General features: G+C 37.5%; 9 protein-coding genes and 1 long non-coding RNA gene across 10 annotated transcripts; 3 read left to right on the top strand and 7 right to left on the bottom strand.

The window, feature by feature from the left end:
- Window positions 1-1,718: 1,718 nt before the first annotated feature.
- Window positions 1,719-6,956, bottom strand: LOC111804002 (glucose-6-phosphate 1-dehydrogenase, chloroplastic). Its single transcript, XM_023688641.2, has 10 exons — window positions 6,534-6,956; window positions 5,865-6,049; window positions 5,684-5,778; window positions 5,313-5,427; window positions 4,034-4,239; window positions 3,812-3,961; window positions 3,603-3,723; window positions 2,517-2,746; window positions 2,223-2,423; window positions 1,719-2,150 (listed from the first exon to the last, which is right to left on the bottom strand). Exons 1-10 carry the CDS (start codon window positions 6,757-6,759, stop codon window positions 1,895-1,897), a joined length of 1,785 nt encoding a protein of 594 aa, XP_023544409.1. The 5' UTR covers window positions 6,760-6,956; the 3' UTR covers window positions 1,719-1,894.
- A 776-nt stretch (window positions 6,957-7,732) lies between these two features.
- LOC111803784 (uncharacterized) lies at window positions 7,733-15,646 on the bottom strand. Its single transcript, XM_023688327.2, has 12 exons — window positions 15,350-15,646; window positions 14,230-14,376; window positions 14,016-14,130; window positions 13,807-13,901; window positions 12,830-12,933; window positions 12,367-12,404; window positions 10,569-10,804; window positions 9,804-9,897; window positions 9,516-9,706; window positions 8,822-9,041; window positions 8,185-8,352; window positions 7,733-8,079 (listed from the first exon to the last, which is right to left on the bottom strand). The coding sequence occupies exons 1-12, from the start codon at window positions 15,569-15,571 to the stop codon at window positions 7,928-7,930; spliced, it is 1,782 nt and encodes a 593-aa protein (XP_023544095.1). The 5' UTR covers window positions 15,572-15,646; the 3' UTR covers window positions 7,733-7,927.
- A 6,158-nt stretch (window positions 15,647-21,804) lies between these two features.
- On the top strand, window positions 21,805-22,293 carry LOC147790946 (VQ motif-containing protein 31-like). The gene has a single exon (XM_087127881.1). It carries the CDS (start codon window positions 21,805-21,807, stop codon window positions 22,291-22,293), a length of 489 nt encoding a protein of 162 aa, XP_086984007.1.
- A 37,864-nt stretch (window positions 22,294-60,157) lies between these two features.
- Window positions 60,158-60,981, top strand: LOC111804257 (uncharacterized). The gene is made up of 2 exons (XR_002816495.2): window positions 60,158-60,584; window positions 60,656-60,981. It is a non-coding gene; the product is annotated as an uncharacterized LOC111804257 (long non-coding RNA).
- A 1,564-nt stretch (window positions 60,982-62,545) lies between these two features.
- LOC111803778 (serine/threonine-protein kinase SRK2A) lies at window positions 62,546-66,684 on the top strand. Its single transcript, XM_023688316.2, has 9 exons — window positions 62,546-62,882; window positions 63,062-63,136; window positions 63,291-63,392; window positions 63,865-63,918; window positions 63,993-64,085; window positions 64,163-64,255; window positions 64,546-64,650; window positions 64,729-64,827; window positions 66,214-66,684. The coding sequence occupies exons 1-9, from the start codon at window positions 62,763-62,765 to the stop codon at window positions 66,550-66,552; spliced, it is 1,080 nt and encodes a 359-aa protein (XP_023544084.2). The 5' UTR covers window positions 62,546-62,762; the 3' UTR covers window positions 66,553-66,684.
- A 1,028-nt stretch (window positions 66,685-67,712) lies between these two features.
- LOC111803777 (endoribonuclease E-like protein) lies at window positions 67,713-73,142 on the bottom strand. The gene is made up of 6 exons (XM_023688315.2): window positions 72,872-73,142; window positions 71,573-71,850; window positions 71,309-71,474; window positions 70,194-70,438; window positions 69,638-69,825; window positions 67,713-68,068 (listed from the first exon to the last, which is right to left on the bottom strand). The coding sequence occupies exons 1-6, from the start codon at window positions 73,068-73,070 to the stop codon at window positions 67,843-67,845; spliced, it is 1,302 nt and encodes a 433-aa protein (XP_023544083.2). The 5' UTR covers window positions 73,071-73,142; the 3' UTR covers window positions 67,713-67,842.
- A 1,367-nt stretch (window positions 73,143-74,509) lies between these two features.
- LOC111804158 (patellin-3) lies at window positions 74,510-77,577 on the bottom strand. The gene is made up of 4 exons (XM_023688866.2): window positions 76,288-77,577; window positions 76,079-76,203; window positions 75,823-75,958; window positions 74,510-74,967 (listed from the first exon to the last, which is right to left on the bottom strand). Exons 1-4 carry the CDS (start codon window positions 77,476-77,478, stop codon window positions 74,713-74,715), a joined length of 1,707 nt encoding a protein of 568 aa, XP_023544634.2. The 5' UTR covers window positions 77,479-77,577; the 3' UTR covers window positions 74,510-74,712.
- A 4,077-nt stretch (window positions 77,578-81,654) lies between these two features.
- On the bottom strand, window positions 81,655-94,613 carry LOC111803030 (RING/U-box superfamily protein). Its single transcript, XM_023687277.2, has 15 exons — window positions 94,426-94,613; window positions 93,116-93,248; window positions 92,504-92,601; window positions 91,510-91,568; window positions 91,319-91,410; window positions 91,115-91,238; window positions 89,358-89,444; window positions 85,642-85,738; window positions 85,100-85,207; window positions 83,821-83,921; window positions 83,585-83,650; window positions 83,412-83,499; window positions 82,879-82,939; window positions 82,082-82,145; window positions 81,655-82,010 (listed from the first exon to the last, which is right to left on the bottom strand). Exons 1-15 carry the CDS (start codon window positions 94,484-94,486, stop codon window positions 81,885-81,887), a joined length of 1,365 nt encoding a protein of 454 aa, XP_023543045.2. The 5' UTR covers window positions 94,487-94,613; the 3' UTR covers window positions 81,655-81,884.
- Window positions 94,614-96,588: 1,975 nt separating this feature from the next.
- Window positions 96,589-104,769, bottom strand: LOC111804555 (uncharacterized). Its single transcript, XM_023689406.2, has 4 exons — window positions 104,352-104,769; window positions 100,521-100,592; window positions 99,118-99,189; window positions 96,589-98,958 (listed from the first exon to the last, which is right to left on the bottom strand). The coding sequence occupies exons 1-4, from the start codon at window positions 104,359-104,361 to the stop codon at window positions 96,803-96,805; spliced, it is 2,310 nt and encodes a 769-aa protein (XP_023545174.2). The 5' UTR covers window positions 104,362-104,769; the 3' UTR covers window positions 96,589-96,802.
- A 3,031-nt stretch (window positions 104,770-107,800) lies between these two features.
- LOC111803187 (uncharacterized) lies at window positions 107,801-108,993 on the bottom strand. The gene has a single exon (XM_023687478.2). It carries the CDS (start codon window positions 108,883-108,885, stop codon window positions 107,989-107,991), a length of 897 nt encoding a protein of 298 aa, XP_023543246.2. The 5' UTR covers window positions 108,886-108,993; the 3' UTR covers window positions 107,801-107,988.
- Window positions 108,994-118,290: the final 9,297 nt, after the last annotated feature.

Here is a 118,290-nt window from a genome sequence, read left to right as displayed (position 1 = left end):
TTATAATATATCAAACATGAGTATATTAAGAATGAATTTATTAGTAATCAAAACCATAAAATTATGTATTAAATTTGTATTAAATGTCATTGTGAATGATATAAAAGTATGTATTCGAATTAAAAAAAAATTGTATTAAAATGTTACTTTTATTATGAAATTAGGAAATGTTATTTTCATAAGGAATAAACTATTTGTAGTAAATTTGTCCAATAATAAATATTTGATTATTCATGAAAAATATTTTTGGCTAATTACCAAAAATCTATACAAATATATACAAATTCTTTTTATATAATTATGTCCTAAAATATTACCAATTGTTTATTTAATTATTTATAATTTGGATGAAAATAAATTTATTTACTAATTATAAATGAATCATCTGGGTTGATAATTTATAAGGTTAGATGCAAACACATGCGATCATAGATGAGACATATCATTTAATACTGTGACTATCTTAGTGGGTTATTTGATATGTATTTCCTATTCAACACATGGCTCATATGTGCAAGTATGAACTCACTAGTCGGTTCGCGCACCTCCTGAGCCCTTTTTTTGGTCGGACTAGCATTCTCTAGTGCTATTGCCGGACACCCGGAAGGAGTAGTAACCGTCGTAGCATTATGATAAACACAATGACCATTTTTCCTTTTCATAACGTACACGTCCGTACTAATCGTAAAGAGGATAATTCCTTATGCCATGTAACACACAATGATTCATGAGATCCCAACATTTCCACTTTATGAAACCATATAAAAACAATCTCTTCCGTTTTCCTTCATATCATGTCATTTTTATAACATAAATTTACCGTGTATAATTCATGTCTACATCGTATTATGTTATATCATGCACATAACATGTCCTTCAACATAGCATATCATATCATAACCATACCACATCATGTATCATATCATATCATATCATCAATATCATAACATGTATCATATCATCAACATATCATATTGTAGACATATCTCATAAACGTCTTACACATCAAACATATGACACGTGCAGAACTACAAGGCACATGTCATCATATAGAACAAAAACTTCTAACTATGCTGATAGTGGTTGGTCTAGGTCGAAGCTACTATTACCCTTTGATACTAGTTTAACGCTCCTCTCTGAAGTTTAATTTAATTTTACTCATAATAATTTAAACTAACTTAACATAATTTTGCATAAAATAATTAAGGTAATGGTCTCAAACTCAAGCCATGGTCTGAGTGTATCAAACCCAAGCCAAATCTACGAAAAAATAGCCAAATCAAAAAAAAATGTTGGCCTAGAGCAAGAGCAGTTAGCCGAAAAAATACTGGTCTAGAGCCATTAGAAAATGTATTCTTTGACTGACTTCGAACCGTTCAATAAATTGAAAGGACCTCCCTTTGATAGTGGGAACCGTTCAATAAATTGAAAGGACCTCCCTTTGATAGTGGGTCAACTCCCCACTTCTCAAGCATGTGACAATATTCACGAATTCTCCACCGACACATTCTTTCATCTCAAACCAAGAGGTCAAACGTTCGAATCCCTCATTCTCACATATTAACATTCGAGATCAAAGGTATAAGCTCTCGTGTTGTGCTAAAATTGCAATCGAGAAAAAGATAAAAACAAAAAACGGGACTAAAACAATCGCTCTTTCAAAGTACATTTAGAATAAGTCACAATGCCAATGAGAAAGTAAAATACAACTTTGGTAGTAGAAGTCAACATAGGCATAGGCATTTTATTACTGCAAATTCATTCCCTTAATTGAATTGAAACCTTAATCCACTGTGAGCTAAGCACAATTGTACACATAATCTATCATTTTGCTGAGAAATATGAACTACTAACCCATGGCCATACCAATTGTACATCGAGATGCCCTACGTACCTAAGGCTCACGGTCCTCGCCCAAATCTCCCCATCTTACGTTGTACTTTGCAGCTAAGTAGTGAGCCCCGACCGGCCCCCTGCTGCCGTAGGGATAAAGCTCTGGTGCGATCTTTTTCTCTTCAAGTTCATTCAACAATGGAGTGAACAACGACCACGCAGCATCGAGCTCATCGCTTCTGATGAATAGCCTTCGCTCCCCTTCAACAGCGTCTAAAAGCAACCTCTCATACGCATCTGGTATCTCGCTCGGGTACCTTCACATGATCATTCAATTGTCAACGAAATCGGAAACCTAAAACATAAAGCAACCCCATCCTCTACCATACCTAGATCGATACAGCAAGTTGAGATCACTACGATCTAATCGCATCCCGAGACCAGGAACTTTATTGTTGATCTTCAAATAAATAGCCTCGTCGGGTTGAACACGCAAGACGAGCTCGTTAGTAGCTTTGTCCAAATCTGTTCCAAAGCTCCTCTTGTACAAGTTACCTGGGACATGTCTGAACTGAACCCTGATCTCTGCTCTGGAGATATCATAACAAACGTGTGAGGTTATTCAAATTTAAATTACCATAACGTGCTCAAAATGCTACTAAAACAATCAATGAAATAACAACCTCCTTGTATGTAGAGCCTTTCCAGCTTTCATCAAGAACGGCACCCCATCCCATCTCGCGTTATCGACGAAAATAGCGGCTGCTGCAAACGTCGGAGTGATGCTATCGTTGGGAACAGTTGGGTCATCTGTATAAGCAGGGTACGATTTCCCACCCTTGCTGTGCCCTTTGTATTGCCCAACAACTACATCTTCGAGTTGCAGGGGTCTCATGGACTTCAGGACCTTAACCTGAATCACAATGATATTAGCTAATCATCATTACAAGTGACCATACCGTCAAGCGCTAAGGAATCTTTCTACTAAATATTTACGAGGCTGACGCCGATATGTAACGGGCCAAAGCAGACAATATCTGCTAGCGGTGGGTTTGAGCTGTTATAAATGGTATCAGAGCTAGACACTGAGCGGTGTGCCAATGAGGCGTTGGGCACCCGACAGAGTGGATTGTGAGATCCCACATTGGTTAGAGAAAACGAAACATTCCTTCTAAGGGTGTGAAAACCTCTTCTTAGTAGACGTGTTTTAAAAACCGTGAGGTTGACGACGATACGTAACGGGCCAAAGCGGGCAATATCTAGTACGGGTGGGTTTGAGCTGTTACAATGGTATTCGAGCTAGACACCGAGCAGTGTGCCAGCAAGGACACATTGGGCCCTAAGGAGGTGAATTGTGAGATCCCATATTGGTTGGAGAGGAGAACGAAATATTCCTTACAAGGGTTTGGAAACCTCTTCCTAGTAGACACGTTTTAAAAACCGTGAGGTTGACGGCGATACGTAACGGGCTAGCGTACAATATCTACTAACAGTTGGCTTGGGCTGTTACAAATGGTATCAGAGCTAGTCATTAGACAGTGCGAGGCACTAGTCGGAGTAGGGTCTTTAAGTTTGTGTTCAATATAACCACAAAGTTCAAAATTAACGGACTTATTAGAAACACACTTGAAAATTCAGAGACCTATTAAACATATTTACCATCCAAAACGATATCGACACAAACTAGAAGGAGTGATTAAACCAGTATCAAAACTATGCTCTTCTACATGTTACAGGGCATCAAAAGCATAAGAGAACTAATTGGGTACCTTTTCATTCCTGATGTCCTCCGCATCTAAACTAACAGGCGTCTCCATAGCAAATAGAGCCAAAATTTGAAGGAGATGGTTTTGCATTATATCTCGTATGATTCCATAGTTATCAAAGTACCTGGAAAAAGAACAAAGCACAGTTGACTAACCTTGTCGACCCTAATATCATTTCTCGAACTGCAATATCAGAAGGATGTGACACTCACCCGCCCCGCCCCTCGGTTCCAAAGTCCTCCGAAAATATCAGTTGAACATTGCGGATATAGCTCCTCGACCAAAGAGGCTCAAAAACAAGATTGGAGAATCGAAGAACCGACAGATTCTCTACGAGCTCCTTGCCCAAATAATGATCAATCCTATACAAATTATCATAAGAGTCAGTTTCTTTCTTTATATCTGGCATTCGATTCGTGTAAGAGGTTTCTCACCTAAATATTTGGTCTTCTGTGAGATATTTCTTTAAGCTTCTCGTTAGCTCACCCGAAGAATCTGAGTCACGGCCAAATGGCTTTTCGACAATGACTCTAGTCCAACCACTTTCTGAAGATGCCCGTTGGCTAGCACACTTGACAACGTCGACGAATATGTTTGGAGGAATTGATAAATAAAATAACCTATTTGAAACTTTTCCATCCTGTAATGAAGAAATTTATTATAAAAAGATCCAAAACATAGAACAGATTGTTTCAATCAAATTGCTATGATGCACATGAATATGTAGGCGTCCGAAAGAGGACGAGTCTAATTTCGCTCACGACAACCATGACAAATCCATATTGCTCTTGAAAAGCCAAAGTTCTAACATATCCTCGACTTCAGCATATGGGAGAGTATAATCGAATAACTGTGGCCAAGAGTGCCCGTGCCAACGTACATGCTAGTGAACTAGTTCTATTTATCAAACTTCCGAACGGTGCAACATTTGGCATTAGAAACCTTAAGGGATAATCTAATTTCATTTCAAACGACTGAATCACTACAAATAAATAACTCAATAGTAACAACTAAGGCCTCGTTTGATAATCATTTGACTTTTAGTTTTTGGTTTTTGATCATTAAGCTTCTAAGTTACACTACAACAACGTTTAGTTTTTTGTTTTAAGCTTCTGAAAATTAAGCTTATAAACACTACTTCGACCCATAAACTTCTATGTTTTTTTATCCACTTTTGTTTTCAAAACCTGTCAACCCGACAGGTTTTGAAAACAAAAAAAGTAAAAGTTGTTTTCGTTTTTAGAATTCGAATAGGAACGAAAGTGTTTCCTTAACAAACGTAAAAACATAATTAGAAATTGAAAATAAACAAACATAAATTTCAAAAATAGAATCTAAAAAACCCCTTATTAAAACAAGGTTGAAATTGTTATCGAGGCCTTCTCATTTCCACCTCAGTGCCAACGAACCAACGAACTAACGTGACCAAACGATAGACCAGTACACAACTTCGAAATAATGCAACAAAGACGAGAAATCAAAGCCAGTACAACAGTCATGCTTGAACTGCTCAAGAATAAGTGAAACTATCTCAAATAAGTGGAAAAACGATTAAAGAACACCGACTCAATAGCATAAACCCACCCTCGGTTTAGAAGGAGCTTTCTATAGCATTTTATACTCGTATACTTTTTAGTGCTGTTAATGACTACCAATAATGGTTTACTATTCTATAGAATCTTACTTATCTAGCATCGGGAGCCCGAAAATTACCTCTTTTTCTTTCAACTTCCTGTCCAACTCAGCGAAATCTTCCTCGGAGCTATACTGACCAGAATGGTAAAAGCATCTTTTTAAAAACTCATCCATCTTGTCCTCACAGTTTGCCCTGTAATCCATGTTGCTTATCAATATATGCAAACAGAAGCAAAAGTTCGTAATCATAAATGTTCGCAATACCTACAGTCCCGTCTAATTTCTGGTTCTTAGTTTTTATAAATTAAGCTTATAAACATTACTTTCACCTCGGAGTTTCTTTGTTTTGTCATCTACTTTCTAAAAAAGTTTTCAAAATCCAACCAAAGTTATAAAAACAAACAAACAAACAAACAAACAAAATCGTTATCAAACAAGATCTGCAATACCTCTTATCAATTCTGCAAGTCAAAGTTTTACTAATCATAGTTCGGAGTTGCTCATCGGTCATACTAGTTCGAGCATACCCTAACACGGTAAAATCCTGAAAACGAGAAAGAAAACGAAGGAATTAGTCAGCTTTGCAGACTACGAAATCGAAGGCAGAGTTGTTGTATGAGATAATAATACCTCTGGTAGACAATCCTCATAATAAAGAGCAAAAAGTGCAGGGAAGATCTTCTTTTTTGCCAGGTCCCCTGAAGCTCCAACAACAGTTATACTGAGTGTAGATTGAACTTTTCCCGAATCCAAAACAGATTTTTCTTCCTCTTGAAGTGCAATTTGTTCATTGAAAAGAGAACTTCCAGGACTACCTAAGTTCATATCCCACTCAAGTTTAAGCATACATTGGAAGCAAATAAACAGAAATATTTCAAATAATTGCAGCTTTCACAAATTGTCATTTCATTTTTTTCCAGACACCAGAATCAATGAGCACTTAAGAATGAGAATTTATATGAACGCATCAAGAGTATCCTAATCAGTAAAAGTAAGGCCCCTTGATAATAATTTGACTTTTTATTTTAAATTTTTGAAAATTAAACTCGTTATCTCACCATTTCTATACAATAGTCAAATCTTTAAAAACTATTTTCTTTCTGAAGTTGTCAAAACTGCTTGAATTTTGAACACATAAGTCAAAAGTAGATAACAAATTAAAAAAAAAAATGTAGAAATAGTGTTTAGACACTTAATTTTCAAAACCCAAAAACCCATAAAAACAAATAATTATAAGAATTCTAGAAACAGGGCATTGAACCAGACCAGAAAATAAAGAGTATACCAAAAATTACGCACCATCTGGTAAAAAAACTGCATTCAAGGGATGCCCATTTGATGACTTAAGCTGAAGATGGCCACTAACGCAATTTCTTACAGAAATCTGAGAGACCCAGGAGGGGAAATGTGTTCTTCTTGGGGAGGAAACAAATCCTCTGGGTAAGAGCGTTCCGTTATTGAGAGAAGATGGGACGAAGGCAGCGGCAGGTGAAGAAGGGGTCCTGAACTGACAATCCATGAACATGGGATGGGCAGATTGAGCAGTAGAAGGACAATAAGGAATTAAGAATCGGTTGTTATGGTGGATTTGAAGTGGATATATATAGTGCCGTGAAGAAATTGGAGGCGCCCAAATCTCTGAAGCTATCAAATGCGACCAGATGCAAAGGTGAATTGAGGATGACCTTTAGAGTTATCGAAGAGGCCGATGGAATGATAAAGGGACAAATTGGTTTGGCGACATGACGGCAATTCCGAGGGCGCGTAGGATGGATTGTTCTTCCGGATTCAGGTTGGGCCTTCTTGGGCCGATCAACTGGGAGAGGGTTGCTCAGAGTCCAATTGCGAGATATATATATATATAGTTAATATCTTCTTTTTTCTGATAAATGTGAGTTAGTAAAATAGCTATGTTTGAAGGTAGAAATGAAAAATAGAATATGTACGCTTAATTTAAAGGTAAAAGATTTAAAATAATAATAATAAATTCATATGAGTTTCATTCCTCTGATGTAGTTTTGACGACTTCAGTAATTTTTCTATTTTTTCAAATTACGAATTTGAGACTTGTTGACGAAGGATCACCTACCACCTATGAGAGGGATGTTGAGATTTGAGACGAAGTGCAGGTTGAGCTTGAGTCATTGGCTCGTATGAGATCTTGTTATGAATAGGACTTGTGATAGATAGATCAACACTGTCACTCACTCTCACTATCATTCACAACCCATTTCACATACCAATGTTGCGTATGACACAATGGATAAAGAAGATCACTATGGTCAAGATTTTAAAGAATAGATATTGAACCGAAGAATAGATGAGATTGTCCTACACTTGCATTCCTATGATTTGATGACTTCTAATCCAATGTCGCAATTCCTCCAACATGCCAAGTTCATAAATACAGTATCTCGACACACCTAAACTTACATTAGAATTGAAGAACATGAAAAAAGTTTATCCTGGAAAGTGATTTTGTAGGGGAAAAAAAGAACTCATAATAAATAATCAAATTCACTAAAGGAAGCAGAAGGGCTAAAAACATGAATCCATTATAGGAGCCCCGCAATCAGAAACAAAACCTTAAAACTTGTGTTAACAAAAACAAAACATAAACTACTAAAATGCCTGTTTGCGTTTTTGCATGTCACTGAATTATACATTCTAAGAACTGTAAGAAGGATTTGCAGTTAATTAGTTTTCTTGTCGTCGTCTTCTATTGCATTCGCATTTGATGTCTCGGCGGCTTGATCATCTTCGCCACCGAAACCAAATTCGTTTATACGTTTCTTGTCCACCGGGTAAACCCATCTTTGATATAGATAGATCAGAAATATGAGATCTGCAGGGCAACCAATTTACAGGCATCAATCAAATATCTCTTCCACATATACTATTTGATAATAACGAAACAAAAACATTGGACTTCCATCGACAATTTTCTCACCATCTCGGAACACTGAAAGCCGGTGTAGGGTTGGCATTTTGATGACAAAAGCAAATAGGTCGTCGATGATGGTATTAAGGAACTTGTATGTCATCTGTCTCCAGGGTAGATGAGCCACAGACTTGAGCTTGTAATTAATGAACAACTGAGGGCACATCATAATGAACCCTGCAAGGAATCCAAATTCAGATATCATAACAAATTTCCCAATAATCAGAACCTCCGAATGACGACGCAATAACGAGTACTCGTGCTTTTATCCTGATATTGATTTGTGAAACTAAACATACATGTGCACATACAAATTGCATGTTAAAAACACATTTTATCCTATTTGGTGAAAAAGTTGCACGTTACCAACATATAGCCGCGTATGAGAACATGGACTAGACCCAGCTGATTAATTATAATTATTTAGACATTGACATACCCTTGCAATCCCACATGAAAAACCTGTTTTATTGAAATTTTCACTACAACGTACATACGTCTAATGCACAAGTGACCTCTGGCATTTAGAAAAATAAGTCTAATGCATTTTTGAACAAACGAATCAGGATTTTAAGTAAGATCACACACCAGAAAATGTTACAAGCAAGGTGAAAAAGCATGCCAAAAAGGCTTTAAAGTGACTTACCGAACATGTATACACAGCTTGTGAGTGAAGAAAGAATCCAAGAATACCAGCTCTTATGTTGTTCGTACATGAGTGAATAAACAGATGAGCAACCAACAAGGAGGAAAAGCACATAGGACAAATACTTCATTGCAAGATCATCATACTCCTTCGTCTTATTTCCTGCATATGACTCGCGATCACGGAATCTCAACATAGGAATCCTTCCACTCCTATCAATCTGGAATAGAATGAAAAATGATAATGAGGGATGATACACAATTGCACTACTATTATGAAGAAGACACACTAAACATTTATAGAACGGATGAATAAGGTTCTTAGAAAAATAAGAGAGAATTAATAATGGGCAAATGCAATCATCTAAGGAAAAAAAAAAACACTTTTTTTTTCCCTTTTGATATCTGCAAGTATGTGGACCCGTGACAACCACTTGACCCTACTATATATATATATATATGACCCTATGGTCTAAGTATTTGCACCGATAACGGAACGGAAAGTCTCAAGTATTTGCACCACAATAAAGCCTACCCTAAGGAGTGCACAGAAAGAGAACTTTGCAAATATGAATGAATGCTGCTTATTAAGATAATGTGCCAATATATACACAAACATATGGATATATAATAAATGAATGAAAAAAAGAAAAAAATACTTGGGAGCAGCGAAGAAAATAAAAAATAATACCTACCTCAATATGCATAGCTTTTCCTATTTTCCAGAACTCAATACAGCAACCAATACCAGAACTTGCAAGGATCATCCACGAAGTATCATTATCAAGTAGATACAAGAAGACAATCAGTTGAGATATGAAGCTGACAATGACAGACTTAGCAGAAAGTCCTTCCATAGATTTATTTTTGTTCCAAAATTGGATATCTGAAGTAGAATCACCAGAAGTTAGCAAAGTACACATGTTTCACAGGATAATAAAGAATTGACTAATAAAGTAAAAAGTGACCAAACATTTCTTTACCATTCTTGAAGGCGAGCATGTCAAAAACTGAATGAAGTAATGAGACAACCATGGTAACTGCCAGGAGATAGGGATTTCCTTCCAAGAACACCCGCTGAAATATAATTCACCAATCACCATTTGGATAAACATTGGGCGGAAAAAAATAGCATTTTGTTGCATTAATTATCTAACCTATATGGTTTAAGACAGCACAATTATCTCTTCAAAAAGACCCCTTCACAAATTACAACACGGCTATTTAAAGCTGAATAAAATACAAATAACAGAAAACCTCTAACCATAGGAGTCAGGCTAACCTACGCATAAAACTTAAGACTAAAGAATTTCATGATCAAGATTTGCAGGATCTTGAAACTTGAAAGATTGCAAGAAAACTAATGAAAATCCAAAAATTCTTAAAGAAATCTACATCAATTCACCCTCCGAGAAAAAGAACTTGTACTCAAGTTCAAATAGCCAAAATAAATCCATCTGGAGCAGAGCCACATCAAAAATAGGATGTATGTTTATTCCCGTAGAAAGCCCTACACAAGATGCATTAGCACCAATTTGCTGGAGTATGAGAACAGGGTCGAACTTTTTAGGTGTGAATTTGTTAAGGCTTTTCTAGTAACTCTTTCTTCAGATTCTTGGTTCTCTTTCTACTCCCCTCAGAGAGCCACTCCTCAGATTACAAATTGTTCAAAAAAAAGAAAAAAAGAAAAAAAGAAAAAAAGAAAAAAAGAAAAAAAGAGAAAACCCAAGTTTAAGGAGAGTCAGTACCTTCAACTCATCAGCCTCGCCTTCAAGCATGCTTCCATAGCTACGGTGAATCTGGAATGACTGATCAATCTGGAGGAATAACTGCCACTTGGTCATGCTTATCGGAGCCACTTCTAGATTAAGTACCAGCTCCTTCACTGTCTCATTGATTCGAACCAATTTGTCTCTAAGTAGCCAAAACTCGTTGAAGAAAATGGTGGGATAGTAGTTTCCTGTAGTGGGCTCAACATTCAAGTCTACTAAAGTTAAGAAAGTCAAAGCCAAATTTTCTGTTTCAATTTCTATGTTTGGCATGCCAAACAAAATCCATCCATCAACTTTAAAATGATATTCCAGCCTACTGTTGTGCCAATTCAGCAAGTACCGGATAATAAAGAGAAAAAATACAAAATATACTATTTATCGTACTCAAATGTTTTAGGAAGGGGAAAAGAAATGAAACCTAGTGTGCAACAATCATTTTGGCAGCAAGGTCAGTCATTCATATCAAATAAACCTTTCTCGTGGCAAAGAGTACTAAATAGAAAGCATTAAAACCATGAAATTCCACCTCCTGCTACAACAACAATGACCTTGCACTTTGCACTCAATTACTAAATTAATTGTTGGCAACATGAGACAAGAAATAAAATATAAACAACTTAATTAAGAGGAAGCACACTTCTAAAGACTGATCAAATATAGAGCTCCTTTTTAAAATAAAGAAAAAGATAGAGCTTTTGTAATCTGTATTTTAGGCCCTTTTGTAATTATTCACTTGGACTCATTACTCTTGACAGTTTGGCTATTTTTTGTGAGCATTATTTTCGTGTATGCCCTCATATTCTTTCATTTTTCTCTGTGAGCCTCATATCTAACCTCCCACAACTCCCCTCATATCTACCCAAAAGAATGGGGCGAGAAAAAAACCTACAAGGGACTTAGAATGGGGCGAGAAAAAAACCTACAAGGGACTTTTCCCTCTCCCTACAAAACCACCTCCATTATAGCTCTACAATCTCTGCCCCAAACCAAAGAGACTCTAAAAGCATCCACGAACCTCGACCATATCAAGTGGGCACAATGGCAACTCCAAAGGATATGGTTTGGGTCCTCCCACCTCTACAAAGTGAGCACCATTGAAGCCCCAAAATAAGGAAGAGTGTACTGGTACGCAGTAGTATTAAATTTTTCATGCAAGACCTATCGAGCAAAGAACTTCACCTTCTTGGGGATCTTAATCTTCTCGAGCAAAGAAACAAAAGGGTCACAAAGAAAACAGCACAGTCCTTAGAAGAAAGAAGAGAACTAGGGGAAAAAATGCCTGAGAAGGACAAGGAGATGAAAAGCCAATAATCCCTTCTTCCCTAGACAACAAAGGAATTTCTTAAAAGCAAGAGCAAAGAGGTCACCGCTAACGACTCCTTTATGAGAGAGGGCAAAGAAACCCCAAACAAAAGAAGAAGAAGCAGGACCCCCGAAGGCAACAAAACAGGCACCACAAAACTATAAAACATACAAAATGAGTTTACATCGTATCTTGAAAACTTAAGAAGGCCCTCAACATAGTTGTAACAAAACTCATCACAACTCATAGCTCGTTTAATGCAAACAAATATGAATTCAGAAAAAAGAAAAAGAAAAAATGAAAGTGTCATGCATAAAACTTAATGAGAACTTCTGAAATACTCTTAACTATATTAGATTTTCAATCAACCACTTTTGTATTTCCTTTGTTACTTATATAGCCTTGAAGCACAATAAGAAAAAAAAAAAAAAACAAATTTATGAAGATGGGCAGAGGAATATATAAGGATACAAGGAGCAATATTCGGTGGAACACCATTGTGAGGATATCTGCAAAAAAAAAAGAAAAAAAAAAGAAAAAAGAAAGAATGAACTTCTTAGGTATTAGTGAATCCCAAACGAGACTAATGCATAGGAGATAACAAGAAAACATGTGGTTGTCTGTGTTACTGTCTATACATAAATAGATCAATTAATCCACATGATAGAAGTTACAGAAATAAATTGGTATGCCAAGACAACATACTAGATTCAACATATTTGATTTATAAAGAGTAAAGTACAAAAAATAGTTATCATAAATATTTTTTTTAAGAAATTAATAAAAGCAAATATATATATATATATATATATATATATGAAACATTAATTTTAAGTGCAAGAACCTTCTAATCACTGTACTAACTAATAATTTTTCATAATTTTATTGCTCTAAAAACTTGCAGAGATTAAAGATTAAAATGTAGAAAACATACCCAGTAAAATCGTCAACTAGATTAATAGTCACATTTGGTTTCCAATAGGAAACCCACTCCACAGGACCATCATCTTTCAGATCAACTTGGTTATCATCAACAACCTTGAGCAACAAAAAGTGACATTTGTTTAGAACAAAACGGCTCAAGATTGTAAGCACTACAGAAGACTGAGAATTCTTGAATATCGATGTACAATCAAATGAAAGCCATTAAGAAAACAAGGTAACACGACAATAGGACAGGATAGAAATGCTAGTGCAATTTGAATCAGTGGATAGATAATGGAAAGTACACTCCGAAACTATGATCCCAAACACAATTACTTCATTTCCATTGAGCAATCTATTTCATGTCATTCTAATAAACACAAAACTTAAATATCCTGGTGCCCATAAGGAGCGTTGGTGATATATCTTTGACCACTATCGAGGTACTTCTGCAAATTTCTACATATATAACTAATGCATAGCATAGCATAGCATTGCATAGCATAACGTTTTTATCATATTGGTTATTCATAGCATATTAAATGCTAAAAGTATCAATATGCGGTGAAATATATTTAGTTATACACTTGCACTATATGAGTAGAGTCTATCCAATCAACATGCTTCTCTCCCCATCTCGTGAAGTACAAGCATCAGAAACTGAAAGTCCGACATCACCGATCTTTCTGCAGATTCTAAATAATTTTCTTCAGGTTTATACATGCGACTATCTTTCAGGAGAAATAATTGTACTTGATGATAACAAAAATAGTAATAAATGTGATTCTCCCCAAAAGAAGAATACAGTAGTTACAAAAAACTCATCGGAACAAAAAAAAAAAAAAAAAAAAAAAAGAACAGAGCACATAAAGCATGATTCAAGTATGCATTGCCTAATTAATATCTCTTATGCCAAACACATATGCATGACTCTTATATCAGTGAACAAAATTTACAAACCGAACTATTCAACGGTAAAGGAATCACCTCCTTCAGAATTTCACCAGCATCAGAACCTTCAGAATTGCCTAACAAACTCTTCTTCTTATCTGCTTTTGACTTGGGCAAATATATCACGATAGCTGAAATGAATTGAAGTACACATCCTCAAGTACCGATATATTATCTGTTGCTTGATTACAGAGGAAACAAAAAATCTAAAGCTCAAGATAACACGGAAAAATATAAGATCTTACGATGTGTCCTTCCAAATGCAGCAAGAGGCTGAAACTCTGGATCATTGGGGTCTGGAGTGTATCCTGACCGTGCAAAGAAGACGTGTGCATACAGCGATCCATTTTGTTTCAAATCCTATAAGAAGAGCTATTGCATCAAAACCCTCTAACATCAAGAACTAACCAGGGACTAAAAAGGCAATATGCAGATGCGTCTGTAATGGTTTAACAGTACCTCAGATGGATAGTACTTCAATGAAAGAGATCTGACACTTTCTGGCCCCCATATAGCATAAGGTATACCATTCTCATGCCAAACAAGCGCACCTTCATTTCCAAAGTCGGTAAACCTTTCATGCTCAGATAGATACACCCACATATCCTGAAGGAAATTAATGCAACTGGTAACAATTTACAGGACCTATAACTAAAAATAAAAAATAGAAAGAAAAAATTCTGCTACAGATAGATAAAAGTAACTAACAAAAACCTACATAATATTTATCATAAGAAGTTGAGAACATAAAAGTTTTATAATATATGGCAATAACTGCTTGAACATCAAAAATAGGCAACTCTCAGTAAACCTAGAACAAGATTCAACAAATGCCTTGAACCACCATGGAGGTCATTCAGACTAGAGAAGAAAAAGAAAAAAAAAAAGGGAGTGAGTTCAAACTAGATGGTGGCGATCAACCTAAATTTACTAAAAATCTGTGGATTTCCTAATACCGTCAGGTGGTTGTCCCAATCAGAATAAAGAAATTGAAATCTTTTTCAATTTTTACATAATGTTCGTGTCTCTCAATTCATCTTTTTCACATGAATTGAGTGCAACGAGTGAAACAACACATATCTGATTTCAGGCCTTCACGCATGCCCGAAAATAAGTAAAAAAAAAAAAAAAAAAAAAAAATGATAACATAGGAGAGAACTCAACAGCGGAAGAACCCGGTATGTGCTCTTGACATAAATTCAATGCCAAGATTTGCATTAAGTTGAGTATTTACATCACATGCTAAACGCATAACATAGAAGCTTTAGGATCTCTCCTGTAGTCAACAATAACAGAGTTGAAAATTCCAATCACCTAAATCTCCAACGATAAACATCGAAAACCTAACTGGCCGCCTATAACTTCGAGAGTGAAAAAGATAGTCTATACCCTTCTCGGCATCCAGCCGGCTCAGTTAGAATTTCCAAGAAAATCCATACAAAGAAATACAATATTGTCACGTAAATCGATTAAAAAATTATTGAAACAATTACTCGCAATACAAAACACGAAAAACAGCAAGTACAACGGAATCATCAATTATTCAAAAACACATCTAACAATCTAATTACAAAATTACCAGCGGTTCACCCTTCTGAAAGAGATTGGACATGAGGATAGCAGGATCAGAGGGCTTCTTGGGGGCGAAAAATTTAGAAGCGAAGTACCAGAAGACGGCGATCCTAATGACTCCAGTAAGAGACTGTGCGAAGCCTCCTTGTTGCTGTTGCCCTGCTCTTGGTGCTGCCGCTACTCCTCCTCCGCCGCCGCCTGGACCTCCCTCTACCGCCGGCGTCGCCATTTTCTTCTTCCCTCTGTGCAAATCGAAGAGATCGGCGCAGAGAGAGAGAGAGATTCGTGAGAGAGTTTACAAGAAGAAGCTTTGGTGTTATATATAAAAAGCAAAGATTTGTTTTTTATTTTTTTTTTAATTTTTCTCTTACGATTGCCACGTCACGCAGAAAATATAAAAATCATAAATCCAGCTATGTATTATGCTTATGCAACTACAAATATCTCTTATATTAGCTCTCTTTTTTTTTTTGGTCTCGAAATAATTACATATTTATTTTTTAATTTTGATTTTATTCTTGAATTTTTAGTTAATTCTTATTGGGCCCATTAACTTCAAGATTTTACATTTTCACCCAATGCCCATTACTTATATTAATTTCTATAAAACAATTAGATTATTTTCATTAAATTTTTTTGGCTGCTAAAAATTGCATCATTATATTTTAAATTATTAGTTATGTAAATGTAAAAATTATTGACACAATTGCACTTTTGGAGCAGTGGGACAACGATTGTGTGACACTTGTTCTAACCCAACAAACAAGTCAATCGTGTAAAATTTGCAATTCAGCAATGATATCGACATATGTTCGAGTCTCGGGTCACGTCTTAGAGAAATATTTTAGAAAATTGGAACAAGAAAATACGTTGAAAACAATTTTAAAGAAAGCTATGTTATAAGCTAAAAAGGAATAAGCAACAACAATGGCTTTGATAGCATATAACCAAGGTAGGAAGAATTAACAACTAGTCACATCTCCTATAGTCTATCTTGGAGCATTTTAGCCTTCGGGATGTAGACACGGTCATACACTCCTGTATTGACACAACAATAATAATAAAAGTATATCTAACATGAAACAAGTAAAAGAGGTTTGAAACGAGCATGCGACCATGGACAACATGTACTAGACAAACATGGTTGAGACATCTGACCTATGACCATAGACAACATGCTTTGGACACTAAGCGCCCAGATGATTACTAACGAATTTGACTCGACCATTTTGGGAAGACACGACCCCTCATATGCTTAATCATAAAGGATTTGATTCCTTCAATAAAGCGTTGATTGGTCTTATTCTTCTCAAAAGTTTGTAATCGACAAAGATAAGTGATCCATGAGAGTCACGGCTGACCTGCCGAAAAAGATCCAAATAAGTGGGAAATGAACTCTAGCCAAACTCTCATGGTAAACTTACACCTCTTGAGAACAAAAACGAGATTGATGGTTGACAATTATCATGAAAATTTGGTTCGTGAACCTTTGAATTCATAAACACTTTTGGTATATTGCTTATTTCGATTCATAAATCTATTGGATTCATTAGGTGCACTCTCCTTTTTTTTTTTTTTTTTTCTTATGAAATATTATTGTCTTTATTATGATATTTTATCATTTTTTTACATATTTAAAATTATTTATTTAAGTTTTTAAAATAATTGTTATTATGGTCGAGAAATCATGGAAAACTCGATCCCCACGAATTCACCATAGATAATCTGCCCCAGTCCCCCAAAAAATAAATGAAAAATTTACGGAGATAAAGTTCAAAATAAGTGAGAATTATGTGCGTATAATCCTTGAATTGAGTATGATATATATGTTAATATGTTTTTGTGTATCTTGAGCATGTCTAGCTTGTGTGTAAGAAACATGATGTATTGTAGGTCGTGGTATGTTATTTAATAGCTTCTAATGTGTGAGGTACTTACTAAGTACGTGTGGTTAAGTATGGACTCACGAATAGATTATGCAAGTGATTAAAGTCTCTACAGGATTAGTGATACGAAATACGAGACATGATAAGGGATCGACGAAAGCTAGTTGTTTTTGTTGAGCTTAGTTTATTTATCTTTAATTGTGGGATTTAGTGTTGTTGGGGATTTAGCGTTGTATCCCCCTCGTGCAACGGTGCTTACGTAAGAGTGTATGCGAGTTAGGTTAGGATGAGCTGGAAAAATCTTTTGGATCCACCGAGGTTGGTGACCCAAACAACTGGAATAGAGTTCATAACCCAACTCAACCTAGCTCGCTATTTTTGGGTTTAATTGGTTGGGTTGTCATAATTTAAAACTCAACCTAACCCTCAAAATTTGGATGCTACACCTCATGACCCGGACCCCATAAACGAACACAAGCTCTTCTAGCATATGAACCACGGCCAAGGAATTTCCATACCTCAAGGTCCAATTACAAGGACGAGAGCCAAGAAGCTATAACAAACCTTATACACTTATATTCAAGCTATGGTGAGCTCATCAAAGGAAATTCTAGAAGACGTTGGAGACTTTCCTTATATGTTGTGCAAAGTTGAGCTTCAAGAAAGAGATGAATTAAATGCACTTTAAGTTGCATTTAAATGAACCCAGCTGAATTTATGAAACTAGTACAAGGATGACTAATAAGCACATCTCATTCATTCCACTATTTAATTATAATTTAACTATTTATTTGTCATATTTAAGCTAGTTTTAAATATAGGAGTTAAGGTTATATTGTAACCCACATAGTTACCCTATTCTACCGTTAACTAGCTGTAACGATACACCTTCTGAGGAGAGAGAGAGAGAGAGAAAACAAAGGGGGCCCCCGCCGAAAATCATGAGATTTCGGCGGGATCCACTCAGGCTCCCGTAAACCCTAGGAGTGGCCGCCTCCTTTAGGGAGAAGGGAGCGCTAGTGTGGTTTAAAGCAGGAGGAAGCCGACGCGCCACTGGAGAACGGACGAACGACGACGCATCCACCGTCGACAGTAGCCAAGCCCTGCGATTTGGACCCTCGGGACTTTTGGACGAGGAAGACGCAGCGCAGGCGGGACCCCCGGCATTCTGCGAGACGTCTCAGCCAGCGTGCAGCTCGCGTTCGGACACCACCTCGGAGCCTCGTCCCCTTTGTGGCCCAAATCGGAGGCGCGCCAGAAACCCTGCACCGACGGTGTTCGTCGCAGCCATCGGTTTCTGCTCCACCGGCGGCTTCGTGAACCTCCGGCTCGGCTAAGTGCCGCTTGGCAGCTCAACATCCGAATAGTATACCGATTCCTAGGTTTTCGACCCTTCCGGAGCCATTTCCACCATCGTTTCAACCATCTGAGGTCAATATAACTCCATTTTTGACAAATAGCTTGCGATAGGGACGTACTTGGTAGCTAGGCACGAGGGATAGTTGTGAAGGCGCTCTAAGTGTATCATGTTGTCTTATAGGAGGTAGTCAGGCGCTGGAGTTAGCGTTGTGGGCGACTTCGGTCAAGGCCAAGGAGGTAAGTAACCTTACTGTTGGCGTTAGTTATGTATGTATGTTGGTGCGTGCCCTGTGGCCCTTGCATGCACCATATGTTGTTGCTGTATGCTAGGTTAGATGTTTCTTGCCGTGAAATGCTATGCATGCTTTGTTTATGTATGTGATTCTTGCAGTGAATTGCTATGTATGCCATGTTTATGAATATGATGTTGTGACGCGTTTTGTCGCCCTGTATGTATGATGAGCTTGATTGACATGTCATGATTGTAATGAGAACCCCACATGCCATGAATGAGATGACTAGTATGCTAGGATATGCTTGCTCAATGTGGACCCGGTTATGCTATGTTATGCTTGCCTAATGTGGACCCGGTTATGCTATGTAATGCGGCGAGGGGATGGAGCGTCGTATGTGTAATGCCATGGAGGTAAATCTTAAGAACCTCATGCACGCTATGGTTATGTACCTGGGGCACTCCCTCGTTATGCTACTGATGGTATGGATGCGTATATTCGATATTGTGTTCGCCACGATATCATGCAGGCCCTCCTTCGTCCGTGGCGTCCGGTATTGTATGTCATACATACCCGACCAAGCCAGGCCCAGGGAGTTCGCTTGCGAGTTCGCCTGGTGGGCCCACAGTCACATTCGTGGGTCATGTGTGGGAAATTACCATGCATCCACCCCCGCCCGGACAAGGCAAGGACCTAAGGCCATGGGAAGGAATGGAAGACAAACCCCTCTTTCAGCTTCGTTCTTCTAACATTGTGCGACATGTATGGTAATGATGTGCGACATGTATGGGTATTCTGTGTGACATGTATGTGTGTTGCGTGCGTCATGTATGTGTATCGTGTGTGACATGTAGATGTATTGTGTGCGACTGCTTGTATCCGAATGTATGAATATATGCTTAACCCCAACAGTGGGGCGACTTACTGGGTATTTTATATAATACTCAAGCCACGTGCTACCAATATTTTCAGGAAAGGGCAAGGCTCCCATGTACGGGTGACGGTGGATGATGCGAAGGGCTATGGAAATCTTGAGGAGAGTTTGTTGTGTCGTAGGCGCCTGTTGGATTCTTTTGGGTTCTTAGTTTTGCAAATTGTTTCCTCTAGTTCTCTGTTATTACTTCTAGGCTAGGTTGTCGCAATTGTTTTCCTAGGTATGAACTGCTTAAATTGATGAATGCATTTTCGTTATTGAGACTGTCCCATGTGAACTCTTGTCCTGTTGATTTGACGAGTATAAGGTAACGTCACTAATTAGGGTGGAGAAAATTAGGAGCGTTACACTAGCCATTTTAATAGGGAGGTTATGGGTATTTCTCATTTACTACCTCATTTAATTTGGAAGTTATGTCTCACATAGGTTAAGGTTGTAAAGGCTCTATAAAGTCTTCCTTTGTTTGATTAAAGACATAAGATTTTGGAATTAAGAATAAAATTTCTATTTTAGCTTTGTTGAGAGCTAAATTTTTCTTTGCAAATTCCTGTGTTTAGAACTTGTATGCTAGAGTCATTCAAGTGGTATTGATCAAACCTCTTGTGAAGTGATTCGAATCACGAGTTTTCTTTACTCTTGATCTTGATCATCAAGGTAATCTGTTCCATACTTTTCCTTGGGTTTATTTCCATATAAATGCTTCTAAGAGTGAAGATGTGAGAATCCCACATTGGTTGGGGAGGAGAACAAAACACCCTTTATAAGGGTGTGGAAACCAATTCTTAGCAGACGCGTTTGGGGAAGCTCGAAAGGGAAAGCTCAAAGAGGACAATATCTACTAGTGGTGCGCTTGGGCTTGGACCGTTACAAATGGTATAAGAGCCAGACACGGGGTGATGTGCCAGCGAAGAGGTTGAGCCTCAAAGGGGGGTGACACGAGGTGGTGTGCCAACAAGGATGCTGGCACCGAAAAGGGGTGGATTTGGTGGGGGTCTCACATCGAAGCGGAGTGGATTGTGTCACGGTCATACTTGTCCATGGCCACATGCCTATTCCAAACTCCTTTTACTGCCCTCATCTTAGACAAGTCTTTACTATTTCATATGGCGTCAATATGAGTGTGAATAACCGTTCACCAAAACCATCTCTACACACACCAGAGCTAAAATGCCGCAAAATTTACCCGGGGATGCGACTAATTATATTCTTTCAAATTATTTTCAAATTTATTTACTCACTCACATTATTTAAAACATTTCTTGCAAACGTGACCTCAGCCTCGAGCATACGTCGATATTGTTTACAAAGTTCGAATTTCTCACGACTGACTTGTTCGCTAGATTAAAACAAGTGTTTCACAATCGTCGTCCCACTGTTGCAGAAGTGCGATTATGACATAGTGTGGCAAGCATCAAACCATTGTGCAATTTTCTCTATTTTGCATGTCACCTCTTCCCACTACATCCTTGTATAGTTTTCTTTGTTTTTTAGGTCACCTCAGACAAAAGAATTTTCCGTTGAAGCATATAAGGCTCGGTGAGATTTTTCATCCTTAAATTTGCACATCAACAAACTAAATCATACGTCCATCAGTTCAGTATCGACATTAAAAGTGAATCAATATTTTATCAAAACCGAACCCAAAAAATCTACAAAAATATACGTAAATTAATCACAAGAAATTAAATACGCTCTATGAATCTTTATTTTTTTAAAAAATATATCGATATTGAAATTTTATCAATAAATACAAGACCACGACATTTTCGTCAACATCGACATTTAAAACATTGCACGAGTCTTCGAATTTCTTTATAACCATATGGATTTTGGGATATCAAAAGACAACGAGTTGGAGAAGTGAATTTTGGTCAACGGAGTTGACCAAGTCTCTTTTTGGTAAAAAAATAAAAGTAAAAGTAAAAATAGCATTTTCTTGTGAATGAAACAATTTTTTACTTTTTAATTTTGATGGGAACAATTCTTTCCCCCCTTTTTTTTTTCTTCTCTTTCAATTCTCAAAGTTCTTTCTTAATAAGGTAGCATTGTGATGGAGAAGGGAGGCAGCCAAAGTCGTGTCGTGTGTACACCTTTGACGACGTTCATACAGACCAACACGAGAACGTTTCAAGAGGTTGTACAACGTCTAACCGGGCCATCAGAAACCCACACGCCACCATCGAAAGCAGTTGGATCAAAGAGGTCAACTACGACCTCCAAACTCCATGAAAGGAGACACTTGACTAGACCAAAGTTGCAAATTGTGAAACCATGTCCTTCCCATTCCAAGCTGGGCGAGAATCCTAGCAACGTTACGAGCCCGGTCGGGATGCCTTCGAAGATCTCGTCAAAGCTGTCGACGGGGGAGGACGAAAAGGAGTCAAATAAGGTGTTAGAAGAGAAGGCAATCAAAGAAAGGGGATTCTATTTGCGTCCATCTCCAAGGTCAAAGGCTGGCTATGCTCAACGAGAGTTGCTTTCATTATTTCCTTTGGAATCCCCCAAACCAACTCAGCACCATGAAACAAAAAAGAATTAATCATTTAGTCCCTAAGAATATATTGTTTTAGTTTCAACTTTACTCTTTTGATACATGATTTTTAAAATTGGTTCATGAAAAACTTCCCCCTAGTAGACACGTTCTAAAATTATGAGTTGACGGTGATTATAACGAGCCAAAAGTTAACAATATTTGCCAGCGTTGGGCTTGGACGGTTACAAATGATATTAGAGCCAGACACTGAACAGTGTGTCAACGAGGACTCTATCTTCCAGGGAGTGGATTATGAGATCCCCCACATCGGTTGGAGAGGGTAACGAAGCATCCCTTATAAGGGTGTGAAAACCTCTTCTCAGTAGATGCGTTTTATAATCGTGTGGTTGACGTGGATACGTAATAGGCCAAGCGGACAATATCTACTAGGGGTGAGCTTGGACCGTTACAAATAGTATTAGAGACAGATACCGAACAATGTGCTAGCGACGATGCTAGTCTCCAAGAGAGGTGGATTGTGAGATCCGACATCGGTTGGAGAGGGGAACGAAACATCCCTTATAAGGGTGTGGAAACCTCTCCTTAGTAGACGTGTTTTAAAACTGAGGTTGACGTAGATATATAACGGGCCAAAGCACACAATATCTATTAATAGTGGGTTTGAGCTGTTATAACATAATATTTAGTAAGTATAACGCCCTCATGTATGAGTCTACATTAGGGGACGTTTTTACCTAATTAAACATTTTCATCAAAAAAAGGGATCAAATTGAAGTTCCTGAAAATAATACTCGAATAAATTCTACCTAAAACAACCAAACATATGTGCTTTATATATATATATATATATATAACAGATAAAGATTGGATAGAAATATATTTGTAATGTTTGGAAGCCATATTTAGTAAATTGAAACCATATATATACGAGGTTGTGCTCTCAAAATCTACTTTCTTCCTTTTCTATATTATATCTGGTTGTGCATACTTAAAGTCATTGCTAAAACCTTTAACCAATATTTCTCCTTGTATTTTCTCTTTCCTATTCTTTGTGTTCATCTTGATTGAATGTGTGCGTTGTTGAGCGATCCTAACAACTGGTATCGATCCTAACAATAACTTGTATTCTATTTAAACGTGTGAACTTTAATGAATATTGAATTTTTAATTCCAGTTTTGTTTCTCATTCTTAACGAATTTGTTTTATTTATTTATTTATTTATTTTGACAATGTTCTATCCACCATCCCATGAGCTTAAAAACAACGAGCAAGAAATTTGTTTCAATTATTTTATTATTTTTATTAATTAGACTTGTTTTGGCAATAATAATGATTTATAATGTGTCCCTAATTAATTAATGGATCTACCTATACAAGAAATATCTCGGAGTCTTAACAATAATTTTCGGAACAAGAACCAAGCGATGAAGTTAGATGAACTAAATTGTTATAAAATTGAAAGTAAAAGGACGAAATTACTACTTTCACAAAAATTAAGCGAATAAAAAGTGATTTGTAACAAAGAAAATAAACCGAATTGATTGTAAAATTTGTACCAAAATAGCAACATAACCCAATGAAGTAGATGAGCTCGTAATTTGGTTGTAATATTTATTAAATTAGAAAACTAATTATGATGTATTTGTTAAAGAAATGTATATTTAAACCTCCTCTACCTCAATTCTTTGCAATTCACTCAACAAAACTACACTTTGCATTCTCTCTAAAAACATGACAAAGCTTTCTCCTTTTCGCATCGCTATCGTTGTTGTTCTTATCTTTGCCGGTTCTCTTCTTCATATAAATTATATCTTATTATGAGTATTACAAACATTATCGTCATCCATATCTGATATATCTCAAGGCTTTGATGTTCATACATGGGACTGTCATAATCGTTAAAATAGTTTAGCCTTAAAATTTTGTTTTTATAAGCATAGTGTTTAATTAATTTTAATTTTAATTTTGTAGTAGCAATGACTTTGGTATGTGAAGGAGTCTCGACGGGCGAAAGATGTGAAGAAAGATTGTATGATCATGGGTGCATACTCGATGATTGTGGAAAAAAATGTTGGGAAAAGCACCAAGATGTCTCACATACGTGCATACCTACTGATCGTGCGCAAACCATCTATGCTTGTTATTGTTTCTTTAATTGTGCTTAAAATTAATTTTGAGGCGTCTTTGTATCTAAGACGTACTAAATAATCTTGCCCAAACTATCTATGCTTGTTGTGTGTCCTCTTGATTTGCATGGATAAGAATGACTTTTGTAAGAATTCAATATGTTTACCATTTTGAGGATTTGACGAAATGTGGACCTAAGAATATGATCTTGTGAGAAAAAAAAATCATAAATCTTGATGATGAGTGCCAAAAGTACATAAGTGAGCTTCGAAGCAAGTGCTAGTAAATTCGGCACCCCATCGCTTTGAAATTTTTTTATACGAGCAGAATATTGGTTTTCTACAAATTTTTGAAATTGATAAAAAACATCAAAGAAATCATATTCAAAATTTTAAAGGGTAAATTCGAGTGAACGGGAATAATCATCAATAAAAAATAACACAGTAAAGAAAACTCGAATTGAATTTGACGAGGAAGGATCCCAAAGATTACATGAGTAAACGATTTAACATATGATACAAACTATGTTCATTGCGGGAATAAGCCAATCAATGACTTTTCGCAAGTTGGCATGTACTACATAGTGATGGAGAAGGTAAAGACGTAAGAGAAAGATATCCTCTTTTATTTTTATTTTTATTTTTATTTTTATTTTTATTTTTTTTATATTTAATAGAATAATTCACATAACCCAACCAAGCATCCATAAATCATGTGAAGGACCTAGAGAATTGTTTTCTAAAATAGAAATAAAGGCAGAGTTGTTACGCTCCAACACATATAGCCCTCATCCCTTCTACTACTCGTCATCACTCTTCTTGTTTGATTATTCTGGATAGTAAAAAGATTATTAGTAAATGTAACGGAGGGAAGAAAATCATAGGTTAATTTGTTAATTAAAAGAAGTTTTTTAATGAGACGAGAGACAACCAAGACATCTAATAAGTGAATAGTTGGAACAAGAGAAAGTGTACCGGTGATGGTAATTAGTAGATCGGCACATTTTTCCTACAATCACGGAACATTTATTCGTGTAATTTTTAAACTGATCCAAAATGGATGGATCAATGGTCAGATGGGCCGAAGCCCCAATGTCTAAGAATAGGACGTGTTGAAAGCTTCGGCAAGGTGAGCATGAGCATATTCAGTCCATGCATACCGTTGGTTGCAGTGATCAACATAGTGATCCTTCATGCAACATATCTAACAGCAAGGTGGTCGACGACCTTGACCCGAGTGGGTACATCCTCGATTGGAAGAGTTGTTGTCATAAGACTGAAAATGATCTCATTAGTTGCTACGGGAAATAGGGTGACTTTCATGGTTGCAGCCACGATTAGTGGCTATGAATGTCGCAGATGAGAAGTCAGAAGACTTATGGGAGCGTTGTAACAACTCAAAACTTTCAGCTTTAGAGACTAAATCTGAAAAAATAGGGAGAATGGTGAAAGCCATCTAAGTAATATAGAATGTTGAAAAATTAGTGTCGGGTCCACGAAGAAACTCGTGCACTTTATTAATGTCCTTGACGGGTTAGCTATGTTGACTTCTGGCAAAACATCGACGAAAAACAAACGGTCGAAGAAAGTTCCTTCGAAGAAATAATAGCGGAAAGTAAAAAGAGAGAGGGAGAGAATTTGCTGAAGACCCGATATTTATTTCTGATTCAGTTGAATTCTTTAAATAAGAAACCTAATTACAAAAATAGGAAGTGGGCTAAAACTTCGCTCAAGTTAGCCAAAAATGGCAGGCCAAATTTACTCTCTTCCATGAATTAAAAAATTTAAAGGGTCCAAACAACTTAACTAAATTTAAGGATCATAGTTTTATTTAATAAGTCAATGGCATGAAGCTGGTCAAGGATTGCTTTGAAGGTATGAGCATACTCAACAACAGATTTGGTGTCGCGCATTAGCTACAAGTCATCCTTGAGTCTCATTTCCTGGGCTTTCAAACTATGGTTGAACGTAGTCTCCAAGACAAGCTAAACATCACATCCATTGGAGAGACCAACAATGACAGCAATGACTTCCTCAATGAGAAAGGAGATCAGGAGACAAAGAAGTCATTGATCGGCTGCTTTCCACTCGAAATATTTGATGTTGAGTGTTGAGGATGTTGCTAGTTTAAACTGAGGTGGTAAAACTAAAGTTCCATCAACGTAGCTCAGCAGGTCGTAAGCGACGCGATTTCAAGTTGGCATACTCACTTCATGTTGAGAGTGAGTGTCACATAATCGCTTGTAAATGGCATATTAAAATATCATCACTGGCCCAATAAGATCCAACCCAAAAATTGTATGAGCCCATTATATATTTATCTGTGGAAAATGATTCCGGTATTTTAGGAATAAATTTACCGAATTGTTTTAGGAAAAGATTTAGATATTTTAGAAAAAAGGTGGAGAAATTTTGGTAATAAATTTTTCTAGCCTCTATATAAATACTCCTCCACCCTACCTGGGTTTTCATTCCAAGAAATAAGCAGTAGTATTTTATAGAGTGTCTTGTCATCTCTTCTCGATCGGTCTTAATAAAGAGTTCGAGTGTTTCCCATAGAGAGTTCTGTTCAACAATCTGGTTTCAGAGCGAGGTTGTCTGAACTCTTTTAATTCTTAGTATGCTCTGCGGTTGCAGCTCTGTTTGATCTTCCACATCAAAAATGATTTCTTTTGATTATTAGTGACTGAGTTTCTTTGTTTCTTGAGTTGTTTGTGACTCTGCAAGTTTTCTATCGAAAAAGCTTGTGTTGGTATTACTGAGGCATTGCCAACACGATGGGTGACTTCTAAATCGTTTGAGGAATCAAGAAACTCAACAATAACAACTACAACATGTGGACAACATGCATGATATCCTGTTTATACAAGGACATGATCTTTGGAGAAGATCGAATGAAGATGATCATTATCCATGGATTGCGACCAGAATATAGAAGCTTCATTATTGTTGTACAAGGATGACCACTCAACCATCACTTGTAGAGTTTGAAAAATTGTTAGCCATCAAACGTGGATACAAAAACGGTGACAAAATAAAAAGTCATCAAGGAACTGCACAACTTGAGAGAGCTTAGAAGAATGACAACAAACGTTCTCAAGGAAAGAGATTTGAAGGTAATTGCTACAATTGCGGGAAGAAGGGCCACATGTCTAGAGATTGTTGGTCCAAGAAAAAATCTGTCAAAAGTAATGTGGCATCCTCCAACATGGAGCTGGAGGAGGAATGAGATGCAGAGGTACTATATACCATAGAAGAAGACGAGTTAGCACTCATAGTGACAATGGGAGACCATATCGATTATGAGAATGACTAGATCATTGATTCAAAATGCTCAAACCATATAACTGGCGATCAGAGAACATTGCAAGACAAGAAAGAGTACAAAGAAAGTCGTATGGTACGCACAACAAATAACACACAGTTGTCAATTGCTCAGATCAGCAATACGACAATCATGCCTGGCAATAAATCTGATACAGTGTCACTACATAATGTTTATCATGTACCGGGCATAAAGAAGAACTTGTTGTCAGTGTTACAACTAACAACATCAGAAACTACGTCCTGTTTGGACCAGAAGATGTAAAAGTTTATGAAGATGTTAAGATAATAAGAAAGGCGACAATAGAAGGGCGAAAGGGAAGTCTGTTTACGTCCTATCTTTCGAGTCTGCCTTTGTTGGCAAGACCCGAAGGAATGAGACAATAGATCTATGACATGCAAGATTTGGACATGTTGGCTACCACAAGTTGAAGTTGATTATGGAGAAATCCATGCTCAAAAGCCTACCAAAACTTGAAGTCAAACAGACGTTGTTTGCACAGGATGTCATTATGCTAAAACTCATCAATTACCATACAAAGAATCAAATTTCAAAGCAAAGAAACCATTTGAGTTAATCCACTCTGATTTGTTCGGTCCAGCCAAACAAACATCAATAAGTTGAATGTGGTACTTGGTGACGTTCATTGACGACTACTCATGATATGTGTGGATTTTCTTTATGAAAGAAAAGTCTGACACGTTTTCAAAATTTCAAGAATTCAAGATGATGATCGAAGAAGAAGTAGAAGTGAAGATTTGTTGTTTACGTTCGCATAATGGCGGAGAATACACGTCAGATGTGTGTCGTTATGATTTGCATGGATAAGAATGACTTTTGTAAGAATTCAATATGTTTACTATCTTGAGGATTTGACCAAATGTGGACCTGAGAACAGAAGAGAACATAATCTTGTGAGAAAAAAAAATCATAAAATCTTAATCTTGATGATGAGTGCCAAAAGTACATAAGTGAGCTTGAAAGCAAGTGCTACTAAATTCGGCATCCCCATCGCTTTGAAAATCTTTATTTGCACCAGCATAGTTGTTTTCTACTAATTTTTGAAATTGAAAAAAAACATCAAAGAAATCATATTTAAAATTTTAAAGGGTAAGTTCAAGTGGATGGGAATAATCATCAATAAAAAATAACACAGTAAAGAAAACTCGTATTGAATTTGACGAGGAAGGATCCCAAAGATCACATGAATAAGATTTAACATATGATACAAACTATATTCATTGCGGGAATAAGACAATCAATAACTTTTCGCAAGTTGGCAGGTACTACATAGTGATGGAGAAGGTAAAGACGTAAGAGAAAGATGTTTTCTTTTATTTAAAAAAGAAATAATAGAATAATTCACATAACCGAGGCAAGCATGCCGTAAATCATTTGAAGCACGTAGAGATTTGTTTTTTTAAAACAAAAATAAAGGCACAGTTTTTGCGCTCCAACACATATAGCCCTCCATCCTTTTAACTGGTAGTCATCACCTTTAACAATTCCGGACAGTAAAAAGATTATTAGTAAACGTAAGGGAGAGAGAAAAATCATGTCTTAATTTAATAATTGGAAGAAGATTTCTAATGAGATGAGAGACAACCAAGACATCTAATAAGTGAATATTTGGAACAAGAGAAAGTATAGTCCGGTGAGGGTAATTGGTAGAGAGTCACATTTTCCTACAATCACAGAACATTTATTCGTGTAATTTTTAAACTGATCCAAAATGGGTGGATCAATGGTCAGATGGACCAAAGCGCCAATGTCTAAACACAAGTTAGCAGTGACGAGTCCAGCAATAGAACATGACGTGTTGAAAGCTTCGGCAAGGTGAGCATGAGCATAGTCAATCCAAGCGTACCATTTGTTACAGTGATCAACATAATAACCCTCCATGCAGCATATTTGGCAGTAAGGTGGTCGATGACCCTAATGTAAGTGGTACATCCTCAGTTATAAGAGTTGTTGTCATGAGAATGAAAATGACCTCGTTGGTTGCTATGGGAAATAGGGTGACTTCCATGGGCGCGGCCACGATTAGTGGCTGTGAATGTCATAGAAGTGGAGTCAGAAGACAGGGAGCGGTGGAACAACTCAAAACTTTCAACTTTAAAGACTAAATCTGAAAAATAAGGGAGAAGGGTGAAAGTCATGTAATTAATAGAAAATGTTGAAAAATCGGTGTCAAGTTCACGAAGAAACTAGTGCACTTTATTAATGTCCTCGATGGGTTGGCCAATGGCATGAAGCTGGTCACATATTGCTTTGAAGATACGGGCATACTCAGCAATAGGTTTGGTACCGTGTTTCATCAGCTACAAGTCATCCTTGAGTCTCAGTTCACGGGCTTTTGAATGATGGTTGAACGTAGTCTCCAAGGCAAACCATACGTCACGAACAGTGGAGAGACCAACAACAACAACAATGGGTTCCTCAATGAGAAAGGAGAGCAGGAGACAGAGAAGCCATTGATCAGCTACTTTCCACGCAAATATTTGGTATTGATGTTGAGGAGGTTGTTGGTTTAAATTGAGGTGGTAAAACTAAAGTTTCATCAACGTAGCTCAACTCATAAATTCAATGCAATATTAGAAGCTAAGTTTGTAGAAGGAGGGAAATTCAGTACTTTATTATGCGAAAAATAACTGTATTTATAGCTAGTGTCATGCTTGGTTAAAAGAAGAGAAAAATAAAATCCTAACCGAAAGCAGAATATCATGCCAAAATAAAGAATGGGGCAGAAGACCATAGCAGTTACTTGATAATCAAAATTACTAAAACATAAAAATAGCAACTAAAACTAACATTCCCTCCTTTAAACTGACTACCCGGTCTTTAGATTAAATTTAAGGATCTTGACAGGCAGCAGCAACATGCGTAGCTTCTCAAAGATCACTCGATTCAAAGGTTTCGTCATGATATCAACTAGTTGCTCTTTAGTATGACAATGTTGTAACATCACAGTTCCATCTTTTCATAAATTACAGAGGAAGTGGAAACGAACATCAACGTGTTTTCTTCGACCGACAAGACTGGACTTCTGGTCAACTTAATAGTGGAACTATTATCACAGTACACCATTGTAGCTCCAACTGGGATATGATCGAATTTTTCCAATATCCTTGTCGACCATATGACTTGACAAGCACAAGCTATGGCACCAATGAATTCAGCTTCAGTAGTGGAGAGTTACTACAGGTTGCTTCATTGAGAACCATGAAATAGCTCCTAAACTTAGCAAAAATGAATAACCTGATGTACTTTTTATATCCTCCAAATCTCCTGCATAATCACTGTCAGTGTAGGATGTAAGCTCAGTATTATCATCTTGCTTGTAGAAAATACCATATATAAGTGTCCCTCTTATGTAATGTTACACCCTTTTAATGGCTTGAAAATGGATTTCTGTAGGCTTAGCCAAGTACCTACTAAGCAAACTAACAGAAAACATGATGTCAGGTTTGGTAGATGTTAAGCACATTAAGCTTCCTACCATTTGCATGTACAAGGTGTTGTTGACAGACAAGTTAGTAGAATCCGTAACAAACTTAAATCCAGGTACAATAGGATTGTATTGCAGCTGACCATATTAAATCTTTCCTTTTGACAAATGAAAATACCATCAGCTCGTTGTGACACTTCTAAGCCAAGAAAATATCACATTCGTCCAAGATCAGTCATATAAAAGGCCTTCATCATGGATTCCTTAAAAGAACTCAACAAAGCCTCATCGTTTCTAGTAAATATGAGGTCATCTACATAAAAACGTACAAGTAAGAAAGTACCTTAATTATTTTTGCACCATGAGGAAGATCAGTGAGATCCCAAGTATCATTTTTCCGTATTGCTTCAATCTTAGAATCCATGGCACATCTCCAGTTGGCACTTTTTGCTGCATCCACATAAGTTAAAGGATCTTGAAAAACAAATAGATCAAAATTACCTTGATCATCATCATCAGAGAGGTTCTCTCCACTCCCATAGTCACGCATCCAAGTTGGAGGGTTTCTAGAGCGTTTTTCTGCTAGTTTAGAAATAAGAACAGCAGCAGGATCATTAGAGGGATCAACAACAGGATCAACAATTTTGTGCTCTTCTAATGTGTGTTGCTTTGAGTTTTCTTCATGAAGGTCACCAACTGAGTTGTTTGTGGCTTCATTTTTGTCATCATGGTGGCTATCGGCGTCTGTATCACTTCAGTCAAGAGATGCTTGAACTGATTCAATATAACTGTCATCCCATGGCCAGCTCTCCTCTTCATTGAAAATAACATCACGGCTGGTGAGAACCTTTTCAGACAATGGATCTTACAAGCGATAGGCTTTAGACTCTTTACTGGTTCCCAAAAGAACACATTTTGTGCTCTTGTTAACCAATTTGGTTCGTTTGCTATCTGAAACATGAACATAGGATATGCACCCGAATACTAAAAAATGAGAAACAGATGGTTTGATGCCACTCCATGTGTAACGACTCAGATCCACCGCTAGCAGATATTGTCTTCTTTGGGCTTTCCCAGGTTCCGGACGATGTGCCAGCCTTCTCGTTGTTCCCCGAAGGGGGGTAGACACGAGGCGGTGTGCCAGTAAGAATGCTGGGCCCCAAAGGGGGTGGATTTGGGGCGGTCCCACATCAATTAGAGGAAGGAAAGAGTGCCAGCGAGGACGCTAGGCCCCGAAGGGGAATGGATTGTGATGTCCCACATTGATTGAGGAGAAGAACAAACCACCATTTATAAGGGTGTGGAAACCTTCCCCTAGCAGACGCGTTTAAAGCCTTGAGGGGAAGCCCGAAAGGGAAAGCCCAAAGAGAACAATATCTTCTAGCGGTGGATCTGGGTCGTTACCCCATGCCTCCTCTGGGGTTTTGTTTTGAACTGCAAGCGTAGGACTTCTGTTGAGAATATGCGCTGTCCAATTGAAAGCCTCTGGTCAAAAAGTATTTGGAGCTTGTTCGTTAGTGAGAAAATTTGCACCAATTCATGATTGTTCGATTTTTTCTTTCTACCACTCCGTTTTTCAGTGGTGTGTGGGCGTTAGTGAGAAAACTTTGCACCATATTCATGATTGTTCGATTGTTTCTTTCTACCACTCCGTTTTTCAGTGGTGTGTGGGCTAAAGTGAGTTGTCGATGTATTCCATGATTTGGGCAGAACTCAATAAACTTATGCGAACTCTCCACCCCTAATAGTTCTCAAGCTTAAAATATTTGTCCTAGTATTTTTCTCCACCTTTGTTTTGAAAAGTTGGAACATTACGAAGGCCTATGATTTTTCTATTAAGAAAAGTACCCTTAATTTTCTGCTAAAATCATCAATAAAAGTTAGAATATTACCTTTTATGGCTGTTTGACATAGGTGTAATTGGACCACATATATCTTAATGAAGAAGTTAAAGTGGCTTTGATGCTCTCCACATACTTTCTCGTGGAAAGGGTCTTCTATTTTGCTTTCCCAACAGATAATCTTGGCATAATAAATTAGAACATACCAGTTCTTGCTAGCCATGAACCATCGGCTCGTGTTTTAGAGTTTTGAGGCCTTCAAAACTTAAGTGACCATACCAGTAGTGCGAGAGATTTTCCAAAATTGTGAGTAGGAGTGTAACTTGGGAGACGTTATTAACTTGGAGCTGAATGCATCCTTTTCCTGTTACACCAATGCTGGAGTTGTCACCTAGCTTTACATACTTGCGAAAGCCTTCATCTAGTTCTGAAAAGAATTCTTTATATCCGCACATGTGTTCGTTGCAACTTGAATCTAAGAACCATGCCGTTTCTTCTGTTTCTTTTTCAACATGTGCCATAAGAAGCAATTCTTTTGTTGTTACAGCTTCTGGAGCTTTAATTTCAGATAAACAACCTGTTGATTCCTCTTTTCGTTCTACCTTCTCTTCAACATATGCCACGAAAAGCAGTGGTTTAGAAGTTTCTGCAAAATGAGCCTGTGATTCCTTTCCCTTATTCTTCTTGGGACATTCATACTGAAAATGACAATAAAAACACTCAACAAGAATTTTGTTAAAACCTGGTCTCTCACATGCTCGTCCTTTACCTCGATATGTGCCACCTACACGATTTATTCTCCCTGTACTGCTCATCCAAAATATGTCTTTGCATACGTTGTTCATGAACCAATATACTACTATGCAATTTATCAATGGTCATGATGTCCAAATCGTTGGATTATTCAATGGAGCAAGCCAATTAATCAAACTTTGAAGTCATGGAGTGCATAGTTTTCTTAGTAATGCTAGCATCATTCATCTTTTCACCACGAAAATGCATTTTATTAGCAATGGTGAGAGTACGAGGAAAAATTAATAAAAAACAGTCTCACCTTCCTTCATATGAAGAGTCTCAAAGTCCTTGAGCATAGTAGTTGTGCTCATTTCACTTTTGTATTTCCTTGGAATTTTTTCTTCATTGAATCCCAAATTTCTTTCGAAGTTTCTTTATGCAAAATAACCTCTAGAATTGAGCGATCGATGGGCTGGAAAAGGTAGTTCTTAGCTCTTAAGTCATTCATTTTTTGATCTGCTACCTCCTCCTTTTGTTCATCTGAGTAAGCAGATAGTAGTGACCAACAAATTTTGGTATTGATGGTTGACAATTATCATGAAAATTTGGTTCGTGAACCTTTGAATTCATAAACACTTTTGGTAAATTGCTTATTTCGATCATGAATCTATTGGATTCATTAGGTGCACTCCCTTTTTTTGCTTATGAAATATTATTGTCTTTATTATGATATTTTATCATTTTTTTAAATATTTAAAATTATTTATTTAAGTTTTTAAAATAATTGTTATTATGGTCGAGAAATCATGGGAAACTCGATCCCTATGAATTCACCATAGATAATCTGCCCTAGTCCCCCAAAAAATAAATGAAAAAATTTACGAAGATAAAGATAAAAATAAGTGGGAGTTATGTGAGTATAATCCTTGAATTGAGTATGATATATATGTTAATATGTTTTTGTGTATCTTGAGCATGTCTGGCCTGTGTGTAAGAAACATGATGTATTGTATGTCGTGGTATGTTGTTTAATAGCTTCTGATGTATGAGCTACTTACTAAGTACGTGTGGTTAAGTATTGACTCATGAATAGATTATGCAAGTGATTAAAGTCTCTATAGGATTAGTGATACGAAATACGAGACATGATAAGGGATCGACGAAAGCTAGTTGTTTCTGTTCAGCTTAGTTTATTTATCTTTAATGGTCGGTTTTAGCGTTGTAATCTGAGTACGTTTTGTTTCTAAACTTTGAGTTGGAAGTTTATTGTTGGAATTGTTAAACACTTGTTTTAGAGTGGCTTGCTTGCTTTTGAGTTTAGATTTTCAATCTTTGGATGATCTTTCTGGCAGAGTGACTACCAATAGTATCCCTCGTGAGTGTGCTTATCTAATGAGTTATGTTAGGATGAGCTGGAAAAATCTTTTTGATCCCCAAATGTCTTTGACCCAAACAACTGGAATAGAGTTCATAACCCAACTCAACCTAAACTTGCTATTTTTGGGTTTGATTAGTTGGGTTGTCATAATTTGAAACTCAATCTAACCCTTAAAATTTGGATGCTACACCTCATGACTTGGACCCCATAAACCAACACAAGCTCTTCTAGCATGCTTGTAAGAGTGAAGATGTGAGAATCCCTATGTGGGGACACAATCCCACATTGGTTGGGGAGGAGAACCCACAATCCCACATTGGTTGGGGAGGAGAACAAAACACTAAGGGTGTGGAAACCTTTTCCTAGTAGAAGCGTTTTAAAGCGTTGAGGGGAAGTCCGAAAGGGAAAGCCCCAAGAGTACAATATTTGCTAACGGTGCGCTTGGACTTGGGCCATTATAAATGGTATCAGAGCTAGACACTGGGCGGTGTGCCAACAAGGATGTTTTCCTCGAAGGGGGGTGGATTTGGTGGGGGTCTCACATTGAAGGGGGTGGATTGTGAGAATCCCATGAGGGGAAATCCGAAAGGGAAAGCCCAAAGAGGACAATGATTTGGTGGGGGTCTCACGTTGAAGGGGGTGAATTGTGAGAATCCCACATTGAGGGGAAGCCCGAAAGGGAAAGTGTTAGGATCGATACCAGTTGTTAGCTCTGATACCAATTGTTAGGATCGCACAACAACGCACACGCTCGATCTAGATGAACACAAAGAATGGGATAGTGAAAATTACAAGGAGAACTCTGGCTAAAAGGATTTTTCTTTTTTATTGATGACTTCAGGTATGTACAACAAGAGAGAGTACAGAGAATAGAAAAGTACATTTTCAAAGCTCTACCGGACGGAATATATATATGGTTTAGTTTACTATATATAGCTTTACCAGATTTAGCAATCTACTATATATAGCTATTTACCATATATAGCTTTACCAAATATAGCTTTACCGGATATAACTGTTGACCAAGCTATAAATAAGGAGCACGCTCCATAACCTAACAATTCTCCCATTTGGAGACTGATCTAGTCAACCAAGAATTTCACTCTCAAACGATCATGAATGTCTTCACTGCACCATACCAATTGAGGTTTTGCACAACCTCAATATTCCAACATCAACACATTTTGTCAACATGTTTGCTGGATTCTTTGCACCCTCTATCTTCTAAAAACACATCACAATCTTCCACTAACCTCCGAGTGAAATGGTATTGCCTTCTGTGTTTTGAATGATAGACCGGGTTCCTCGCGAACTGCATGAGTCTCAGGAGTTTCTTGAGTATCTGCTACAACATCACTATGTGAATCTTTCAGCAACTCAACCTCAACTCCCACTTGCTTCACCTGGTGTTTCAGCAAGGGTCTCAAGAGTTTCTTGAGTATCCGCTACAACATCACTCTATGAATCTTTGAGCAACTCAACATCAACTCCCACTTGCTTCACCTCTGGTTTCTCAGCAAGAGTCTCAGGAGTTTCATGAGTATCCGCTACAACATCACTCTGTGAATCTTTGAGCAACTCAACCTCAACTCCCACTTGCTTCACCTCTGGTGTTTCAGCAAGGGTCTCAGGAGTTTCTTGAGTATCCGCTACAACATCACTCTGTGAATCTTTGAGCAACTCAACATCAACTCCCACTTGCTTCACCTCTGGTGTTTCAGCAAGGGTCTCCGGAGTTTCTTGAGTATCCGCTACAACATCACTCTGTAAATCTTTGAGCAACTCAACATCAACTCCCACTTGCTTCACCTCAGGTGTTTCAGCAAGAGTCTTAGGAGTTTCATGAGTATCCGCTACAACATCACTCTGTGAATCTTTGAGCAACTCAACATCAACTCCCACTTGCTTCACCTCTGGTGTTTCAGCAAGGGTCTCAGAAGTTTCTTGAGTATCCGCTACAACATCACTCTGTGAATCTTTGAGCAACTTAACATCAACTCCCACTTGCTTCACCTCAGGTGTTTCAGCAAGAGTCTTCCGACCCATGCAACCTCCTCTGGAGTTTCAGCGACGCTTCCAGCCAACGCAACCTCCTCTGAAGTTTCAGCGATGCTTCCGGCCGACACAACCCCCTCTAGAGTTTCAGCGACGCTTCCAGCTGACACAACTCCCTCTGGAGTTTCAGCGACGCTTTCGGCCGACACAACCCCCTCTGAAGTTTCAGCGACGCTTCCGGTACTTTTCTTCAATTCTCTAACAGTCTTTGTGAAGCTAACTCATTTCTGTTTGCTCGTAACGCAGTTCTCACAAGGACTCATAACAATCTCCGCATCAAATACACCTTGTTCATAGCCGACGGTTTTTTGTACATATTCGACAGCGTCTTCAACAGACCTGACGTTGTCTTCTCCTTGATAATGTTGAACGCCACATTTCTGGATAGCGTCAACCGGATCAGCCCCAAGGCTTGTCAATCCTTGAGCTTCCACTGTTCCGTGGTCATGGTATCCGGCTTCACCCCCAACAGAGGTTCGTGAAGATCTTTCTGGTATAGATAATCTTCAATCTGCATCTTCCAGAAACCGAAATTGGATCCATCGAAATTCTCAGTTCCAATCTTTGAACTTTCCATCTTCACAGATCGTGGTGACTTCCGCCTAGCTTTGACACCGCCTGGCTCTGACTTCCGCCTGGCTCTGATACCAGTTGTTTGGATCGATACCAGTTGTTAGCTCTGATACCAATTGTTAGGATCTCACAACAACGCACACGCTCGATCTAGATGAACACAAAGAATGGGATAGTGAAAATTGCAAGGAGAACTCTGGCTAAAAGGATTTTTCTTTTTTTATTGATGCCTTCAGGTATGTACAACAAGAGAGAGTACAGAGAATAGAAAAGTACATTTTCAAAGCTCTACCGGACGGGATATATATATGGTTTAGTTTACTAAATATAGCTTTACCAGATTTAGCAATCTACTATATATAGCTATTTACCATATATAGCTTTACCGGATATAGCTTTACCAAATATAGCTTTACCGGATATAACCGTTGACCAAGCTATAAATAAGGAGCAGACTCCATAACCTAACAGAAAAGCCCAAAGAAGACAATATTTGCTAGCTAGCGATGGGCTTGGACTTGTGGATTCTGTCACGGTTATACTTGTCCAAGGCGTGTTGTCCATGGTCACATGTCAGATGTCCTAATCATGCTTATCTCGGATGGATTGTCCATGACCACATGCCCTATCCCTTTTACTGCTTTCATCCCTTATAAGGGTGAGGTGGATTGTGAGATCCGACATCGGTTGGAGAGGGGAACGAAACATCCCTTATAAGGGTGTGGAAACCTCTCCTTAGTAGACGTGTTTTAAAACTGAGGTTGACGTGGATATGTAACGGACCAAAGCACACAATATCTATTAATAGTGGGTTTGAGCTGTTATAACATAATATTTAGTAAGTATAACGCCCACATGTATGAGTCTACATTAGGGGACGTTTTTACCTAATTAAACATTTTCATCAAAAAAAGGGATCAAATTGAAGTTCCTAAAAATAATACTCGAACAAATTCTACCTAAAACAACCAAACATATGTGCTTTATATTTATATATATATATAATAGATAAAGATTTGATAGAAATATATTTGTTAGATTATTTTAAATGTTTGGAAGCCATATTTAGTAAATTGAAACCATATATATACCTGCTTGTGCTCTCAAAATCTACTTTCTTCCTTTTCTATATTATATGTGGTTGTACATACTTAAAGTCATTGCTAAAACCTTTAACCAATATTTCTCCTCATTTTCTCTTTCCTATTCTTTATGTTCATCTTGATTGAATGTGTGCGTTGTTGAGCGATCCTAACAACTAGTATCGATCCTAACAATAACTTGTATTCTATTTAAACGTGTGAACTTTAATGAATATTGAATTTTTAATTCCAGTTTTGTTTCTCATTCTTAACGAATTTGTTTTATTTATTTATTTATTTATTTTGACAATGTTCTATCCACCATCCCATGAGCTTAAAAACAACGAGCAAGAAATTTGTTTCAATTATTTTATTATTTTTATTAATTAGACTTGTTTTGGCAATAATAATGATTTATAATGTGTCCCTAATTAATTAATGGATCTACCTATACAAGAAATATCTCGGAGTCTTAACAATAATTTTCGGAACAAGAACTAAGCGATGAAGTTAGATGAACTAAATTGTTATAAAATTGAAAGTAAAAGGACGAAATTACTACTTTCACAAAAATTAAGCGAATAAAAAGTGATTTGTAACAAAGAAAATAAACCGAATTGATTGTAAAATTTGTACCAAAATAGCAAAATAACCCAATGAAGTAGATGAGCTCGTAATTTGGTTGTAATATTTATTAAATTAGAAAACTAATTATGATGTATTTGTTAAAGAAATGTATATTTAAACCTCCTCTACCTCAATTCTTTGCAATTCACTCAACAAAACTACACTTTGCATTCTCTCTAAAAACATGACAAAGCTTTCTCCTTTTCGCATCGCTATCGTTGTTGTTCTTATCTTTGCCGGTTCTCTTCTTCATATAAATTATATCTTATTATGAGTATTACAAACATTATCGTCATCCATATCTGATATATCTCAAGGCTTTGATGTTCATACATGGGACTGTCATAATCGTTAAAATAGTTTAGCCTTAAAATTTTGTTTTTATAAGCATAGTGTTTAATTAATTTTAATTTTAATTTTGTAGTAGCAATGACTTTGGTATGTGAAGGAGTCTCGACGGGCGAAAGATGTGAAGAAAGATTGTATGATCATGGGTGCATACTCGATGATTGTGGAAAAAAATGTTGGGAAAAGCACCAAGATGTCTCACATACGTGCATACCTACTGATCGTGCGCAAACCATCTATGCTTGTTATTGTTTCTTTAATTGTGCTTAAAATTAATTTTGAGGCGTCTTTGTATCTAAGACGTACTAAATAATCTTGCCCAAACTATCTATGCTTGTTGTGTGTCCTCTTGATTTGCATGGATAAGAATGACTTTTGTAAGAATTCAATATGTTTACCATTTTGAGGATTTGACGAAATGTGGACCTAAGAATATGATCTTGTGAGAAAAAAAAATCATAAATCTTGATGATGAGTGCCAAAAGTACATAAGTGAGCTTCGAAGCAAGTGCTAGTAAATTCGGCACCCCATCGCTTTGAAATTTTTTTATACGAGCAGAATATTGGTTTTCTACAAATTTTTGAAATTGATAAAAAACATCAAAGAAATCATATTCAAAATTTTAAAGGGTAAATTCGAGTGAACGGGAATAATCATCAATAAAAAATAACACAGTAAAGAAAACTCGAATTGAATTTGACGAGGAAGGATCCCAAAGATTACATGAATAAAAGATTTAACATATGATACAAACTATGTTCATTGCGGGAATAAGCCAATCAATGACTTTTCGCAAGTTGGCATGTACTACATAGTGATGGAGAAGGTAAAGACGTAAGAGAAAGATATTCTCTTTTATTTTTATTTTTTTTATATATAATAGAATAATTCACATAACTCAACCAAGCATGCCATAAATAATGTGAAGGACGTTGAGAATTCTTTTCTAAAATAGAAATAAAGGCAGAGTTTTTACGTTCCAACACATGTAACGGAGAGAAGAAAATCATAGGTTAATTTGATAATTAAAAGAAGATTTTTAATGAGACGAGAGACAACCAAGACATCTAATAAGTGAATAGTTGGAACAAGAGAAAGTGTACCGGTGATGGTAATTAGTAGAGAGGCACCTTTTTCGTACAATCACAGAACATTTATTCGTGTAATTTTTAAACTGATCCAAAATGAATGGATCAGTGGTCAGTTGGACTGAAGCCCCAATGTCTAAGAATAGGACGTGTTGAAAGCTTCGGCAAGGTGAGCATGAGCATATTCAGTCAAGGTGAGCATGAGCATATTCAGTCATGCAACATATCTAACAGCAAGGTGGTCGACGACCTTGACCCGAGTGGGTACATCCTCGATTGGAAGAGTTGTTGTCATAAGACTGAAAATGATCTCATTAGTTGCCACGGGAAATCGGGTGACTTTCATGGGTGTAGCAACGATTAATGGCTATGAATGTCGCAGATGAGAAGTCAGAATACTTATGGGAGCGTTGTAACAACTCAAAACTTTCAGCTTTAGAGACTAAATCTGAAAAAATAGGGAGAAGGGTGAAAGCCATCTAAGTAATATAAAATGTTGAAAAATTAGTGTCGAGTCCACGAAGAAACTCGTGCACTTTATTAATGTCCTTGACGGGTTAGCTATGTTGACTTCTGGCAAAACGTCGACGACAAACAAATGGTCGAAGAAAGTTCCTTCGAAGAAATAATAGCGGAAAGTAAAAAAAGAGAGGGAGTGAATTTGCTGAAGACCCGATATTTATTTCTCATTCAGTTGAATTCTTTAAATAACAAACCTAATTACAAAAATAGGAAGTGGGCTAAAACTTCGCCCAAGTTAGCCAAAAATGGCGGGCCAAATTTACTCTCTTCAGTGAATTCAAAAATTTTAAGGGTCAAAACAACTTAACTCAATGTAAGGATCATAGTTTTTATTTAATAAGCCAATGGCATGAAGCTGGTCAAAGATTGCTTTGAAGGTATGAGCATACTCAACAAGAGATTTGGTGTCGCGCATTAGCTACAAGTCATCCTTGAGTCTCAGTTCCTGGGCTTTCAAACGATGGTTGAACGTAGTCTCCAAGACAAGCTAAACATCACATCCATTAGAGAGACCAACAATGACAGTAATGACTTCCTCAATGAGAAAGGAGATCAGGAGACAAAGAAGTCATTGATCGGCTGCTTTCCACTCGAAATATTTGATGTTGAGTGTTGAGGATGTTGCTAGTTTAAACTGAGGTGGTAAAACTAAAGTTCCATCAACGTAGCTCAGCAGGTCGTAAGCGACGCGATTTCAAGTTGGCAGACTCACTTGGTGTTAAGAGTGAGTGTCGCATAATCGCTTGTAAATGACATATTAAAATATCATCACGGGCCCAATAAGATCCAACCCAAAAATTGTATGAGCCCATTATATATTTATTTGTGGAAAATGATTCCGGTATTTTAGGAATAAATTTACCTAATTGTTTTAGGAAAAAGATTTAGATATTTTAGAGAAAAGGTGGAGAAATTTTAGTAATAAATTTTTCTAGCCTCTACTATAAATACTCCTCCACCCAACCTCGGTTTTCATTCCAAGAAATAAGCAGTAGTATTTTATAGAGTGTCTTGTCATCTCTTCTCGATCGGTCTTAATAAAGAGTTCGAGTGTTTCCCATAGAGAGTTCTGTTCAACAATCTGGTTTCAGAGCGAGGTTGTCTGATCTCTTTTAATTCTTAGTATGCTCTGCGGTTGCAGCTCTGTTTGATCTTCCACATCAAAAATGATTTCTTTTGATTATTAGTGACTGAGTTCTTTGTTTCTTGAGTTGTTTGTGACTCTGCAAGTTTTCTATCGAAAAATCTTGTGTTGGTATTACTGAGGCATTGCCAACACGATGGGTGACTTCCAAATCGTTGGAGGAATCAAGAAAAACAACAATAACAACTACAACATGTGGACAACATGCATGATATCCTGTTTATACAAGGACATGATCTTTGGAGAAGATCGAATGAAGATGATCATTATCCACGGATTGCGACCAGAATATAGAAGCTTCATTATTGCTGTACAAGGATGACCACTCAACCATCACTTGTAGAGTTTGAAAATTTGTTAGCCAGCCAAGCAGTAATGGCTAAACAAATTGGAGGCATCAAACGTGGATACAAAAACGGTGACAAAATAAAAAGTCATCAAGGAACTGCACAACTTGAGAGAGCTTAGAAGAATGACAACAAACGTTCTCAAGGAAAGAGATTTGAAGGTAATTGCTACAATTGCGGGAAGAAGGGCCACATGTCTAGAGATTGTTGGTCCAATAAAAAATCTGTCAAAAGTAATGTGGCATCCTCCAACATGGAGCTGGAGGAGGAATGAGATGCAGAGGTACTATATACCATAGAAGAAGACGAGTTAGCACTCATAGCGACAATGGGAGACCATATCGATTATGAGAATGACTAGATCATTGATTCAAAATGCTCAAACCATATAACTGGCAATCAGAGAACATTGCAAGACAAGAAAGAGTACAAAGGAAGTCGTATGGTACGCACAACAAATAACACACAGTTGTCAATTGCTCAGATCAGCAATACGACAATCATGCCTGGCAATAAATCTGATACAGTGTCACTACATAATGTTTATCATGTACCGGGCATAAAGAAGAACTTGTTGTCACTGTCACAACTAACAACATCAGAAACTACGTCCTGTTTGGACCAGAAGATGTGAAAGTTTATGAAGATGTTAAGATAATAAGAAAGGCGACAATAGAACGGCGAAAGGGAAGTGTGTTTACGTCCTATCTTTCGAGTCTGCCTTTGTTGACAAGACCCGAAGGAATGAGACAATAGATCTATGACATGCAAGATTTGGACATGTTGGCTACCACAAGTTGAAGTTGATTATGGAGAAATCCATGCTCAAAAGCCTACCAAAACTTGAAGTCAAAACAGACGTTGTTTGCATAGGATGTCATTATGCTAAAACTCATCAATTACCATACAAAGAATCAAATTTCAAAGCAAAGAAACCATTTGAGTTAATCCACTCTAATTTGTTCGGTCCAGCCAAACAAACATCAATAAGTTGAATGTGGTACTTGGTGACGTTCATTGACGACTACTCATGATATGTGTGGATTTTCTTTATGAAAGAAAAGTCTTACACGTTTTCTGTTGGATTTCGATAATCGCCAGGGAAATCCTTTCTTTTCGGTGAGAGGAAATTGTCGACAGGGTTGTTGGAAGAAAAATAAAATGCGTAAAATAACAGAGAGAAGGAAGGAAAGTTTGACTGCTCTTCAAAATCAAGTGGTTAAATCTTCTGAACAGATTTCCTATTTAAATATAACCTATCCTAAAAATGGGTGGAGAGTGGCCAACTGAATCTGTGCCACTTCCTAGAAAATTGCCGTCTAAGAATTAGCTAATCCATTCGACGTGTTTGTCAAATGGTCAAATGGAGAATTAAATGTAAACGTGTGAATCTAAATAAGGAAAAACAAAGGTTTTATCTAACAATCTCCTCCTAAAACCTGTGTTATATCTACCTTATTTCGTTTCGTTTGAACTCCGTTTTGAGCCCTATGGCTCGGTGTCCCTGGCGGCATGTCCTCCAGACTCCACGTCTTGTTCGGCCGCCTCTTCTTCGAGTTGGCGCGCCGCCAGTCTAGGTGGTTCACCTCTCCCTAATAGGTCTTCCATCTTCTGGTACCTGGCAGAGAGGTTGACCGGTTGCTCGGTGTCCCTGGCGGCATGTCCTCCAGACTCCACGTCTTGTTCGGCCGCCTCTTCTTCGAGTTGGTGCGCCGCCAGTCCAGGTGGTTCACCTCTTCCTAATAGGTCTTCCATCTTCCGGTACCTGGCCGAGAAGTTGACTGGTTGCTCTATCTCTAGCTTTAGGATGTAAAGGCAGTTTGCCGTGCACCGAACTTGCGTGAGCAACCGTCGTCGATCATCGTGGATCCTAAGTAGCCCGCGTATGATGGAAATGTGGCAGCCGGCCTTATCGAGTTGACTCAGGCTCACAATATTAGCCTTGAGTCTCGGGATGAAGTAGACGCCGGTCAGCTTGTGATAATTGCCTCCCTTGCCGACGAATAGGATGGTGCCGTGCCCTTCGATCTCGACGACGGAGCCGTCGCCGAATTTCACCGTCCCGCGAATCCCCGAGTCAAGCTCGGAGAACGCAGACTTGGCCCCGGTCATATGGTTTGTTGCCCCCGTGTCGAGGACCCATCGCCGATGCTCTTGCTGCTCGCCTCTTTCACCGATTTGAGCGAGCACTCGCTCCTCCTTCAGTCGAATTGGCTCCCCAGCCGGTGCATTTGTTATGCACAGTTGGAGCTCTTCCTCGGGTTCGATGCTTACCGGAGCAGTTATGCCGTCGTCGATTACCTCTGTGGATTTGGGGAGCTCTTCCTCGGGTTTGACGTCAGGTAGGACTGATGCAGTCACCATGAAAAGGGCCGGCTCATCCTCCTCGGATTGAGCCACATGGGCCTTTTCGGCCGTCTCCTTGTTCCTGAGCTTGCTCCAGCAATTCTTACTCAGGTGACCTCTCTTCCCACAGTACGAGCACTGGATTGGCCCGTCATCAGTCGACTCCTCCTTCTTTTGATCCGCCTCTTTCCCGTGCATGCGCCGGCGAGATTTCTACGGCTTCTTACCGCCTTTGCGGCTGGAGGGCCCATTGCTCTCGCAGGTGTCGTCACGGAGCTTTAGGCGTGCAAGCCATTCCTCCTCAGTGAGGAGTAGACGACCCACCTTGTCGACAGCTGAAATGGTATTTTTCTTCCGCTGCTCGACGTTACGCAGTCTTTCGGTCACCTCTTCCACCGTTAGGTCATTCACGTCAAGCAATGTCCATTCCTCCTCAGTGAGGAGTAGACGACCCACCTTTATTAATGTCCTCGATGGGCTGGTCAATGGCATGAAGCTGGTCACATATTTCTTTGAAGATACGGGCATACTCAGCAATAGGTTTGGTACCGCGTTTCATCAGCTACAAGTCATCCTTGAGTCTCAGTTCACGGGCTTTTGAATGATGGTTGAACGTAGTCTCCAAGGCAAATCATACGTCACGAACAGTGGAGAGACCAACAACAACAACAATGGTTTCCTCAATGAGAAAGGAGAGCAAGAGACAGAGAAGTCATTGATCAGCTACTTTCCACGCAAATATTTGCTATTGATGTTGAGGAGGTTGTTGGTTTAAATTGAGGTGGTAAAACTAAAGTTCCATCAACGTAGCTCAACTGATAAATTTAATGCAATATTAGAAGCTAAGTTTGCGGAAGGAGGGAAATTCAGTGCTTTATTATGCGAAAAATAACTATATTTATAGCTAGTGTCATGCTTGGTTAAAAGAAAGAAAAATAAAATCCTAACCGAAAGCAGAATATCATGCCAAAACAAAGAATGGGGCAGAAGACCATAGCAGTGACTTGATATTCAAAATTACTAAAACATAAAAATGGCAACTAAAACTAACATTCCCTCCTTTAAACTGACGACCCGGTCTTTAGATTAAATTTAAGGATCTTGACAGGCACCAAGCAACATGCGTAGCTTCTCAAAGACAACTCGAGTCAAAGGTTTTTTCATGATATCAACTAGTTGCTCTTTAGTATGACAATGTTTTAACATCACAGTTCCATCTTTTCATAAATCACAGAGGAAGTGGAAAGGAACATCAACGTGTTTGCTTCGACCGACAAGATTGGATTTTTGGTCAACTTAATAGTGGAACTATTATCACAGTACACCATTGTAGCTCCAACTGGGATATGATCGAGTTTTTTCAATATCCTTGTCAACCATATGGCTTGGCAAGCACAAGCTATAGCACCAATGAATTCAGCTTCAGTAGTGGAGAGTTACTACTCATGGTATTAATATCACATGCGGAAGCAATTTAGATCTTAGGCACTTTTAGAACATCAATTATAGTAAATAACTAGCATGTTCATAAGTATTAAAACTTAATGAGTTTAGATACTAACCTTTTACAGTTCAAACTCCTTTTTCCTCACGAACCGGTTTCGAAGCACCACTAGTGTCTTCTCCACTATCCTCCGACCTTAGAACGGGATTGTGGAATCCGGTGAGTGACTAAACTTGGGAGGGATTTTGTATATATGAAGAGAGTGTTTTTTAGAGGTTTTTTCTCAAGGTTTTTCACCAAGAAGAAGAAGACCTTCCATGTACCATGATCACTCTATTTAAAGAGTCATGTTTGCATGTTCATGCAAATTTACTCAAAATTCCACTCAAATGTTTGGGATTATGTGGCAAGCATGCATGTTTGAGTTAACAAAATTTTGACACTTAAAATTTCACTCAAACTTCTAGGGTTTATTTGGCCAGCATTCAAGTTTGGTTAAACTAAATTTTGACATCCAAAATTCCACTCAATTAAATGAAGTCAACATTTTGACTTTCTTAATTTTAATTCAATAATTAATTTGAATAATTAATTTCAAATTAAAGTAACATTAAATGATTAATTAAACTATTTAATTAATATTTAATATTAATTCAAATGCCAATCCCAATCAATTCCGACACATAATTGATTAAGATATTTAAATCTTATTTAAATATCTCAGATTCTCTCTTTTTGTTTAATTCGTAAATAAAACAAAAATGCGGTTAAATATATCATATATATGTAGCGCATATTCCCTAATTTGAATTCGAACTCACTCGTCACACTGTTCTATGGTTTAGTCCGATATAAGCTAGCATAGGGACCTAATGGACCTATAGATCATGGGCTCCAACGATCCAAGATTAACCGGTTAAACTCATTAACCTAGTTAACCAACATTCGTTAACTACTAGGACACTCCACTATAGCCTAGTAGTTGCACTCTCCTCACTATAGATATATTTCTGTCCATTTGATATAACCATGATTAGTAAGTTGATCCTTCACAGGTTGTTCGTAACTAGAGCTGGGTCAATTTACCGTTTTACCCCTGAAGTTACTTCTTGTTCCTTATGTCTCACTGATTCTCTAATGAACAATTGGTTTGTGGTCCAACCAGTAAACCGAATCCCTCTCAAGCATATGAGAGGGTGGGGCCCCTTGTTCAAGACTTGGAGTCAGTGATTAAAGGAACTACCTCTCTTCTATCCCTAAAAGTAGGTAGGAGTGAATTCCATCTTGCACCCCACGTCCCCAGCCATTCACCCAGTCTTACCCCTGAAATGGGAGGCCTATTGAGTCGGCGAACTAGAGTCACTCTCACCCATGCAAATCTAAGGATAATTCCGAATAAACAGGAGTTCATGGTTAGCTCAAGATTAAAACCGAGTTACCTAGGTTATCGAATGAAAAGAAAATCAGTCTCAACAGTAAACGACATTATAAAGTAAGAGTCGGCTCCCCCTTTATGTGATGCGCATAATGAGATGAGAATAATACATGAAATCAAAAAAGATTGAAATACTCTCATTATGAACTGATGGGACTAGCGTTTTTACAAAAAATCTCTAGGCAACCTTCCTGTAAAAGATCTTTTCTTAACATCAAGCATGTTGTTACTAGATAAAAATAAAAATGGTAACTCTAACAATTTCTTTGTCCTCAACGCCTCTAAATTTCCAGGAATTAGTCACTTCAACAGTCTTCGATGGTTATACAGGTATCCAGCTCCAAGAACAGAAGACTGTGTTGGTTGTAAGAGATGTGAATCTGCCTGAACGACGGATTTCTTGAGTGTTCGCGTTTATTTATGGCATGAAACAACTCGAAGCATGGGTCTAGCTTATTGATACGTTCTCGAAAAGCCCCCTTGAATCCATTTGATTTCTTTTTTTTCATGGTCCGATCTTATGCAATACTCATTGCATAGGACGCCCCCACTCACATGTCTCCACATGTACAATTTAGTGATCACATTGTTTATATCATATACAAAAGTGGGCCGCATCCATAGTGTTCCCAGAATAAGGTACTCAGCCTTATCCTTATACTATAGATCATTTTGACTATATACTTGAACTTGATCCACTCTTATGTCTCTACATATAGTTCAAGTAATCATACTATAGCCAGAGTGTTCTTAGTTTATTGGATTTAGATTAATGATCGTAAAGTTCACTTTATTCAATAACAATCGAATAAATAACAATAATAATTTATTGAAAATAGAATATGTTTTTGTTTTCAAACTATGAGTTTTAGAACATAAAACCCAACAACTACAGGTTGCTTCATTGAGAACCACAAAACAGCTCCTGAACTTAGCAAAAATGAATAACCTGATATACTTTTTATATCCTCCAAATCTCCTGCATAATCGCTGTCAGTGTAGGATGTAAGCTAAGTATTATCATCTTGCTTGTAGAAAATACCATATGTAAGTGTCCCTTTTATGTAACGTTACACCCTTTTAATGGCTTGAAAATGGATTTCTATAGTCTTAGCCAAGTACCTACTAAGCAAACTAACAGAAAACATGATGTCAGGTTTGGTAGATGTTAAGTACTTCCTACCATTTGCATGTATAAGGTGTTGTTGATAGACAAGTTAGTAGAATCCGTAACAAACTTAAATCCAGGTACAATAGGATTGTATTGCAGCTGACCATATTAAATCATTCCAGTACCTCATGGGCATACTTCCTTTGACAAATGAAAATACCATCAGCTCGTTGTGACACTTCTAAGCCAAGAAAATATCACATTCGTCCAAGATCAGTCATATCAAATGCCTTCATCATGGATACCTTAATTATTTTTGCACCATGAGGAAGATCGGTGAGATCCCAAGTATCATTTTTCCATATTGCTTCAATCTTAGAATCCATGGCACATCTCCAGTTGGCACTTTTTGCTGCATCCACATACGTTAAAGGATCTTGATAAACAAATAGAGCAAAATTACCTTGATCATCATCATCAGAGAGGTTCTCTCCACTCCCATAGTCACGCATCCAAGTTGGAGGGTTTCTAGAGCGTTTTTCTGCTAGTTTAGAAATAAGAACAGCAGCAGGATCATTAGAGGGATCAACAACAGGATCAACAATTATGTGCCCTTCTAATGTGTGTTGCTCTGAGTTTTCTTCATGAAGGTCACCAACTGAGTTGTTTGTGGCTTCATTTTTTTCATCGTGGTGGCTATTAACGTCTGTATCACTCTAGTCAAAAGATGCTTGAACTGATTCAATATAACTGTCATCCCATGGCCAACTCTCCTCTTCATTGAAAATAACATCACGGCTGATGAGCACCTATTGAGACAATGGATCTTACAAGCGATAGGCTTTAGACTCTTTACTGATTCCCAAAAGAACACATTTTATGCTCTTGTTATCCAATTTGGTTTGTTTGCAATACGAAACATGAACATATGATATGCACCTGAATACTAAAAAATGAGCAACAGATGGTTTGATGCCACTCCATGCCTCCTCCGGGTTTGGTTTTGAACTGCAAACGTAGGACTTCTGTTGAGAATATGGGTTGCCCAATTGAAAGCCTCTGGCCAAAAAGTTTTAGGAACTTGTCCACCGGTGAGCAAACTTCGCACCATATTCATGATTGTTCGATTTTTTCTTTCTGCCACTCCGTTTTGCTGTGGTGTGTGGGCTGTAGTGAGTTGTCGATGTATTCCATGATTTTGAGCAGAACTCAACAAACTTAGTAGATGCGAACTCTCCACCTCGAACAACTCTCAAACTTAAAATATTTGTCCCGATTTTTTTCTCCACCTTTGTTTTGAAAAGTTGGAACATTATGAAGGCTTATGATTTTTCTATTAAGAAAAATACCCTTAATTTTCTACTGAAATCATCAATAAAAGTTAGAATATTACCTTTTGTGGCGGTTTCACATAGGTGTAATTGGACCACATCTATCTAATTGAAGAAGTTGAAGTGGCTTTGATGCTCTCCACATACTTTCTCGTGGAAAGGGTCTTCTATTTTCCTTTCCCAATAGATAATCTTGGCATAATAAATTAGAACATACCAGTTCTTGCTAGCCATGAACCATCCGCTTGTGTTTTAGAGTTTTGAGGCCTTCAAAACTTAAGTGACCATACCAGTAGTGCAAGAGATTTTCCAAAATTGTGTGTAGGAGTGTGATAGTCAAGCCTATGTCCTACAGTTGACGAATGCTCAAGAGGTTATTTTTCAATTCAGGAACATAAAATACCTTTGTGATAACCTAAGAGACGTTATTAACTTGGAGCTGAATGCATCCTTTTCCTGTCACACCAATGCTGGAGTTGTCACCTAGCTTTACATACTTGCGAAACCCTTCGTCTAGTTCTAAAAAGAATTCTTTATATCCGCACATGTGTTCATTGTAGCTTGAATCTAAGAACCATGCGGTTTCTTCTGTTTCTTTTTCAACATGTGCCATAAGAAGCAATTCTTTTGTTGTTACAGCTTCTGGAGCTTTAATTTCAGATAAACAACCGGTTGATTCCTCCTTTTGTTCTATCATCTCTTCAACATATGCCACGAGAAGCAGCGGTTCAAAAGTTTCTGCAAAAAATGAGCCTGTGATTCCTTTCCCTTATTCTCTTGGGAACTCATACTGAAAATGACCAAGAGTTTTGTTAAAACCTGGTCTCTCACGTCCTCGTCCTTTACCTCGAAATGTGCCACCTACATGATTTATTCTCCCTGTACTGCTCTTCCAAAATATGTCTCTGCATACATTGTTCATGAACCAATATACTACTATGCAATTCATCAATGGTCATGATGTCCAAATCGTTGGATTATTCAATGGAGCAAGCCACTTAATCAAACTTTGAAGTCATGGAGTGCATAGTTTTCTTAATAATGCTAACATCATTCATCTTTTCACCATGAAAACGCATTTTATTAGCAATGGTGAGAGTACGAGAAAAGAAATAAAAAATAGTCTCACCTTCCTTCGTATGAAGGGTCTCAAAGTCATTGAGCAGAGTAGTTGTGCTCATTTCACCTTTGTATTTCCTTGGAATTTCTTCTCCATTGAATCCCAAATTTCTTTATCCAAAATAGTCCCTAGAATTTAGCAATCGATGGACGGAAAAAGGTAGTTCTTAGCTCTTAAGTCATTCAATTTCTGATCTGCTACCTCCGCCTTCTATTCATCTGAGCAAGCAGATAGTAGTGACCAACAAATTTTGGTATTGCTGGTTGAACAAAACTGCCTTCAGTAGTCATCTTTAGCTGTAGCTGAAAGAGACAAGCCTCGGATACCATGTTAGGAATCACGGCTCTCCACAATGGTACGATATTGTCCACTTTGTATATAAGCTCTCATGGCTTTTCTTTGGGCTTCCCCAAAAGACCTCGTACCAATGAGATGTCTTCCTTACTTATAACCCCATGATCATTCCCTAAATTAGCCATGGTAGGACTCCCTCCCAACAATCCTCAACAATCTTCCCCTCGAACAAAGTTCTCGAATAAAGTACACTATAGAGCCTCTCCTGAAAATCGCTTTCGTAGATCTATTCCTACAAGCTTCCATTGAAAATCGTGTTATAAAAATTTGGTTCCATAACTATTTGATTTTTTTACTTTTGAAAATTAGCTTTTTGAACACTAATTTCACTTCTTTTGTGTTAAACAAGATGAAATTTTATATTTGAAATATATTTTTCTTTATGAACTTAACGGAAACACATGACTTAACTATTTTAAGAAATACTACTAAGCGAGTCGAGTATTGGGACCAGTGAACGTAAACACATGCAATCATGATTAGGGACCTATCATTTAAAACCATCGTATAGCTACCCTCTAGTTGGAAAAAATTGAATGTGTAGAACTTCCCTACACATGTGCGAGCGTGAGCCCACTAGGTGGCTCACACACCCCTAGGCTCATCATTGTCGGGCTAGCTGGCTGTAGCCGAACGTCCAGAGGTACAGCAAACCCTCGAATATCATGCAAGGATTGATCATATCATCATCATCATAGTATACGCGTCCGTACTTATCATCATAAAAGGGGAAGTTTCCCGATGTAAATGAACATACAATATGCATGAGGTCCCTATAACTTTCATCTTAAATCAGTCATATGTATAAGTTTTCATGCATTCATCAATTATAACATCATTTAGGGGTTATGTATCAAAAAACTCTTCATCGTGACATTTCATACATGCATATCACTAAATTTAACCATGGTCCATGTGTTAGAGTTCATGCGGACATTAGACACTTTGCATGATTAGAGTCTTTGAAGGTTTACATATGTTTATTTTTATTAAAGATCATTGTTAGTGTTTGAGTGTCGGTTTGTTTTTTTTTTTTTTTTTTATTTATACTTTTTCTTTTGAGATATATGGAGAAAGAAATATATGAAAAAGCATCACAAAATATGATTGAGACAATAAACAAGAATTTATAGTTGAAAATATTCGCTAAAACCACCTCCACCGGGTGAAAGTTTTCTATTTATAATTATTTAGAGAATCAAATAAATTACCAAAGATAAAGAGTAATAAATGGATACAATATATTTGTCTCTACTAGAACCGCAAATATGATACCTATGGTAAGCTGTAAAAGAAGGCAAATATTCATATATTTACCTTTAATAAAAGATCAAATATGATATATATGGTAAACTATAATTCAGTACTAAATATCCTTAACACCCGCAAGCTGAGTGTCGGATTTGAACGAACGTGAAGCTTGGATTTAAAATATTCAAAGAGAGGTCGAGAAACACTTTTTGTGAAGATGTCAGCAACCTGGTTCGAAAGAGACGTCTGGGTTGGGCGGCATAGTGCTTTCTTCGCCATCGAAAATTGCAGCGGGATCATCGGATAACGGCGATGCTGTCTTAGCTCCGACGAAAATATGTCTAACCCACGAAGTAGGAGGGGAAACCCAGATGAAGAAGGAGAATAGAGAGAGAGGGTCATTTTAAGGGCTTTGGTTAAGTTGTGAATAGAACAAAAAAAAAAAAAAAAGCATAGAATGAAAAATCCCCCTAAGAATTCCATGGAGAGTGGACTACAGAGACGCAAGGTCGAGGCTTCCGAATTAGGGTAGTAACTCTATTATGAGAAAAGGGCAAGAGATAGAGAGAGAGAGGGTTTGAAGGTGTTTAGGAAGAAGAGATGAAGAAGAGAACAGAAACTAAGAATGTGGACTCTAGGGTGTATTTTAGACGAAAAAAGAAAGAGACGGGCGAAGACGGAGTGGCGTCTGCGCCTTGTGAACTGATTTGCTATCAAACAAATGAGCACTAGTAAGAATATCTCAAGCATATTTTAACTGCCTAATAAAGAGATCATCAGGAGTGGGTGAAGAGCCACAATGATAGATCCAGAGACAGCGATTTTGTTCACAGCACCACCATTGCTAGGAGTGGAGGCCGGTGATAGAACAGTAGGCAGAGCCAGTGAAGAAGCAGCCGACGCCATAGCAAGTGGTGAAGTTCCAATGGACGGAGAGGGAGCCACGTCCCCTAGAGTAAAGGACGAAGATGGTGTTGAAGCCGAAAGAGTTGCCACATGGGTGAAGGAGACGATTTTAGCGAGGAGGCCAGCGGCGACTTTGTTGGCGAAGAGGCCAGTGCGGTGCCCAGATTCCGAAGGTAAATCTCTATGAAAGGTCGATGGGCTTGTCAAGATTTCGTATATTTCCGATGAGAATGCTGATGAGGATCATGAGGTTAGGATTTTTGTGAAGGATGAAGGGTCGATTGGGAAGAAAATAAGAGAGGCTACGTTGGCTAAAGGGAAATCAATGAAGAAGGTGAGGTTGTATGTACAGAGTATGGTGAAGGGTGATTTGGAGGCCAAAAGGGCGGAACCGAAGAGTAATCAATCGGCTATGCCTGCGGCAGCCATGTAGACTACCCCTACATCGTCAAAGCCAAGAGTGGTGGTGGAAAAGAAGATGAGTAAAGGATTAAGAAGCCATTGAAAATAAAGAATCGGAGTTGCTAAACCAAAAGGGCTCTCATAGCATGAGAATATTTTCTAAAACCACCCCACGTAAATGGGGTGAAAGTTCTCTATTTATAATTATTTAGAGAATCAAATAAATTACCAAAGATATGAAAATATTAATAAATGGATACAATATATTTCTCTATATAAGGGTAAATATGATACTTATGGTAAGCCGTAAGATATTTGCCTTTATTAAAAGATCAAATATGATATATGTGGTAAACTATAATTCAGTACTAAATATCCTTAACAATAGTATTGGTGCAAAATCAAACCTCGAAACTAGTGTCAATACTAGAAGATATCAAACCTATCTCTTGCAAGTGGATTTACAAAATGAAGTGTACCTCGGATGGATCGATCAAGAGATACAATGTTCATACTGTAGCTCGAGGGTTCTCTCAACAATATGGACTAGACTATGATGAAACGTTTAGTCTAATGGTGAAGATCATTACCATATGGATCCTACTAGCATTTACGGTAAGTAATGACTGAAAATTATGACCGATGGTTGTGAAGAATAGTTTTTGCATGGAGATTTAGACAGAGAGATCTACATGGACCAACCAAAGGAATTTGAAAATGAAGTTGCAGTCATTCATCGGTACATGCAAAATCCAAAGAAGCCTCATGCAAAGTCCAACGAAACTGCAGTGAACGCGCAAATTTGATGAATTTGACACATATGCTTAGTTAAAATACAAAACTTAAAACACTTTCATTTTCGGACCATTTTCGAGTCATTTTCCATAGGTGTTAACATTGACACTTTTTTTCCTTTTTGAGACGAAGGTCATTAACTTATTCAGAAAAGTTGTTTTCCCGTTTTAATATCAAATCAGTCCACACAAGATTGTACTAAGCATAAAATAAAGAAGAAGAAAAAACATTTACTCATGTCTATAAGACATCACAACCTCAACCCTGTCGAGAAGACCCTAATGGAGGCACTTAAATAATTATGTAAAAAAACTAGGTTTCTTTCAGTATTTTTCAATGAAACGGTAAAGAATGCTCAAATTTGATGAATATGACATAGATGTTTAGTAAAAGTACGAAAATAAATATTTTCATTTTCAGACCATTGTCGAGTCATTTTATATTGGTGTTAACATTGACACTTTTTTTCCTCTTTGAGACGAGGGTCATTAACTCGTTCAAAAAAGTTCTTTTCTCGTTTTAGTATCAGACCATATATACTAAAGATTGTCCTAATTGTAAAATATGGAAGAAAAAAACATGTACTCGTGTCTATAAGACCTCACAACCTAAACACTTTCGAGAAGACCCAGATTAAGGCACTTAAATCATTATGTGAAAAAACTAAGTTTCTTTCACTATTTTTTTTTTTTTCAATATTTTTGTAGGAAACTCTAAGGAACACTCAAATTTGATAAATTTGAAACATATGTTGAGTTAAAATACGGAACTTAAAACTTTCATTTTTAGGCCATTGTCGAGTTATTTTACATAGGTGTTAACCTTTACTCTTTTTTTCCTCCTTGAGATGAGGGTCAATAACTTGTTCAAAAAAGTTATTTTCTCGTTTTAGTATCATACCATATCTCGTTTTGTTAAAGATAACGTATTTGTTTAGATTGTTGTATCTGATTAAATCTCCTTATAGTTAAGAGTTAGATTTAGCTTTGATTTGATTTAATTTGATTTAGTTTGGTTAGATTTAGCTTTGATTTGATTTTATTTAATTTAATTTAATTTTGATTTGATTTAGTTTTTTTATTTGTTTACTCGTTTGTTACCGGATTTTCTCCAGATTTTTAGGTAGATTTTCTAAATATCTTTGTATTCTCTATAGGTAGAACATTCTTGCTCTTCATAATATAATCTTACCATCAACCATTCAATCACTCATTCTTTTACTCCCAATTCTATTAGAGCTATCTTCGTAAGGGATCTGTGAGGAGATAAAAATGGGAAGAGAATCCAATTTTTCTTCTGTTGCACCACCAGTCTTGAAGGGAAACAATTATCAAATGTGGGCAGTTCGTATGGAGACTTATCTGGAGGCTTTGGATCTTTGGGAAGCAACAGAACAGGATTACGAGGTCCCTCCGCTTCCAGCAAATCCTACTGTAGCACAAATCAAAGTACAGAAGAAAAGAAGACAAGAAAATCAGAGGCAAAAGCTTGCCTATTTGCCGCTTTATCTCAAATGATCTTCATGCGAATAATGTCCCTCAAAACAGTAAAGGAAATCTGGGATTATCTCAAGGTTGAATATGAAGGAGATGAGAGGATTCGTGGAATGAAAGTCTTGAATTTGATTAGGGATTTCGAGTTGCAGAAGATGAAGGATCTGAGTCAGTGAAAGAGTACTCTGACAGACTTCTCAGCATTGCCAACAAGGTGAGATTGCTTGGTTCTGTGTTAAATGATTCCAGGATCGTCGAAAAGCTGCTAGTCACTGTTCCAGAGAAGTTTGAAGCCACCATTATTACTCTAGAGAACACCAAAGACCTGTCAAAGATTTCTCTTACCGAGCTCTTGAATGCTTTACAAGCACAAGAGCAAAGGAGGCCTATGAGGCAAGAAGGGGTGATTGAAGGTGTCTTACATGTCAAGCATCAAGATAATAACAGATATAAAAACAAGAAAAAACTCCTTGTAGCTACTGTGTCTTTTCCTTTGACTTCCAAGTGTTCACCATTGTCAATCCTCACTCTCTTGACTTCAGTGTCTCTTAATTCCTCAAAAAACTCATTATCATGTCATATGGTTTGTGCGCCTAATGTCAATCAACCAGTTCTCGCTTGATTCTTTGCCTGAGGTGACCACAAACAATTGATCTTCTTCTTCTTGATCAATTACCTGTGCATCTACTTCTTTCACTTGATCTTTGGCTTTGCAGATCACAGCTTCATGTCCAAGTTGATTGCATTTGGAACAGAAGGCGTTAGGTCTTCTCCAACATTTATATGGTGGATGATCTTTCTTCTCACAATGGCGGCAAGGTGGATAGGATTTTTTGGAACCTCCTCCTTTTGTCTTTTGATAATTGGCAGATGAATCTCCATTCGTCGATTGGTTTTTGAAATTTTTCTTATTTTTATACCTACTATTGTCTTATGCTTGACATGCAAGGCACCTTCAATCACCCTCTTTTGCCTCATAGACCTTCTTTGCTCTTGTGCTTGTAAAGCATTCAAGAGCTCTGTAAGAGAAATCTTTGACAGGTCTTTGGGGTTCTCCAGAGTAGTAATGGTGGCTTCAAACTTCTCTAGAACAGTGACTAGCAGCTTTTCAACGATCCTGGAATCATTTAACATAGAACCAAGCAATCTCACCTTGTTGGCAATGTTGAGAAGTCGTCAGAGTACTCTTTCACCAACTCAGACTCCTTCATCTTCTGCAACTCGAAATCCCCTATCAAATTCAGGACTTTCATTCCACGAATCCTCTCATCTCCTTCATATTTAGCCTTGAGATAATCCCAGATTTCCTTTGCTGTTTTAAGGGACATTATTCACATGAAGATCATCTGAGAACAACTGCAAATAGGCAAGCTTTTGCCTTTGATTTTCTTGTCTTCTTGTTCTTCTGTACTTTGATTTGTGCTACAGTAGGATTTGCTGGAAGTGGAAGGACCTTATAATCCTCTTCTATTGCTTACCAAAGATCCAAAGCCTCCAGATAAGTCTCCATACGAACTGCCCACATGAAAAATTGGATTCTACTCCCATTTTGATCTCACAGATCCCTTAAGAAGATAGCTCTGATACCACTTGTTAGTGAAAGAATGAGTGATTGAGTGGTTGATGAGAGGATTATATTATGAAGAGCAAGAATGCTCTCTATATATATAATAGAAAAAGATATTTAGAAAATCTACCTACAAATCTACAAATATATATATATATATATATATGGTTACAAACCAGTAAACAAATAAAAAACTAAATCAAATCAAAATTAAATCTAACTCCTAACTCTAAGGAGATTTAATCAAATACAGCAATCTAAACAAATACGTGATCTTTAACAATATCATATCCACTAAAGATTGTCCTAAGCGTAAAATAAGGAAGAAAAAAAAACATTGGCTCATGTCTATAAGACTTCACAACCTCAGCTCTCTCGAGAAGACCCTAATGGAGGCACTTAAATCATTATGTGAAAAAACTAAGTTTCTTTCAATATTTTTGAACGAAACTGTAAGACATGCTCAAGTTTGATGAATTTGACACATATGTTTAGTTAAAATACGAAAATTAAACACTTTCCCATTTGGGCCATTTTCGAGTAATTTTCTTTAAGTGTTAACATTGTCACTTTTTTTCCAATTTGAGACAAGGGTCATTAACTCATTTAGAAAAGTTATTTTCTCGTTTTAGTAACGGATCATATCAACTAAAGATTGTCCTAATCGTAAAATAAGTTAGAAAAAGAACATTTACTCGTGTCTATATGACCTCACAAACTAAACACTATCGAGAAGACCCAAATGGGGGCACTTAAATCATTATGTGAAAAACTAAGTTTCTTTTAATATTTTTGAACGAAACTGTAAGGAATGCTCAAGCTTGATGAATTTGACACATATGTTTAGTTGAAATACGAAACTTAAACACTTTCATTTTCGAGCCATTTTCGAATCATTTTCCATATGAGTTAACATTGGCACTTTTTTCCTCTTTGGGACGAGGGTCATTAACTCGTTCAGAAAAGTTGTTTTCTCGTTTTAGTATCATACCATATCCACTAAATATTGTCCTAAGCATAAAAAAAAGTAAGAAAAAACAACATGTACTCATGTCTATAAGACCTCACAACCTCAACTCTGTCGAGAACACCCTAATAGAGGTACTTAAATCATTATGTGAAAACACTAAGTTTCTTTCCATATTTTTCAACAAACATCTTTGACAATGGAGAGACCAACAACGACAACAATAGCTTCCTCGATGAGAAAGGAGAGCAGGAGAAAGAGAAGTTATTGATCAGCTACTTTCCACGCCAAATATTTGGTGTTGAGTGTTGAGGAGGTTGCTAGTTTAAACTGAGGTGGTAAAACTAAAGTTCCATCAACGTAGCTCAACATATCTTAACTCTCAAGGAGAGTGAGAAGTTGTCTTTTCCAAAGAAGATAATTGGAAGAAGAAAGCTTGACGGTGACCATATGGATTAGAGTATTGAAAGGAAGAAGATGAGAAGAGAATTCGAAAGCCACATAGAACAAAGGATGGAGGTTTCTAAATTAGATGAGCTCTAATACCATGAGAATATTTGTTAAAAACCACCACATCTAGCGGTGAGAATTTTCCGACTCAGATAAGATCAAATAGATTACAAAGAAAATGGAAAAGAGTAATAAACGAATACAAGATATTAGCGTATAATCTGTCAAATATAATGCATATGTTAAATCGTAATCAAAGGCTAAATATCCTCAACAATACAATATATTAACCTACGATCAACGATCAAATATGATGATACATATGCTAAACCATAATGGAATGCCAAATATCTTCAACACCAGTGTCTCCATGTCTATTTCTCCGTTCATCTTCTTTCTTCTTTTGTTTCATCTACATCGAATGTACGAGTTATACAATCCTAATGGTCGAAACTATATTTCAAACTTGGTACGAAAAGTTTACCCCAATTTCATGCATGTGTTCATACGTTTTTCAAATGCATCCATTGAACCTAGTGAGGCTAAACCTTCCATTTATTTCATTCATCCCCTGATTTAGTTACCTTTTATAAGAACACCCCAACTATATAAGCCTTTTGCTTGAAAGAAACTCAACCATAACCATAGTCATGGCCCGAAAGTTGTGTACTAAACTCGCTTTCTTAGCTGCGATCATCTTGTTCATACCCGTGTTTGGTTCAGGTAAAAGCTCTCACCTTATAAGTAATTACAGCCAAAAATAGTTGTTTAAAGTGTTGGTTTATACTGTGCAGTGAATGGCATGCCGTTGGGCTTAAAACCAAGCTCTCTGATACACATCACATGCAGTACCCCAAGTGATTGCGGTGACCCTACCCGTTGCTATTGTGATACTCATTTGTGCTTTTGCCGATCATTCAACAGCCCCTTCGCCTTCACCTCACCTCCAAAACTTCCCTTACAAGACAACAACAACAACTAATCAGGGATTTGCATGCCGGCGTTGTTAAAATAAATAAGAGTATGACACAAGTTTGAATACTACTTGTGTATACCTACTCGTAGATGTATTCGAACGAGCTTATATTGAAAATCGTCTTATAAAAATTTCGTTCGATAACTATTTTACTTTTGAAAATTAGCTTTTTGAACACTATTTTCACCTCCCAAATATTATCAAGTGCAATTGTCGTGTTATGCACGTGTATTTCTTATTCTAAAATAAGTTAGCTTTAAATGAATGGAGTAGAGTATTTGAAGTAGGGGTGTTCGTGGGTTGGGTTGGAACATTATTTTAGACCCAACCCGGTTGCTCAGATTGTAAATTTTTCAACCAGAACATCTCTTATTAAATAATGAACTCAATCCGAGCATAAATCTTCTGGGTTGGATTGTTTTAGTCATTTATTTAAATTATTGTTTTAAATAAAAATAAGATGTTAGTTCATTGATCGACTGCTTTCCATGCCATATATTTAGCGTTGAGTGTTAAGGAGGTTGTTGGTGCAAAGTGAGGTGGTTCTCTTTTCGAAAGAAGATAATTTAGATGAACCTTGTGAGGCTAAACCTTCCGTATATGATTTAGTTACCTTTTATAGCATAGTTGTGGCTGGAAAGGGTGTTTATATTGCAGTGAATGGCATGCCATTGGGCTCAAAACCAAGCACTCTGGTCATGCAGTAGACAAGTGATTGCTATAACCTTAAGGTGTGTCGTTGTGTGCTTCATTTGTGGCTTTGCACATCACTCATTCAGCTCACCTCAAAAACTTCCTTTACGAGACACCAACAAATGTGGCCATCAACAACAACTAAGCAGCTTTATGAGAGATTTTGAAGTTTTGTGCATGTCACATTGGATTTGCATGCCGAGATTATGACACATTTTCGATACTTAAACGTGTCGTTTCAAATCTCTTTGAGCATAAACTTTCGTGGGTTTGTTTTTTGTTTTCTCAAACTGCCTCGTTCTAATGGAGATGATCATCCCCTTAATTAGCCGAGGTAAGACTCTCCATCAATAATTCTCAGCAATTCTCTCCTCCAACAAAGTATACCACCTATGGAACCCTTGAACAGTCTCCCCTTAATTGAGCCTCGACTCCTTTCTCCGAACCCCTTGAACAATGTTCGACACTTAAAATCACTTTTTTACTACACTTTTGAGGCTCATAAGCACACAACTCTGATACCATGTTAGGAATCATGAACTTCTACAGTGGTATGATGTTGTCTTCCTACGAGTTTATATTGAAAAGTTGTCTTTTTAACAATATTTTCACCAAGTATATCAAGTTGAATGAACACGCTCAAATATTTGAAGTATACTAAATTTAAAAATGAATTGAGATGCAATTTTATATTTGAAGTATATTTTTTTATCTAGAGGTGTTCCTGAGTTGCATTGAGACATTTTTTAAACTCGACTCAATTGTTGCTAAATTTTTTCAACCCAAACAATTCTTATTAAAAAATGAACCCAACTCAATCCAACCCAATCATAAATTTTTTGAGTTCCATTGATTTATTTTTGTTTTTATTATTTTGAGCGTAGAAAAATGGAGGAATCCAATATGAGAGAGAAGAAGAAGAAAGGAAGAGAGAAGGAATAATTGGTATCGTAGGCTCCATGAAAGACATTCATTCTCATTCTCATTCTCCTTTGTAATTCCTTCTTTTACATGTGATTTAGCGTAATGCCTCTCCTTCTCTCTCTCTCTCTCTCGTTTATGGCTTCTCCCTGACCCCACCACTATATATGGAGGAACCCATTTTGCTTTTTGGATCTGATCCCTACCATTTTTAGCTCTTCTTTACCACCCTCTCAATTCCCTTCTTTTTTTTTTTTTTTTTCTCTCCTTTTTGCTTCTGCCTCGCTCTGTTCTTCGATTCTGCAGCTCTGATGGACAAATACGAGATCGTTAAGGATCTGGGCGCTGGCAATTTCGGCGTTGCCAGACTCCTCCGCCACAAGGAAACCAAAGAGCTTGTTGCCATGAAGTACATAGAGCGCGGTCACAAGGTTTCTTCTTCTTCTTCTTCTCTCCATTTTCCACTGGAAATTATATGAATCTTCTGTTTCGAAGAATTTGGGGATTTTGATTTATCTCAACCTTGTTCTCTATGGCTTCTTGAATTGGGGGATTTTGATCGTTTAAGACGATTTATGGCTGTTTCTTTCTGTTTTGATTGTATTGACAGATAGATGAGAATGTGGCTAGAGAGATTATAAACCATCGATCGCTTCGGCATCCTAATATAATTCGTTTCAAGGAGGCAAGTTCTTACCCGTTTAAGATTTCTGTAATCTAATATCATGCAATTGCCAAAATTTTGATTCTATGAATTAAGAACGTGATGAAGCTGTTGGTATTAAATGCATCAAGTTTTGGATTAAGGAATGGATTTGAAGTTGGTTTATGATTTGCAGGTTGTTTTGACACCAACGCATTTGGCTATAGTGATGGAATATGCTGCTGGGGGAGAGCTGTTTGAAAGAATTTGTAATGCTGGCCGTTTCAGTGAAGATGAGGTCTACCTCCTTATCCATTTTTCCATTTTTGTTAGGAATCACAACTCTCCATAATGGTATGATATTGTCCACTTTGAGCATAAGCTCTCGTGGCTTTGCTTTGGACTTCCCCAAAAGACCTCATACCAATGAAGATGTATTCCTTACTTATAAATCCATATTATTCCCTATATTAGCTAATATGGGACTCCCTCCCAACAATCCTCCCCTCGGACAAAGTACACTATAGAGGCTCCTCTGAGTCGAACAGTTCCCTTTAATTGAGGCTCGACTCCTTCTTTGGAGTCCTCAAACAAAGTACACCATTTGCTCGACACTTGAGTCACTTTTGACTACACCTTCGAGGCTTACAACTTCTTTGTTCGACATTTTGAGGATTCTATTACATGGCTAATTTAAGGGCATGGCTCTGATACCATGTTAGGAATCACGATTTCTTTGTATGACATTTTGGCCCTATTTCATTTTACAGGCTAGATATTTCTTCCAGCAGCTAATTTCTGGTGTCAACTATTGCCATTCAATGGTAAAATCCAATGAAGATTGTGTAGTTTCTGGTTAAAAAATCGAGTTCGCTTTCTAATTGATTTCACTTTGCAGCAAATATGTCATAGAGATCTTAAGCTAGAAAATACACTTTTAGATGGAAGCACCGCACCTCGCTTGAAGATATGTGACTTTGGTTACTCCAAGGTTTGTGAAAATCCAAAGCTGCTTGACCATTTCTTTTTGGTGTATATTTCTAACCAACTTATCATCTTTTTGTTCAGTCATCCTTGCTGCATTCAAGACCAAAATCCACTGTTGGTACTCCAGCATATATAGCACCAGAAGTTCTTTCTCGAAGAGAGTACGATGGCAAGGTGCTTATGAACCTGATGATATCATATTGGTGAAAACTTAGCTACGTCCAACATCCATGGTTTCACGTTAGGCCTTATGCACGTTAGCAACACATGGTTTCACGTCCATTTCTATTGAGCAATGACTCTCATAGATAATAAGTTAGTAACCATGATAGAGTTTAGTTTTTCTAATAAATGGTAAGATACTTATTGGTAGAAGAAGAATTAATGGATATCCTTTCTTTTCAAATGCAGCAGCTTTCTTTTTTTCTTCTTCTTTAAATTGAATTTTGTTATCCTGTTTTTAGATGGCAGATGTGTGGTCATGTGGAGTAACTCTTTACGTCATGTTGGTTGGTGCATACCCTTTCGAGGATCAGGAGGATCCTAAAAATTTTAGGAAAACGATTCAGGTATATCACTTCCCAACAATGCCACTTTTGAAAGAAAAGTAGTTCATGTTTTTTATTATTTTATCTTTTATTTGGCAGCGTATTATGGCTGTTCAGTACAAAATTCCAGACTATGTTCATATATCTCAAGACTGTCGACACCTTCTCTCTCGTATTTTTGTCCCTAATCCATCAAGGGTAAGTTTCATTGACAAGTTTATGTGCAATGTCTATGCATTATATTTATAGTTTATACAGAATATTATGTTTATCCAAGGAAATCTAAGAGACTATACCGACATGGCCAATGCATTGCTAACTGTATGTTTGTAGAAGGCTATTTACTCTCTGTTAGCTCATTTCTAGTTCACGACGAGTATGTTCTAAGCATTTTTCTCCTGTCTTGGTGTTGCCCTCTTTTCATGGCATTTTATGAGACTGATTTTTGATAAAATTATAGTCTCGGTCGATTGATATGAGTTACAATGTACGAAGTGCAGATATCTTAGTTTAAGTAATGTGTTTGTTTACGATATGTATTAGAAATTCTAACATTTGATACTTGTCGAACACATATTAATCACTCCAACACTTCTCTCTCTCTCTCTTCAGTTTGTTGTATGCTGGCACTATGGTTGTAGCTTTCTTCACGTGAGATCCCACATCGGTTGGAGAGGGGAACGAAGCATTCCTTATAAGGGTGTGGAAACCTCTTTCTTGTAGACGCGTTTTAAAATCGTGAGGATAACGGTGATACGTAACGGGCTAAAGCGGGCCATATCTGCTAGTGGTGGGCTTGGACTATTACAAATGGTATCAGAGCCAGACATTGGGCGATGTGCCAGCGAAGACGCTGGGCCCCCAAGGGGGGTAGATAGTGAGATCCCACATCGGTTGGAGAGGGGAACGAAACATTCCTTATAAGGGTGTGGAAACCTCCCCCTTGTAGACGTGTTTTAAAATCGTGAGGCTGACGGCGATACGTAACAGGCCAAAGCGGACAATATTTGCTAGCGGTGGGTTTGACTTGTTACACTTCACTTGTGTTTGGAATGATGAAGGGGTTAGTAATTCAAAAGTGAAGGGTAAAAAACACATACCATTGATTCAGATGAAAGAGAGAAGAATAGGAAAGTATTCTACTCACAGGAAGAAGTTATTTCAACATTTTTTAGATGTCTTTGGTCCATTTGGTAGTGCCACAAACAAAGCCTCTGGATGGCTTGATAATCACTCCTCTGAATCTTCAGATCTTCTTGAGAGAAACAGTAGAATTCTTAGTGTGGAGAGGTCCTTAGAGAGGTTTGGGAGAGGTGAGGTGCCCAACTGTTCATAAATGATTGTAAACATAACTGAGGGTAGATCAAGATGACCAATACATTTGTTGTTTACTTCACATTAATATAACTTACATCTCAGGTTTGTGGGAGTAGCCAAGGTCGAATATTTGACTTCCTGACTTTTCGTTCATGTTTCGAATCTTCAGTTTTCATATCGTTGTGTTGCACTATAGGGACATCCCGCCGACTTTTTTATACACACGTTTTTAATATTGAGTATCTCTACATTTGTATGGTTCAACAGAGAATTTCTTTAATGGAGATTAAGAATCATCCATGGTTCTTGAAGAACTTGCCAAGAGAACTGACCGAATCGGCTCAAGCAGCGTATTACAAGAGAGACAACCCAAGCTTCTCCCTCCAAACTGTGGATGAAATTATGAAAATTGTGGGGGAGGCTAGAAACCCACCGCCATCGTCAAAACCCGTCAAAGGTTTTGGATGGGCAACCGAAGAAGAAGAAGACGAAGAAGGCAGTGAGGATGTCGATGGAAAGGTGGAAGAAGAGGAAGAGGAAGAAGAAGACGAGTATGATAAGAGGGTGAAAGAAGTTCATGCAAGCGGAGAATTCTTGGTCAGTTAGAAGCGTGTATCTCTCCGGTTACTATTCATTCAGGTTTGTGTGCTTAGATTACTTCGTATGTTCTCGGCGTCGTACTCGTGTGTATAGTCTGTTAATATTTATTATAGCACACCACAGTCATCTACTTTCGAAGGTCGAAGGTCGAAGGTCGAAGGTCGAAGGTTTTCATATATAGTTTGGTGGTTTAGGGTCTGCTGTGCTTGTTGTGTTTAAGTCGATGATTTTGCATTGACACTGTTTGTCAATGAAATGTATGATGGAAGAAGCTGTGTTATTGACATATAATTCAAAGTAGGTGGAAGGATTTTTGGTGTGTAAACCTTGTGCTTACTATAAATCATGATGAATGAAAGAACAGTTGCAATGGAATGAACTCAAGTTCGAAGCAGCTACATGGTTTCTGATGACCCAAAAAAATCGATCCATGCAATCCAACTCAACACATATAGGTTAGTTCGGGTTAGGTTATGAAGCTGTTTGAGTTGCGTTTGATTCACTGATAACATTTGATTTCGAATGAAAGATTTTGATGTTGAAAAACAACAATCACTCGTAAATGGTGAAATGGCGACAAAATAGAGAATGGAAAGGATTCTGGGTAGACAAGACGGGAGAAAATTCTCGTTTTTGTATTAGGATGGAGATTGAGATTGTAGCCTCTGCCTCCATCTTCGACCTCGACCTGCCTCATTCTCCATTCCTTGCTAATATATATATGCAACTTGAACAAAACTCAACCGATTAAGCAACCAAAAGATTAGTAGTTCTCAACCTCCCTAAAATATACCAAAGTATATAGTTTATTTTCCCTAAGTGAGCTCCCCCTTTGCTTAACATTTGCTCGTTTTCCCAAAAACAACCATTACATGTAGAATATAAGTAGAAATTTACGTATTATAATCGATCTCAAGAGTAATTATTGAAGACCCTTTTCCTAATGGAAACAAACATGAATGAGAATTAGAATGATGGAAATGAAAAGGTTAACCGCTAGCAGATATTGTCATTTTTAGGCTTTTCCGGTTTCCACACCCTTATAAATAATATTTCGTTCCCCTCTCCAACCGATGTGGGATCTCACAATCATGAACCTACAACGTTAACTAAAACTACAAACAAAAGAAAAAGCAATCTAACGATTGTAATAAGAAACAATCGAGTTTAGCACAAAAAATATCGACAAAATTCTATTAAAAATAAAAGTCATATCGTGACACGAGTTACCTAACTTGGTAACTATTCTAATGATCCTAGTGTTGGTTAGATTACAAAAATGAGAAACACTTGCAACTATATGGAAACTGCATTTGCAGAGACATGATTTGGTTTTGTTTGAGCATTCTGCAACTCATTTTGTTCCAAATACTCAGTTTCAATGGTATCTTTGAGAATGAAAAGCCTTTGTATAACAATAGGCTGAGCCATTTTCCTTGCTTCTCTGATGTCTGTGTCTTCCTGGTTCAGATGGTATGAATCAAGCATGATCTTTATCCACTTATGCAGCTCTTTTGGAGTTCTGTTCCATTACAACAACACTCGTAAGTATTTAATTGTGTTATTTTGGTCCTCAATGTTATAAATCTCGACACTCGTCTAAGCTAACCGTATAGATGGTTAGCTAAGACGAGCGTTGAGATTTAGTTTAGGCATGCATTAAGTGTTCCTTATCCATTACTAGCCTCGACTCGCCTATATGGCTTCCAAATTTAGAGTCACAAAATAAAGACAATAAGACTCAAATTTGGAAGAAAAAGAGTCCATAGCACTCTATGTACCGGCTTAAAATTGAAACTCTAATTGGGTGGTTTGAAGCACGTGTGTGAAATATGTTTATTTCAACTCGAATTTTGAAGAAAATGAGCCTATAGCACGGTACATACGGGCTTAAAACCCAAACCCTAAATAGTTTGTTTGAACCACTAAACTTATGTAATGGTCTGAGGCCACTACTGGTAGATATTGCCCGTTTTGGCCTATTACGTATCATCGTCAGTCTCACGATTTTAAAATGTGTTTGCAAGGGAGAAGTTTCCACACCCTTATAAGGGATGCTTTGTTCCCCTCTCCAATCGATGTGAGAACTCACAATCCACCCCCCTTGAGGGCCCAGCATCATTGCTGGCACACCGCTCGGTGTCTGGCTCTGATACCATTTCTAAATGTCCAAGCCCACCACCAACAAATATTATCCTCTTTGGGCTTTTCCTTCCGGGCTTCCCCTTAAGGTTTTAAAACGCGTATGCAAGGGAGAAGTTTCCACACGCTTATAAAGGAATGCTTTGTTCCCCTCACCGATCGATGTGGGATCTCACAATCCATCCCCCCCCCCCCCCTCCCCCATTGGGGGCTCAGCGTCTTCGCTGGCACACCGCTCGGTATCTAGCTCTGATATCATTTCTAACAGCTCAATCCCACTGCTAACGAATATTGTCCTTTTTGGACTTTCCCTTCCAAGCTTCCCCCTCAAGGTTTTAAAACGCGCCTGCTAGAGAGAGGTTTCCACACCCTTATAAGAAATGCTTTGCTTCCCTCTCCAATCGATGTGAGATCTCACAATCCACCCCCCCCCCCCAAGGGTCCAGCGTCCTCGTTGGAACACCGCCTAGTATCTGGCTCTGATACCATTTCTAACCGTCCAAGCCCACCACTAACAAATATTGTCCTCTTTGGGCTTTTCCTTCCGAGTTTCCCCTCAAGGTTTTAAAACGCGTATGCTAGGGAGAGGTTTCCACACCCTTATAAGGAATGCTTCGTTCCCCTCTCCAACCAATGTGAGATCTCACAATCCACCCCCTTGAGGGCCCAGTGTCCTCACTGACACACCGTCCAGTATCTGGCTCTGATACCATTTCTAATAGTCCAAGCCCACCACTAACAAATATAGTCTTCTTTGGAAAAAAATCCAGGCTTCCCCTCAAAGTTTTAAAACGCGTCTGCTAGGGAGAGGTTTTCACACCCTTATAAGGAATGTTTCGTTTCCCTCTCCAACCGATGTGGGATCTCATCGCTTAAGAGTTCAAAGACCGAACTAAGTAGTAGAAATATGAAATGTTGATGGAAAATAATGTATATCAGAGTTACTCACGTGTAAATAGCATTTGGATCTTTTGCTTCACTTCCATCACCTGGAGCGAAGGCTGTTGCTAAAGCAGAAAATCGTTCTTCAGGATCTACGATGTTAAGCAAATGCTTTAATAGCTTTATTTCTTTAGGGGCCATGCTTCTTAGACCGCTCTTTGTGGCTTTGTATAAATGATACATTATTTCTTTCACCTGCATTCACACAGAGAAGGTGACACAAGAGTTGCATCTAAAAGTGAAAGCTCGGTTTCTCCGAACAAAAAAAAATGTGTGAAACAAAGACACTAGACCGTCTCAGAAATGACCAATTTGAAAAACTCGAGCAAAACTGGAGTGGTGCATGAATCAAAGACAATAGACCGCTTAGAAATGACTAATCTGAAAAACTCGAGCAAAAATGGGGTGATGCGTGAGACAAAGACAATAGACCGCTCAAAAATGACTAATCTGAAAAACTCGAGCAAAACTGGGGTGATGCAGGGGAGTTACGTCCGAGAACTTCGAAGTTAACAACCAGCAAGTAATATTGTGAGCAAGGACATTTTAAAGCTAAAGGTTACCTCATTCTTCATGGTTGTGGATTCTTTTGCAGAAGCCCAAGCACTGTTTATCAAAAGGATCAATGATGAATCAAGTTCCTTTGCCTTTGCAAGACTTGCAATCTTCTCACAAGCCACATCCAATGAGGGAGAATTCAGTATATCATCAAATTTGACCTGTGCTGAATCCAACGTCTCCACGTGTTCTAATGTTCGATCGTAAGCACTAACTGCAGACAGACATCTGGCTGCCAGTCGAGCCACCGCTGCTTGAATAGAAAAAGTAATTAAGAGATAACTAGTGATAAAATCTTCGACAAGATTAGAGTAACTCTATCTCCTAGATAACAACTTGTATACATGATACAAACTTTTCGAATAATAATCGCAAAACTAATTTAGGGAAACAAAATATGAAGAACTATAACCTTTCCGCTCTAAAGTGAAAAAGCATGATGGAGCTGTTAGGAACCACGACCCTCCACAATGGTATGATATTGTTTACTTTGAGCATAAGCTCTCGTGGCTTTGCTTTTGGTTTCCCCAAAAGGCAGAGATAGTGTTCCATACTTATAAACCCATGATCTTCCTCTTAATTAGTCAATGTGGGACTACTCCTCTCAATAATCCTCAACAATCCTCCCCACGAACAAAGTAGACCATAGAGCCTCCCCTGAGGCCTATGGAGCCCTTGAACAGCCTCCCCTTAATCAAGGCTCGACTCCTTCTCTAAAGCCCTCGAACAAAGGAACAAAGTACACTATTTGTTCGACACTTGTGTCACTTTTGACTACACCTTGGAGGCTCACAACTTCTTTGTTCGACATTTGAGGATTCTATTGACATGACTAAGTTAACGGCATGACTCTGATACCATATTAGGAGTCACGAACCTCCACAATGGTATGACTACTCCTCTCAATAATCCTGAACAGGGGCTTCTAGATTCAAAGAGGAAGAAATGTATAATCCCTACCAGATTAAATTTATCTAAATACTTGTAAAGATGGTTCAAAGATAAGGATGCAATAAACATGAACTAAATCTGAGATCAAATCTAGACTGAATTTATGTGAGTCTTGGTTTAATCCAATGCCAAAACTAAGATAAATCATTGAAAGTATCCAAACTATTACCATCATGATCTTCCAAACTGTCATGGGTTTCTGAAACCAAAGTAAGGAACTTAAAAAAATCCTCTGTGAACTCTTTGCGCCGCTTGGCAACTATCGCATTAATGTCGGTCGGGCTGTCCTGTAATTCCTTGAGAAGTTCACTGTGGATCTCCAGTTCATCATCGATCTGTATATTGTCATCGGAAATGGTTTTCGTGAATAAAAATCGTAGCACGAAAGTTTAAAGAACAAATGTAGAGGAAGAAGAAGAGGATAAGTACATACCCTTTTGACCCTTCTACCAAGTGAAAGTAACTTCTCTTTCATAATTGGATCACTCTCCCAATCTGCTCGCCTTTGGCAATGACTGTAGAAGCTCTCCCTATACTTTTTCCACTCTTCCCTAAACACCAAAAGCTTCCTCCATTCTTTAGTTTTGGGCTTCTCATTCATGAAAATGTCGATTATTTTATCACAAAATTGAGAGATGGTATATCCTTCTGCAACTTCCATCTCCGCTTGCTCTTCCATTTCCGTTGTGGCTACATCGTTCGCTCGTGCACCTGAGAAGTAACTTCTAGAACGATATTGAAACATAGAAGATAGAAGAACTACAAGATAAGCCAAATACTCAAGGTACTTGGAACCTCCCTCATGTGTTGAGAATTGCTGGGAGGGAGTCTCACGTTAGCTAATTAAGGGGATGATTATGAGTTTATAAGTAAGGAATACGTCTCGGTTAGTATGAGGTCTTTTGGAGAAACCAAAAGTAAAACCATGAGAGGTTATGCTCAAAGTGGACAATATCATACCAGTACTTTGTTCGAGAGCTCCAGAGTCGAGCCTCAATTAAGGGGAGGTTGTTCGAGGGCTACATATAGGCCTCAGGGGAGGCTCTATGGTATACTTTGTTCGAGGGGAGGATTGTTAAGAATTGTTGGGAGGGAGTCTCAGATTGGCTAATTAAGGGAACGATCATGGGTTTATAAGTAAGGAATATATCTTCATTGGTAATGAAGCCTTTTGGAGAAACCAAAAGCAAAGTCATGAGAGCTTAGGCTCAAAATGGACAATATCATACCATTGTGGAGAACCGTGCTTACACATTCATCCTTTCATACCCACTATTAATAACAAATCAGAATGACCATAACAACGTCCCGACCTTATTAATCAAATAGTATTCCTAATTCTATGATATTATCCACTTTGAGCATAAGCTCTCGTGGCTTTGCTTTTTGTTTCCCCAAAAGACCTCATGCGAATGGAGATGTATTCCTTACTTATAAACCCATGATCAACCCCTCCTCTCCCAACCATCCTCAACACAGAGTTCTTATTAGAATCCTGGGAACTCTGCAAGAGCCCAAGAAGCACCACACACACACACACGCACAACTTAGCTCCTAGCCATTTATTCGATGATTTTCCAGTCTAAGAAAAGTTCGTGAGTGACAGTGGATACATTTCATAGGGTTTCAAAGATTAAAAACAAACGGATATGAATTCAGAAGCCCCAATTATCGTGAAAGGGCAAGAGCTGAACAGAAAACAAAACAGTAGTGAAAAAATTGGAGAACTCACTTGCGTTGAATTGCATTGGGGTTGGAACAGTAGCTGTCGCTCGGTTGTCGGATTTGGAATTCTTCGGTGATGGTTTGAAGGGTATAGCCGAGGAGGAGATGGGTGGAAGGGGTTTTTGAGCGGCGGAGAAGCGGCGGAAGATGAATGTTTTGGTTGAGGAAATGGAGAGCTGAAAGGTCAACTGATTTGTGATAGCCATTGCCGGAAATTTTGAATGAACGCAAAGCTAAGGGGAGGGCCGACCGCCCAAGTAGCTGGAATTAGGACCTAAAAAAATTTGGATTGAATTTTTATTTTTTATTTTTTTTTTTATTTTTAATAAAAGCAAAATATTAATTTATAATTCAATTTTCGTATATATTATGAAAAATGTTAAAGAACCCGCTCATCCTCTCTAGCCCTATTCCGACCACTGCATTGCACTTTCCAATTACTGACTCTGGTACCATTTGTAACACCTCAAGCACACCGCTAGCAAATATTGTCTGTTTCAGCTCATTACATGTCGTCGTCACCCTCATAATTTTAAAACATATTTGTTAAGGAGAGGTTTACACACCTTTATAACAAATGTTTTGTTTTCCTCTCGAATCAATGTGGAATCTCACAAGTTGAGTTGAGTTGCAGTTCAATTTGTGGGTTGACATTGTTTTTGTCAGATCAACCTTACAAACCCGACATTAGGGTTATATTCCAACACAACCGTACCCTACTTTTAAAATTATTAAGAACATTTAACGTTTGTAACCGATATTAGCAATATGTTTGTGACACGGAGTTCAGTTATGAACTCTATCAGAGTTGTTCACGTATGACCCAACTAATCTAAAATTTCAAATTGGCCCAAAAAACTTTTTTAAACGATAAAACTTGGTCTCGGGATTTGAAACCTAAAAAGACTACAAAAGAAGAGGTAAATAACTTTTGTATTTAAATATTATATATTTGAAACAAAATGTCCTCCAATGAAGCCGTTTATTGTATTCTCTATTTACAATGTTTTGTCTCTTCAAAACATTTACATTCTTTCCATATTATCTTTACATAAAGTAATTGATTTTCCTCGTATACGTGAGATTCTATATCGGGAACGCAACATTTCTTTTAATATGTGGAAATCTCTTCCTAGCAGATGTGTCTTGAAAGTCGTGAGGTTGACGGCGATACATAATGGGCCAAAGCAGACAATATCTATTAACGGTGGATTTGAGGTGCTACAAATGGTATTAGAATCAAACACCGGACAGTGTGCCGGTGAGAACGTGACTCCCAAGAGGGGTGGATTGTGATCCCCACATTGATTGGAGAGGAGATCGAACCATTCCTTGGAAGGGTGTGGAAACCTATCGGTCATCAGTCTCATATTTTGGCTCGTTTGAGCCACGTGGTGGGTCCTTATTTGTCTCATAACAACTTTACTTATTATCATTATTAAAATATTTCTTAATGCTTATAAAAAAATTTAGTTAATTTAATTTTCCACCGTCAACTTATTCCGAAAATTGGAGAAAACTACACTAACACAAAATAAATACATTATTATTTTATATTTTATATACTTCATAAAAATAAATTAATAGTTAATAACAAATCTAAAAATTAACTTAAAAATAATTTAAGAGAGAGAGAGAGAGAGGATAAAAGAAAAATAAATAAATTAAATAAATAAAAACACAAGGAAAAAAAAAAAACATGAACAATGATTAGATTACATAACACCCATGAGCTTAGAAAAGGAAAGAAAAAAACATCTCACAACAAGGAATTCAAAATTTTATGTTTTTTTTTTTTTTTTTTTTTTTTTTTGGGGGAAATATATATAGAGAAAATGGATTTAGGGTTCATAGAGATTTGGTCTTGAAGCGGTAGAGGAGTTTCTTCTTCTTGTTGGTCGGATTGTCAATGGACAGAACCACCTTACCAGCCTCGGAGATCTTGAATGTGTTTGTAAGAACAGGATGGTCTTGTGACGACGACGCCACTTTTCTTGCCTTGTCGATTATCACCGTGTAGCTTCCCTCCCTGCTCGGTACGTACTCCGCCCCGTAGCTCACATCCCATCCGACCACTCGAACCTCCCACGTCACAATACATGCCTACATCAACAATATCAACATCAACATATTTTAATTATGCGTGTACATGTACACTAGATGATTAAAGAGATGTTTTAGAATTAATTAGCAGACAATCTCAAAACTAACACGAACCCACATGAATACACAACCACATTAACAAACTATCATCTAGTTTCAATTATGCGTGTATTTATAGTCGATGATTAAAGAATCAACTAGTAGACAATCTCAAAACTAACGAACCACATGTGTACACAACCACATAGACGATATCAACATCGACATCAATATCAACTTGCCTAACTATTGTCTAAATTTCAATTATGTGTACATTATGACAGATGATTAAAGAGATGTTTTAGACTAATGAACGACACAAAAGTACCACTCGAACCTCCAACATCCCATCAACATCGACATCAATGTCAACTCCAATTTCACCTCAAACCCATCGAAGTGTTGTGTTATGTCTCTGGACTTACCTAATCATCATCTAAATTTGAAAATCAATTAGCTGAAATTTGAGTATAGAAATTGAAAAGTTTACTTAATAATATGACAAAGAAATGGCAAAAGAAATTGAAATTTGGGAAGTAAAAGGATCCAAAGTGTAAAAGGGTATCATGAGAAGGCATAGACAGTCAAAAACAGAGAATTTCAAAGACGCTTTAAAATAAAGAAACAGGGAGTGAGAGAGACAGAGAGACAGAGAGACAGACATAATGGGTCATTTTGGACTGTCGTGTCCAGAGAATCCAATGAAATGCACATCTTCCAACGCAAACATTTTCAAATTTCATCACGATCTTTGGTTTTCATTTCTATATTTCTAAAAAAAATTTAAGGAAAAAGAAGGAGAGAAGAAATAGGAACCTGAGTGACAGGATATTCGACGGTGTGTTTGGCTGAGGGTTTCACTGTGATTTCAGTGACGCTATCACATGTCTCGAATTCCCCATCTTTGCTCATTCCTCCATACTTCACTGGCAGCTCTTGCGCTGTTATGTACCTGGTGGTAGTGTGTTTATCCAAAATTTCCAATTAATTTCCACCACAAATCGCTGATTCCAATATGAAAACACAGAATTCAAGAACAATATATCTAGCTTTAATCCAAATAACAACGTACCTCAGAAGGGTCTCTGCAGATTTGGAAGGTCCAGCAAACACAAACTTGCTCTTAGTTCTATGAGTCAGAAATGGGCTCATCATTCTATTCACAGCCAAATACCACCAGGGAACATTGATGAACACCTACCCAAATTCAAAACCAAATCCAAAATCAGAAACAGATCATTAATTAATCATAACATCCACAATTATAGTTCAATGAAAGACCTGTTTGGCAACGAATTCTGGGTAGTTATCTTGGAAGATCTGAAGGGCATGTTTGGTTGCCTGTCTTAGCTCCCATTTCCCCAGCCCTGGAGAGTTCTTCAGGTCGTTTACATGAACCATGGTGCTAATTCCTCCGGGATTGAAATCCATTTTCCGGATGCCTTTCTCCAGAAACTGAATCCTCCAACGGAGAAATTTCTCCCGTTTCTCCTCGTCGGAAAATGTTTTCTGGTAAAGCTCTCTGTTCTGAAATTCTCCGTACACGTTGTAACAGACTGGATGCCCTTCTTTGTCCGATCCGTGCATGAACGCTACTTTCTCCAGATCGCTCCCTAAATCTTCCTCCAACAGTTCGTCGATTTTGAAATCCTTTCTCCATTGGATCGTGTTCTTGATCATCGCGAATGATTCTTTCACTTTGAAATCCCTCGCTCGGAGGAATTTCAGTAGTACAACATCGGTTCTCTCGTCCGCCATTAGCGGTATTCCCCAGATTGACACCTCCTCCGGCGCCACGGCAGTCGGGGGAGGGTTGGCCGTTGTGTCTACGGCTTCTTCAGATGGTGCTGCGGCGGAGGCGGCGACGGCGACAATCGTCTCTTCGATTGCTTCGACTGTTTTTGCTCCGTCTTCATCCACAAGTGATTCCGTTTGCACTGCAACCACAACTTCCTCCGCGGCAGGAGGCGTTGTTTCTTTTGATTTCTCTTCTTTCTCTGCTTCACCTTCATTTGCTTCGGCGATTTTAGCTTCGGCTTTCGGCGGCTCTTGTTCTTCATCGGAGCGCTTCTGCGCATCATCGACGGTTTCATCTGTCTTCTCCACCACGGCCTCCGACGGAGATTCCTCAACCTTAGCCGGCAATGACGACGGAGGCGGAGGCGTAGGCTGAGCAGTGAATTCGTGCTTATTAAGCGCTTCCTGAATAAGCTGCTTAAACTCTTCCAAAGCTTTCTTCTCAGAATCAGAAAGATCAGCGAGTTTAGTACTCTCCTCCTTGAAGGAATCAGCATCCGCCACGACTTTCTCATCACCAGCAGGTTTCAACACTTCAGTCTCCGCCGCCGCATCAGGAGCCTCTCCTTCCGCCTTCAATGGCTCCTTCGCGGCAGGCTCCGGCAGCGGAGGAAGGTCCTTATTGGGCTTCTCAGCAAGGGGAACATCGGTGACAACGACTTCTTGGTCAGTCATGGTTGTGGTGGAGTGGAGAAAGTTGAAGAAGGGGTTTAGGGTTGACAGAGAGGGAAGAAGAAATGGAAATGGCGGTGGTAATGGCGGAGATCGTGGGAGTGAGAGACGCCGTTTTAAAGGAGCCGGTTCAGACCGTTTGGTGCAGTGACGTGTAATATTCATCATTAAAAGAAAATAAAAATAAAAATAAAAAATAAAAAATAAAAAAGGAGAAGGCGTGTGGGTCGTGGGGGCGTGACCAAAAGTCGTTTGTGGGGTTAACCAAAAAGTGGAGTGAGAAATTATTTAAACGGCTATTTATTTATTTCAAAATTAAAAATATCAAAAATTAAAAGTTTAGAGACTTATTAGATATTTTTAATAAGCATATATACTGGTAGAGTTCAATATAATTAACAAAAAATTGAACCAACTCGAAGGGGTAGTGACCCGAGCAACATAAGTTCAGTTTACAACCAAATTCACTTTAGAAAGTTGGGTCGAGTTGTCGGTGTGAGATCTCACATCGGTTGGAAAGAAGAATAAGTAATGGGCCAAGATAGACAATATTTACTGGCGGTGAGCTTAGGTTGCTACAGTCGGGTTCCTGGGTTATTATTATTATTTTTTTAATTATTTGAGAAATACTACTTTTCCACGATTCATACTATATTGATAACTACTCAAATATCAAGTAACAAGTCACAACGTGCCAATAACATCGGTTACACACGTCAAATATTCTTAATTTTTATAATAATTTAAAGAGTAGGGTTATGTTGTAACTCTATCTTCAAGTTAGTCCAAAAAAATGTCAAACCCACGAACCAATTCGAATTTTTACGAAAAAATCTAGCCCAACCCAGTTAGTTGTGTTGGATGATGAAAGTCCGACCTCGGCTAATTTAGGGAATAATCATGAGTTTATAATAAAAGAATACACTCTCCATTGGCACGAGGTCTTTTGGAAAAACCCAAAGCAAAATCACGAGAGTTTATGCTCAAAGTGGACAATATCATACCATTGTGGACAGTCGTGTTCGTCAAACAAGGTTTTTGTTGGATTGGATAGTTCAAGTTGGTCGAATTCTGAGTCATATTAACACCATTAATTTTTTAAGAAATTTATGGATTAAATTTGTAATTAGACTATAATTTTTTTATTAATTTATAAAATAATTAAATGACAATGAAAATTTGATAAACTAATATATAAAAAGATAATATGTAACGGTAACATCTTTTTTGAGTTGTATTGTATGGTAACGAATGTCTAACATGTCCACATTCGTGACATTTATCCTTAAATAAATAATTTTATCCTTATTTGTTGCTTATTTTGTATTTTTCTTAGATTTTTTTAATAATATAATAAAAATGTCGGTGTCAGACTCATAGACATGTAGAATTAACAGACCTATCCCGTAAATGTTTTAAATTTTACGTCTAGTAGATTCTATGAGAGTGTTCGTGGGTTGGATTGAGTCCGTTTAAAACATTTTTAGACTTAACTCAAGCAACCCTTACTTAAACAATGAACCAAACCATAAATTTCTATATTGATTTGGGTTCGTTTGTCCAGGTCGTTTATTTTTTATTTATTTATTTTTAAATATTTAATAAGATTTACCGTTAAATTTGAATATATATTTTAAAAAATTACCTTTCAAATAATTAAAAATTATTTTTAAAACCATTAGAAAATAAATAAATAAATATTTAATAAATTATGTGACTAGGATATTAAGTGTGGGGCCCAGTTAAGGAGGAAATTAATTTAATTTAATATTATATTAGGCTGTCAATTGGAGGAGTCCACAGTGTTTAGGAATAATGATGCGGTGCCGTTTTACAGAAATCTTCGCCGAATCTGCCGGCACGGCATTTCCCTTTACGAGACTTTTTATTTTCTTTTTATTTTTTTATTATTTTATTTTATTTTATTTTATTTATTTTCTTTTCTTATCTATCTGGATATGGACCCAACATTCCCTCATTAATCTATACATTTATTATATTTTTTTTTATTGTTTAAATTCACATTTTTCTTCCTTTTTTTTTTAGAAAATATTTAATATGTTTTTAAATTTTTAAATTTATATTTTAAAAATATTAAATACATTTGCAAAATATAAAATTTAATTTTCAATCAGACATTAATCTCGTTCTCGAATTGATTGCTAGTATATACTATAATGGGATGCTGAACTTTCGAGTTGTCCTTGATGGAATCTATGTCTCATGTATGTTTTTATTTGATATATCGTACTTACAGGAATGTAAATCTTATGACCAGGGGTAAGACTCTCGAGGCTCCAAGAATTGAAATAGGTTATAAAATACGACAAAAATACCATAAATATGCATATGTACGTCACCCTCATAATGAATGTATACTATGATAACATGGAAGTTTGATATGCATCATCCTACGAAACGATCTATCTAAAATTTATAAATTACCTCTAAATTATTTATTTTTTTAAAAAAAGTTTAAGATTATAATATTATTTTTATAAGTTCACGAGTATTTTTAAAATGTAATACCAACGGTAACAGTCTTTTTAAAAATTAAAAAATAAAAATTAAGAGTATTAATAAAACATCTGAAAATTAATTGAATATTTAAAAAAAATTAAGTTATTATTGAAATTTTTTTTAGAGTGGATGGAAAAAAATAAAATAATAATGAAAGGAAAAAGAAAGTAAGGGGACCTAAAAATAATAATGAGAAAGATAAAAATAAAAATAATAAAAAGAAAAGAAAAAAAAGAAAAGAAAAAAGGTGGAATCAGTAGCGATTTCCATGCGCATTAGGCTACAACATCATTACCGCCTCCAACCCCAACGTTCATAAACACTCTCATCTCACCGTCCCTTGGGTTGACCGAATCCTCACCGTTCATTCCCCTTTCCAATTTATTTATTTTTTAAAATTTTATTATTAGATTTTTCAGTTAAAAGTACATGACAGTGGGATGCGGGTTGGCTGACTTCAATATCTCACCTCTAAATATTTGGGTTTACATTTCATTATTATTATTATTATCTTCTCTCTTTCTAACCAAAAATAATAATAAAAAAAAACACATTTTATTTAAACTATTCAATATACCACGTCACCTCACCCCCCCCCCCAGTCAGCTTCTTACTTCCACGTCATCACTTTTATCCGTCATTTTACTTGCATCCATAATAATGTTTGTTTCTTATCTGTTCTGATGCAGTTCAAAAAGCACGACTGTCTTTTTCTTTTTTTCTTTTAATGAATTTTCCCACGTTCTTTCACAAATAGCATCAGGGCTGAGCGATGTACCAATAAGGAAACTGAACCCCGAATGGGAGTGAATTGTAACATTCCACATCAGGTGAGGAGGAAAACAAAACATTTTTTTTTTTTGTAAGCGTGAAAACTTCTCCCTAATAATAGAGTTTTAAAAATCTTGAGAAGAAGCCAAAAGATAACAATATCTACTGGCAGTGGATTTAAGCTGTTATATTAAAAACTAGACAACTATGACACAACTTTAGGTATTTTGTTGAATGTAAATATTGTATAAAACAAAACAATTTGTATTGTGTTCGTGAGTTAAATTAAAGGCCTATCCCTTATAGATGCATTTACCTATACTACCTGATCCTACAAGCCTGCCTTAAACTACTACTTGGTCAAACCTTTTCTTTCTTGAGATAGAAGATATGTTGACATTGTAAAGATATATAGCCAAACAGTAAGAAGTATTCCCAAGTTAGACCGGAGAGAAACAAAATATTTAGGCTTTCTACCAATTACCGGAGACTCTACGTCTGAGATTTGTTCCATCTCAAACTCGGATAAGGAAGAATGCCCTTGAACGTCAGATAAATAATGCACAAAAAAAAAAAAAAAAAAAAAAAAAAATCAATCAATTCTCGAGAATCAAGATTAGTATTAACAATCATCACACATCACAGTTCCAAAGCTAGAATATGGCATAGAAATCGTGGGGACAAATTTTCACCTTTTTGACCTGTGTTTCATCACTTTTCATGTATAAAAATGTTGAGCCGTTGCTTTCTTACAAGGCAAGTACGCCGCAAGCATGCAATGGCAAAGCCTGCAAGTGAACAAAACAGGGAATAACAAGGAATCTATCTGCAGGCCAAGAAAACGTTATATGAGCAATCCATTTTCTACAAGGAGGATGTATGCAGCCATTTCTTTTGAGAGAACATCAAACAAAGTTAGGCCCAAAGGCATAACTTTGATAATAAAGTTTACATGATTTGTTGAGAATGTAATAATATACACATACAAAGAGGCATATTTGCAACCAATTAAGGGCACAAAAATATGCTTGTAATTCAAAGATCACATCACTGAAGACTAGGGAAAAATATGGTTAAAAGGGAAAGAAAAAGTGAAGCAGATATAGAAATCGCTATTATCATCGGGATCGGGTGGGACGACAAACATGGTTTCGCTTGCGAGCGTGATCTTCGTTGTGGTGTTGAGTCCGACATGCATATCCATACCAACAATTTTCCCTTTCAGTTGCATCTCCTGGAAGAAGCTGCCACATTTCACGTAGGATTTAGAAAGGAGAAGCAAGGAGAATTGAAATTCCCAGGCAAAAGTACTCACATATTTTGGCGTTGAAATGCGAAACCAGTAGAGTAGAAATCCCACCAATTTGTCATAACACTCACTTCATTGAGACAAAAAGGGATTCCAAGTTGTCAGAACGTATTACATGTCAAAATGGATGCCAAAACAGCTTTAAACTGAAATGGTACGAGACAAGATACACATTTGAAATGAAGACGACTTTTTTTTTTAGCAAACTATAGCTTAATAACCTGACTAATTCATAAGGTCATTCTAGTGAGATTCCACATCGGTTGGAGAGAGGAATGAAACATTCTTTAAAGGGTGTGGAAACCTCTCCCTAATAGACACATTTTAAAAATCTTGAGTGGAAATCTGAAAGAGAAAGCTCAAAGAGAACAATATTTGCTAGCGGTGGGCTTGGACTGTTACAAATGGTATCAGAGCAGACACCGAGCGGTGTACTAGTGAAGACACAGGGCCCCAAGGGGGTGGATTGTGAGATCCACGTCAGTTGGAGAGGGGAATTAAACTTTCTTTATAATGGTGTGGAAACCTCTCCTTAGTAGATGCGTTTTAAAATCTTGAGGGAAAGCTCAAAAGGGAAAACACAAGAAAGATGATAGATGAAAGATGATGATGCGCATAGTGCACTTGACCCTTTCCATCCATGTACAAGAATTAAACAGAACAAACGAGAGAAACAAAAGGGAGGTGATCTGTATCCTCAAGCAGAGATAAACTAGTAAATACAATACTTTCTGTGGAAAAAGACATCAATTTCCTTGCATGAATCAAGTGGAAAAATAAGAACGAAATATGAGAAGACTTACTTGCAAATATGCGTCTCTGCAGTTATCATCTCCACGTGGTTTAGAGGCATTCGAGTTCGATCTGATTTGCAATTTAAGACTACTATATGAGGGACATTTCTATTAATGTGATACCAAAATATGGAAGAACCCATGTCGGTCTATATGTTTTGAGTTCAATATATATAGGTATACATGAAAGTCCTCGACTAGGAATAGTGAAATATAGTAAAATTTCAATAAAGGACGAAAGACTAATAAGCCGCTATATTCACATACGTAATATAATTTCGACCACTCGTGCCCTCATACGAGGCATGCCAATGGGATAACAATTTTTCCTACAAGTTCTCCATTACTATATGATGAATATCATTGCATACTCTCCCACAATTTCTCTCTAGTCTTGTTTTTTTTACGTTTTAAGGTATCATCCCTAGGAACTTTCTGTCAGTAGCATTATATATTTTTTCTCCCTTTTATAATTTTCTATAATAAGAGCATTCTTAGTTTCTAATAATAAAAAAATAACAAGAAAGTTGGGAAAAACCTACCAATTTCTCTATTGTTAAACTTCACAATCCATTCAGAGATGACATCCTGCAATGTTTTACCCATCTGACTAATGCACCTCTCTGTAATCTAAGAACCAAAATGTGAATCATATCAACTATCTATTAGCAAAACTGGAAAAATGCTTAATGAATAAGTAGATGCAAATCTATACATCCTGTTCGTGTTGATTATTTTCATGTGTCAACTGTGGAATTCTTGAGACGGTACGACTGGAGATCTGCAATGAAGAACACATTTAAGTATAAGAGAACCTTTACAAAGTAAAATAGAAACGGAATCATTTAGCTAGCCCAATAATGTAAGAACAACAAGGGGTAACAAGCTTTGACAGAATCCTTTTGAAACAAGAAAAAGAAAACAAAGAAACCAAACAATAACAGCACATACCGGTTTTAGAGTCTCGGGATTGCACGTGGCGTAAGTACCACTTCTTTGTAACCTCTGAGCTTGCCAATATGCACCACAAAATGCTCTATCACATCCTAAACCTGCAATGTACACAAAAGCTTACAACTATATAAAATAGAGATGGAAGACGTTAATTCTGCATAGAGTTTAATTCTGAATCCTTGTTTTGTTCAAATTTCATTGGAAACTTAATCTCAGTAAAATATAAGGTAGAGAAATCTACTAGTTCATAATTGGATGAAATATTCAGCAACAAAAGTTGGCCTCCGTGGTGCAGCTTTTTTTTTTCTTTTTTCAGAAGGGATTATTAATCTCAACGAGATTTGTTCGATCATGTTAAATTCAAGATGTCCTTCTCGTGGCCATCCAACTACTGGATCATGAAAAAAGATATAAATACCTAAGCTTGTAACAACCCAAGCTCACTGCTAGCCGATATTGTTCTCTTTGGGTTTTTCATATCGGGTTTCCCCTCAAGGTTTTTAAAACGCGTCTACTATGGGGAGATTTCTACACCCTTACAAGGAAGCACTCCAACCAGTGTGGGATCACACAATCCACCCCCTTGGGGACCCAGTGTCATCGTTGTCACACCGCCTAGTATCTGGTTCTGATACCATTCGTAACAGCCCAAGCCCACCGCTAGTAGATATTGTTCTCTTTGGGTATTCCCTTTCGGGTTTCCCCTCAAGGTTTTTAAAATGCATCTACTAGGGGGAGGTTTCCACACCCTTGTTAAGGAAGCACTCCAACTGACGTGGGAACTCACAATCTTATACTTTGAAACATCCTAGGATGCCCCATCCGCATTTGAATTTTAAATATTTCCTCCTCTTTACATGTCTCCTGACCATTGTCCACAAACTTGTATATTTAAAATAAAAATAATAAAGATAGAAACGTTGTATTAGACTAATCACCATTACACTCATATCTAAGGTTAATATAATCTCTGACTTCGTACTATATGAACAAATTTCATCAACAAAGAATAATGAGTCTGTTGAACTATATTTACCCAGACAAAAGACAACCCAAGTGATTCTTTACATCATACTGCAATCTCTATGCGCTAATGATAGATAGATATGATGAATGTATTTAGTAATGTTGGATGCACCAATCTAAAATAACCCTCTCTTACCATAAATGTAAGCAGCCTTAAGTTACACCAGAGTAATGACAAATCAATATGTACAAGTTGCTAATATAAACATCATAATCACAGAAAGAATATAAAGGGAAAATGCAAACATACAATGTTGAGGTATCCCAATATCAAATCGAGAAGGCATCATTCCTCCACATCCATGACATTGTAGGTGAACTGTGTTTGGATTACAGCGAAATCCAGCATATTCAGTACCTGGAAAATGTAAATCGACTTTTCAGATTAATATAAAATGTAACAGAATGGTAGAAAACTCTAGATATACAATGAATGGAAATCTATGAACTCCAGAAAAGGAATAAATTAGAAATTATTTAAACTTATTGCACGGTAGAAGAAGCCAAGTACATTTATTTTTCTTTGAGAAGATAATGCGTCCAAATCTTGTAATGTTTTCTTCCCAATTGATATTAATAATTCACTTATGAATTTCGTGAGTTAAATTATTTTTCTAGCTCACAAGTGAGGAAAAATGTTAATAATATATATATATATACCTCAACATATCCATTTAAGCTGGTGGGGTTAGTGATAATTCAACCAGCAAAGTATTATAGGAAAGTCACTAACAATGAGAATGAACAAAAAGGCGTTGGAAGATGATTTTCCAACTGAAAGCAAATATTTACCACATTGAGGGCATGGAAGCTCTAAAACACCGCTCTCCTCCTGGCCCAGTACTGAATGAGGCCTTTTCTGGGTGCGCTTCTTCCCAGACCCAATGACCTAGAAGAATTACAAACATAATCCACACGATTGAAAATAAGTAAACTGCACAAAAGATTGATGCTCAACGAGGTAAGATTGTAGCTTAAACATCTAAGAGAAGATCAAAAACCAATACCAATTTTCACTATAAAGTAAGAATGAAGAAAGTACAAAGAGATTGGGGGAAAAAGTAGAAGAAAAATAAAAACAAAATGGCACAATAACCATCAAAAAGACCTGTAGGAAGTTCTACAAGTATACCCACAGTAACTGACAAATAAAAAAGGGGAACATTGCAAAAATAAAATGTCCACATACAAAGAAAAGCATTAAAATACAGTACCCAAATATCAGCTTCATCTAAATTTTAATCTCAAAATTACTCCAATTACTCTGACCACGTATCCAAAAGAATTATGAGGATTTTGGATTAAAGTAACCTATCTCCAACGAAAAGAGGGAGATGCTGACACTGAGAGCTTGAAGAAATTTACACCACAAACCAAAAGCAAAGGGCTAGAGAGGAAACTATCTGGATCTTCCGAAGCCAAATTTAGAAAGAACCTACTGTAGAAGATTAACGGCCCAAGCCCACCACTAGCAGATATTGTCCTCTTTGGGCATTCCCATCTGGGCTTCCCCTCAACAGTTTAGAGATGATTTAAATAAATTGGGGTAGCATTCCATATTATTTTATTAACAGCTTAGAGAACCTAATTTAGGTCGAGAGATCCTTAACTTTCTGAACTCCCACATCAATTACCAAAAGGGCACCTCTTTATCCTTTTGTTTCTGTGATAACTAATATGATACATGGCTGGAGGATTTCATTTGGTCCTCCAGAACCCGCTGTTTTGGTTAACTAGTCAAGTTATGTTGATTTTCCTGTGATCTTCCCTTTTTAGTATATTGTATTAAAAGAAAACGTGTCTGTAACAAAAGGTTGGGACTCTAATTTGTATGAATAGTTAATATTCTCTTGTTGTATGGAAATTTTCAAGAAATGGTCTACAACTTCTTCCCCTTTAAGAATATTCTTGGAGTGGTGCATCTTTATTCCAAAACCTCTTTCCAGAACTATCCATCCTGTCCAAAATCAGTTATTGGCAGTTCTCTTTAAGGGGGAAAATATCAATAATTTGGTGGTTCCTGAATTTTCTCTCTTTTAGACTATCGATGATAAGTAGTTTTCACCTACTATCAATGAAAATTTTGTAGGAAAGGGCATAATGGTTTCTTTTATTCAAATCTTTGCTCTTCTATCTTAAATCAGGAGAATAAACATCCCAAATCCTCCAATTTCCTACTAGGGCAGAAAAGGAGTAAAAGCACAACGAGACCAAAAAAATCAAAGAGCAAGCTACATAAAATGAAAAATAATCATAATTTTAAGCAATAAAATTTTGAAGAGTCAAGATAGTAAATTCTGAAGTTAATTGGGGATTTTTATCGAGAAATATTTTCAAGTCAAGGTTGTAAGGGAAAATCATTACAACTAAACAAAAGGAAAAAGAAAATAGAATAAACAATTTTCATATGATGATAAATACACTAAGAAAATTTTAACTGAAAACATCTTTCAGTTCTTTATTTTGCAAAAAAGACTACGGAAATATAGGAGCGTCCCTATTTAAACATATATCTTGTAGGGAAAAACTATGTAAAAAAGCCTAGAATGTTTTAAGAAACTTCACTTTGTAAAGATTTTTAAGAAAGGGTTTTTTTTTTTTTTTTTCTTTTTTCTTTTGGTAAGAGAAACCATACTTTCATCAAGAAAAAATAAATAAAAAGAATTACGAGGGGCATACAAAAAAACAAAACCAAAAGGAGTCGAAATAAAGAAAAGGGCTCCAATCAAGGATGATAGTTTTTAAAGGGGAATTACAAAAATCATTACACACCAAGACCGAAAGGGAGGTATGGAACCTAGCAAGGGACCAAACTTCTTCTTAGGACCTCCCTACTCTAAAAACTCTATTGATCCTCTCACCCCAAAGACCACATAACAAAGCACAAATGTCGGCGAGCCACAAAAGTGACCCTTTTTGCTAAAGGGCGAATGAAGCAAAAAATCCTCTCTAGGTTGGACCAAGTTGAGACCAAAGGACTGGAGGAAACAAGTCCAGACTGCTCACATGTAATCACAAGACCACAAAATATGTATGAGGTCCACAGTTTCTCCCTTACAACAGATACAAATATCGCAGTCCTATCAACAAGGCAACTTTCTCATAATCAATCTGTAAGTGTCTTTTAGAACTGCACTCAAGATTCACTCGAAAGGGTGAGGACCATATTTATTCGCAACAATCTTTTGCCAAAGGAAGCTAGACTCTTGGGAAAGCGCCACAGCCATGTAGCCAAAAAGGCCTCATTTCACATGCTAAGATTAGCTATGTCTAGCCCCTTGAGCACCATCAACTTATTCACAACACACTAGTTCACTACGTGAGACCCTTTTCCTTCATTAACCCTTCCCACAAGAAGTCCCTCATACTCCTCTAAGGATTTACATATCGGCACCTTAATCCTAAATAAAGAGAACATTGAGATCCCTCGTAACTGGCTGAATTAGGGTAAGTCTACCTTTCTTTGAAAAAACTCTTTTTTCCAATAGGAGAGATGCTTGTGACCTTTCTCCACTACAGGATCCCAAAACATACTAAGTGTAGGATTGTGGCCAAGAGGAAGACACATTCAGTTGATGGAAAGGCCCAGACCCCACGACCCACCAAAGAAGCCTACCTACTTAATTTACAAGGATCACAGTAAATCCCCACAACAAACATTTACCCCATTAATCTTCAACCTTGAAAAAGTCTAAAACAAACATAAAGCAGTTTAGATTAATAAGACTCCTCCTTCCCTAGGTAGAAAAAGAGTGCTGTTATAAAGCGGTGTTGTCAGCAAACTGGAAAAGAGATAAAGGCAACTTGTCTCTATACACTAGTAAGCCTCTAAGACCTTACCCTTTACCTCTCGAGATGTGATTCCTCTCCACCTTTTTAGTACAATGATTCTATTTTGAAGTACACTCCTTGTTTCTTATTACAAAAAACCAGAGCATAAAACTTTTAAAGTCCAAATTTACAAAAATTAATACATTTTGAACCACATTGTTGAATAAGTTTTAGTGCATTGGATTTTAATCATCTCCTTGCTGTAATTTTAAGTAAAATTTGTTTTAAAAATGATTATATAAAGGTAACTTGGCTTTGGAAGAAATATCCAACAATAACTTCGATTTTATCGGAAGAACCGGACCACAAAGAAAATGAAGAATCTATGTTTTTAAAGAATATACAGCAAATTGAAATTATCATTCTAACTATTCCCCAAAGTGCAACAATTCCAGCCCTTGAGTAAATTCTATAAGAGGCATATATCACTTATAACTCACAAAAAGCATAAAACCTTTGACCTTGCTTAAAATGTTGACAATCACATCCCCCCCAGGATATAAGGTAAAAAAATATTTTTACACTGATATTCACATCCCTGCCATTCCATAAAAAATAGTTCTCTTTTGCTACAGTTGGAGATTTCCCTTAAGTCAATAGTAAAAATTTAGAAATTGACATTCCTATCGTTGTCATAACATCAATACACAAGTATGATAAAAAATAAGATTACTTACCAGATTTGATTGTATTAATGAACAAGAATCCAAAATAGCAATTTCTTCGACTGAACGTCTAAGGGAAGAGTCCTCTTGCAATATAGTCTAGACAAAACAAGCAGCCAATCAGTTATGAGATAGAACTGAAAAGAATAAGAAAAAAAAAGATAGTATAACAGGGATTAAAGTTTATAGAATTGCTGAATTGATGCAGGGGAATTAGGAAATCAACCATATTTATCCTGTTAGGATCTCGGTTACAAGATACAACAGAATAACTGTATTGTAACCTCCCCAAAATAATTCCCCCCTCTTCTAAGATCCCAAGCTCTCTACATTTATAACCAAGTCACCCCTAGCTAATTATCACTATGTTCTTACTAATATCCTACTAGTATTCCCAACATATCCCCTATTAGTACCCTCACATATACTTCACAAAAAATTTAAAGCTAATGAGGATGAGTACAGGTTGAGTATCAAACAAATTAAGGGAGTTGGGGGATGAAGGTTCCATCTCGGAAGAAAAATGGCTAGGCAGAAATAGCTTAAAGAGTTCCTTTCCCTGGGACGCTAGGCAGCAGACTGCTAAGAAGAATAGATATAGACACGAGACACAACGAGACATAGATGAATACAACATGGACTAGGTCACACGTCATTTTTTAAAAACATTTAGGATAAGGATACATTTACTATAATATATATCATTTTTATACAAAAACCTTCATATGCAATGAGTTTATACATTGATATGCCTAAACTTGAGTTTAAAGTATCATTCTCAAAATTTAATAGGTTTGTCCTATATTACCACTTGTGTTTTTATTTATTATGCTTAATAAGTGTTTAATATGACTTCTAACAAATGTTGGGCTCATAATCACTTTGTACAAATAGTGTCTAACACATGTACACTACTGTACTAATTCACATGTTTGATACGTGTTATAAGTGTGTCATGACATTTCTGTGCAAGTGTCATAATTAAAAATAAGTATATAAAATTTTGACATGCTAATTAGCCATGTGTGCGCATGTTTGACACCGATGCTTGAGCCAAAATTAGCAAATACACTCTTTATAGACGGTGAAAGAAAGGTTGCGGTCTTGCTATATATACTTGCTCTACTTTGGTGTTCAATTTCAAATGCAATTTCGTAAATCCTCTCCCCAATCGTAATTAATTAAAACTGGAATTTTTTGATCTTTTATGCCATTCTCCATTGAGGGGAATTGAGATCTTTCACTTATGAAAATTTTCTTCATCACAACATGCAAAACTGTTTCCTTTGTTTGACAATAAAATTAAATAATAAATAATAAAAAAAAGTTTGCACCAGGAGAAAAGAATAATGTTGAGAATTGAGAAATAAGCCCTTCATTCAAGGGGCAAAAAAAAAAAAAAAAAAAAAAGAGAATACGTCTCTATGGTAAGTCTTCTCCTTACTCCTCTCCAAACACAATAGTACCCTTAAAGATATTTCTTGTAGATTTAAGTCCAAAACCCTTGGTGGATATCTAAAGTGCTGTAGTGAGTTCTAAAGCTTTCCCCTTTTAAACTTTACTACAGTTTTTTTTCCTAAAACCTGAAGTTTCTGTTTAACAACTACATAAAATTCATACAACCCTTTAATCAACCCAAAAAACCAAAACTAATCCCCATAAAATTCATACAACAAAAAAATGTGTAACAAGACATATATACTGCTATGACAAAATCCTGCAAACCAAATAACATTTTTCTTCACTTAGATGCTTTGGTACAATATTACCTCTGCAATGTTCAGCAAGAAGTGGTTTCTTCCAACAAACTGCACAACTGCTCGACACTGGGGACAAAGTACACTTGTACGCTTCTCTTGGGATCTTTTTAACCACTCCGAGAAGCATCCATTGCTGTAGACCAATTACAATTCAATGAAAACACCTAAATTAAAATGTGAAATAACCAGCTAGAAACAAATAAATATCCCTACCAAAAGTTGTGAAAGCAAGGAGCAGCTGTGACAACATCATGCCAAATGTTTAAGCAAATACTGCATTTTGCGTGTTCAACATCCATAGAAATCTGGACAAATTCAACAGGTGCTAAATTGAGTATTTCTAAAACAATGGTGAAAGCTAATATCACATTTAGATAATCCAAACATGACAATTAACCAATCACCTTTAAGCCCTTGCATATTCTTGAGTCTGACAATATTTCAAATTTATAGCTCAAATGCCCTGAGGATTAAAATTGAATAGTTCCATAAAGATTAAGATGGAATAGTTCAACAAAGAAAAAGCTTTTACCTGAGATAGTTCTCCATTTTCAATCAAACCACCAAGAAAATATATTTGTGCAGTTACATTTTGTATTTATTTATGGGAATATTTGAATAAGAAAAAAATTCTAAAAAATATTCAAAGTCAAACCAAAGGTGAGGATAGTATATTCTCCAATTGGCTTAAATAACAAGAATTGGTAAGTTTAATATAAAAAAACAAAAGAATAAGTTTTGTTAAGTCAAAGAGCCCAAGAAAAATCAATATAGTGACTTGGCTTGTGAAGTTAAAAAATGACTTAATATTAAAACAATCAGCTTGCAGTCTTTGCCTTTCAGCTGTAGAAAACCAATGTCATCTATTCTTTCATTATACTTATATGGTAAAGCTAAGTTCTCAATGGATCAGTGTGTTGTAAAGCTAAGGTATCTTTTTAAAGTGGAAACTTAGGAAATTTGTTGATGAATGTGAAGCTATATTTGAGAGAAAAGTATTTCTTGTTTCTTGAGTGATGTGAAAGACTCAAATTTATACAAAACGATTATCAAACATATTTGCTAGAATACTTCTCATCTTTTGAGTGATGTGAAAGATAAATTTAGATAGAACAATTATCAATCATATATGCTAGCATTCAGCTATCAATCTAGACCTATATGAAAAGAAATAAAAAAGTACAAATATACAAGGAAAAATCTTAGCAAACGCGAGTTATGCACATTAAATACTAACACGGTAAACAATATACTAACATGACAAACAATTTACTTTCATATAACAAATTAGTGAGAACTTTCATCCGGTTATATTTCAATAAATTGAAAACAAATAATTCTAATTCATCCATCACGTCAAACTTTCTCCGTCACACAAGAGTTTGAAAAAATACTAACCATCTTGGACCGGACCAGAAACAATTTCGCTTCCACACTTGATGAAAGCAATGTCATCCTTTTGAACAAGATTCTCATCAACAAGAATAGCATTGAAACTATAGCACCCAAAACACAATAGATAAAACATACGGCAAGAGAAAAGGAGAGACAAAGAGAGGGAGATCGTAAAACAATAAATATTTTTATGTATGTATATATATATATATATATAGATAGATAGATAGATAGATAGATAGATAGATAGATATAGATATAGATATGTACGAATATATACATATAAAAAAAACAAAATTCTCTCAATAACAATCCACCTAGATACTACAGTAAAGATTTTGGGATAAATTTTTATCTTAAATCCCATGGTCTTACTACCCCTATAATCCTTGACATCAGTGAAAAATCATGAACTTGAAGCCGTTCTCTACACCAAACTTTGATATAAAAGCTCCACGAAAGTCTCTAATGGTAAAAGTGGAGATCTTTCTTAAGATTTACCATTATATAAAAAATCTTAAAATACCTACACCAAACTGCATGGAGGCTCTGATTTATGGGATAAGAATATAATTTGATTTTAACACTAATTACTTCGTAGCCACAACATATTACCTTCTATTCTGCAAAGTGATAGAGTTTACATCGGAATTCCTTGTGATTTTGCACCATTCATACTTAGTCTCTGAGAAGATAACAGCCTCATCCGAGTTTATCTCAATATCTGCATATTTTTTATCAAGTGAAACTGGAAAAGAATAAAATAAAATAGCAAATTAATTTCCAAAAACAATGCCAATTTAGATTGCAATAGTTTTTTTTTTTTTTTTTTTTTTTTTTTTTTTTTTTTTTTTTTTTTTAAATTAGAAGATTGCAATAAATTAAGCTTTTGAGTACTTTCTCCTCTTGTTTGCATTTTACGCCATGAAAGACTTAATAACCATTCTGGTTGCCAACATCTAATATGTAATTTTTCATTTTGTCAATGAAAGTTTTGTGTCTCCTTTCAAAAAAAGACTGAAATTGTATATTACCTGCCCAACATAAAAATTTGAAAGAAGTGTTTCTTAAAACGAAATCATCTAAGAAATGACAAAAATGTTCAAGAATGATATTTTCAATCCATCAAGTTTCTTTCATGCAAATCCATGATCAAGTGACTAAAAAGAGAAATCTACAAGAATCAAGTCTAGAATTTTTATTAGAATGAAAGTTGTGAAGAATATATCTCTATTTACAGAGAATTAAAAGCAATAATTTCCATGAGGTATGGGAACGTCTCGAGACAATGTCTAAAGTAATAATTTCCATGAGGTATGGGAATGTCTCGAGACAATGTCTAAAGTAATAATTTCCATAAATTCAGAGAGGTTACATAGACTTTGAGCACTTTATTCGTTCTTTGGTAGCTAGATAGTGTTCCTTGCAGGTATGATCTTGTAACAATTTTATAATCGTTTAATTGGGGAGAAAGGTTCACTCTCCTCTTCCTCTTGTATATCTTCACCAAAATAGTAATTCCTTAATTCTTATACTGTCTACCGATAGAAAAATTAGTGAGACAATGAGCTTGATCTCTGTAACTCATACTGCCAACAATTCACGAAATCGATGTAAATCAGATACAAATAAATCATCGACCTTCAAGAACGCTAAACCTAGTTCATTTGCTCGTTCCACCAAAAATCATTTCCTCAATTACATTGTCTTCCCGAATAATTTCAACCCAAAAGAACATTTATTTGGAATAGCAACAAATTTTGCTTGCAAAAAATGGAACGATTATGTTTTCAGAACCGTCCAACTCTCAAGCGCAAAGTACAAGCAAATCAAACAGAGAATCCAATAATGCAAGACGGAACAGGCATCGGATCAGTCCAAGAAAAGAGATACCGAGAAGAAGAAAGTGAGAGGGGGAAACATACTTAGCTTCGCCCAGTTTTGTATGGAGGAATTTGAAGCAGAGCACTCTCCAACTTCCGCCATAACCGCCAGTATGTTGCTGATTCTGAGAACTTCGAAATGAAACAATTTTACGAATATAAATAGAGACGCAGAATTGTGAAGCGTGCGGAGGAAGGTGAAGTAAACGGCTGATGACTACGACGTGGAGGCATTTATCGACTAATTGTATCGCAGAATTTATCAAAAATAATCAACTTTATATTTCTTTTCAAAAACGTCCTTCAACTTTCCAATAATTCGCAAATACCCCTCAACTTTCAAACAATTAAATATATATAATATATATATATATATATATAGCATTAATACCCCTAATATTTTTAAAATATTTCACTCATAGATCTTCTTCTTCTATTCTTTTCGTAAGAACGTGGAATGTGTTGTTCCGGCTCTCAAAACATGTTTTTGTCAACTTCTCCCTACTGTGAGCCCTTGTTGTCAACTTCTCCCTACCCAAGGTTATATACTGTGAGCCGTTGTTGTCAACTTCTCCCTACCCAAGGTTATATACTGTGAGCCGTTGTTGTCAACTTCTCCCTACCCAAGGTTATATACTGTGAGCCGTTGTTGTCAACTTCTCCCTACCCAAGGTTATGTACTGTGAGCCGTTGTTGTCAACTTCTCCCTACCCAAGGTTATATACTGTGAGCCGTTGTTGTCAACTTCTCCCTACCCAAGGTTATATACTGTGAGCCGTTGTTGTCAACTTCTCCCTACCCAAGGTTATATACTGTGAGCCGTTTGAGCCGGTTGTTGTCAACTTCTCCCTACCCAAGGTTATATACTGTGAGCCGTTTGAGCCGGTTGTTGTCAACTTCTCCCTACCCAAGGTTATATACTGAGTCGTTGTTACCCAAGGTTATATACTGAGTCGTTGTTATTACTTTCTTGCTTGTTTATATAATGTCTTTTTCGCCCAAGGTTATAGACTGAGTCGTTGTTACCCAAGGTTATATACTGAGTCGTTGTTATTACTTTCTTGCTTGTTTATATAATGTCTTTTTCGCCCAAGGTTATAGACTGAGTCGTTGTTACCCAAGGTTATATACTGAGTCGTTGTTATTACTTTCTTGCTTGTTTATATAATGTCTTTTTCGCCCAAGGTTATAGACTGAGTCGTTGTTACCCAAGGTTATATACTGAGTCGTTGTTATTACTTTCTTGCTTGTTTATATAATGTCTTTTTCGCCCAAGGTTATAGACTGAGTCGTTGTTACCCAAGGTTATATACTGAGTCGTTGTTATTACTTTCTTGCTTGTTTATATAATGTCTTTTTCGCCCAAGGTTATATACTGAGTCGTTGTTATTACTTTCTTGCTTGTTTATATAATGTCTTTTTCGAAAATCTCTCTCTGCTCTCGTTTTCTAAAACCTTCTCTTAAATCCGAAGCCAGAGGCTCGACCGCACAATCGCAAGTCCGCTGCCATCAACTCGACCGCACAATCGCAAGTCCGCTGCCATCAAGAGTGCGAGGGCTCTCAAAACATGTTTTTTCGAGGAAAATTCCCTCCAACAAGCTCTCATGGCTTTGTTTTGAGCTTCCCCAAAAGATCTCATACTAATGGAGATAGTATTCCTCACCTATAAATCGATCATTTTTCACTAAATTAACCAATGTGGGACTCACTCCCAATAATTCTCAAAAAAAAAAAAAAAAAAAAAAAAAAAAATTTAACCAAAGTCCTAAATTTTTTTAGGAGAGTGAGAATTCAAAGCTAAATCTTAAATTTTTCACGATTTATAAGTAAAGAACACTATTTCCATAGATACAAGACATTTTGAAAACATCAAAAGTAAAACCACGAGACTTTACGCTCAAAATGTATAATATCATCCATTGCTTATGACATGGTATCAAAGTCGCCCGCAACTCGGCCATATCGATATCGATATCATATTGGCTGAGCATTGTTCTTGAATCGCGGCTAAATGGATTTTGGCTTTGAAATCAATATACTTAGACTTTTGAATATCAAGAGAGTTCAAATATCAAAATCTCCTTCGAAAACCCAAAATCTTCTCGAGAACTTCGAAAACAAGTCGTGAAACTAAACTAAACAAGGTCGAACTCAAAATCAAACCCCATCAAGCAATCGAACGACCGAATCGAACCCAAATCAAGAACAGCATAAACATGATTTCATAAACTTTGAGCAAACATTATACATTTACAGTGGAAACAATTTCACAAAATCATATTCCCCATGAGGAGAAACCTTGTAACATTCATACAAATTCATCTCTCATTCTTTTAAACAAAGAAATCAACAAAAAAAAAAAAAAAAAAAAAAAAAATCCCCACTCAAATCTTAGCAATGGAACATAATAAACAACCTTAAGAAGCACCAGCTCCTGATGTTCCTGAAGACTCAGCCACATCTTCCAGCTTCAATGTTATAGCAACTTCCTCAACCGTTTTGCCTCGATCCGACGACCCATCGACCGCCCTGCTCAGTCTCTTCAACCATATGTCGTAGTCGACCGTGTACGGCGTTCCACAAAGGCTATCAACATAATCAGCAAATGCCTTCAACAAGGCTGACGCCTCGCCCAGCTGCTGCTGAATGATCCGTTTCGCCCAGCTTGTTTCCCTCCATTGCAATGCCGATTCGATGGAGTCTTGTAGCTCCATCGATCCGCCGCAAACGTAATAGAGGAGATAAATGACGCTCTCAGCGTCCGAAGATGGACAAAGTTTCCCATGCTGGAGAGCATGAGAGGATGAGAATTGTAAGTTCACAGCCGGGCTGTCACGGTCTTCCAAAACGGCACGTCCCCACGATATCGGAATGTATAAGTAACCGTTTCTTGATTCTTGCACGTCAACAACACGTATGATATTCTCAGGGCAGATATCACCATGCTGGACACTAGCTAGAGATGCACTTCTTAGAGCAGCTAGACAGTCCCGGCAACAACGAATCGCCTCTTCGGAAGATAACGAGCCATCCCGAGCAACTATAGATGAAAGCTGCTCACCAACCGGTGATGTCAAAAGCACCGGAGTCCCGCACCATGGGTGATCACATCGTCCCCCCACGGTCTGCTTCTTACACGGACCAGAATGTAGGATTCGGCCCGAGGCAATGATTTCAGGTAAGCATCTGCTTGAAATGCCTTGTAACTTGAAGATGTTCAGTACTTTTGTTTGTCTCTGTACTTGATACCAAAGACTCATATCCTCCCAAGATGGCTCGAGCTTCGACACGTGAGCGCCAACGTAAAGCGTCAACAACTCAGCAGGATAATCAACAGAAACAGCAGTGTATAAAGAACAGTTATTAACACCAACCAAGGATCCCTGCACCTCGAAGCTTTTTCGCCCTTGTCTTTGATCATCAACAACGAGTATTTCCCCGGGACGAAGCTTCAAACGCAATGCTTGGTTCTTGTACACATCATTATCCATCTGCTCGAGTTCAACGATCTCTCCAGGATGATCATTAAACTGTTCAAAAGGAACTATTGTATTTTCATTCTCCGACACTCGACACTCGATCCAACGCTTCTGTAAACGCAAACCATGGTCTGATGCTAAAGACGTAATCGAGTGTCTTGGCAGACCATACCATTGAACTATAGAGTAGAAAGTTGCCAATAAGATTTGTAATGTTCCCAAGTCTCCCCAGTTTACATTTCCAAGTTTGTTCCATATACGGTCGACCGGGGAAACACATACTTCAGCATAGTTTCTCATCCATTCAACTGCTGATTGGTACGGGTTAGCCGAGTTAATCTCGAGCCTGCTAAGATCTCCGCCGAGTTTTACTACGCCACCATATTTTGAATCTAATATCAAAACGAAAACAGAATCATAGTTCTTGACAGTACCAATTTTGCTTAAACTCCTAGAAATAAGTAAATGTAAGCCATAGAAGAGAGCTTCACAAACAACACGACCCGACAACCTCAACCCGTCTTCTGATAGTACATTAGCCTTGAATAAAGCAAACTGCACGACTTGATCCCAACGTACTTGTAGCTCGTCTCCAACTCTAGAAATCAAGCCTAAGCCTAGTAACTCTCCCACCTTTCCCCTTGATATCGCCTTTTCAACGGTATAGAATTTCGATCCTAAGTGACGAGGGCAGGATACAAAGAAAGGTAACGGTCTGCTCTTATGCCAAAATGTACGCCATAAACCATTGATGATAGCATGAAAGAAGTCTTCAAGTGCAAGGAACTCATCTTCGATTAGATCATCGGAGAACGGTGAACATGGCATACGAAACAGTTGCTGAAACAAAACTCCTTCTAGTGCTAAATCGAGCTCGTGAATTTCGTCGATCGGAAATGGCGATGGAAAATTTGGTTCCTCATCGGCAGAACGGGGTGAAGTATTCTCTACAACCCAATCCTCAAGACTCTGATTAAAGATTTCAAAATCATTGAGTTTTCTTTTAAAGTCCTTCAGCACTTTATATACTCTTCTTGAAACAGGAACAAATTTGCCTGATGAGGCAGTGGCAGACGGACTACGCCCTGATTGAGCTGCAATGAAGATGACCGTTATGTTATATGAATCAGTTAACGATCGCTAATAGTAGGAACTAATTTTAAGATTTATTGAATGTACGGTAGCTGAGACCAAAGTAATACACATCGAATAGTATAGGGACAAAAATGGAACTTTAACCGAGGAGTACAAACCCGAATGTGATTTTCGAAAACTTCCATCCAAGCTTTGAGCTGGAGACAAGTCTGTACCATTTTGAAGAAAACCTGTAGCATATTGATGTAAGCGTTGTGAGGATAAGAATGTAATTGAAGCATCATTTAGTTGCATATCCAATTATCCCCACACTATTCTTTATTCCAAAGTGCCCTTATGGAAGTCAATCTATTCCAAAGTGCCCTTATGGAAGTCAATCTCTATGGAAGTCAATCTATTCCCTAGGGAGAGGAGAACGAAACACCCTTTATAAGGGGTGTGGTGTATTGAGAAGACCATTTACTATTTCTTGAAGCTCGATCTCTCCCCCGGATGAACCATATAGCCAAGGAAACCTTTCCTAGTAGACGCGTTTTAAAGCCTTGAGGGGAACCCCGAAAGGGAAAGCTCAAAGAGGACAATATTTGCTAGTCATGGGCTTGGGCCATTATAGGTATGGAGAATAGGAGATTGGTTAAAGAAGTCATTGCATAGGAAAACCTCGACATCGTCATTCTTGTTTAATCCAAACATGGTTAAAGGGGCCTTTTCAGTGTGAGTTTCCTTCAGCTTCCAGGTGTCGAAGGGTGGATGTCTAGGGTTTACCGGCCTCCCGAACAAAGAGGGAGGAAGTTGTTCTGGGACGAGTTGGGTGGGTTGTTTAGCTTATGTGGTCTCTGTTGGTGTCTGGTGTCACAACCACACTATGAAAAGAGTAGGTAGTGACTCTTACGTTACAATAATCAAAACAACGACCCTCAAGTGGCACCCATCTAACCACAGGAGGGCTTAGACGAGTGTCATAATGCGACCGGGAGAACGGTGCATCATCCAACACACTACACAGAGTGGACATTGAGGAGAAGACGAGGCATAAGCAAGATAGCCTAGCCACACTAGGGCCTAGACGAGTGTCATGACGCAACCAAGGAGAACAGTGCATCATCCAACACACCACACAGAGTGGACATTGAGGAGAAGACGAGGCATAAGCAAGATAGCCTAGCCACACTAGGGCCTAGACGAGTGTCATGATGCAACCAAGGAGAACAGTGCATCATCCAACACACCACACAGAGTGAACATTGAGGAAAAGACGAGGCATAAGCAAGATAGTCCCTAGAGTTGTGCTTGTGCTCGAGCAGCCTAGCACAATTTTTTTGAGTCGTAAGGAGGCATTTGAGGAGTTTTTCCTTCATCTACCCTTCAAAGATCGGGTGTGTGCTATTTTGTGGGGACTTTAGGATGAGAGTCTTTTCGGATATGTTTGGTTTCTTGTAACCATTCGCTAGGTCTTATTACTCTTGACTCGAGCCCTTTCTTGTAGTGTGCCTCAACATTATTTGAGACTATATTTATTGAGAATATCAAAATAAATAAATAAATAAAAAGCAATGGTTACCAGATATGAACTTTCTAAAACTTCCATCCAAACTTTGCACAGGAGATGAGTCCAAATCACCTTGCTCTACACCTGGAAGTGAAAGAGAGAACTTCCAATCAAATCAAGAAAAAAAAACAGCTACAAGAGAAGTTGTATGATGGCAAAACAAGCAAAGGAAAAAGTGGCAAACTTCAAGTGAACTTGTGAACTTCTTTAGAAATAATAATAATAATTGAAGGTTTTTTTAAGACTCGTGATATACCCGGACTCTCAGAGACACAAAGATCAAAGCTTCCAAGTCATGGGCAACGGAAGGACCGTTGAGGATTGTTGGGAGGGAGTCCCACATTTGCTAATTCAGGGGTTGATCATGGGTTTGTAAGTAAGGAATACATCTCTATTGGTATGAGGCCTTTTGGAGAAACCAAAAGCAAAGCCACGAGAGCTTATGCTCAAAGTGGACGTTATCATACCATTATAGAATGTCGTGTTTCCTAACACATGGTATTAGAACCATGCCCTTAACTTAGCCATGTCAATAGAATCATCAAGTGTTGAACAAAGAAGTTGCTAGCCTCGAAGGTGTAGTCAAAAGTGACTCAAGTGTCGAACAAAGGGTGTACTTTGTTCGAGTGCTCCAGAGAAAGGAGTCGAACCTCAACTAAGGAGAGTCTGTTCGAGGGCTACGTAGGTTGTTCGACCACCCCAAAATAGAAAGATGCTTGATTCTACCTGTAAACTCAATAGCTTTTAGTTTTGTACCAGTTTGCTGTTGAGGATTGTTGAGAGGAAGTCCCACGTTGGTTAATTAAGAGGATGATCATGAGTTTTTGAGCAAGGAATATATCTCCATTGGTATGAGGCCTTTTGGGGAAACCAAAAGCAAAACCATGAGAGCTTATTCTCAAAGTGGACAATATCATACCATGGTGGACAGTCGTGGTTCCTAACAAGAACAAGTGATTTGCAAAATACACCAGTTGGGTGAAGATCACAAATGGGAATAGATCTCTTTCTTTGGATCATATTTGCAGCATTAATCCTCTTCCATTGTCACAGTTCAGATCAAATACCAGTTCAGATCAAATACCATTTCATTCATCCTGCTTTGTGCATCAGTGCCTCTCAATGTTAACAACTATAGTTAGATAGTGTGAGACCTCACATTAGGTAGAGAGGGGAACGAAGCATTCCTTATAAGGGTGTGGAAACCTCTTCCTAGCATACGCGTTTTAAAACCTTAAGTGGAAGCCCAAAAGGGAAATCCGAAAGAGGACAATATCTACTAGTAGTGGGCTTGGGCTGTTACAAATAGTATCCGAGCCAGATCCTGGGCGGTGTGCCAATGAGAATGCGGGCCCCCAAGGGGGGAGGATTGTGAGATTCCATATTGGTTGGAGAGGTGAACGAAGCATTCTTTATAACGGTGTGGAAACCCCTCCCTAGCAGATGCATTTTAAAACCTTGAGGGGAAGCCTAAAAGGGAAAGTCCAAAGAGGACAATTATCTACTAGCGGTGGGCTTGGGCGGTTACAAATTGTATCAGAACTAGACACTGGGCGATGTGCCAACGAGAACGCTGGGCCCCAAGGGGAGTGGATTGTGAGATCCCACCTTGGTTGGAGAGGAGAACGAAGCATTCCTTATAAGGGTGTGGAAACCTCTCCCTAGCATATGCGTTTTAAAACCTTAAGAGGAAGCCCAAAAGGGAAATCCTAAAGAGGACAATATCTACTAGCAGTGGGCTTGGGCTATTAGAGATAGTCCATGTATAAATCTTCAAACCAGCTGCAACCTCAAAGAACTTCCGAATCCCAATGAATTATTAGTACTTTTTCGTGGCAAGTAACAAAGATACAAATATCTATGTTTTTTCTTCCATTTTTTAATGAGAAACATAGGAATACATAATGAGAGGTCACATCCAACAAGAACAGCATAAAGGACAACGGGACAAAATGTCCACTTTCCTAAGAGGATCCAACCAAAGCCCTCCAATCAAGAATTGTAGTGAAAGTAGTACTACAAAAATATTTGTGTTGGGCCCTCCAAATTGAGACCGTGTGTGAGATACCACATTGGTTGGAGAAGGGAACGAAACATTCCTTATAAGCGTGTGGAAACTTCTCCCTAGTAAACACGTTTTAAAACCATGCGGATAATAGTGATACGTAATGGGCCAAAGCGGACAATATCTGCAAGCAGTGGGCTTAAGTTGTTACAAATGGTATCAGAGCAAGGGGGTGGATTGCGAGATCCCACATCGGTTGGAGACAAAAACAAAACTCCTTATAAAGGTGTGGAAACATCTCCCTACTAGACGCGTTTTAAAACCATGAGACTGACGGCGATACGTAACGGGCCAAAGCGGACAATATCTGCTAGCAATGGGCTTGGGTTGTTACACCGTGAATGGTACAAGATCACAAGTAAAAAGAAAATCCCCGTGTTTCACTCTTTCCAAAAATTAGCCAAGAAAGAGCTCTAGAGAAAGAGCATGGGCTTGATTATAACTTTAAAACTTCCACTCCAAGAAAACTACCAAAGCTACACTCAAAGCGAAGAAACGTACTTTTTCCTTTAGTTCCAAAATCCAAAGCCATCAAACTTGAGATGAATGGGAAGTTCCTTCTAAGCTTGAACCTTTTTGAAATTTCCTATACAAGCTTTCTAACTCAAGCTGCAAAGACTTGGAGTAGGTTCTTTTAACTTTCCACTCATTGGTTAAAGGAGAGTTCTTCCACCATTACGGACTAGCCATTCTTCGGAGCATTCGGATCTAATAAAAAAACCAGTGGATTCGACCATGTTGAAGATTGTTGGGAGAGGAGTCCCACATGGGCTAATTGAGGGGTTGATCATGGGTTTATAAGTAAGGAATACATCTCCATTGGTATGAGGCCTTTTGGGGAAGCCCAAAGCAAAGCCATGAGAGCTTATGCTCAAAGTGGACAATATCATACCATTGTCGAGAGCCGTGGTTCCTAACATGGTATCAGAGTCATGCCCTTAACTTAATCATGTCAATAGAATCCTCAAATATCGAACAAAGAAGTTGTGAGCCTCAAAAGTGTAGTCAAAAGTGACTCAAGTATCAAACAAAAGGTGTACTTTGTTCGAGGCCTCTAGAGAAAGAGTCTAGCCTTGATTAAAGGGAGGCTATTCGAGGGCTCCATAGGCCTCAGGGGAGGCTCTACAGTGTACTTTGTTCGAGGGGAGGATTGTGATCATGGGTTTATAAGCCAAGGAATACATCTCCATTGGTACGAGGCCTTTTGGGAAAACCAAAAGCAAAGCCACGAGAGCTTATGCTCAAAGTGAACAATATCATACTATTACGAAGGTTCGTGATTCCTAACAAATCATTTGTGAATGAATAACGTTAGAGCAATATCACATTGGAATCCATTGGCTTAGGTCTCTACTTTCGAGTATTTTTCGAACGTTCCCGTTTCCTTTCCATCTCTTTGCCTTTTTCATTCATAGCCATCCAATCCATGGAAAGAACAGGGAAAAACAAGTACATTCAACTGAAATGCAAGAATGAATGAACAGATATAAAATCAAAATCAGTATAGCCAAATGAAATCCTAATTGTCAGCATTCATAGTTATCAGTACACATTTTGAAGATCAAACGAGTGGATCATTTTGCAGCCTTCAAATGACAAACAGAAGCACCCAAAAACAGAGATGAACAACAACTCAAAAGGAACTAAACAAATAGACAATAATTAAAAACACGACAAAGAAAGTAAACATTAAAAAAAACACCCGAAAAGAAAAGAGATTCCATGTCTCTTGTCTTCCCTATAGAAGCAAGGTATAGAAACAATGGAATCAAACAAACCTGGCTTCATAGTGTTGGAAGAAGACGAAGAACAAGGGAAAAAGCTTGAAAATCACATGGATTTGATGAAATAGAGATGAAAATAGAGAGTAAAAATGGCATTTCTTGAAGACCCAGATGAGGAAAAGGGGTTTAAACAACAATGGTGGAAGTAGAAGAGATTGTGGGACATTTTTGTTGTTGTTCTTGGGTTTGGAACAGGATTTGGGGGTGTTTTTGGTCGTGTTTTTTTGTGGGAGTTCCAGGGATGGGGAAGCACGCGAGGAAGGACTGGGTGAGAAAGAAGGAGAGAGTGGAAAGGAACGCAGGTCCCGAGGGAGAAAGGTGTGGGCAATGGTGAGTGCCCAAATAAAGAAGAAGAAAGAAAGAAAGAAAGGAAAAGAGTCCCCACTTCCATAGGGTCCACTGTGCGCCCAATATCCTCACCCTTCTGCTTCATTATCATTCACCATCATGCGCTCTTTTCTCTCAACTCCGCCCGCGCGTCTTACACAACCGCTTCTTTTTCTTTGCTTCAAATACAAACTTTCTAATTTATTTTATATTTAATTTTTTTTTACCACTTTTAATTATATTTCATTTGACTATTATAACCCACAAATTGAGTCGGGACAAATCTCGTCTAAATTGCATATGCTATAAATATTATCCGTTTTAGTTTGTTACGTATGGTCGTTAGTCTTACAGTTTTAAAACGTGTCTACTATGGAGAGGTTCTTCGTTCTTAGGAGGAATGATTCAAGCCAATGATTCACATTTTACCCACTCATCTTAGGCCCAAAACTCAGCAACTTCGCCTAAGTAGGCAAAGCAGGGTAATCCAAGTGAAGTATCAAATCACATGTCCGTAACTAACCTCACACCCCGTTTAACGATACCTTATTGGAGTGTAAAGGAAAGCACGAGTTCAAACCTAAGTACGTAAAGCCTAATTGATTTCAAGTCTGTTTGCCACTGAATATCAATGGAAAGTATTATTTTTAGTTTCATAAATTATGTAAGTGTCAAATGGTCAATTTGACTTCGTTTTTGTGGAGATTAAAGGGGATCGGGATTAAATCCCGACCACAAACGTCTTTTGTCGGGAGACTATAAATACCCACAATATGTTATGTAAAAATCAGATTCTTAGATGAATGTAATTCAGATCTCAAATTGAGACGTTTCTCTTAGAAATCCGAGCATGAATTTTGTCATTTCTCGTTTCAAGCAATTCTTGTGGTAGAATTGCATCCATTGATCAATTTCGATTGTGGAGTGACTCAATTTAGAATAAGGTTTCCAAATCTTGCTTCTAGATCTTCGATCTTAAGTGGTAATCTAATTCTAGTCTTATCTCTTGGTTGATCCGAATTTTGTATAAGGAGGTGTTCATTACTTTGATTCAAGAGTTCTTGTTTCAACAAAAGCTTGGATCGTTGGGTTGAGGATTAGGGTGGCCCTATCACTACCTTTGTCTAGCACGGTTGTCGTGGTCATCCTTTAGGTCTCTAGGACGGTTTGTCCACCTTGATATAGATTCATATCTCTAGGTCTCTCAGTTTTGACTCATTGAGTCTAGTTTAGTCAGAAGCACTAAAGTTACTCCCTCTTCTCATGATTCTTATGTGGCCAGACTATTGCAGAGGTTCCATCCTAAGTCATTGTTTAGCCAAACTGACTCTCACTCTCTACTCTTATTATATTTCGAGAACCATACATTCAATCACCTCAAGTTAATGTACAGTAAACCGTACAACCACACAAGAAGGTAGATACACAAATTCCTATCCTCACAAAAGTCAAACAACAAGGACATAGGGACTCACGGGCTACCCACATTGTAGGGTATCTAATTCGCGTTTATCACGCGTGTGTCACATGCGAAGGAATGGCATAGACGCGAGTTATCAAGCTCGTTCAACAGGTTGGGTCAGATCATCTTTTCGATTCAAGCATAGGGTTACTGATTTGCGTGTGCAGGTTTTGGGTCGGAAGCGAGTTTGATCAATCCAGGTGATGCGTTGCTCCAGCCAAATTGTGACACGTGTCTTCTGTATGCCTAAACGCATTTTGCAGTCCTTCGACCGCTGCATGTCCTCAGCGTAACCCACCTACGATTTCCACATTCTAGATTTTCGATTATTGAGCGATTCAAAATAATTTCTTTAGATTTTTATAACTTCTAATTCAAAACTTTGAGATGTAATTTTCTTATAATTTTTAGGCAACTATATATCATAATAAATGCATTCAAACTTTAGAGCACTCTCCGTTCTAGATTCTAAATCTAAATCTAATTTCAAAAACTCATACATCTTATCTTTGTTCTTCTTCGGTTCTTGGCGGAACCGAACGATCAAACTCTCAAACCACTTCTCCTTAATCCAGTGAATAATTTTTGTGGAGAAACCTTTGACCTTGATATTATAATTTTTCTTGTATATTTATTTATTTATTTCTAGGTCTCTAGAGCCATCCCGAACATTTTTTCCTTCTACACCTTTGTGAAATTCCGCTCTTAAAGCCCTCAATAAAATATCAAAAGTTTATAAAAAAAAAAATAATAATAAGGAAAACTTACATACGTGCCAGGCTCGAGTGTTACAAATCATTGGACAACCTTCGATTTAGCTCGCTAGCTCTAGTTCTAGTGCATCCAACTTAAAGATTTTTCATTTTTTCTGGTTTTAGCTGCATGATCGTTTGTAAGCCCATAGTCAAACCTAGAGAGTACGACATTGGTGCTTATCTATGTGCATGTGTATGAGTCGGATGGGGAGCCCAAGATCAATCATGAACTTATGTCTCATTTGCATGTGCTTGCATTTTTCGACTTCAATAAGTGTTTCTTAGCCATCTAGAGAGTACGACATTGGTGCTTATCTATGTGCATGTGTATGAGTCGGATGGGGAGCCCAAGATCAATCATGAACTTATGTCTCATTTGCATGTGCTTGCATTTTTCGACTTCAATAAGTGTTTCTTAGCCATCTATCCTCGTGATCACTCTCGTTCAGATATGTTATTGGTTCATTCATGTACCCCCCTTTACTCGATTGTCACATGTCCATCAACTTTGACCTAGGCTCGTCTGTCCCAAAACCACATTTTACTGAGAGAGGTACAACTCTAATACCATTGTGTAACGCTTCCATGTCCAGCTTCCATGTCCAGGATCCGAAACCAAAAAGAGGAATGTTATGACCAGTAGGTGGCGAATCTGGATTTCAAATTCTAATCCGATATCAATCTCGAACATTGTTTATAATTTAAAATTAGAATTTTGAAAGATGAAAGCGGGAAATCTTAATCCAAAAGGTCAGACATGTCCCCAATTTGATGATTTAAGTCAATAAGAAGACAAAGGGCAATAATAGAGTTGTGCAGGGCTTGGTTTAGAATTGGTACTCTCTTGTTTTAATTTTTTTGACACTTATATTTAAATTTAATTTCTATTTCAAAAACTATGACAATCAATTTTCCAATTTAACCATAATAATTTCGTCTAAATCGTTCATAGAGAATTGAGCTAGAACACAGATAAAAGAGATTTTTAGAAGGCTCTAATCTGACAGGATAAACGAACATCTATAACTACACCATTATCAAACAAAATAGTTGGTAATTAAATTGACGTTTGTCGTATCAACGAATTTCAAGCACTAACGCTGCTGCCTTCCTCGGCCACCGCCTCCACCGACGGTGGCCCATCAAGAGCGGGGAACTCCGGGGCCTTTCTGTCCTTAAACCGCCGGGCCGCCTTCCGGTCGGAGTCGCCGGAATTGGAAAACAATTTCATTTGCTTCCTCAAATCCTCAATGCCCTTTTTCAAAAGCCCGTTCTCCATTTGCAAAACATCAAACTGACGCTTCACTGAAAAATAACCCAAATCCAAATCCTCATTTCCGAAACTACCCTTCTCCGATCTCGAATCCCCAGTCTCCACGTGTTCGATCCCGATCTTATCCAGCAACAGCAATGGAGCCTCCCGAAATGAAATCCCACCACTCACCTTCATCCCCTCCGCCGCTGGGACCTTAAGCCCCCATCGGAACCTCACCGCCGCACAACTCAGAATCGGAACCGCCGTACTAGCAGCCACTTCCAAACCAGAAACCGCCTTCGAAACAGCACTTCTAACATCCACAGATTCCTCCTCCGATTTCAGAACCTTCTGGAACATCATCGAGGAGGACTGCGATTTCTTGATCGAGAAATCGCCGAGTTTCGGCTTGAAATGGAGCATGAAGGAGGGATTTCCACGGCCGATTAGGTCGAATTCGGCGCTCATGAGCATAGGCGAAGAGATCGGGGAACCGAAGGAGCCGATTCCAGTTTTGACGATTACTGAGAAGGGATTTGAAGAATCGTTAGGGCGATAAGAGAGTTTGAAGGAGGGGCCGGATTCGAAGAGGGTTGAGAGGTTGAGAGAGAGGTCTTTGGCGGTGCCGGCGGCTATGGCGGATTGGAAAGGGAGGCCAAGAATGCTGAGAGGAACTTTGGCTCTCAATAATGGCTTCTGATCTTCGCGGAATTTCAGAGATGCTTTCATCTTCCTTCTCTGAAAACCCTAATTTGGAATTGGAATTGAAAGAAATTAGAGAGGGAATGGATTTTTGTAATTGAGGAATTGGGGATTTGAAATTTGAACGAAGAAAAACGCTTTGTAGCTGAGATTTCGCTGAATTTTATCTACGTTTATGGAGTTGGGGGCTAAGGGGCTACCGGGCCCGCTTCCCATTATTCAACGAAGGCTTTCCATTGTTCGGTTCCTTTTGGAATATGGGATCATTTTATACCTTACCCGAGCAACCAATTTCCAACCTTCACTCAATTGTTAGGCTGCATCTGAACTATAGTGGCTAAAATTTGAGTCTGGGTTCTGGGCTAGCTGCATCGGGGAGGGGTAGAAGCAATAGATTGAGTATATAGATATTCGATCATCTCTCCTAGTCTTGATCTAGCCGGTCCCCTTGCAATTATCTCGAGCTACTTACTCCCTCTCTTCTTTGAGTCAAACTACTTCCTCTCGCTACTTCGTTTCCCTTCGTCAATTCATTTGTTTAGGGTTAGAGCGAAAGCCCATGCAGTCTTTCATCTGTATCTGAAGGGGACAGACTTGTCGATAACGAACAAAATTCTTTGTCCAGTTCAAATTGGCTGTTTGAATTTCATTTTTCATCTTCACAAAAATTTTCATTTATTTTTACGAGTGTGGAGATCAGCAACATCCTGAATTTCAGTGCGGAGATTGAACCTTGTTTTTATTTCTTTGATGTTATAGAGATCAACAACATCTTTGATCATATCAATGATTTGGCATGACAATTGGGTTCGATCTCGTTTTGATAAGAATTGGATCTACAAACTCATATCACAAATGCAAACACATGATTTCTACTCGAGAAAGAGTTAGATCAGATTTGTCATGAGGATTAAGATCAAGAGAAAGAAATTTTCTTTCGGAATAAATTACTTAGATGATCTTAGTTTGCAAATCTAAATACAAGAAAGTTTCTCGTGACATTTAAGTTCGATGTAGCGTTTTTCTTCAAACCATAGCTTCATCTGCCCTATTGATTTATCCTCTTGCATGGTATATTGGATCACTCCTATTTTTCTTACTTAGATAGAGACGTCACTACATGCATTACATGACATGACTATTATGTGTGGAAGGATCATTAAAAGTTTCGAAATGATGTCGTATACGAGTTTTTAAAGGAAAATAATGAAAGCTATTATCCTAACTTTGCTTCTATGGCCGTTGCAACAATGTTGTCATCCGTGCAGGGGTGCATTTCCTTTACATGAAAAATAAGATTAGCACGTAACTTGAGTATTTTAAGAAATGCTCAGTAAGTAACCCTATTGTTGGAGTTGAAAAATGCATACACAAGTAATCATGATGGGACCTATCCTTTTAAAAACATTGTAGCATGACCTTAGGTTCCACTTTCTAGTTTGGGTAGAGTTGGATGCGTGGTACTTCCCCACACACGGCCCATGCATGCGCACATGGACCCACATGACGTACTCGTATACGTACTCACTAATCTGGATCTTCTCCAAACACCATGGAGGGGAAGAGCCTGCATGATATCATGGCGAACATAAATACGGTAAGATACACGGGGAAGTATCTCAATGTACATGATACATGTAAATGCACGAGGTCCCCATAGCTTAAAATCATGACATAAGTTTATGATGCAACTCAAACCTCCACTCATACATAACATAACGAGCCTAAGGAACATGCATACACAGTTCTTATCATATCTTTCATACTTGACATATTGTACATGGAATGGTGCAAGGAGGTTTATGCATCATAAATTCAATATCATAAATATGATTCTACAAGATAGCATAATCACATTATAGCATAACTTATAAACATGGTATGTCACAACCTAGCTTAACATGACATAACAAAGTATAACATAACATAGCATAGCAGTCATAAACCTGACATGAGAAAGGACAACGAGACATGCGCCATCATACATCACACAATTTGTCCAACCAAGTCGATAGTAGAGCCACTTACTTGGTTGGCCTAGGCTAGAGTTACTAAATAATCCAAGTACTAGCCTAAATCTGTTCCTCAACGTCCAATGTAACCTATGTGGACCCACCACATAAGATTAATATATTAACGACCTTTACTTACATAAAGGTATCAAATAATTCCAACTTTCAGCTCATAATAATTTAAACGGAGCGAATAGCGATCATACTGACCTGAAGTACCTCAAATAACGTCAAAAATAGCTCAGAGAGAGATGAAAAATATAGAAAACGAGTCCAAATAGTCAAACCCGAGCCAAATGAGCCATTAGGAGTCACTTGGGTACGCCAATCAGAGCATGCCAAAAGAACAAATAAGTTTGAAGTCGCACCTCCAAAATTCAGGATATCAATGATTCACTTTCAAGACTAAGTTTGAAGAACAAGTAAGTTGTTTCACCTTAGAACTTAGATTTATCGTACAGATCTGCGACGCTAGAATAGGTAAACAACTCCCAAACCCGGAATGAGTTAGATATAAGTATGAGAATGATTTCCATACCCTGATTGGGTGTAATACCCCAAAAATGAAAGGAATTAACTCCAATAAGAATAAGCCGCCCATGTAAGACCCAAAGGATCAAAAGTGAAGAAATTAAAAGATTAAGCAAAGACGGAATCTTAAGAGTCTTAAGGAGTTAAGACCTTTTTAAAATGACCGGGAAGGAAAAAGAAAGCGAAGAGGACGAAAAGGTCATTTTTCCAAATTTTAAGGAAATTTTTGGATTTTTAATTCCATATCTAGAAGGAATTTAAAGATAGTGAAGGAAAAAATGACCAACAAGGATGAAGAATTTTTAGAAAAATTATGGATTTCTTAGGAAAAAATAATAAAATATTCGAAAAGTGGTGAATTACCAAAGTACCCCTTGAATGATGAATAATTACGAAAATGCCCCTCTGATTAGAATCAGAGCATCTATCGTGACCAGCTATGCAAAATTCTTCGAAACTCAAATATCAACCGTTGGATCTCCTCCAAAATTGGATCGGTAAGGCTTTGATTGGAGCTGATATTTCTGACGAATTATCTAGAAAGTTTAATCTCCGAATCACGATGATTTTAGAGCTCTCAATGTCGGTTTAAGCTCCTCTTATAAAGTCTGATGTAGGAGCAAAGATATGGAATAAGAATCAAGCAAGGTCGAGCTCCCAATCGTAAACTATAAGCGTTTGGATTATGGTCTCCTACTCTCAAGTTTCTTTCAAATTCGATAGCAATTCTCCACCATTTCTCCTCAAACTTATTTCTATAATTTCTAAACAAGATTACCCACCAGTTTTATGAACGAATGAAGTGCTGAAAGTGCCCAGAAACCATTCCCCCAATTCAATTCACCATTGAAGAACTTCAAGGAAAACTTGAAAATCTAATCTGAAGCTACACGATTATTCGTCGAGCAAGAATGATCCCAATTCGTTTCGGCACCTCCAAGGAATGTTTCCATAAAAAATCACGAAGAGAAATAACCTCGGGAGTGTGCCCAATTGAAGGAAATCGATTTTGGGCTTAAATTGGGGATAAGAGTCAAATTTCTATCTACGATCTCTTTTTCTTCAAATTAAGGATTCCTTTAGCTTCAAATGAAGAATTTGAGTAAACTTGATGAAGGAATCGAGAGCTGAAACGTCGTAGAACAAGTTACCCAAGAGATCGAAAATCTGGCTTTTCGAGTGAGTTGCATATTGAGAATGATTTCTAGAAATTAAGGTCCACACTCAAGACGTTTCTTCAAACCAATACCTTTAGCCTGAGGAAAGGATATGGAAAAGGTACCATGAAGAAATCGGGCCTTGAAAACCCCTAGAATCGGCTACCCAATAAGAATCCTTTGTTTTTACTCTAGCAAGAAAACTGATTTTGGATGAAATTTGGAGGCGAATATCTTAGGTTACGATCCATGAGAAGGTACGAAATCAATCTCAAACTCTTCCTTGTAACACCATCTTTAAGTTTCATGAAGTGATCGAGGGGAAAAACGGTGTTATTGGAGCTGTGGAGCTCGATTTTTCAGACTGATCGATGATCGATTTTCAGACTGATCGATACTTGTTTGACTGGACCGAACAAATAAGAGTGAATTAACTCTAATGGTTTCTTTGCTTTGAAATTTGGCTCTTTGTATGGTAATTGACAAGCTTTTCCATCTTCACATCCAACGCAAACAACGTCTGTTTTGACTTTAAGTTGAGGTAGGCCTTTGAACATGGATTTCTCCATAATTAGCTTCAATTTGTGGTAGCCAACATGTCCCAATCTTGCATGCCATAGATATGTTGTCTTATTCTTTCGGGTCTTGTCAACATAGGAAGACTCTGCAAATAGGACGGAATCCACTCTTCGCCCTTCTATTGTCAGCTTTCCTATTATCTTAACAGCTTCATAGACTTTCACATCTTCTAGCCCAAACAAGACGTAGTTTCCTGATGTTGTTAGTTGAGACATTGACAACAAGTTTTTCTTTATACCTGGTACATGATAAACATTATGCAGTGACACTGTATCAAATTTATTGCCAGACATGATTGTCGTATTGCCGATCTGAGCAATTGACAATTGTGTGCTATTTGTTGTGCGTACCATACGACTTCCTTTGTACTCTTTCTTGTATTGCAATTGTTGGGTTTTATGTCTTAAAACTCATAGTTCATAAACAAAAACATATTCTATTTTCAATAAAATTATTATTGATGTTTATTCAGTAAAGATTGTTATTGAATAAAGTGAATTTTATGATTATTAATCTAAATCCAATATACTAAGAACACTCTAACTATAGTATAATTACTTGAATTGTATGTACAGACATAAGAGTGAATCAAGTTTAAGTATATAGTCAAAATGATCTATAGTGGACGGATAAGGCTGAGTATCTTATACTGGAGACACTATGGATGGGGCCCACTTTTGTATATGATATAAACAATGTGATCACTAAATTGTACATGCGGAGACATGTGAGTGGGGGCGTCGTATGCAATGAGTATTGCATAAGATCGGACAATGAAGAAAATCACTCTAACTTTATAATGTTGTTTCCTCTTGAGACTGGTTTTTTCATTCGATGACTTAGGTAACTTGATCTTAATCCTGAGCTAACCATGAACTCCTGTTTATTCGGAATTATCCTTAGATTTGCATGGGTGAGAGTGTCTTGAGTTTGCCGACTCAATAAGCCTCCCATTTCAGGGGTAAGATTGGGTGAATATCTAGGAACATAGGGTGCAAGATGGAATTCACTCCTACCCACTTTTAGGGATAGTAGAGAGGTGGTTCCCTTAAGCACTAACTTCTTGTCTTTGACAAGGGGCCCCACCCTCTCATTGGCCTGAGAGAAATTCAGTTTACTGGTTGAATCACAAACCAATGGTTCATTAGAGGATCAGTGGGACATAAGAAACAAGAAGTAACTACAGGGGTAAAACAGTAAATTGACCCAACTCTAGTTACAAACAACCTGTGAAGGATCAACTTACTAATCATGGTTATATCAAATGGACCGAAATATATCTATAGTGAGGGGAGTGCAACTACTAGGGACTATAGTGGAGTGTCCTAGTAGTTAACGAATGTTGGTTAACAAGGTTAATGAGTTTAGCCGGTTAATCTCGAATCGTTGGAGCCCATAATCTATAGGTCCATTAGGTTCCCCAACTAGCTCATATCGGACTAAACCATAAGACAGTGTGACGAGTGAGTTCGAATTGTTTGAATTCGAATTAGGGAATATGAGCTAAATATATACGATATATTTAACCACATTTTTGTTTTATTTACAAATTAAACAAAAAGATAGAATAAGAGATATTTAAATAAGATTTAAATATTTTAATCAATATTGGTCGGAATTGATTGTGATTGACATTTGAATTAATTAAATTGTTTAATTAATCCTTTAATATTACTTTAATTTGAAATTAATTATTTAAATTAATGGTTGAATTAAAATGGAGAAAGTCAAAACGTGACCACACTAAGTGGAAATATACATGTTTGAGTCACTGGAATTTTGAGTGTCAAAATTAGGTTTAACCTAACTTGCATTTTGCCAAATAAACATGACAAATTTGAGTGAAATTTTGAATGTTAAAATTTGGTAATCTCAAATTTGCATGAGTATACAAATATGACTATAAATAGAGTGATCAAGGTACATGTAAAATCTTCCTAAAAACTTTGAGAAAATCCTCACAGACTCTTTCTTCACATATACTAAATCCTTTCCAAGTTTAGTCACTCACTGGATTCCACAATCCCGTTCTAAGACTGGAGAATAGTAGGGAAGACACTAATGGTGGTTCGAAACCGGTTCGTGAAAAAAATGACTTTTTACTACAAAATGTTAGTACTCAAACTCTTTGAGTTTTAATGCTTATGAACATGCTAGCTAATTTACTTTAATTGATGTATTTAGAGTGCCTAAGATCCAAATTGCTTCCGCATGTATTATAACAACACCGTCAACAATTTTCTCTGATCGCCAGTCATATGGTTTATGTTAGGTTATGGAGCCTACTGCTTATTTATAGCTTGGTCAACGGTTATATCCAGTAAAGCTATATTTGGTAAAGCTATATATGGTAAATAGCTATATATAGTAGATGGTTAAATCGGGTAAAACTATATATAGTAAATAACTATATATAGTAGATGGTTAAATATGGTAAAGCTATATATAGTAAATTGAACTATATATATATATCCCGTCCGATAGAATTTTGAAAAGTACTTTCTATTCTCTGTAATTCTCTCTTACTGTACATACTGAAGTCATCAATAAAAAAATCCTTTTAGCCAGAGTTCTACTTGCACTTTTCTCTATCCTGTTCTTTGTGTTCATCTAGATCGAGCGTGTGCGTTGTTGTGCGATCCTAACAACTGGTATCAGAGCTAGGCGAAATTCACCACGACCTGTGAAGATGGAAAGTTCAAAGATTGGAATTGAGAAGTTCAATGGATCCGATTTCGGTTTCTGGAAGATGCAGATTGAAGATTATCTGTACCAGAAAGATCTTCACAAACTTCTGTTGGGGTGAAGCCGGATACCATGACCACGAAACAGTGGAAGCTCAAGGATCGACAAGCCTTGGGCTGATCCGGTTGACGCTATCCAGAAACGTGGCGTTCAACATTATCAAGGAGAAGACAACGTCAGATCTATTGAAGGCGCTGTCAAATGAATTCAATATGATCATAAGTCGACTGAGTTCGGTGGAAATTAATTTCGAAGATGAAATTAAAGCATTGATTTTGATGTCATCCTTACCCGAGTCATGGGATACTGTTGTTGCCGCAATCAGCAGTTCCCGAGGATCTGATAAACTAAAGTTTGGTGAAATTCGAGATGTAGTTCTCAGCGAAAGTATTCACAAACGAGAAACTGGAGATTCATCAGGCAGTGCTCTTAGTGTTGACCAACGGGGAAGAAGTAAATCGAAGGGCCCAAACAAAGGGCGATCAAAATCAAAGAATCGAGAAAAATCTCAAAATAGACCAAACGTAACGTGTTGGAATTGTGGAGAAAAAGGTCACTTTCGGACAGGTTGTACATGACCAAAGAGGAAGCAGAATCACAAATCTGGAGATGATGATGATTCTATAAATTCAGCAGAAGACATTGGGGATGCTCTAATCCTCAGCGTGGACAGTTCGATTGAATCCTTGATTTTGGATTCAGGTGCATCTTTTCATTCGTCTCCAAATAAAGAGTTGTTCCGGAATTTCAAGTCTGGAAATTTCGAGAAGGTGTATCTTGCCGACAACAAAGATTTAGAGATTAAAGGAAAAAGAGATGTCTGCATAAAAACTCCGGCAGGAAATTAGTGGAATTTAAAGGATGTCAGATATATTTCTGGTCTCAAAAGGAACCTGATCTCTATTGGTCAGTTGGACAGCACAGGTTATGCAACAAAGTTAGGGAAGAGTTCGTGGAAGATTATGAAGGGTGCTACGGTGGTAGCACTGGCTCAAAATCTGGAACCTTATACACCACTGCAGGGTGTATGAACATAGCTGCTGTTGCTGAGAGTGCTTCAAATTCAAGTCTACGGCACAATCGACTTGAACCTATGAGCGCGAAAGGAATGAAGAGGCTGGCTGCGAAAGAAGTTTTAGAAGGTCTGAAATCTGTTGATGTGGGTCGTTGTGAGAACTACGTTATGAGCAAGCAGAAACGAGTTAGCTTCACAAGGACCGCCAGAGAATTGAAGGAAGTGCGGTTGGAAATGGAACCATATGTGGAGCAAGGTTCGACGAAGCAAGTGAGAGTTGAGCTTGAGTTGCAGGAAAACTCACTTAGTGATGTTGTAGTAGATACTCATGAAACTCCTAAGACTACTGTTGAGGAACCAGATGTGGAGCAAGGTTCCAAGACCACGAAGCAAGTGGGAGTTGAGCTTGAGTTGCAGGGAAACTCACCTAGTGATGTTGTAGCAGATACTTAAGAAACTCCTGAGACTACTGCTGAGGAACCAGATGTGGAGCAAGGTTCCAAGACAACAAAGCAAGTGAGAGTTGAGGTTGAGTTGCAGAGAAAATCACCAAGTGATCTTGTAGCAGATAATCAACAAACTCCTGAGGTTGTTGCGGAGGAATCAGCAGTAGAGCAAGTGACACCTGAACTGGTGTTGAGAAGATCATCTTGTACTATCAGAGTACCCGATATGTATGTATCTTCATTACACTATCTGTTGCTGATGTAAGGGAACCACAACCCTTTGATGAGGCCCTACAGTTGGAGGATACAAACAAGTAGGAGCAAGCCATGGATGATGGGACGTCTAGGCTTTAAAAATGCGTTGTATTGAGATTGAGTACGTGGCAATAATTGAAGTTGGAAAGAAGACGATATGGATGACTGACTATCTGGAAGAATGGGCAAGAAGCAGCACAAAGATATTCTTTACAGAAATAGTCAGAGTGTCATATAGTTGGCGAAGGAACCCGGTCTATCATTTAAAGAGAAAACACAGAAGACGATACCATTTCACTTGCAGGTTAGTGAAAGATGGTGATGTGTTTGGAGAAGATAGAGGGTGCAAAGAATCCAGCAAATATGTTGACAAAATGTGTTGATGTTGGAATATTGAGGTTGTGCAAAGCCTCAATTGATATGGTGCCATGAAGACTATGAAGATGCTCATGGTCGTTTGAGAATGAAATTCTTGGTTGACTAGATCAGTCTCCAAGTGGGAGAATTGTTAGGTTATGGAGCCTGCGGCTTATTTATAGCTTGGTCAACGGTTATATCCGGTAAAGCTATATTTGGTAAAGCTATATATTGTAAATAGCTATATATAGTAAACCGGGTAAAGCTATATATAGTAAACTGAACTATATATATATATCCCGTCCGGTAGAGCTTTGAAAAGTACTTTCTATTCT

This window comes from Cucurbita pepo, chromosome 10 (assembly GCF_057944985.1).
Source record: "Cucurbita pepo subsp. pepo isolate OVF chromosome 10, ASM5794498v1, whole genome shotgun sequence".
Classification (NCBI taxonomy): Eukaryota; Viridiplantae; Streptophyta; class Magnoliopsida; order Cucurbitales; family Cucurbitaceae; genus Cucurbita; species Cucurbita pepo.
This window is presented reverse-complemented; position numbering and strand designations above follow the sequence as displayed.

What these genes read in the sequence shown, in the direction of transcription:
- LOC111803778 (XM_023688316.2), top strand. Translation starts at nt 62,763, where the DNA reads ATGGACAAATACGAGATCGTTAAGGATCTGGGCGCTGGCAATTTCGGC. An exon ending in ACATAGAGCGCGGTCACAAG is followed by an intron (nt 62,883 to 63,061) that starts GTTTCTTCTTCT and finishes TTGTATTGACAG; the next exon opens with ATAGATGAGAATGTGGCTAG. An exon ending in GTGACTTTGGTTACTCCAAG is followed by an intron (nt 64,086 to 64,162) that starts GTTTGTGAAAAT and finishes CTTTTTGTTCAG; the next exon opens with TCATCCTTGCTGCATTCAAG.
- LOC111804555 (XM_023689406.2), bottom strand. An exon ending in TTTTAGAAAGTTCATATCTG is followed by an intron (nt 99,190 to 100,520) that starts GTAACCATTGCT and finishes AATATGCTACAG; the next exon opens with GTTTTCTTCAAAATGGTACA. An exon ending in TTTTCGAAAATCACATTCGG is followed by an intron (nt 98,959 to 99,117) that starts GTTTGTACTCCT and finishes TCTTCATTGCAG; the next exon opens with CTCAATCAGGGCGTAGTCCG.
- LOC111803784 (XM_023688327.2), bottom strand. Translation starts at nt 15,571, where the DNA reads ATGGCGACGCCGGCGGTAGAGGGAGGTCCAGGCGGCGGCGGAGGAGGA. An exon ending in TCCACCGAATATTGCTCCTT is followed by an intron (nt 10,805 to 12,366) that starts GTATCCTTATAT and finishes TAACTTTAGTAG; the next exon opens with ACTTGAATGTTGAGCCCACT. An exon ending in GCGAGGCTGATGAGTTGAAG is followed by an intron (nt 9,898 to 10,568) that starts GTACTGACTCTC and finishes ATTATATTTCAG; the next exon opens with CGGGTGTTCTTGGAAGGAAA.
- LOC111803777 (XM_023688315.2), bottom strand. Translation starts at nt 73,070, where the DNA reads ATGGCTATCACAAATCAGTTGACCTTTCAGCTCTCCATTTCCTCAACC. An exon ending in CCCAATGCAATTCAACGCAA is followed by an intron (nt 71,851 to 72,871) that starts GTGAGTTCTCCA and finishes GTTACTTCTCAG; the next exon opens with GTGCACGAGCGAACGATGTA. An exon ending in GATCCAAATGCTATTTACAC is followed by an intron (nt 68,069 to 69,637) that starts GTGAGTAACTCT and finishes GTAATGGAACAG; the next exon opens with AACTCCAAAAGAGCTGCATA.
- LOC111803187 (XM_023687478.2), bottom strand. Translation starts at nt 108,885, where the DNA reads ATGAAAGCATCTCTGAAATTCCGCGAAGATCAGAAGCCATTATTGAGA.
- LOC111804002 (XM_023688641.2), bottom strand. Translation starts at nt 6,759, where the DNA reads ATGTTCATGGATTGTCAGTTCAGGACCCCTTCTTCACCTGCCGCTGCC. An exon ending in TGCAGTTTTTTTACCAGATG is followed by an intron (nt 6,050 to 6,533) that starts GTGCGTAATTTT and finishes ATATGAACTTAG; the next exon opens with GTAGTCCTGGAAGTTCTCTT. An exon ending in GGAAGTTGAAAGAAAAAGAG is followed by an intron (nt 4,240 to 5,312) that starts GTAATTTTCGGG and finishes TCTTCATTACAG; the next exon opens with GATGGAAAAGTTTCAAATAG.
- LOC111804158 (XM_023688866.2), bottom strand. Translation starts at nt 77,478, where the DNA reads ATGACTGACCAAGAAGTCGTTGTCACCGATGTTCCCCTTGCTGAGAAG. An exon ending in TCTGCAGAGACCCTTCTGAG is followed by an intron (nt 75,959 to 76,078) that starts GTACGTTGTTAT and finishes CACTACCACCAG; the next exon opens with GTACATAACAGCGCAAGAGC. An exon ending in TCGAATATCCTGTCACTCAG is followed by an intron (nt 74,968 to 75,822) that starts GTTCCTATTTCT and finishes TTGTTGATGTAG; the next exon opens with GCATGTATTGTGACGTGGGA.
- LOC147790946 (XM_087127881.1), top strand. Translation starts at nt 21,805, where the DNA reads ATGGAGAAGGGAGGCAGCCAAAGTCGTGTCGTGTGTACACCTTTGACG.
- LOC111803030 (XM_023687277.2), bottom strand. Translation starts at nt 94,486, where the DNA reads ATGGCGGAAGTTGGAGAGTGCTCTGCTTCAAATTCCTCCATACAAAAC. An exon ending in TTCTGGTCCGGTCCAAGATG is followed by an intron (nt 91,569 to 92,503) that starts GTTAGTATTTTT and finishes TTTAATCCTCAG; the next exon opens with GGCATTTGAGCTATAAATTT. An exon ending in CCTTGCTTTCACAACTTTTG is followed by an intron (nt 91,239 to 91,318) that starts GTAGGGATATTT and finishes ATTGGTCTACAG; the next exon opens with CAATGGATGCTTCTCGGAGT.